This window comes from Lygodium microphyllum, chromosome 4 (genome assembly GCF_053477565.2).
Source record: "Lygodium microphyllum isolate KBCC chromosome 4, Lygodium_microphyllum_v1.1.10, whole genome shotgun sequence".
Classification (NCBI taxonomy): Eukaryota; Viridiplantae; Streptophyta; class Polypodiopsida; order Schizaeales; family Lygodiaceae; genus Lygodium; species Lygodium microphyllum.
The window spans coordinates 21,438,074-21,582,252 of NC_141138.1; the positions used below are offsets into that span (position 1 = coordinate 21,438,074).

Sequence of the window (144,179 nt, forward strand, 5' to 3'; positions counted from 1 at the left end):
GGACATGACCACCTGCCTTGCCATCAAACACAAATCCAAACCCTAAGCCATCTCCACAGTCAAATCCCAACATTCCTAAACTTCCTGCCATTACCAATAATGTATCCAAAGCAAAACCCATAGTTTATTACAAATGCCACAACCTGGACATCTAGCAGCCAATTGCCAATCCAAAAAGCCACCCATCCATATCAATTATCGGGGAGCAATAGAAGATGAAGAATGTGAAGAAATGCCGAACTTTACAGAAGATGATGACGACATTGATATTACTTCTGATACTTTGCCAGGTATGCCAACTCCCCATTCTTTGTTAACAATGAAATGTTTTGTGCATGGTAAAGAAAAGACTATTTTACATTATGATGGGAGCACACATGACTTTATTTCTGTAAAATTAGTCAAAGAATTGAATTTACACACTGTTTCTACACATTATCGCATCAAGGCTCCATTCCTAGGTACGAGATATAATGGAACACAAGAGGTGCATAATTTAGAAATTAAAATTGGTGATTATACTGAACGAATAAATTTCTTAGTTGTACATTTGCAGTCTAGTGACATTATCTTAGGAATCCCTTAGCGTCACCAATACAATCCTGATATAGATTATTCTACGCATTCAATTAAAATTTATTTTCAAGGAAAACAAATCACACTGTATGGTATGCACGCTTTCAATAATTTTCCACTGCTTACACATACTCGGGCTAAACGTTCATTACGTAAAAGTAGCAAATCCTATTTAATATGGGTGAATGAAATTCAAGCTAAAGAAAAATAGTTGCATCCTAGGCATACACAATTTCTTGCCCAATTCCAAGATTGTTTTGCTGCTCATTTACCACCTGGATTACCACCTTCACGTCCTGAAGATCATAAGATAGATTTAATTCCTGGAACTCAACCACCATGTAAAGCACCATATAGACATAACCAAATTGAACAGAAAAAAATTCAAAACCAAATAGAAGAATTGCTTAATAGAGGATTAATTAGACCTAGTAGTTCTCCATTTGGTGTGCCTGTCTTATTAGTGAAAAAGAAAAAGAATACTTATCGCATGTGCATTGATTATCGTGCCCTAAATAAAATTACTGTTAAGAATAGATACCCGATTCCTAGGGTAGATGATCTTATGGATAAGCTACAAGGATCTGCCATATTCAGTAAAATAGATCTTAAATCGGATATCATCAAGTAAGATTAGATAAATCTGATATATTCAAAACGCATTTAGAACACAATTTGGACACTATGAATTTCTAGTTATGCCTTTCGGTTTAACTGATGCACCAGCCACATTCAATCATATGATGAATTGCATCTTTTTGAAACATCAGCATTGTGTCATAGTTTTCTTTGATGACATATTAGTATTCAATAAAAATGAGAATGAGCATTATGAACATTTGTCTTTAGTTTTTAAGTTGTTAAAAGACAATCAATTATATGCTAACCCCAAAATGAGTGAATTCTTCCAAACAGAAATTGAATATCTAGGACATATTATTTCATCAAAAGGTATTAAAGTCGACCCTAAAAAGATAGAAGCAATTTTAAACTGGCCCATACCCAAAAATGTGCATGAATTACGTTCTTTTCTAGGTCTTGCTAGCTTTTCCAGAAAATTTGTGAGGAATTTCTCATTACGTGCATTACCTTTGACAAAACTCTTAAAGAAGGGTATTGTGTATAACTGGTCTGACAATCAACAAAAGTCCTTTGATTTGTTGAAACATGCTTTAACTCATGCTCCTGTATTACAATTACTTGACTTCAATAGACCATTCTTCTTAGTAGTTATTGACGCTAGTGGATCTGGAATAGGACAAGTCCTTATGCAAGATTCTTATCCCATAGCTTACTCTAGTTGTAAACTCAAACCATCTGAACTTAAATATTCTACCTATGACAAAGAATTGTTAGCTGTAGTACAAGCCTTACGTCAATGGAAACATTATTTAATGGGATCTGAATTTATGATCAAAACTGACCAACAAAGCATTAGACATCTCCTTAGTCAACCACAAATATCTGACCGACACATTAAATGGGCCGCTTTTATTCAAAGTTTTCATCCCCTTATACAATATCAACCTGGAAAAGAGAATGTTGTTTGCTGATGCTTTGAGTAGAAGACCGACAATTCAAAATATTTCTGTGATATCATTTGATTCCCTTATTTCTATGAAAGTTACTTATCATCAGGATCCTACTTTTCAAGCTGATTGGAATAAACTAGTTGCAAATAATTGGATTCCTATTGATTCACTGTCTTATACTAATGGATTCATGTTTTATGAAAAAAGATTATGTGTGACTGTTCCATTTCGATCATTTGTTTTGCATGAAATTCATTGTTCCCCATATCAAGGTCATAGAGGAATTATATCTACTTTGCGTACATTGATTGAAGATTTTTATTGGCCACACATGGACACTGACATATCTAACTTTGTATCTGAATGCTTAATTTGTCAACGAGTTAAAAGACACCATGGTAAACAATATGGTTTACTAATGCCATTATCTATTCCATCACGACCATGGGAACAGATTTCAATGGATTTTATCACTGGTTTACCTAACACTAAAGCTAACCATAATATGATTTGGACTATTGTAGACAGGTTTAGCAAACAAGCATATTTTATTCCATGCAAGAAAACTTTAACTGCATCTCAAGCTGCTCAATTGTTTTTGAAAACTGTTTTCACTAATCATGGTTTACTAAAAGTCATTATTTTTAATCGTGATTCTAGATTCTGCAATAATTTTTGGATTACTTTGTTTGCTAACTTAGGAACAAAGATTGATTTTTCATCTGCATTTCATCCTGAAACAAATGGTCAAACAGAAGCTACTAATAGTACTATTTTAGATCTTTTGCGTGCTTACACCATTTCAAAACCACACACATGGGATACATATCTACATTTACTTCAGTTTGCATATAATAACACACCACATATAGCTCTACAAAGAAAGCACCATTTAAAGTTATTTATGGATATCGATTGCCTACACCTGTTGCATCATTATCAAACAAAATTCAAATTGCTGATGATATTGCTAACATGCATACTACTATTTTTGATGAAGTGAAAGATATGATTGCTAAAGCCCAGCAATCATACACAAAACAGGCAAATAAGAAAAGACATGCTATGAATTTTAAAGTTGATGATTATGTTTGGTTACGAATTGAAAAACGAAGATTACAAAGTGTAGATAAACACCCTATTGTTAAATTAGCAACTAGATTTTATGGACCATTCAAGATCATACACAAAATCAATGAGAATGCCTTTAAACTAGAATTACCACAACATTGGAAAATCCACAACACTTTCCATATCAGTTTATTACGACCTTTTAGAGGCCAATTACCTATACACCCTGTCTATGAAAACCCTCCTTTGTTAGATGATGAAACTGAAATCCTTGAGCCTGAAACTATTATAGATACTGACTTTATGACCACTAGAATTGGCCGTAGATATTCTAGATATTTAGTCAAGTTTAAAAATCATCCTATTGAAGAGGCCCAATGGATGCACGCTAGAGACCTAAGTGCTTTCCCCACTCTGTTAGCTCCACATTGAGCTAATAGGGGGTATGATGCCAGGAGGCATATTCCACGATGGATTCCATGAGGTTTTTTCATGGATTCCGTAAAATTTTATTGTTACCGGGGCTCATACACAAAGTGGATTCTTTGTGCGAAAAGTTGATGGGGACGCCTATCCTTTTCGGGCGTTTTGTGAATTTTATGTGTACGTGGGTGATTCCATAGCGGGTGATTCCGCAAAATACATATTTAAATTAATAAACGTTTATGATTTTAGAGTGCGCACTCGTAATAAATCAAGGTTAGGATTGATTTCTAACCAATTTATTTTTGTAGCTGAAGACTGCTAGGTATTCACTTTTGTCGGTTTAATTGTATTATTTTTCTAACAATTGTGAATGCTTCAGTTGATGTGTAGAGCAAGCAGCGGTGGCATTGGGAAGCATTGGAGGATAGCGTGTATTCAAATTATCATCAATTTTTTATGGGCGCATATATTAGGCATGGCGCCTATATTTTGTCGCGCTTATTTATCAAAGTGCTTGATATTTATTTATTATTTTCGTATGCACATGGGCGCACGATTTAAATACTTGTATTGGATATTGTATTTGGGTACCGCCTGACTTCTTGGGCGCCCAATAGCTTTAATTCTTTAGTGGCACAAAAGCAAACACAAAAGCTAAAGTGTGCTATTTTGTAAATTGGGCTATTTCTTGAGCTTGAAGATGAATAATATATTAAATATATGCTTTGTGGAGCGCTCACACAAGGCATGGGGGGAGATTGCACCCAATTGGTCTCTTGTTCATGTCGTGCAAGCTTTCTTCATTGGTTTTTGTGTAAAAAGTAGAGTTTTTTTGTTCTTGGGGACCTTTTGACACTCACTACACGCGCATACGGCGACCGATCTATGCACCATGAAAAGAATTGAAAGATTCTCTACCAAGCCCAAGCTAGCCAAGCAGTTTTGGGAAACAACATCACAACTATGGAGGCCTCTCAAGTTTCCCCAAATGTATCTAATGCACCAGGCCGAGGTCAAGAAGACATGATCCAACAGATAAACAATCTTACTAATCAACTAGAGGGTTTGAGAGTGAATCTTGTGCAAGGTGCAAGAAGACCTATCGAGGGGAATGGTGGGAATCGACCACAAATGCGGCGACAAGCAAGGGAGATGTTGTGTTACAACTGTGGAGAAAATGGACATGGCATGTACAATTATCCTCATCCTAGAAGATATGATCACCCTGCTAGAGGTCCTCAACAACAAGCAAGCCGTCCTCGTACTAGGACTCAAGAGCAAGAGCAGTCATGACTTACAATTTTACAACCACCTTATGTTCAAGCTGAAACCCCTACTGTTCAACCAAATGTTAATGTCATAAAAATAGAGGAGGTGGGCAGGGATAGAAGGCTCCAAGAAGAAATAGCGAGAGGTAAGATGAAGGTAGATGTAGTAGAGACCATGCCTATCAAGCGGGTATATGTCCAAACTGAGGCAAGCAAGGAAGCAATCAATGAGGCAAGTACATCACAGGCACCTAGAGATGAAGTGAAGAAGAGAAAGACTCGAACTAGGTCTAAAATTGATATCTCCGACTTCCCTTTGGGTTCTCGGACACAACCTTATGATCTAATAGCAGATGTGAGCTCTCAAGGGCCAAAAACTACTTGGCCACAACTACTTCATGCCTCTTCAAAGCTACGACGACAATGGTCAAAAATGGTAAGTACAAGGGTAAGGCAAGGTAAAATGGTTAGTACAATCAAGGCATATGGCCTCAAAGATATAGTGCCTTTAGTGGAGGCTCAAATCAAAGGTCAACGAATTCGAAAAACATACATCGATAGTGGAGCAGAGGTTTATGTCATGACAAAAAAGCTTATGCATCAATTAGGCTTAAAAGTAATGGAATCCTCAACTTTTAGAGCAAAGATGGCCAAGAATGATGCGGTCACATGTGTGGGTGTACTGAAATATTTGAGAGTTTGTGTTTTTGGAATCACTGTAGCAGTGGATGTTTATGTGATGCCAGTAAAGGGAGAAGGATATCCCCTCATCCTAGGGAGACCTTGGCTTATGGGCATCGAAGCTAGGCAAGATTGGGCAACAGGGGATCTGGAGTTGAGGCCACGTAAGGTGGGTGGCCACGATCAAAAGGTGGTTTACAACTTGAAGAGTGGGCATCAAGAGACCCTTGAACTAGAAATGTCTACCGATGAGTGGAGCTCAAGTGGATGTTCCTCATCGATGGAAGAGGAAGAGAGTTCAAGTGGAGAGAGTGATAGCACTCTCAAAGTTATGGGCGTCACCTTAAAGGAACTAAATGCTGCAACAAAGAGGGACCACTTCCCTCTCCCATTTCAGGATGAAATCTTGAATGAAGTAGCAGGACATGAGTGGTATACAGTGTGTGATGGCTACTCTGGCTACTTCCTGATTCGCATTGCAGAGGAGGATCAAAAGAAGACCACTTTCATCACACCATGGGGCTGTTTTGCCTTTTGGGTCATGCCCTTTGGTCTCAGAAATGCCCCAGCAACCTTTCAACGATTCATGAATATGGTCTTCCAACCTTACTTTGGTAAGTCCATAAGGGTTTTCATAGATGACTTTTGTATTTACAGCTCAAGGAACATACATCTACGCAAGGTTGATGAAGTATTTACTCACTTAGCTAGGTTGGGTGGACAACGAAATAAGGATAAATGTCACGTTGGGGAAAGCAAGGTTACACTACTAGGGCATGTAGTGTCAATTGAAGGAATTGAGGTAGATCCAAAAAAGGTAGAAACATTGCTAGCTCTACCTTCCCCAACCTCCATCAAACAATTAGTCTCCTTCTTACAAAAGCTAAGATATTTGGGTAGATTTATACACTTACTCTCTCAGGCCATATATCCCCTGTAGCCAACTGACACACCAAGAAACACTTGTATGGAGTGAACAAAATGAAGGACATTTTAAGGAGATAAAGAAAATGTTGGGGTCACTTCCTATAATCCTCCAGCCTTGTTGGAAAGAAACATTCTTTGTAAATCGTAGTGTGGGAGAAGAGGCCATTGGTACTACTCTCCTACAAAAAGATCCAAAAACATCCTTCATGAGGCCTGTGTATTTTGCCAGCCGCCTCATGAAAGCCTCAGAGAAGGCTTACACCTCCATGGAACAACTAGTGTTGGCCCTCATGTTTGCAGTAACTAAATTTCGGCCATATTTGCTTCCAAAAAGGTTTGTGATCATCACTGTGGAGGATATGTTTCCCTATGCACTACAACATATGGAAATCTCTGACAAAATAGCAAAGTGGGTGGTCCGACTTCAAGAGTTTGATTATATAGTGTAGTTTGAAAAAACAGCTCGAGCATGCCTGGCTGATATTTTGACAAATAGGTGCTATGAGAAAAATCTCAGGGTGAAAAGAAATGACCTTCCATCACCCCCATCCATAAGGACTCTTGTAGATGCTTATAGCCTCTACTTTGATGGTGCATACAAGAGAACTAAGGATAAGGCAGCCGTAGGCATTGTTGTTTTCTCTCCTTTAGAAGAGAAAATCTATGGTGAAGGAATCATCTTGGAAGGTGTCCACTCTAACAATGAGGCAGAATATCAAGCTTTAATTCATGGTCTTTGTTGGTGTCTTAGTAATTCAATCGAGAGGTTGAATGCTTTTGGAGACTCTATGCTATTGGTACGGCAGATGCAAGGTACATGGGCATGCAAAAATACAAACCTCTCTAGTAAAATGAGAGAGGCCAAATCTCTTATGAGAAGGTTTAAGGAGGCACAAGTACATCATGTGCCAAGAGACTTGAACAAGGATGCCGACCATCTGGCATCATCAAAGCTGAATGAGTCAATGGTGGGAGCAGTGGCTATCAAACCCCCACTTCAGCAAGGCAAGGAAGACTTAGAAGATATTCTACACCTCTTATCCCAATTTTATACACACCCACACTTTCTTTCCCACACTTAACACTTCCATAAAACATCATTCATTAGACTCCCAACCCTTTCCCCCTCTCTTCTCCTCTCTCTCAAGCTAATAAACCATTAGAATTCCCCTCTTAAATCACCCTCAAATCATCCTTAATTGTAGTAGTAATGTATGAATTCTCACTATTCTCTCTCCCTTATTGCTAGATATGATCTTATTTTATGAAGATTCTCTATATTTTTTAATATGAGAGCTCTTGGACTCAAGCTATGGGGGGGAGAATGGAGACAACTCACCTATGATGGAACTTGATTAAGTACAAAATTGGTCAACAAAACATCTAGATGGAGCTTCCACATTGGTAGAACCGCCTTAATGCAGCTTTGGTGGTGTTAATTCCTATTCTATCTTAACCTCCTCCCTAAACACCCTCAAGGCCTATATAAAGAGGCCTTCTCCTTTGTAATTTACAAGAGAGAGCCAAGAGGCCTTCTTCAGCCCTATTGAGCCTTCCCCATTCTCTCTCATGAGCTCATGCAGTTCATTCCCTTACTATAGCTTATTCATGCTCTATAGTGTAATAAGCCCATGCTATTGGTGTCCATATTGTGTATATTGGTTATGTCTTGAGGGTTCTCCATCTCTTGTGCCCTCTTAAGTTTTATTGATTCGTCTATTTTTTGTAGTTCTCTCTCTCTCTCTCTCTCTCTCTCTCTCTCTCTCTCTCTCTCTCTCTCTCTCTCTCTCTCTCTCTCTCTCTCTCTCTCTCTCTCTCTCTCTCTCTCTCTCTCTCAGTTTTCCTCTCTTCTCCCTCATAAGCTCCTCTCCCTCTTGCATAGCGTCCTAGTCCGCTCTTCAATGACTAGGTGGTGCCCTTACCTCTTTCACTTTGTGGCAGAAGGGAGTTTGGCATAGTATAGAGGCTGCCATACCGAATTTCCTTCATCAATTCCAATTCACCCTTGTCTCTTCATTCAGTGAGTTCCACCATAATCTTACATAACCTTCAAGCAGCATGCTGATCATTCGAAGCTTATCTGCATCAATGTCTCTTCAATCTTGGTAAGCTATCCACTCCAATCTCTTGATAAACTAATTAGCATCCTCATTTTCAGTACCAAAGAAGGGTTCATATCCAAAAGCTGCCATGCTTGAATTTGTGTACAGGTTGGTTTCCAAACCTTACACTTCCCAACTGATAAGATCAACAAGAGATCTTCAACACAGGAGATCCTCAGCGGGGGCACCAATCTATGGTAGGTGAATTGGGTAGGTGGCCTCTAACAACCCCCAAGACAACACCACAGGATAAAGACCAAGTATCTTCCCTCAACAAAACCCACGAGACGATACCACTGAACACATGATCAAAAATTCTTGATCACTTTCTCCTTATTGAGACTTCAACTTATCACTTAAACAGTTCAAACTTTCAAGCTAAGATTTTATCACTTTTAGAGAAGATCTAATGCGAAAACAACCATGGCATATGTTAGCTTTCATGGATGCAGAAAAGAGAGCAACTCAGAGTGAAGCAACATGCTTCCTCTCTACATTCTACTCATTATTCATTACACACACACTTTAGTGCATATACAACCTAAGGTCATAAAGACCATTCACACCAGAAGTAGAACCGACTTATTTAATGTACCTAACTGATCTAGCCAGACTAGCTGTGTCCAGCTCATATCAGTCAAACACACATGAAAGAGCTTGATATTCTAACACTCCCCCTCAAGCTCAAGACAGCATCTGTACTCCAAGCAGCTGTCTAAAACCATAGAACTTATCTTTACCCAAGGACTTGGTAAAGATATCCGCTACCTGTTCATCTGTCTTTACATGCATAAGATCAACTCGTCCTACAAGAACCATCTCTCTGATGAAATGGTAGTGTACCTCTATGTGTTTCGTCCTGGCATGATAGACTGAATTCATAGCCAGGAGTACACTACTCAGATTATCACATAGTAATTTCACTGGAGCATCTACCTGTATGTCCAAATCAGCCATAAGCTTGAGCAACCATGAAATCTCGCATGCTGCCAATGCAACACCCCTGTACTCTGCCTCAGTACTCGACAAAGCAACCGTAGGCTGCTTCTTGTTGCTCCAGCTAATCATGCCGCTACCAAATCCAAATGCATATCCACTCGTAGATCTACGGTCATATGAGCAACCTGCCCAATCTGCATCCGTGTATCCAGTCAATATCAAGGGCTTATCTCTGACATAGAACAGCCCATACTCTACAGTGGATTTAACATATCTCATAATACGTCTAACTGCATCCAAGTGTGGCTTTCTAGGCTTCTGCATAAACTGGCTTATGAGCCCTACAGCATAGCTCAAGTCAGGCCTAGTGATGGTTAAGTAAATCAAGCTGCCAACCATCTGCCTGTACATAGTCACATCCTCTACTTCAGCCCCAGTGTTCATGTCCAGCTTGACATTCTGATCAAGAGGTGTATCCAATGGTTTACATTCAGCCATGTCATACTTCTTCAGCATCTCTAGGGCATAGTGCTTTTGCATCAGCCATAACCCACTGTCAGCAAATAACTACCTCAATGCCCAAGAAAAACTTCAGTTCTCCTAGGTCTTTCATGTCAAATTCAGATTTCAGCATCTTCATTACATGTTGTATGCCCAAGTCATCGTCACTAGTGATTATCAAATCATCAACGTATATGACTAGCACTACCAAGCCACTGTTAGTCTTCTTTGTAAATAGGCTGTGATCAGCCCTGCCAATAGCAAAACCCAATCTCTGCAAGTAGTTACTGATCCTAGCATGCCAAGCTCTCGGAGCCTGTTTTAGCCCGTACAATGCCTTTTTCAGCCTGCATACATAATGCTGAAAATCAAGGTGAACATACCCTTCCAGTTGAACCATAGAGACATCCTCTACTAGGTCACCGTTAAGAAATGCATTCTTAACGTCCATCTACTGCAATTTCCAGCCTTTAGCAGCAGCCAAGGCAATCACAATGCGTATGGTTGCCATCTTGGCAATAGGACTGAATGTTTCCTCATAATCAAGTCCATACTGTTGGGCATACCCCTTTGCGACCAGCCTGGCTTTGTATCTCTCCACATTGCCATTTGACTTGCATTTGATTTTGTAGACCCATTTGCAGCCAATGGTCTTTTTCCCTTCAGGCAGTGGCACTAAATCCCATGTTTTATTTTCAGCCAAGGCATTCATTTATTCGTCCATGGCTACATACCAATTCTCATCTTTCACTGCTTCAGCATATGTACCTGGTTCTTTGACCTCCATCACTTTTGTCATGTAAGCATAATGCTTTGCAGAGTAGCCACTGTATGTCAACCTGTCAACAGGGTATCTGACCCTCTGCGAGCATCTAAGCTGTGGTGCACTACTCGATTCCCCTCTCTCATGAGGCGGGATATACCTGCTCTGCCTTGTGCCAGGCGTATAGACAGTCGGAATACCAAGTTAACTGTCTAGAGTGTCACCAGACTCATAGCCAGAAGTCATTCTGCCAGATGTCATCATACCAGATGCATCCTCAATAACTTTCTCTTTTCGTTTGTTGTCCAAGACATCATGTCTCCCCCTCAGTAACATACTGGTGTCAGTGGACGGCGAGCTCCTCAATCTCCCTATCCATGGGGATACTGTCTGACTACGAGGTCCTGTCATAGTAGTGCTCTGCTGTAAATCAACTGTAGAGGCATGAGTGGAAGGCATATCTGCTGGCACTGTAACTGGTGATACATACCAAGAGCCCATCTCATCAAAGATAACATCCCTGCTTACCAAAGTCTCCCTGGTAGAGGGATCATAGCATTTGTATGCCTTCTTCTCCTGCGAATATCCAATGAAAACACACTTATGTGCTTTGGGATCCAGCTTTTTCCTTTTCTCATCTGGAATATGCACATAAGCAAGACATCCAAAGACTTTCATGTGACTTACATCCGGCTTATAGCCATACAACTTCTCAAACGGTGTCATCTCATGAATACCTGCAGTGGGAGTCCTGTTCAGAATGTATACGGCTGTCATAATAGCCTCTGCCCAATAGTAAAGCGGCATATGCTTTTCATTCATCATGGCCCTAGCAGCTTCCATCAAAACCCTATTTTTCCTTTCAGCCACTCCATTCTGCTGTGGAGTGTAGCTGCAGGTGAGCTGCCTACGAATGCCATTTTCAACCAAGAAATCATCAAATTCATTTGATACATACTCCCCACCACTATCAGATCTCAAGCAAGAGATGTAGCATTCAAACTCCTTCTCAACTTGTGCTTTAAATTGCTGAAAAACAGCAAAGACCTCATCTTTTGTTTTCAATATATAGAGCCAGGTATAGCGACTATAGTCGTCAATGAAAGATACATAATATCTGGAACCTCCTATAGATACATTATGTGCTGGCCCCCAAACATCAGAGTGCACTAACTGCAATGGACGTGTACTTTGTCTTATATGCCTGACAAACGGCAATCGTGACTGCTTACCGAACTGGCAAGCCTCGCATACATGACCAATATCTGAATATTGGAACTTCGATAAACCTGTAACCAATTGTTTCTTTTGCATAATTTGCAGCCTTTGCAAATTGACATTCCCCACTCTCTTGTGCCATATTTCCAAATCCCTAACAGTGCCAGAACCATGGGCAAACATAGCTAAATTCAGCTCTGGCAAAGAAGCATCAAGAGTAAACATTCTGCCATTCCTGTGACCATGAGCTATCAACTTGTAGCCATTGCCAAACTCTTCAATAAAGTAGCCATGCTTATTGAATCTAACCTGCAAGTTCTGCTCCACGACAGATAACAAGTTCTTCGTAATTGAAGGGACATGCAATACATCATGCAAATTTTTCTTTCTGCCATTATGGACCACAAGAGGCACTTTGCCTTTATGCTCAATGCTATGCTGCATGTCATCACCTGTGCATACATAGCCATGCTTTTCAGCCACCATATCCGTGAACCAATCACTGTGAGGGGTCATGTGATTCGACGCCCCCGAGTCAATGTACCACACTACATCATCAGATGATTTTTCAGCAGCCTTATCTTTGACATATTGCATGGCAAATAGTCTATCACCAGAGTCATCTGCCTAACTGGACGTAGCATAATGTCCATGCTGCTTGCCCTTCTGGTTTCCCTGCTTCTTTCAGCAGTCCTTTGCAATATGCCCATACTTTCCGCAGTAGTGACAATCCTTATCTTTATTTGGATTGTCTGACTGACGCTGCTGCTGCCATGAGCCTCTGCCACGGGAGTTAGATCTCCCCCTGCCTTGAAAGTTTCCACCACCTCTTGCATTTGATGATGGCTAATCGCTATTACTATAGGATGCATTATGCTGGCCTCCTCTGCCAGATTCATAGCCTCTACCACGGCTACCACGACCATGCTAATTCAAGTAAAAAATTGCATCCTTATTCTTTGAACTGCTTGACCCTGTAGCTAATCCAAGCTTCACCTCTTCATGAATCAATAATGCAACCAGCTCATTAAAGTCAGGCATCTCAACCTGCACAGACACTGAAGTGTCAAAAGACTTGTACTCAGGACCCAAGCCATTTAAGGTCACTGCAACCATATCCTCATCTTCAACCTGTGAACCAACAGATGCCAGCTGATCTGCTATGGTCTTAACCTCTGTGACATAATCTTGTATGGATCTGTTCTTCCTCTCCATGTTATTGAATTTATGCTTCAATTGTATCTTCCTTGCACTTGTGGTTGTGCCATAGTATTTGACCAATATATTTCATGCATCTACTGGGGATTTACAGTTCATGATCTGCATCACCATAGCATCCGAGATACATAATGACAACCAATGTAAAACCCTGCGAGCTCTTTCCGTCCAAGCTCGATGCGCTCGTCTTTGATCAACTGTAGGATTCCTTTCTGAACTTCAGGTTCAACCTCAACACCTGTCACTAAGTCCCAATATCCTTTGCCTATCAGAAAGTTCTCCATGTGGAACTTTCATATTGCATAATTGTTGCTATCAAGCTTTTCTCCCACAATCTGGGTTACATTATCAGTTCTATCAGCATTTGCCATGTTGTTGACCTTGCCTGACTACCTGCAAACGGATGGCAACCCCATGCAGCAAATTGCTCCACAAAGCATGATCACTTCAAGGAGTACAAAATTAGTTGTAGACCCTCTCTGTCATTATTCCTTCAAAGCACACATAAATACAAACCAAATACTCAGGGAACCAAAGCTTCATACGGCAAATTTTCATGCCCATTCAACTGCTACAAGCATTTCACAACTATATAGACATTCTATTACTACATCAAAATCGAGTTTGCATTGATATATCAATGGATAATCATGATGACATCCACGGGAAACCAAGTTGGTGTTGTAGAAGTTGTTGAATTCACATGTTTCCTCATAAAGCATGGAAATTGCCTTATAAAACACAGAAACTGCTTCATAGAGCATTACACACAGAACAGCACATAACTTTCTAATTAGACCTCCGATCGCCAAGCTTCAAAAAGGAAAGTTGTAGCTCTATTTCCAATCTACAATTCTTTAGAGAAACTCAGAGTCAAATTCCTTGATTTGTTGCCCTGAAACAGCTCTGCACAGTTTGCAGTCATAAATTTATGCACGCTTTATACTGCAAACACAACTTCTCTATTCCAAAAGCACGATCTTGCATTGATGAAGAGTTGCGGGATCTTTGAACTTCACAAACTCTGATCCATTATCTTCTTGGCTGCAAGTTCTTTTAGATTTTCCAATAACCTGAGCTCGTGCATTCAACATTCAACCATAATACATATTCTATGTTACATACAAGTTTCAGATGTAGAGACCTTTCACTTCCATTTTTCTCTGCTGATGGGGGGAGCCTCACTCAACGACTAGCAAACATTGCTCTCATCGTGAAGAAGAACAGCGCTCTGCTGTCTTTCACTCATATCCATACACCAAAACTGATCTGCAAACTATGTGCCCCACAAAGAAGTAGAAGAAAACAAGACAAAAAGGAGACTCTTATTACCATCATCTGAGAACTGAGAACTCGCATCAGCCCATTGACTTCAGTAGCTCTGCCATCCTGCTTCTCAGCTCCAATAACTTCAACTTCACGGTCTCTTTCTTTTTACAGTTTGTTCTTCTTGTTCTGAGCTTCAGATTTCACCCTACTTTAGCTTGCAAGATTCTTCTCTCTCTCTCTCTCTCTCTCTCTCTCTCTCTCTCTCTCTCTCTCTCTCTCTCTCTCTCTCTCTCTCTCTCTCTCTCTCTCTCTCTCTCTCTCTCTCTCTCTCTCTCTCTCTCTCTCTCTCTCTCTCTCTCTCTCTCTCTCTATCTCTCTCTCTTATACGATTATTGTGTTGTATTGTGTCCAACACTCCTCTTCTCTTTTTCCCCGAAAAGAATTACTCATGTTTTTGCTTTTTCCCTTAAATTTTCAAGTTTCCCCTTACTTCCCCTGAATTGCTAAATAGTAAACATGTCCCTTGCCACTCGGGGACTCAAAACAAAAAATGAGAACACATTTTCTTCTCTTTCTACATGAAGCGCGTGTCTCAAAACTGAAATATCTCAACCACGTGTTGAACATGCATGATACCACTTGGGATTTCTGTTTATCAACCCGACTCCTGCTACGGGTAAGTGTTAGAAAGATAAAAAAATGATATTTGCATGTGTTACCCCACTTGACTTCATGAAGCATCATATCCCCGGGCGCTCATTTTCACTCACCAACGTGTGTGACATTCAATAAGTCGGTGTAGGCAGTGACTCAACCAATGTTAGTCTTGGTTAGTCATACCTATGTGTGTAAGTCTCTTTCAGTTAGTATAATGGAAGAATCATGAAAGAAGAACAACAATGAGCTGAGCCTCATCTTCCACTCCACTCTCTCTCTCCCTCTCTTCCAACATGGTATCAAAGCTTGAACACTTGAAGCCTGATGGCTTGGCAATGGCCATTTGATATCCAGACATCAGATTTAAAGAAGAAAACGTCATCAAAGGAGACCATGCATGCAACCCGTTTTTTTACAGAAGCTACATTTTGCTACAAAAATGGATTTTGGAGAAAGGGCCCATACAACTTGACCATTTTGAGGTGGTCTCTAACTTTGCAGAAAAAGGTTTTCTCAAATTCCTCATAGATTTTGAGATATTCAGCAGAGACCTGTGCAGACTGGTTGTTTACTACAGTAAACAGCAGGTGCTTCCAGGGCACTAGTGGCTTTCATGCTAACAATGTATATGCCCTTATTATCATGCATTTAAGCACAATATTGGAGTTTTAAATGCTCAGTTTGGAGCTTATTTGCAAGTGAACGGATTGCTATCCTGAATTCGAAAACAATATACCTACAGGGTTGAAGTATCTGTGATGCTTATTTGCTAGTGACAAATGCTTGGATCATACCACTTGAGTGGTAGATACTTTTTGGAATATTGTGAGTGCTAAAATTCCAAAGTTTGGATTGATTTGGTGCTGGTTATACTAGGGCATTCATTGTTTATTGTTTGCAGGAAGGATACCTATCATCTTCACTTGACATACATGCAATATATTCTGACCAGTTCGACATGTATCAACTCTTGCATAGACTAGCAACTGAATGAGATGTTTTGGGGCTGTTTTAAGGTCTAAGTACTCTTGTTTTAATAGAGTACTGCTACTTGCATACAATACAAAAATTGATACGTGTATGGACATAGTTTGTTGCTTGGATTTTTTCCCACTACCATATAATGTTTTGAACTGATTTGATCTTAGTTTATGCTCGGTTGATTGCATTTTTTCGTTGATGGAATACAGTCTACAGTAAGTAGGTTGTCAAGAAAACTATCCTGAATTGCATGAAACTGGTCCTGAACTAGAGGAAAATGAGTTAGATACTTATAGGTTGTATACATCACTGAATACCTAAGCTGCAACTATGGCAAATGCTCAAGGCACTGACAATATCACTCAAATCATGGGAGAAAAGCTGGACAACAAAAATTTTGCTTCATGGAAGTTTCGTATGAAGAATTGTTTGGTTGGCAGAGGTTATTGGGACTTATGTATAGGTGATGAGGCTGAACCTGAAATACATGAAAGGAATCTGACAAATGATCCGAAAAGGACTCATAAGCTATGGACTGAGAGAGCATGCAAGGTGTTACATTGGTTTTTCTTATGTATATCAGATGTTATGGTTATCCAAATTATTGGATGCAGTTCTCCAAAGGATGCATGGGACATACTCATAAAGAATTATGGAAATGTAACACATGCAAGAAAGATTCAACTAAAGCAACAGTTCAATAACATGTCTAGGAATGGCAGAAGAATTCAGGCCTATACTATAGAAATAAAGAACATAGCGGATCAGCTTGCCACCATTCAATCTTCAATGTCTGAGGATGATATGATTGGAGTGACATTGAATGGACTTGGCAAAGAGTATAAAGCATTTGATACGTCTATTTCTGTGAGAGCTGGATCCCTTGATTGGGATGAGCTGATTACTTTGCTGCTGCATGAGGAAGTTAAGCTTGGGCTCAATATAAGTTCTAGTACATCTCAAAGTAGAGACACTGTTCTTTACTCTAGCCAGCGTGGTAGAGGGCAGCATTTCGAGGTCGAGGAGACACTCGAAATTCTTATGGACAACATCAACATAATATTCGGCATGGCACAAATACACAGGGCCATACAACGTGGATCTGGGGGCTTTAGAGGCAGGGGGAGATCACCCCATGGTAGAGGTGATGGATCTGGTTCATGGCAATTAAATGATCAGTCAAACAGAGATAAGGACTATCATTACTGTGGTAGATATGGACACATTGCAAAGGATTGTTACAAGAAGCAGGGAGATATGAAGGCAAAGGGCAAACAGCATGGGCACTATGCATCTTCTGGCGGTGCTCATGATGAGCAGGTTGACAGATTTTTTACCATGCAACATGTGTCTAAGAATGCATCTAGGCAGAACAGAGATGAGAGATGGTACATTGATTCAGGGGCTTCAAATCATATGACACCCCATGGATAATGGTTTGACGAGATGGTTGCAAGTTCACATGGTTATGTGTGTACTGGGGATGACACCCAACATGACATTCAACACACAGAATTTGTTCCATTGTTGATGTCTGATGTTTAGAAAAAGAGTATGCATGATGTACTACATGTACATACAATAACCAAGAATCTTTTGTCAGCTAGATAGATGGTAGAACAGAATCTGCAGATGAGACTTAATAGAGATGGATGCTTTGTTAAAGAATATGGTAATGACTATAAGTTGATTGCTAGAGGCTGAAGATATGGCAGAATGTTTACTCTTGATGCATCAATTCCAGAATTGAAAGCAACCACGTTTGCCCATGATGATGGTGCTATACGGGATGCTGGTATATAGCATAAGCGGATTGACCATATGAATGTATAAAAGCTAAAATCTATGCAGTAGAAGGAGATTTGCTTGGACTGCCTAAGTTCAAGTATCATGACTTTGGACATGTATGTGATGCATATCAGTTTGGAAAGTAAGCACGGTTTCCATTTATGAGACATGTACGGAATAGCTCAGGACCCTTGCAATTGGTACATTCAAATGTATGGGGCCCATCTCATAATTCTTCGTTTGGTGGTGCTCGTTACCATGTATCCTTCATTGATGATTTCAGCAGGTATAGTTGGATTTACATACTGAAACATAAGGATGATGTGTTTGATGCATTCAAGGACTTCAAGAAGCATGCTGAAAATGAGTTGAGCTGTAAAATTTCATGTCTTAGATCAGATGGAGGTGGAGAATATGTCTCTAATTACTTTGACAGGTACCTTACTAAACATGGGATCAGAAGATAGTTAACTTGCAGCCTATACACTGTAGCAAAATGGTGTAATAGAAAGCAAAAATAGGGTATTGACGGAATTGGCAAGAGCTATGCTGAATGAGAAGAGTTTGCCAAATGGTTATTGGGCTGAAGCAGTAGTGACTATTGTCTATGTGTTGAATAGAACCCCTACAGCAGGGATTCATGATGTAACTCCATATGAGAAGTTGTACATCATGAACCCCTATAGCAAGGATTCATCATGTAACTCCATATGAGAAGTTGTATGGTCATAAGCCTAACATTTCCCACTTGAAGGTATTTGGTAGCATTGCATATGTGCATGTTCTTGATGAAAAGAAGAAGAAATTGGATCCTAATGCTGTCAAGAGTGTGTTCCTTGGTTATGCACAAGACCAGAAATCTTACAAGTGATATGTTCCGTCTACACATGAAACATTGATTAGTAGAGATGTTGTTTTTTATGAGCTGGCATCATCGTATGGTAATCCTATTGTAGTGGCTACTGATGGATCAACCAGCACTAGTAATGCTCAAAATACACTTACAGTGAGTACATCTCTGAGTGGTCCTATAGGTGATGGGTCACCTATAGTAAGACCTTGGTCAGGATGCTTGCGGAGTCGTACTCCTACGTCCACTGACACGGATATGTAAGTGAGGGGGAGATTGGATAAGTGAAAAGAAAAGATGCTTGAGGATATCACATGTCTACTTACTGCAAGTTATGAGTCATCTAACAATGACAGTTTGGATAGTGAGTTGGGCATTCCATCTATTATGACACCTGGAGCAAGGTAGAGTCATTATGTGCCACCTCATGAGAGGCAAGCTCAGAGTGAGCCACGGTTACAAAGATCTCAGAGAGTGAGAAAACTAGTTGATAGGTTTACATACACTGGTTATTTAGCCCGCCATTATGCACATATGGCTAGTGTGATAGGTTACAAAGAACCTACATACACTAGTTATATAGCCCGCCATTATGCACATATGGTTAGTGTGACAGGTTACAAAGAACCTACAAAGTTTGATGATGCAATTGCAGATGATAACTGGTGTGCTACCATGGATGAGGAGTATGCAGCCTTGACTAAAAATGAGACATGGGAATTAGTTGAGTTGCCTGAAGGAAAATTCCCCATTGGCTACAACTACTTTCTTGAATGGTGATTTGGTATATATAGAGCAGCCTGAAGGCTATGTTCACCCAGACTTTCCTACACATGTATGTAAGCTAAAAAATGCTTTATATGGATTGAAATAGGCACCTAGAGCATGGAATGCTCGGATTAGCAGTTATTTACAGCAACATGGATTTAGATTGGGTGATGCAAATCATAGTCTATTCACGAAGAAGACAGATCATGGATATGTATTTCTAGTGGTTTATGTAGATGATCTTATCATCACTGGAGATGATGAAGAGGGCATTGCTAAAATTAAATCATGTTTACAAGTTGAATTCAGAGTGAAAGACCTTGGTGAACTAAAGTATTTTCTTGGGATTGAGGTAGTCTCTATGCCTCGAGGTATATGGTTACTATAGAAGCAGTATACTCATGACATGTTACAGAAGTATGGTATAGCTTAATGCAAGCCTATGAAGACACCTCTTGATCAAGATGTCAAGCTGCAGATTGATGTTGGGAATGACATAGAGAATGTGACCATGTATTGACAGATGGTGGGCAGCTTGATATACTTGACTATTACCCACCTGACTTATGTTATGCAGTGGGGTTGATTAGTCAGTTCATGCAGAAGCCTTGCAAACTACATTTAGATGCAATTAGGAGGATCATGAAATACGTAAAGGGTACTACAGATTATGGGTTGTTTTATGCATATAGAAAATCTCTTGACTTGACATAGTTTACTGATGCTGATTGGGCTGGTTGTGGCTATTACAGGAGGTCAACCAGTGGTTATGCATTTGGATTGGGCAACATTATGATTAGTTGGTAGAGTAAGAAACAACCTATTGTTGCATTGTCTGATACAAAAGCTGAGTACAGAGGAGCTGCCTTAGTGGCTTGAGAAGCAGTTTGGTTGTTGAAACTGCTGAAAGACTTGGGAATATAGCTGGAAAGCAGAGTGAGATTGCATTTTGATAACCTAAGCAGTGCTATGTTGGCTAGCAATCATGTCTACCATGCTAGGTCCAAACATATTGAGGTTCACGACCATTTCATTAGAGAAATGGTTCTTAAAAGGCAAATTGACTTGATTCATGTGAGGACTGAAGACCATGTAGTAGATATATTTACCAAGTCTCTTGTTAAAGAAAAGTTCATATATTTCAGACAACTACTGGGAGTTTATAAGATGGTTTGAGCTTGAGGGGGAGTGTTAGAATATCAAGCTCTCATAACTCTTCAATCAGTCTATCTTTATGTGTGTGATCGACATTAGCTGGACACTGTTGTACACATGTGTGACATTCAATAAGTCGGTGTAGTCAGTGACTCAACCACAATTAGTCTTGGTTAGTCATACCTACACATTCAAACATGCTTGCATGCACAAACACCCACACAAATATAAGTTGGCATTGTATCTACTCTATTACTCGCATACACACATGCACACACACACACACACACTCAACTCTCTCTCTCTCTCTCTCTCTCTCTCTCTCTCTCTCTCTCTCTCTCTCTCTCTCTCTCTCTCTCTCTCTCTCTCTCTCTCTCTCTCTCTCTCTCTCTCTCTCTCTCTCTCTCTCTCTCTCTCTCTCTCTCATGCTTTTGAGGATGTACCTTTTGCATGGAAATTTCTACTCACCTTGAATTTTTTTTGTATCATTTCCATGATATCTTTGCTAAGGCTCATGCTACTTGTAATTGCCATCTATATAGCAAGGCCTTTTACTTTAAAAGCTCCTCTCACATGAGCATTCTCAATTGGATATCATCCAAGGCCCCATGCTATGCTCTTTGTTTTCTAAAGGATTGAATCACATTCTAGCCAAAAAATTCAATCTAGAAGAGGCTAAGGTTGCATTAACGATGGTTTCATCTCCTTCATGAACTTGATTAAATTGAATTATAGATCCTTCATGACTAGGTTTGAAGGATATTTACAAATAAGCTTGAACTAACCATATGTAATATGAAGATGTGCCATGTTAACCTTCCAAAATCTATCCCTTCTCACATATGCACAAAGCCTTTAAGGATGCTTCTCTCATCACTTGCAATGGAGAGATTCAATGGAAGTGACTTTAAGGATGCTATTCTTGAGGAGATGTCTCTCATTTCTTATGTAGATCAATCTCTAATCTAGTTTAATATATCATGGCTACCCTCTAATGATCTTCCATACCTTATGGGTGTTTTCAAAGCAGAATGTTGAGATGTCAAGCTCAAAAAAATTTGACACTTTGGATGACTGTTTCCATATTCATATCACTTACATGGTTGGTATGTGCATTAGCATATAATTTCAGTTATAGTTTACGGCTATATAAGTTAGCTCACCTACCTGAGTTACGGATATCTATCTAGTCATCCTTCTAGCTAGCATGTTCACACTATGGATGCTTGTATATTATGTATTTTGTATTCTCTTTCTATTCTTTATATAGTATTACTAGTCACAAAACTATAGGCATATACATAATAAGCATGATGGGAATACAAAAATTGATAGTGCTTACCAAAGTATCTCATGATCTATGAAACTCATGAGCATCATGAGAATCAGTCATAGATATCATATGAGATTGCTTCTAAGCATGTTGCTCATGTGAAGAGAATGGGACTATATTGATCTCATGTGAAGAGAATGGGAAGAGATTGATCTCATGGATTTTATCATTAGTAAATTCTATAATCTTCACTTGCTTGTTGATATCTAGCAATATTTCATGTGAAGAGAATGTGACTATATTGATCTCATGGATTTTATCATTAGTAAATTCTATAATCTTCACTTGCTTGTTGATATCCAGCAAGATTTCTTTTATATCAGACTTCACTACATCAAGATTAGCTAATTGAATTTTAGCCTTGTCATGATTCTTCATACCTTGCAATCCTAAAAACATAACTAGCAAATTGTCATATCCTCTCTGGAATGCATCTTTCCTTTAGGGCATCCTTCTCATGAAGAACCAAAGCTAGCCTCCAAATTTTCAGATATAAAACTTTATTGTAACAATCCATAAGGTCGAGATATAACTTGAGACATCCTTCTTGTTATAACGATCCATTGATCATACATAGTCTTTGCCAAGGCATTCTTCATGGCATTCAAGTCCTTTTGCATGAACATTGGGCCTTACAAATCCACTTCAAAATCATGCAAAAGTTTCTTTTCGACTTGTAATAAAGGTTCCATTCTTGCATCCAAAAGCATCCTTTACACTTTCAACTTAGCATTCTCTTGTGCTACTGAAAAGAAAAGAGTACTATCATTGCATTAAGAAAAGGAAGCAAGTACAATGCTTTATAGGAAAGTAGAAAACTGCAGTAGGCACCATTGTGCATATGGGATAGGTTAGCCTGCATGTCCTTGGCCCTCAAGCTCCATACAAAGAGGCTGTTTAGTGAGTGTGATTGCTAAATCTCAACACCCCTCCTCAATCACAACTAGAAAGGCACAAAGTGTGTAGAGGCTGTAATGAGAACCACCTGCAAAGTGTGGGCACACCACAAACATGGTAGACACCAGAGGCTGTCGCAGAAACGGCTAAGTGTGGGCACCAAAACATGATGGACATCCAGAGGCTGTAACGGGGGCCTCACAAAGTGTACAGGGACTGTAATGCCAAGTTACATGAGGAGTTTACAAAGCTTATGGCAGGAAGCATTAGGGCAAGGAAGTGCAAGGCTTTTAAAACAGTCTATCAGAGTTATGAGAGTAGAGGGACTGATGAGTCTTGTCCTTCCGATCCTGGTGGTCTTCATCTTCATCTTCTTCTTCCTTTGCTCCATTTTCTTCCTCTTCTTTGACTGTGACTAGATAGGCCTTTTGGAATCTCTTTCTTGCGTGGCAGAACTACTCGGTGTGTCCGGTCCTTTTGCAGAAGTCACAGAAGAGCTGATCCTTCTTGCCTTTGTACATGTTGCCAACATATAATGCATGCTCATCTCTAGAGGTACTTGGTTCTTCCTTAGTTTTTAGCTTCTTTTCCTCTTCTAACAGTGATGCCTGGATATCAACAAGTTCAGGATTTGGCATGTTGATTAAAGTTGTTGATACATTATTATATTCAGGAGGCAAACTCTTAAGTAGAACACCGATGCAAACATCTTCATCCATTTTAATGTTGATTCCTGCAAATTGGGTTAGGAGTCCTTCCATGTAATTGAGATATGTGGCAAGTGATGTGCTGGACTTCATTTCAAGCCTGAAGAACTCAATCAGGAGACCATACTTTGATGATTTAGATTGTGCACCGAACAATGTGTCAAGTCTTTTCCATGTATCCTGTGAGGTCTCACAATTATCCACATGGTGGATATAACTATCGTCTAGTTCCAGTTTGATAATGGCCTGGGGGCTCTGTCATCATTCTTTTGCCAAGTAGTTGCAAGGTCCGCGTCCCGAGGTTTCTTCTCTTTGCCATTTGTGATGGCCCAGAGACCCTTTTTCATCAAGATGAGCTTGATGCGGGTTTGCCAGGTGTGAAACCCGACTCCTTTGAATCGAGCATTTGGAGAGTCTTTTCCCATGTTGAGATTGCAAGATCAGCAGCAAATCAACACCAAAATTCTGAGATTTTATCAGTAGAAGAGCAGAATGCAGTGTGTCAAGAGACACAGTTAGTGACAGTGTGAAAACACACTATGTCAGTGTTGATGTTGAGCTTGATTCTTCTTGTTCGGGATCATTTGGTCGTTCTTCAATCTTCTCAGGTCCTTCCCCTCCTTGATTTGATGCTGGGTCAATGGATTAGAGTGACAGAGGGTTGGTTTGAGTGTCAGGAGAGAGAAAATGAAAGAAAAATGAGTTTTGGGAGATTTTGGCTATGGTGGAATTAGGGTTTCTGAGACAGGGGCCTGGTTTTTCTCAGATTGCAAGAGCTATACTTGATCATTTTCAAAAAAATTTACATGTCTAGGAAGCTTACTTCATGGGCTATCAAAACCCCATGATAATCGATTAGATTGCAGGCAGTACGGCGCGCGCAGACAGCTCGATCAGACACGGTGCAATTCAGGACATCGATGATGAATTTCCGTAATGCCAGGGTCAGGGTGCAGCAATTTGGTCGATTGATGTGCTAGGGTGACGCACCTTGAGTAGGAGAACAATCCCCTAGAAGGAATCAAGAGCTGAAGTGGCCTGGTTGAGAAGTTATGGAAGCTCCAAGTGAGGTAGGTCCTATCTGGCTATGGCAGACACAGAGCAGAGATTGAGAATTTTCATAATGCTGAGCTTCAGATAGCCAAATGTCATGGATTGATGTGATACAGAGAAGCTTTGTGAGTCCCCAGGAATACTTTTCTAGAAGGAAGCTCCAAGAGATTTGACCTGTGGAGTGAGATATAAGCAGCTCAATCTGATAGGGTGCTGCTGGCTATGGCTGCCATGGAAGCTTCAGTGAGGGTAGAGTTGGGAGATGAAGTCATAGGATGGAACTAAGCTGACCAGAGATTATCATGAGCTGAGAGAGAGCAGAGGAGAGCTAAGCCGAGCTGAGCCATGCCCAACTGGGCTCTGATACCATGTGAGAAATGCAGGATCTAGAGCATGGCAGTGAGTTATGGTGGATGAAAGGAGAAGTGTGGACTCATGATGAAGAAGATAAAGACATTGTTTGTTACACAAGTGAATTAGGTTCCAAGATTGAGACTTGGACTCATAAACACAATCTTGTGTATGTGGACAATGACATTGACACTTCACTGAAAAGAAAAGAGTACTATCATTGCATTAAGAAAAGGAAGCAAGTACAATGCTTTATAGGAAAGTAGGAAACTGCAGTAGGCACCATTGTGCATATGGGATAGGTTAGCCTGCATGTCCTTGGCCCTCAAGCTCCATACAAAGAGGCTGTTTAGTGAGTGTGATTGCTAAATCTCAACATATGTTTGGTATATGCATGAAACATTGGATTTTTGGCAATGGCGATGCAACTGTGATTGTCACATCTTAGCACAGTTGGTTCTTCATCTTGTACTGCCATATGCCATAGGATCCTTCTCAACCATACTCCTTCACATGCAGCAAAACAAGTTGCCTTGTACTCTGCTTTAGTAGAAGACAATGCCAATGTTGGCTGCTTCTTACTAATCCAAGAGAAAATTCCTGAACCTAAAGAGAAACAATAACTAGAAATTGACTTCCTGGAATCACTGTCTTCCTACCCAATTTGAGTCACAGTTCCCCACAAGAGAAGTTACAGAACTGTATGTGATACCATAATCAAGAGTTTCCTTCAAGTATCTGAGCACCCGCATCCCAGCTTTCCAATGACTCTCATGAGGTTTGTTTGAGAACTTGCTCAAAACGCCAACAAAAAAACTAATATTTGGTCTGGTGTTACACAAGTAGATCATCTCCTTTATCTCCCAATGTCTACTAGTGCTGATGTATCCTCAACAGATAACTTTGCATTTACCTCCACAAATGTAGCTATCTCCTTGCACTCGATCATGCCAAATGCCTTTAGGATCTCCCATGCATACTTCTTCTCAGAGATGAAGATCGGATCGAGTTCTTCTTATGGAGATTTTTAGAGTGTGATCTTTCCTTTCCACTCAACTTGACAATTTTTTAGCCTTGCTACTCACGAATTGTCCTCTCGCTCTCTTGCTGTTGAGATGGTTGGTCATTCTCCTTTTTATTAGTAGCTCTCTCCATGTTGTCTTGATGTTCCTTGTGAACTTTGTCTCCCTCTTGTTTTCGGTTTGATGACGGCTCATCCCCAGCATATTATACACATCCCTCCTTGGGCGTTTGTCAGTCCTGCATTGTTGGCTAATAAACCCAAGGCCTTCTTCACCATCGCAGGGCTCAACTCCACCTCTACTTGATGAGCTTCTTCCCCTCTTCTTACCATCACCATGCCACAATTTCTTTCGGCATCGAAGCTCCTCGAAAATTCTGCACACTTGATGTAATCGATAGCTTACCAACCTTCTCTACATACTTCTGTAGACTGTACTGGTCCAAGAGTTGTTTTACGACTGGCTTCTCCATGATGAAGTTTTTTAAGTTTAGGGTAAACTTGAATGCACACTAGCTAGAACCCCTCGTTTCCACCAATAGGCCATACTTTGCTTGCTCTTTCACCGTGAACGGGAGCTTGCCACCTTAATCTTGCCCCGGATGTAGAGTCTATCCAAGAAAGAGAGAGTAGCCGATGACAATGCTTTGGGCCATGCTTAAATGCAATGTGTGCTTTCTGCAGGGGTGATTCTCTCTTCCAGCAAGCAGGGCTTCCGTCATGGCTCTTTGTTCTTTGTATTTCTATTGCTTTCTCTGTAATGGCTCTTTGTGGGGTTGGTGGTCTTGTGGTGACTTGGACATTAAACGCTTTCATACAGAGACATGTGCCGTCCTACATTCACCTGGCAACTCATGAGAGTACATGCAAGTCATATGCTTCAACCATAAGGAGCAGGTGCAGCTCAAAGAGACGTCACTTACTTGAATCCTATGGTGTTGACTTCGATGCATATCACCTGCACTTGATTATCATTGCTTGTGTATGTGCTGGCTTCTTCTTTTTTGTACTATCTATACACAGCCACAAAACTCGTTGTTTATTTATATACACGTTTATAAACCTATGTCACTTTATGAGAATAAAAACCAATTGTAGAACTCAGGATTGTACTGGAGTGTGATACACGCATCCAGTACTCGTGGCAGCTTACTCAATAGCAATAGATATTTTGCAACATCAAGTAGCACGGTACCTTGTCTGAGTCTACTTGCAACATGTAGCTCCTCCTCAGTGAGAACCTTATTAGCCAGAGAGTTCTCTTGGCTAGTTCCAGCTAAGTCCACACCCCGAATGACACTCAGTACTCGAAAGGAAGTTGGCACCACATAGGTTGGGTCTCTTTGAGACCACCATTTGGCCAATTGCTCCTTTGAGACTGTTATAATCTGGGCTCCTAGTTCGGCCATTATAACGCGGTTTTCAAACCAAATTGACTTCGACTCTCTGATTGTCTCTTTAGTTGCTCTATCTCTAAGAGATTTGGTTGGAAGAGCACATAATTGAATGTCACAGTTAAGCGTAGTTTATTGGCTTCCTCGTCAAAGATGAGTCACATGCATTCATGCAAGAGCCTATCATAGTGCTCGTCAAGATGTTCTTGTTCTTCCCAAGATAGGGGAAATGGTAAGTATTCCCCAAGCTGCTTCTTGGGGAATGCACCCATGTCCGCAAGGATGTAGACACGTGCGAATACTTTGAGTTTAGCATCCAACTCAGTTAAGCATTCTGTGACACTTCTATATTCAACGAGGGCTTGCTCGGTTGCTATCTCATACAAGGTTCTAGGAGTTTCCCTAGGCTTTAGCATAGCTGGGGGTTCAGGCCTAGATGAGCAAGATTTGTCAACGCTAGGATTGCTTAGGCTCTCGGGGTTTCCATGTTTCTCCTAAGGCCTTACTGCTATTGTGTCATGGTTCTCCTTGGATGTGACCTTGTCACCCTGTTGTGACAGTGTTGTATCCACTCTTGATTGGTCAATGCGAGTTCTGTTGTCAGTGGATTGAGTGTTGCAAGCAACCATTGATGGTAATGCTTGCTCTTACTTATCATAACACATGGATGTGTCTGAGGTTTCATCGTTGTTAGAAGAGATGGCAATGGGTTCATTGGTGGATGGGTTTGATGTGTTATTTCTCAACTCTTCAGTGCTCTTGGTCTCGATCTTATTGGCGTCTACCATCACTTGCAACTGTTGTTGTTTCCATTGTTTTGTCCTCTTTTTCTTGGGCAATTGCGGTGTCTCTTTTAAGGACTTAGGACCATGAACTAGGTCAATCGTTGATGTGCTTGGTTGGGCCTTAGCACTCTCTTTCTCTGGTGTGTTCTCATGGGACGTAGCTGCAACCTGCTAGACAGCCTTGCTAGGTTGATTGGTCAGATGCACCATCTCCTTGGCCACATCTTCGAGAGGTTTCTCCTCAAGCCTAGGCTTTAGATGCTTTCACACTGCCGAGGGTGTCAAGAATGTTGGTTGTGACACCTCTTCCACAGGTGAATTTCTAAGGACACGTTCGCAAGAGGCATCAGCACGGTCAAAGGCTGTGACTAATCTGATTCCTAATTGGAAGTAGTAGCGGCTAGTTTAGTGGATTGGCTGCTATTGGTGGATTGCGGTGCCAAGTCCTTGGGCAGATCAGAAGTGGCCATGTATTTTGTTGCCCTTTGCCCATTTACTTGTGTAGATCGAGCATAAGTTGAGCTAGTCACAATGGATTGCAGAGGCATATCCTTAAGCTGAGAGCTGAGGGTGGTGTCATGTCCCACCTCTTGGACATTTGGAAGCTTAGATGGTGACAGAGATTAGGATTGAGCAGTTGCACTTGACAATTGTTGTTGTGCTTCCTGTGTCCATTTAGGAAAAGAGGGTGTAGGAGATTTGGGACTCTTAGGTGAACTTGGCACTGGCTGAAAGATTTGCTTGCGACTGTTAAATGATTGTGCCATTTGCTTTGTTGAGCAATCAGCCTTCTTATGAGTAGTGTTGTGCCTATGATGCTCATGATCCTCTTGAGAAGTCAAAAGCTCCTTGAGCACTAGTGGTCTTTGTGTACACTCAATGGTTACATCTGACATCTACTTATTAAGCTTGCTAGGCTCTTCCTTTCTAATAGTCATGTTCGGTTTCTTGCCCTGAGACCTAGATTTTCTCTTAGATTCCTCCTGTGCTTCTTTGCTTTTGATGCAATCTAGCCTTCAGCTGATAGAGGTGGTTTAGCAGGGGGTTGAAGTGAGCTTACCTTTGAATCCAATTGAGTTGCCTCCTCCCACAAATTGTTAACCGTTAGACGAACAAGGTGGAAAATCTGGAAAGCTAAAGTAGAAGACAAAGGCCAAAGCAAAAGTAAAACGGAAGACGAAGGCACGCCAAGAAAAATATGGAAGCACAAGAAATGCAAAAAACTCCTAAATAAAGAAAAAAGGCACACAAGAAAAAGCGTGAGTCAATACTTTTGTAAAAGAGCGCAAGCGCATCATGGTTTAATTTAAAGAGCGTCGGGTTCTCACCCGTGCAATTTGTAAAGGTAGATGGGCGGTAGAAAGGAAGCTAGGAAGATAGAAGGGCAATGGGAAAAAGGGCCTAGGCCACGACCAACCATGTAAAAAAGGGGGATAAGGGGATGACCGCCCAAAAGGGATTTAGGGTTTTGTATATAAAGTTGAAAAGTGAATGAGAAGCTCATTCTTGTGTGTGGCTAAAAGTGGCTCTCCTCCTCTTCTTCTTCTTCTTCTTCTTCTTCTTCTTCTTCTTCTTCTTGCTTGCTTGCTTGAGCTTGTGCTTGAGAGAGGGAGTGTGAGAGTGTGAGGAAGTGAGTTTGTGAGGGTGAGGGACCGGGGACGAGAACCTCTCCATCTTCTCCTCTCTTCTTCTCTTCTCTTCTCTTGCTCACAGCTATGGAGCTTGGAGTGTGGAGCCTGAGGATGGAGCTTGCTTGAAGCTTGCACTTGGATCGTGGAGCTACCGGAGTGCGCGGGAGAGGAGATAACTCGATTAGCATGGAGGTAAGCTCACTACACCCGTAGATATGGATGGTGTGTTGGCTATGTGAGAGGTAGCTATTAGTGCTAGGCTTGGAACGCTTGAAACAATAAGCAGTCTGTGGGTCTTGGTGGTTGAGCGAAGGATCCCACATTTTGGTTCCGTTGTCGGGACCAATGGATTCAAGCCTTGAGCGCTTGCGCGCTTTGAATCGAGCATCAAAGTAAGGGTTTTCCCCGAACCGGTACTTGAGGTAGATAGGTAGGAAATGAGGGAGTTTGAAGAGGTATTCGATCTCCTTAGCAAGTAGGTTTTTGGTTTTTTGGATTTGGAAAAGCATGTTGGAGTAGTGTAGTTATTTGCTTTGTGATTTGGGTACATTAGGGTAGGAAAAAACAAAGAAAATTAAGAAAAACAAGCATTAGCGTTTCTACTGTCATAACAAGGCATGAGAATTTGATTCAGCTGCCGTTTATTGGCTATTCCAGGTATATACAACTCTTCCCCACCATCCATAGCTTTGATCTGGAGATGTGTGTGATAGGCCGTGACCTGAATCGTGTGATTCAAGTGATTTATCATTGCGCCGACCAAAATCGCGCCATGTTCGGACCGTCCGAGTGACGAGGTTTTTGGGCCAAGTACCAAAATCGGCCCTCGATCCACTACCGCTCGGACCACCTGACTTGGACCACTCAACTCGGACACCCACCGCTCAGCCCGTCTAAATTGACCATTCAGACCAACTTTGAAATTCAGCCCTCGGCCTTGCCGACTCGACCCAACCCCACTCGGAGCAATTACATTCGGCCCTTTCTACTCGGCCCTCAGACAGGGCCAAATCGAGCACTCGGCCCCTGCAATTCTGACCTGTTGGGCCGAATTCAGATTTTTTCAAATTTTAACCCGTAGACCACAAACTGACTGAGAGACCATATAGAGCCGAAACCACATCATGGATCTATCACTGGGCTGAAATCTAGAGCAAGTAGTTCAAAACTTGGTCAAAAATGGTTCTTCAAATCGCGCATGGTGTTTACCGTAACGGCCCTGCGGGCTGGGGGGGACTACCTCCCAAGACCCCTGCAAAGCGGGCTCTGTCCCCTCCGCACCTCCCCCAAGTAGGTTGGAGAGAAAATGCGCGCCGTGACAGGTCCTCCAAATTAGACCCTAGTGTAGTAATGGCTCTACACGAGCATGGATTCTCACTTGCAAAAAAGCAACCAAAAGCCCCTACCCGAATAGAGACAAAAAAAGACCCTAGAACCTCAATGGGCCAATCTAGCCAACAAGGGCAAAAAGGCCACACTGCAAAAACACGTACGTGTTGCATTCTGATTGCATCTAGTCAAAGCGAAAATCAACAACATCAAGCTACAACTGCGAGGATGGCTAGACATGACAGTCCTGACGATAGATACACCTTGAATAGCACTGCACAGACGATCCAAGATATCAATGGAGAATCCACATCTAGTCATGTAGTTGGGGACCCAAGGACATCTGCTAGAAGGCTTAAATTTATAAGCCAAGACCTAGAGGATGAAGACATAGTACCCCCTGCTTATCTTAGGGTCAAACTCAGTGCGAAAAGAGAGCACACTATCGATACTCTGATTGATAAAGAAGCAGATTTTAATATCCTGACCTATGAAGCATGGACCCTACTAGGCTAACCAGTGCTTACACCGACTAATGCAACCCTTAGCTCTTACAGGGGACACCCACAAGCACTCATAGGGAAGTACAAAATCCTTGCAACAATTGAAACTGAAAGCTTGCCTATCCTATTTCATGTTCCTCCAAATAGTGCTAATTGTGGGAAGGAAACCCTCCTAGGAAGACCCTTCAAAAGGGTGACCAAGTGCGAGGCTAACTATGTAGCATAGAGGATACACCTAACACTAGTGGGAGTGAGGATAGTCACAACCTTTAGTAAGGGTGACCTCATCGAACCTCGAGGGAAAGGCAAGGAAGGTGTTGACATAACAGTCAAGCCTACTAACGAGAGCAAGGACTTGTTGGAAGAGTTGATACAAGCATAGGTCGAACAACGAGAACTAGTGAGTGAGGCCATGCCTGAAATAAGAAGGTCAAGAGACAATGCCAAGGGCGGGATTTGGATGTACAAATATCGTAGAAGACCCCAAAAGAATCCCGAGCCTTATAAACGAAGGCATCAATGGAGGGTCATCACAAGGCCACAATGGATATCCAAAGCATTGCTACGTGCTCAAGGGTATTACGCAGGTAACCGATGGATTTGGGTGCCAAAACCCCCTACTAAACCTCCCTTGTTGACTGAAGGCCAGATCATATCAAGGGCAAAGAAGCGTAGGAGGAGATCTAAACAAAAAACCAAGTCTCGAGTCAACAACAATGGAGTGATCAAGCCCCTCATGGTCGAAATCAAGAAACCAAACGAGACCAATTGGAGGGTAAATCCTCAGCCTAGCGTGCTTGACAAGCAGATATTAGATGTAATCATTGAGGATACGCAAAAGTCACTAGTGCCCAAGAAGCCTTTGATTCCCCAAGAGGATAGTAGGCATCATAGGCACAACATTGCTCATGGCAAGGTTAAATGCTCAACAAAGCAAATAGCAAAATCATCTAACAGCCACGAGCAAATCTCCCAGCCAGTGTCAAAGCCACTTAGAGGTCCCAAGTTTCCTACACCCTCTTCCCCTCAACGGACACAGGAAGCACAATAGTCATCAAGTGCGGCTACTCAATCCCAATCTCTACCTACATCAGAGCTTCCAAATGTCCAAGAGGCATGACATGACACCACCCTTAGCTCTCAACCTAAGGATATGCCTGTGCAATCCATCGTGGCTAGCTCAACTGATGCTCGATCTACACAAGTGAATGCTCTAAGGGAAACAAAAGACACGACCACTTCCAATCGACCTAAGGACTTGACACCGCAATCCACCAATAGTAGCAAGTCCACTAAACTAGCTGCTACTACTTCCAATCAGGGATCACAGCAGTCACAACCCTTGGCCATGGCAATGCCCCTTGCATAACGTGTCCTTGGTAGTTTACCTATGGAGGAGGTGTTGCAACCAACTTCCTTGACAACTCCAGCACTTCCAAAGCGCCTAAAGCCTAGGCTGGAGGAGTTAAACAGAAGGGAATTGGCTGAAGAGCTAGACTCTCCAAAAAGGGAGGCAGTTGTACCCTCACAACTTAGCGAGGCTATTCAGCAGGCCACAGCTATGTCCCATGAGGACACACTAGAGAAAGAGAATGCTGAGGCCCAACCAAGCACATCAACAGTTGACCTAGTCCAAGGTCCTAAGTCATTGAGAGATGCACCTTCACTGACCAAGAAAAAGAGGAGAAAACAGTGAAAACAACAACAGTTACAGGTGGTTGTGGACCCCAAGAACATTGAGACTAAGAGCGTTGGAGAGCTGAGGAATAAAGCATCGAGTCCACCCACCAATGAACCCTTTGATGTCTCTCCTAATAGTGGTGAAACCTCAAATGCATCTGTGTGCTCTGAAAAATCAAAGCAACCGTTACCATCAACGGTTGCTGGCAACACTCAATCCACCAATAATAGAACTCGCATTGACCAATCAATAGTGGATACAATGTTTTCCAATAGGGGTGACAACTTTATACCAGTCACATCCAAGGAGAACCATGACACAATAGCAGCAAAACCTCAAGAAAAACGCACAATCCCCGAGAGCATAAGCAATCCTAGCGTTGACCAATCTTGCTCATCTAGGCCCGAGCCCCCAGCTATGCTAAAGCCTAGGGAAACTCCTAGAACCTTGCATGAGATACCAACTGAGCAAGCCTTTGTTGAGCATAGAAGTGTCATAGAATGCTTAACTGAGTTGGATGCTAAACTCAAAGTATTCGCACGTGTCTACATCCTGGCAGACATGGACGCATTCCCTAAGGAACAGCTTAAAGAATACTTGCCATTTCCCATATCCTGGAAAGAGCAAGAACATCTTGACAAGCACTATGACAAGCTTCTGCATGAACACATGCGACTCACCTCTGACGAGGAAGCCGACGAACTACGCTTAACTGTAACATTCAATGATGTGCTCTGCCAACCAAATCTCTTAGAGATAGAGTAATTAAAGCGACAATCAGAGGGTCGAAGTAAATTTTAAAAATGTTGGTTTGAAAGCTGCGTTGCAATGGCCGCACTAGGAGCCCAGATTATGACAGTCTCAGAGGAGCGATTGGCCAAATGGCTGGCCAAATGGCAGTCTCAAAGAGACCCAACCTATGTTGCGCCAACTTCCTTTCGAGTGCTAACTACCATTCGGGGTACGGACTTAGCTGGAACTAGCCAAGAGAACTCTTTGGCTGATAAGGTTCTCATTGAGGAGAAGCTACATGTTGCAAGTAGACTCAGACAAGGTACCATGATACTTGACATTGCAAAATACTTGATGTTATTAAGAAGGCTACCATGAGTACTGGATGTGTGTGCCACACTCCAGTACAATCCTAAGTTTTACAATTGGTTTTTATCCTCGTGAAGTAACATGGATTCATAAACATGTACATAAATAAACAATGAATTTTGTGACCCTGTATAGATAAGATCAACACACACAAGCAATATAGTCAAGCATAAGGAGAAGAGTTGGGTTTGACAAGCTAAGCTCCTCAGGTCCTCCTCATACCACACATTTAGAAGTCGTGTGACCATTCCCGGCATGCAACCCTCATTATCACCATACGAACCCAACATCTCTGATGGTGTAGATGGGGCACCGTCCCTTTCTATACACCTTTTCCCTTTTACGGTCTATCCTTCCAAGGATGGGCCCTACTCCACTCCATGACAACCAGTCCACGCAACTTAGCATAAGCCAAGATCTGCTAATGGCTAAAGGCAAAGCAAATATCATCATGGGGGCCATCCCTCTACAACAAACACTGCATGCCTCACCTCTCCCCTCCTCATCATATGCGCTTGATAACCCACTGTCTAATCCCTTCCATGCGAATAGTTTTATCCTGCCTCAAGGCCTAATCCTTGGTTCGCATTTTGCAAGTTCCCCTACGGTAGCCGACATGGAGCACCCAGTGCAACTGGCTTGCAAGGATGATGTCCGCCATCAAAGGAAGCATGCAGCACAAGCTCCTCCATCAAAACGCTACGTACCTATCCTTAAAAGGTATGCAAAGAAACGAGGCCCCAAGCGACACCGCCCCGGACCTAGGCAAAAAAATCCCTAGGCCAGGGGAATAGAAGCTCAAGGGAGCACATGGGGCATGGCAACACCGATCGTGCAGGCCCCCACCAGACGCTCGGGCACCAAGTGCTCGAAAGAGGAGAGGGCAGCTTGAGACAAGCAGGAATTTGATGCATTGTTCAAAAGCATTCTGGAAACAGTTGCGGCCAGGGACTACACCATTCAGGTCCCAGCCAACATCTTCCCTGCCCAACCTCACAGGAGCCCCTCATCGGTACAGCTTTAGTCACCTGACCACCCGGACTCGCCTCGCCTGTGCAAATAGAGTAGCCCCTATGATATATAAGCAGCTTAACAAAAGCCATCCTGTCATAACTTTTTGTCTTTAAATGGTTAAAGGGGTAGGCTCCCCACGTGTATACACTTTCCTTACCTATTGCTAATATATGCCACGTCTTTAACAAGCACCTGAATATGCATCGCAATCAACATCATAGGATTTTGATAAAGTAATATCTTGACATGATTGCATCTATTCGTTGTACTTGATGCATGCGACTTGCATATACTCTCACGAAGTGATAAGTGGATGCAGGATGACGCAGGTCTTCGTGCGAACGTGTTCAATGCCCAAGTCACCGCAAGACCACCAACCTCACAAAGAGCCGCGACAAAGCCATGCTGCCGAAAGCAAAAATCACCCTTGCGAGTGCCCATGTCGCATGGCCCAAAGCATGATCTTAACCACTTTCTCTTTCTAGGTTACACTCTACGCCGGGCACTCACGGTAGCTATTGCCACAATTGTACCAACATCGCATGTTCCAAAGAGGGTTGCAATATCTCAAGTGTATCTCCCCATCTCAACAATTGCTTCTCTAACAATGAGGCTAGGGCACAATCATCACTGTAATATCCATTTCCTGAGCCTTCGAAGCTTGACATTTTCCAACCCATTGAAAGGCTGATAGCCTCAACATATTGCAATGGTTGTACTCAGGCAAGTCCAAAAAAAAAAAAGGAGAAAGAAAGAAAGAAAAAAGAACAAGAAAAAGAAATGAAAAAGAAAAGAAAAGAAAAAAAAAGAACGAAAAGATAAGAAGCACCCATGATCACAACACAACACCTAGAGGTCCTCAAATTAGGTACGTCTAGTGACCTTGGTCGGCTGGCTTCATCCCTAGTCCCCTCGCCCTTTCGCATCACCCACAATTGTTCAGGGCACATCAAGGGCAGGACATACCTAGGGAGCTTGTCTTGCCTATGGTTAGACCTGTCACCCTGACCCATTCACACGATTCCCTCTTGCACTCTGCCTTAATACCATTGCAATCAATTGTGGTAAGCACCGCACGAATGGCCATGAAAAGTACACTGTCCTCATCAAGCAAGTCCAATAACTCCCAGCTACCGAAAGTGCGGTATCCCTGTGTTCAATTATGCTATGTCGTGCAGTCACAATGCAAAGGATGTCTCATACACCTTCACGTGTACTTCTCAACATGGACGAGCACTCATATAATATCTGCACCAAAATATATACACAGTTTGGGTCCTCAAGTGCAAGATAATACTCTCAGCTTGCTTAGAGTTTGACCTGTCTCCCAAACTAATTGAACTATGTCTTGTGCACGATAGAGAAAACTAGCACTACCCCTAAGGAGAGACCACCTATGAGAGGTTTTCAATTGCAGGTATTGAAGACTCCAACAAAAGTGTTGTTCGCTCTTCATCGACACCCAACTCTGAATTCTTATCCTTTATCATCATGCAAGCCCGCCAAGAATCGTCATGTGTAGAATCCCCAACAAACCAACACTTGTGTTGGCCATCAGTGCAATCCCCAACAAAGAACAGCCCTACCACCAGCTCCAACAACCCTACCACCAACCACCTAGGCCACCAACGTGCCCCCAACGACCTTCCTCCACACCACCACCAACACTCCTCCACGGCAACCACCGATGTCCCTTCTACCCACGTCTTCAGTGTATGCCACAGCCTGCTACCTACGATGGTGAGTGCCATGGGATTGGCACTCATCTAGGAGGGGGGTAATGTTAACCGTTAGACGAACAAGGTGGAAAATCTCGAAAAGCTAAAGCAGAAGACAAAGGCCAAGGAAAAAGTGAAATGGAAGACGAAGGCGCACCAAGAAAAATATGGAAGCACAAGAAATGCAGAAAAGTCCTAACTAAAGGAAAAAGACGCACAAGAAAAAGCGCGAGTCAATACTTTTGTAAAAGATCACAAGCACATCATGGTTTAATTTAAAGAGCGTCGGGTTCTCACCCGTGCAATTTGTAAAGGTAGATGGGCCACGGTAGGAAGGAAGCTAGGAAGATAGAAGGGCAATGGGAAAAAGGGGCTAGGCCATGTAAAAAAGGGGGATAAAGGAATGACCGCCCAAAAGGGATTTAGGGTTTCGTATATAAAGTTGAAAAGTGAATGAGAAGCTCATTCTTGTGTGTGGCCAAAAGTGGCTCTCCTCTTCTTCTTCTTCTTGCTTGCTTGCTTGAGCTTGTGCTTGAGAGAGGGAGTGTGAGAGTGTGAGGGAGTGAGTGTGTGAGGGTGAGGGATTACTCGTGACTATGGAGCTTGGAGCGTGGAGCTATCGGAGTGTGTGGGAGAAGAGATAACTCGATCGTCATGGAGCTAAGCTCACTACACCCATAGATATGGATGGCGTGTCGGCTATGTAAGAGGTAGCCATTAGTGCTTGGCTTGGAACACTTGAAACGATAAGTGGCCCGTGGGTCTTGGCAATTGAGCGAAGGCTCCCACACAAATCCCCCAGTAGCTCCACCATCCAAGATGCACTTTCAAGCAAGCTTCAAACTTCAAGCTCCATAGCCACGCATGCAAGAAAAGAGAAGAGACGAAGATAAAGATGAAGAGGAGAGGAGAAGAAGAGCTTCTCCATGGTCGCTCACTCTCTCACACTCACACTCTCCCTCTCTATGTCTCTCATACACAAGAATGAAGCAAGAAGCAAGAAACAAGAAGAGAGCAAGTTTGACCACACACCAAGAATAAGCTTCTTTATTCACTTTTTGACTTTTATACATGCCCTACCTCCTCCTTGGATAGCCAACCCCTTTTTGGTCCCTGACCTTTGTCCATTCCTCCGCCCTTTTTCCTCCTCCTTCCCTATTAGCATGGTCTTGACCCCTTGCCTCTTATTCTTTACAACTTACATAGGAAAGGATGCTCTTTTACAAAATAAAATTACAATGCACCTGGTGCTCTTGTTGCAAAAATATTAAGGTGCACTTATTCTTATGCGCCTCCCTCTCTTACATTTAGAATTTTTTATTCACTTCGTGTCTTCAAATTTTCCTTAATGCGCCTTTGTCCTCAATCTTGTCCTCAGTCTTCTTCTTGCACTGGACTATCTTTTGCTTTCGATTTTCCAAATTTTTCATCCTGGTCTTCCAAGGGTTAACAATTGCTATTGAGGGATTGGGATGGTGTTGCCTAATGCCGTGAGTTTGAGGACAGCTTGCATCTAGATTAACACACAGGGTTGTGTGCTAGATTGCTGGAAAGTGGGTGATTCAAGGCTATTAATATTGATGGGTTCCTCATGGTTTTTGTAATCCCTGTAGACAAGTTAGTGCTCTCCCTAAGGGGCATACTAAAATCACTAGTGTTATGCATGGTGTATGTGCTCATGCAACTAGGAGTTGGGTCGAATTCTAAGTAAACTTAGAATGTTGTCCCACACTTGAGGACCCAGTTGGTGCAAGTAGAGGTGTAGTGCAATGTTTAGGGAGACAAGCTTGCCAAGATTCCTAAGATGTCCTTCCCTTGATGGGCCCCTAAGCCATGTAGTGGGGAAGGGCAAGGGGGTCAAAAATTCGAGGACCCCTAGGTGTAGTGCTTGTGTAATGCGCTCCTCTATACTAGAAGTCTCCTCTCTCTCTCTCTCTCTCTCTCTCTCTCTCTCTCTCTCTCTCTCTCTCTCTCTCTCTCTCTCTCTCATTTTGTTGGTTTTGTTTTTGTTTTTGTTTTTTTTCAATCCTGTATGAGTAGTTGAAGTGTTCTTCGCAAGCAGGAATTGCTCGACTTATACTACTTTGCTTCTAGCCTTAATTTGAGTAAGGACTCAAGGTAGAATGGGTGAGTGCACATGGCAAACCGGCTATCCACCATGTCCTCAAGGATATTTACAAAATAAGTAGGCAGCAAAAACAATGCACTAAAGAAGGGCAATACGTCCACTAGCTGGAAGTGATATGTTCTTTTATGCTTAATGGCCCTAACATTGGGGATCTTACGGAAGTTATATTTGCCATGATCTTCCTTGTGGTACTTATTGTGCTAGCGAGGGTAAGGGCAACATGTGGGGTCAGCTTGCTACGTCTCATGTGCATAGTAGTAAGCATCTAGGATAGGATAACACCTTTCAAGTTGCCCAGGAAATGCTTGCCTAGGTTTTTAAGTGATGCAATGACTACTCCTTCGAGTACCCTTTAGCCTGCAGCTATTAAGACGGCCTCAACATCTTGCTGATCCATCATCAACTATTCTCGCTCCTATCTTGATGAATAGGTGCATTGTTCTAAGGGGAAGGGTTTTCCTACGCCTTGAGTCTTCATACATGTTAACAACAAGAAGTAACAGCATGCAACATGCAAGAAAACATAAGAAGGAGCCAGCTTTTTTGGATTATTAGCTACAACATAATGTGCACGAAGCAAATGCATATTTGAATTGCCCAAAGGTTGCAACAATTGTATTGATTTATCATGTAAATCTACAAGTACAAGCTGGGCATGATCATGTGCAAGTTGTAACATTAGAGTAGGCTCCCGAGGGAAAACTGCAAAGGTTCAAGTTCATTCTCACCATAGGAAAATCATGCAATAAGAGATGACCAATCTTGAGGCCTAAAAGTGCAATGGATGCCTAAAAGGGATGGGGAAACCCTAACCCAAAAAATCATATATAAAAAGGATAAGAATGAATAAAGCAAGCTATTCGTATATGTGTGCAAACTTTGTGCACTTGCCTTCTTACTTTCATTGTGTGAGAGAGGGAGTGAGGATGAGAGTGGGAGATTGAGAGCAAGAGAGTGAGAGATTTGGTAAGGGACCAAGAGGATGAAGCCCGTATCACCTTCTCTCCAAGCACTCTCTCTTGCCATGCACATGCTTCTCTTCCACATGTGGAGATTGTAGAAAGTTGAGAATCGAAAGAGCACCTGCTTGGATTGTGGAGTGTGCAAATTGCAGCCTTCATGGAATTGAAGGAAGGCCATGCCACTCACTACAAACGAATGCTTGCATTCATGTGTGAGAGGCTATGTGAGAGGTAGTTGTTGATTCTCATGCATCGAAGCTCTCGAAGGAATAAGAGTATGCCCAATGGTCCTAACATGTTGAGTGTGTAGTACAACAATACAATAGAAAATCAAAGATGACCACTGTGTTTTGCTCTTGTCTTTCTTCATATCTATGTACAAGCTCCTCTCGACTCTCACTTTGCTCTTCTATCACTTGAATGTTTAAAGGGGCATCTGTCACCTTTTGCAGTTGAGCTCTCCATACCATTTTGATTCTCTCATAGGCTTCCCACTCTTCTAGAGTGGCTTTTGTGTTTTGTTGTTGAGTAGAGGCTTCATTGCCACTTCCTTTTGGTGGAGCATCATAGCCCAAGGGTTCAATCCAATCCTCCGAGGGAGTCATCATAGAGGGAGGCTCCCCTAGTGTCTCAATGGACATCTCATGAGCTTCACTTGATGTTAAGGAGGCAAGTACCCATAATCCCATGGCTTTCAACTTGTGGTCATCGTATCCTACATCTATAAGTTGGCCCACCAACCTTTCTTTAGTGGGGTCGTAGGTCATTAATTTAAATTCTACTCCATACCTTTTCTAGGGTAGTGCTAGCTACCCCCAACCGGGCCTTGAGCTCCTCCACCTAATCTTTATAGAATCTCATAGCTATCATTAGTGCTTCATGGTACATCCTCTACTGTGCAGAGATGACTTGTTTGCATACACCCACTTGTTCTGTATACTGACTTTCTTTTGAAAGAGGGAGTTACCTAGATCTATAGCCCTGTGTTGTAGGCTGGCTAGGCACACTTGCTCCATCTCTCCTACCATCTTCACTACTTCTAGTGTTAGGTCAGTTTCCATTGTGTTTTGTAGACTTGTAAGTGTAACCCAGAGTTGTGGGCTTGCTTGATATCTACAAGTTCTTGGGTCAAGCATGTCACCTTGTTCCTCTCTTGTTCTAGTTGTACCCTAGTTTCTCATGCTTGCATCATGACTTCTTTCAATTCCTTTTTCATCACTTCGAGCTCTTGGACTTGTATCTTCAGCTCTTTTAGTTCTTTTCCTCTACCTTCTAGTTGAGTGTGGAGGTTCAATTGTTGCATTATAGTTTGCTTCAAGTACTCTTAATATGTTTCTAGTACTTTATCCAGCATGGCTTGTAATTTTGAGTTGTCCCTAAGTACTCAAGTATTCTCTTTCTTTTGCTCATTGCATAGTTTCTCTAGTATTGAGATGGCTTCCTCTTACATATACCAATTGGCCACCCTGTTCATGAGAGCTAGCTATGGAACCATATAGTTGATGCCCATTTTTTTAGAGATGGCCTCCTCTACAAATCACCCTTTATTTAGTTCCAGGAACTATGCTTGCATTGTTTGAAGGGTATCAACATTAACTATAGCTCTGGTTGTCCTTCATTGACTTTCTCCTTCCTCTATTGGTAGTTTTACCTCCTTCAGCCTAGTGTGCATCAATCTTCCTGGCTAGTTTCTCTTCCCTCCTATGCATATATTCCTCCTTTCTATGCAGCTCTTCTTCTCTCCTATGCACATCTTTGAGTAAATTTTCATGCTCCCTTAAGTGTGTTTCTTGCTCTTGTATTGCAAATTCATTAGAGATTTCGTGATAATTGGAGTGAGATTGGATTTTTCTTGTCTTGACCATCATGCTTTTGTCTTTTTCTTTCCTTGCCTCTTCTGTTGTGTTTTCTATTGCGATATCAGTCTCCTCCTCCATTTCTCTTCTTCCCTTTCCTAATTCTACTATGTCTGTCCCTAGTGTGCCTTGTCCTCTTGTAGCTTGCTCTCTATCTTGTGTGGTGGTGGTTGTTGTGGTCACAATGGTTGTACTCCCTTTAGGGGGACTAAATTATGTGTTCACTACCATACTTATTGTGAAGATCCATGCAACATGAGCCCCCACAGTGACACACACTAGCTAAGTAAGTGCAAACTCGTAGGTTATTATGCAAAACCTTATTTTTGCACCTGTCAGTATTCTTTGGGTCTTTTGTAGTGTTGCCCCAGCCCTTATAAGTGATTCCACCACATTATCAATCCAAAATGACTTAGATTTTGCTTAGTGATGCTCTGAGACAATATGCCTTCCATGAGTCCTTTTGGAATCCTATTGGTTGATGCACCAAGTTACTTCAAAGGCATATTGTATTCGATTCATGGTCAAGGGGTCTAGTCACGAGCTAGCATTTCATGGCATTTGAGTCAGTTTGTTTCAATAAGTCATTCGATGCTCAATGAGTCATTTGATTTTATTGCCTTACCTTTTATTGAGCCAAATCGATGAGCCCTTGATTTGATTCTACTTGGATGGTGGAGCCTTCAATTGATCCCATTCGATTCCCCCAAAGCACCAAGTTCAAGGTCATGTGTTTCCTCTTACTACTTGACTCTAGAAGGCTTTCCAAGGGAAAATCAACCCATTGAGCTTTTTTTTTTTCAATTCGATGACACACTCTAGCCCTCTACCACAGGGTGAGAAAAAGAACATCCAATAGGGGTCATCTGATTCCACACTCATGGGTACTTTTCTTGTGTGATTAGCACTAATTTCCCATTTCTAGTTCTCTCTTTCATCTGGTTTGAGTGCTATCATTAAATGGCCACCTATGAGTCCCTTTTTGAGATGTGCTAATTATTGGGTTCCCCACCTTACTCAGGCTTTCATGACTAAGTGTGCTTTCAGTTACTCATAGACACACACACACACACTCTCTCTCTCTCTCTTTCCAAGTGGTTACAACAACATTCCTTTTAGCTCAAGCCACCTCCTTGGACATCTGACTCTCTTAGCGAGAGGTTTATTTATTTATTTATTTTATCTTTTTGTTTTTTTTTTAAATTCTTACTCTCTCATGTTTGAGTGCCTATTGCCCTTGAATGGTTACACTCAAATGCTACCTTTGACTCTATTTGGAAAGAAGTTATTATTGTCACATTTGATTCTCCATCACACTGCGTCCTCCCCCTTGATCTCTTAGCAAGGATTCAACATGCATCTAACTCCTACTCTATTGTCACAAGGACACTATGACAATCTACTGTAACCAAGAAAACACCAACGCAAGTCTATCTTTTTATCCTAATCTAACTATGCATGTTTTGAAAACCACTATCGTGCAAGTAAAAAATCAATCCTCCATCAATCTCTTGCTCAACCTTAATAGCATGTTTCTTTTTCTTATGCACAGTAGAGAAATGAATGCTTCGGATGGTTGATTCTACAGTCCCAATAATGGAACCAAAATGTTGGGCTACAACCGCACTCTACAATTGTGATACGTGCAGAGCTCCTATTGTTTTAGGAGTTCGATCATTTGATGCAAAACAACTCTCACCTAGTCTCTCACCTCTCTTCTTAAAACCACTGGCTACTCTCACAAATAGTAACACCAACCAATAGTATAGTAGACACACTTAGAGCTTACTGTCATTGTAGTCTCTGCAAGCCAAAGGGACTCTCATGATCTAAGTGCCTCTACCTTCCTCTACAAGCTCTTGAACCGAACACACAATCCACCACTCGCCATCTCTCACATCCATTGCCAAGAGGCTGTAGAGGCAAAGGAAGGTAGAGCATCACATGGTGCTTCATGACATGTCCCTCACACTCTTACTACGACACTCTCTCCCTCTCTCACTCCCTGTCTCGATGGCACACTTAGAGCTTCAAGCAATATAACATAGACAAGGGAGCTCACACAAAAGTTGACACACACTCGAATGGCCAGTTTCATTATCTTTTTCCCTTTTATACATAGATTATAGGGTTTCCATCCTCTTTTGCTCCTTGGGCATGTAGTCCACTTTTTTGGCCTTTAAACTAGACGTTTTCAATACTAGGAATTGCAAGAACTAGGTGAGACTCATCTCTGTAAAAAATTATTACAATTTGCATGGGAGTGAGCCTAGCTCTCGAAAAAAATTAGTTACATCCCCTGACTCTACAAGACTTTACATAGTCATGGAAAATTTTAGCACCCTTGTTTTCAACTTGCTTGATGGGATTAACACCATGCTACTTCCAATTTAGTCAAAAAACAAGGATCCACCTTAAGAGTCATCTATGACTTCAAAACACCCCAAGTTTCATTTGGCTAGAACCTCATAATTCTAATCCTAGAGTGGAATTGGAACAATTGTACCCATATTATGGCCACCTCAATCCACTCAATTAAAGAATTATTCTATAGAGTGAGGGTCTTCACCTTTCTTTGCAATGTTGATCTCCTTCACCTTACTGTGTCCATCATGTACAATTTTAGTTGATGTCTGCAGGTCCATGTGGTTTGGAAGGCCAAGACAATAATTATGTTTTCCCTAGCAAAAAGTAGGGCAAAATGGCCAAAAGAGTGTCATATAATAGTCCCCCATTATATATTTTGTTTTGAAGTGAGTTATTAAAAAAAGAAGTAATCAAACTATATATATCATATACCACTCAAATAAAAACAGTTGTGATATTTCGATATTTTTGTTAAGTATATTGAATTATAAATGAAAGGTTCACAAAAGAGTGACAATGAGGAGCTGATAAAGTGATACTTAAGGATACATAGTTTTAAGGTTTTACCGAATAAAAATATAAAAAATTTACATCACTCAATTAGTTGGCTCATGTCAAGCTTATGTATCTTACTATTATATTATTTTAGCTATACGTTCGGAAAGCCCCGAACCTCCAGAGGGCTTTCCGAACCTACCCCTTTTCCAAACCTTCCTTTTTCAATGGAAATCCCCTCCCCTCCTTTCTTTCTCACGTGCAATATCTCATTTTCTCTTTCCCTTCCCTTTTTTCATTAAAATAAAACCCCTTTCCCTCTCTCTCACTTATAATCTCTCTCTTTCGTTTCCCCATCCCCTTTTTAATTAAATTCTTCCCCCCTTCCCCCTCTCTCTCTCTCTCTCATGTGTAGGGCCTAGGTTTTTTATCTCTTTCTCTCTCTCTCTCCCCTTTAATTAAATCAAACCTTTTTTTTAAATCAAAAGTTTTTTTTTTCTCTCTCTCTCTCTCTCATAGTTAGATTAAAAATTTTAATTAAAAATTTTAAAAGATTTTTTTAATTAAAAATTTTTCAAACATAGTTTTTCACACACTTTGAGAGAGAGAGAGAGAGAGAGAGAGAGAGAGAGAGAGAGAGAGAGAGAGAGAGAAGAAGAAGAAGAAGAAGAAGAAGAAGAAGAAGAAGAAGATGGAGAGAGAAGGGGGAGAAAGAGAAAAGAGAATAGTCTTTTTTAAATTAAACATTTTTTTAATCCCCCTCTCCTCTCTCTCTCATGCGTAGGGCCTAAGTTCTCTCTCTCTCTCTCTCTCTTTGTTAGATTAAATTAAACTTTTTAATGTAAATGTTTTATTTAATTAAAATAAGGAGAGAGAGAGAGAGCAAAAAAAGAAGAAGAGGAGAGGGAGAGGGGGAACAGAGAGAAAGAGAATTATAGAGAGAGGAAATATAAAATTCAAGAGAGAGAGAGAGGAAAAGAAAAAAGGAAAAGAAAAGAGAGAGGGGGAGAGAGACAGAGAGAAGAAAATGAGAGTGAGAAAATAAGAAGAAGAAGAGAAAGAATTTAAACACAGTGTGAGAGAATTATAGAGAGATGAAAGATAAAATTTAAAAGAAAGAAAGAGAATTGTAAAGAGAGAAAATATAAAATTTAAGAGAGAGAGAGAGAGAGAGAGAGAGAGAGAGAGAGAGAGAGAGAGAGAGAGAGAAAAGAAAAAAAGAAAAGAGAGGAGAAAGGGGGGAGAGAGACAGAGAGAAGAAAATGAGAGAGAAAATAAGAAGAATAATTATAAAGAGAGAATTATAGAGAAAGGAAAGATAAAATTTAAAAGAAAGAGAAAAGAAAAAAAGAGAATCTTTTTAATTAAAATAAGGGGAGAGAGAGAGAGAGAGAGAGAGACACACACACACACAGAAAAAAAGAAAGAAAGAAGAGGAGAGGGAGGGAGAGAGAGGGGGAACACAGAGAAAGAGAATTATAGAGAGAGGAAATATAAAATTTAAGAAAGAGAGAGAGAGAGAGAAAGAAAAAAGGGACAAGAGAAGAGAGAGGGGGGACATAGAGAAAAAAATGAGAGAGAGAAAATAATAAGAAGAAGAGAGAGAATTTGAACACAGAGAGAATTATAGAGAGATGAAAGATAAAATTTAAAAGAAAGAGAAAAGAAAAAAATTAAAGAGAGAAGACAAAAAAGGAAAAAAGAGGAGAGAGAAGAAAAGGAGAGGAGGGGGGGCAGAGAGAGAAGAATAATAATAATAAGAAAGAGGAAAAGAGAAAGAGAGATGGAGAAAAAGAGAAAAGAGAAAATTCTTTTTAAAATTTAAATATTTTTTGAGAGAAAGATGCGAAATGGATTGTTGAGCGAAGTTGCAGTGCGATAGCATAACAACTTTAATTGCCGCTTCACTATTATATTATTTTAGCTATACGTTCGAAAAGCCCCGAACCTCCAGAGGGCTTCCCGAACCTATCCCTTATATTTAAGAACTCGTATCATAACTTTAAATGGCTAAAACATGTGTAGCTTCTATGGAAAAGTGTCAATGGAATTGGGTTGGGATTTAATTTGCTTATAGAGTTTCGCTGCCTTGAAGCGGCCTAGCATCTCGTGTGCGTGAAGCGCGTGTGAAATGCTAGTAATATATAAGAACTCGTATCATAACTTTAAATGGCTAAAACATGTACAGCTTCTATGGAAAAGTGTCAATGGAATTGGGTTGGGGTTTAATTTGCTTTTAGAGTGTGTTACTTTATTGGTCCCTTTACCCTTTGTATGGGTGTTTACGTTGCACATAATTTTCTCGACTCTATATTATGGTTTTTGGGGGTAGGAAAACGCATTATAGCTTTCGTTGCCCGTGTAAGCGGAGCTCCGGAGCTAACACAGAGTAAGCGACGATGGGAGCGAGGAAGGTGCGATTGAATGGAGGAAAAGAGAGAGAAAGAGCTTCCCTCAAGGCTGTTGGCCCGAAGTTCAAGAGAGCTGGCAGCAAGCAGACGGAAAGCAAGAAGAAAGGGCCGGCCACCTCAAAGCCTTCTCCTTCAGGCTTCCAATGGAAGAAGCCGTCAAAGAAGGAGATGACGCACAAGAAGCCTCAAGGTGAGGCCCCTCGCAAAGGCTTGAACCCGGCCAAGCGTCCTCAAGAAGGAAAAGCAACCGAGAGTCATGCTTCAACATCCGATAGTGCTTCCAGCAGGAAGTTGTTGAAAAAAGTACCTGCTTTCTCCTTCGTTTTCTGTTGTTTTGAAAGAACTGCTTGCTGTCCCTTGGAGTTCCCATTCTGATGATGTAGTGCTCATGCTTGTTTGCAGAGACTTCTCGAAAAGAGGAAAAAGCGTGCAAAGCCATTATTTGAACTTGGGAAGGTATGCTTTGTTTACTGCAGTGCTTCCCTATCTTCCAGTCAACTGAAAAGGAACCAGATACTAGTTTGTTGCCGTGTGCTTGGTGAGCAATTGTATTATTGAGAAGTTGGTGATGGATTAGTGAATGCTTCCTGCATAAGAGAGGTGAATTACATAATGAAAGGGCAAGTAATATGCATACTTATTGTGGTAATGAGTAAATGCACTACGAATTGACAATGATGTTTATTGTTAGATACTTTACTTCCCTTTATTGTGCTAATATGTGAATTGTGATAATGATTTGGTGATCCTATGCAAGGGCCTTGTTGGGCTTCAATATTAGTAGCGTATAATAAATTGGGATTGTGACCCTAGTCCCGTGCTAGAGTGGGAGCTGTAGGATCCGTTGTAGTCGCATTGGAACTAGGCACATATAGGGGAGTTATCACATATCAATTATGGGTTGATGACTTATGCCATGATAGATTAGTTGGTGAGGCTTTGAAGTATGATCATTGGCGGAAGGCTGTGGAATAGGAAGTGGACGCTATAGATGAGAATGACACATGGTAGCTTGTGCAAAGCCCGTTTATCACAAAATGATTGGAGTGAAATGGGTCTTCAAGACCAAATATCAAAGCGATGGCTCGTTAGACAAACATAAGGCTTGCTTGGTGGGGAAAGGTTTTGCACAAAAGCCAAGTGTTGATTTTAATGACACATTTGTTCATACCGTTCAAATAGCTACCATTCATATTGATTTGCTCTACGAAGCCATAGGAGATGGCCAATCTATCATTTGTATGTGAAATCAACCTTTTTGAACGAATCTTCTATATTTTTTTCTTAGGCCATGAGATGTGGCAGACCGTGTCAGGAGTGTAGTGAATGTGGAAGCATATGACGAGACTAAAATAGAGAAGTGCACATGTGAGAGAGAGAGAGAGAGAGAGAGAGAGAGAGAGAGAGAGAGAAGCTCCTCGATTCTTGGCCTCTATAGATGATAGGGTAATTGTGGGTTGCTTCTTGTCACTCCAAAAGGTAGCAAAGTTGTTTTTTTTGTAGGTTTTTGCTGTTCTCGAAGGAGAAAAGGCCGTGTTTTTAGCCTTTTGGTAAAGATTTTGCATTTTGACCACCTCTGGTAGTTGAAACAAGTTCGAGACAAGTACAGAAAGCTCTAGTAGGCTGTGTTTTTGGAATTAGAGGGGGACTGCCCTCATTTTTGTGCATGCTATTCAATGACAATTTCTTGTGAGCTTGACATGGAGTTTAAGGCTATTATGGACCATAATGTCCTTGTGTTGCTGGCTCTTTCTTAAGATCAAAAGCTTAATGGGGAGAATTACCGCATGTGGTAGGTAATGATGCTTACCTTCTTGGAGTTCTATGATTTGATGGAGCTTGTGATTGAGATCATAGACCGTCCTATAGCTTGTGATGTATTCAAGTTTTTTTTTGAAGAGAAAGCCGAGTTGGCAAAGGTACATGCACATTAGGACAGATGGAATGTCTACATTTGATTGTTTCTATTTCTCTTGTACTCTGGCTATGATAGGCCATATTGAGCATTTGACTATTGCTCAAGAGATATGGGTGGAATCGATACACGCCGGTGGAGAACGCCCCCCCCCGCCCAACCCCTCTTTTTTTTATTGAAAAAAATGGCGCCATGAATCCCCAATTTTGGCATCCCTGATTTTGTATCAAAAGGCTTGAATTCACCTTCACTAATTCAGTAGTTAACTCCAACAATCTCCCCCTCTTCTCAATTTGACGAGAGGCTTGGATTAAAGCAAGATCATCCAAGAGCTAGGCGAATCAATCATGACATCTTTGGCTGACATCTCTGGCAGCCTCTCTAGACCTCAAAGATCAAATTGCCAGCATCAGATTGTATCTTGAAAGCTTCTAGATTGCTGATTTGCTAAGATACCCTCCATAAAAAGCTCTTCTTCTTGGCCACAATCCTTCTTCTTCAATTTAGCTATAAATACGAGGCATGGGGAGCCGTTGAGGGTAGTTCGAGCAAGAGAGGAGAGGCCCTTCTCAGGAGTATAGAGTGAGAGAAAATGTAAAGAAATACCTTAACACAAAAATACAAATATGATCATATGACAAAGCACAAATTGAAGAGAACACAATTAGGGTTAGGGTAACTCAGAGAGAATGAATACAATGAAGATCATAAATGAATGAATTTGTATAATACAATGCTCATGCAGCAAACACACTATATAGTGGATGAATACTTTACCTCGAACTCTAGTTTCTTGAGGATTGAGGTAGAGCTAATGAGTTGGAGAGTGTGTTGTACTCTGACGGATCTCAAAACGCAACAAGGCAGCCTTTGAAGACGTCTGGCAGTAGTAAACACAGCAATGTGGATGTTGGAACAATCAGAGGAGAGCATTGGCAGATTAATTGCCTTGGTCAATATATTTGTAAAATTGTTTGATGAAGGCACAAACTCTAGGTGTATGGTGCCTAGCTCAACTTGTTCTTTGGTAAAATGGAAATGTATTCCACCGTGTCGTGCCCAAGGTGTGATAATGGGTTTACCGGCTAGCACAATTGCACTTTGATTGTCTTAGTAGAGGATTGTTGGTGCAACACATGGGAATTGAAGCGCCGCCAATAAGCTCCACATGAAGATAGCCTCAATGATCATCAAAGAGAGCCCATTACTAAGCCTTGGCTGTGGAAGCCGCATGCCTAGCCCAAGAGATGGGAGCGGTGCCCAAGGTAAAGATGTAGCTACCATGGGAATGTCGGGGTGTCAGGATCTCTTGCCCAATAAGAACCTGTGTATCCTTGCAAACATAAACTAGAACCATAAGTCGGACCATAAGAATAGGTACATCACAAATATCTCAAAACACGAAGACATGCAATCTAGTGTGACATCCTAGGTGTAGTGTAAAACCGATTGAGTAAACTAATTGACTATGCTAAATCTGGCCTAGTGTGAATTAACCAAAGCAATTTCCCTACTACAAATCTATAGGTGTGCTCATTGAAGGGCTGACCTAGGTTATCCTTAGATAAGTGGACAGTTGAATTGAGAGACCTGGCCAGAAGCCATGTCAGATCTTGGCAATATCGATCTACCAACTAAAGGGTGTACTTCTGCCGCGATACAAAAATACATATTCTATATCTGTCTACCTCCATCTCCAAAAAGTAAGACAACACACTGAGGCCTTGCCATCTTAATTCTAGCTCAAAGCTTGGCCTTACTTTTCATTATGGCAGTGGAATTTGAGCCAATAATAAGTAAGTCATCTAGATATAGCAGGATATAGTAGACCCTCTTTGAAGTAATATAGGTATATAAGTTCAGGTCATAAGGGGTAGAATGATGGAACCAAGATTGTGGCGCTTGCTTTAGCCTATAAAGAGTTTGGACAAGTGAAAGACCTTGTCTTTCTAGTCAGCAAAAGATAAATCGGTTGGTTGCTCCACACAGACTTCTTCCTCTGGATAACTGTTCAGAAAGGCACTTTTCACTTCCATTTGATAGATTGGCCAATTGTGGTGAGCGGCTAGTGCAACCGGCAAAGAGAAGGAGATCAACCACACAGTAGGAGCAAAGGTCTCTCCATTTGATAGATTGGCCAACTGTGGTGAGCGGCTAGTGCAACCAGCAAATAGAAGGAGATCAACCGCGCAGTAAGAGTAAAGGTCTCTCCATAATTAATGCCTTGCTTTGTTGAAAGCCTTGTACTACAAGGCGAGCCTTGTACTTGTCTAAAGTCCCATCAGCTTTTAGCTTGGTCTTAAAAATCCACTTCATCTTGAGGACTTTCTTGTGCTTGAACAATCCACCAAAGTCCAAGTCTCATTTTGATCAAGACTCTTTGGCTCCTTCTCCATGGCCTCTTGCTATTGGGGTTGCTAAAGGGCTGCTTGTTGACAACTATTGGCCTCAAAATGTGCTATGTAATCAGTTGTAAATATTGATGTAAATGAAGCTTGAGGTGCAAGCCGAGTAGATGTTTAGGGCCCTTTGGAGTGGAATTCAGTGGTAGGATATGTGAATCTTGCATGATCTGCCAGTACGTTGAGGTAACGGGTCTTGCGAAGGGGGCTTGGGAGCCAAAGAATTTGTGGAAAGGTGAGGAGCAGCAGTAAACCCAGCTCAAAAGCACTCTCTCAATATCCCTCTCATAAAAAACTACATCTCTTTTAACGATTAGCTTGTTTATTTGAGGATCGAACAAATGATAGGTTAAAGTGTTAACAGCCTCGATCCAAAGGCGCTCAGGGAGCTTTGCTGCGAATAGCATAGTGTGCCATTTTCTTGATGGTCCGGTTCCTACGCTCTATGATTCCATATTGAGAGGGGGAGTTGGTAGAGGTAAGCTAGTGAGAGATAGCATGCTCTTGTAGAAACTTGGAAAACTTGCGGGAGATAAACTTGCCACCACTATCACTCCTCATGCATCCTACGTGATATTTGGGTATGAATCAATGAAGTAGAGAAATAGATAAATGCCTTGGACTTATGCTTGAGAAAGTGCACCCACATGTATCTAGAATGATCATCCACTATCAAAAAGAAGTATAGCCCGCTGTTCAAGGCGGCAATGGATGTTGGCCCACAAAGATCAACATGATTCAATCTAAGAGGCATCTCAGCTTTGTGTGGATTGTTGCGGGAATGGGGTATGATGCTGTTGCTTGAGTTGACGTGCTTCATAGATATCTTTAGATAGCTTTAGACGTGGAAGGCTCTCAACCATTTGACGACACGTCAACTCATAAAGAGAGTTGTATTTGAGATGCCCTTGTTAGCTCATGTGTGAGTTTGTGCATGCTTGTCAGGTTTGGACACATTGTTTTTTATTTAGGCATTATTTTAGTGATTTATGTGTGGCATTTTATGCGAGTTGGCCAGCATGACTAGCTGCCCCTTAGGCCTATTTCATATCTATTTAGTTTGGGGCTCCTCCTCCTTGTTATCAGCCATCATCATTCTTCGGGTGGATTTCATACCTATTTAGTTTGGGGCTCCTTCTCCTTATCAACCATCATCATTCTTGTTCTTTTTATGGTATAATACTGGGGGAACAAGTGCGAGAGAAGACCGTCCGGGGGCCTTGGGCACTCGAATGGGGTCAAGGGGAGTCTAGGAAGTGAGTGAGATCTAAAATAGTATAACTCACACTAAGGAGACGGCTGGCGAGGGAGAGACACGACTTGGGAAAAGTCTAGCCAGCACTTCCTAGACGTGGCTGGGAGGAGAAACAGAGACGACTCTCTCGTGCTTTATGACTGATAATAGAGGGGGCACTTAGGAGAAGTCCCCTGCATCTAATACTGATCGGCATCTAACACTGGTATTAGAGCAGTTTCTGTTCCATTGAAATGTGATCGGGACCCGTCTCAGCTGCTTCAATCGCGCTTCGTCTGTAGTCTTCGCCCCGTGATCACGGTGGGACGACGCAAGTCGTTTCTTCGTTCCGCGATCACTGTGGGACGGTGGAAGCCATAGAACGGCGCAAGTCGTGTCGGGCGAAATCCCGCTTTAAAGTTACAACGGTGGTCATAGTTTGTTCATACGTGACCTGGCGGGGGGGTGTTTAATCCCATCCTTATCGTGCGTTCCTGCCCGGCAGGTCTTATTCCCACGCGATCTGCTCAAATTGGAGGGAATAGATGAATTTCAAAAGACAAGAGGATTCATAAGGGGACTAGATAAGGCCTGTAAAAAGGAAGTGAAAAGGAGTTCACCTAAGACGCTTGAAGAGGCAATTAAATTTGCATTAATCAATGAAGATAATACACGTCCAGGTGCACTCACTAGTCTCACTAATACGGAGCCTAAGACTAAGGAATTTGAAGCCTCAAAATTTGTAGGCAAATTTAAAAGGAAAATGCCATTCCTTAAGGGTAAGAAACAACCCTTTGAAAAGAAACAATATGTAAGGCCGAAGTTAAGTCAAGATGACTTTGATAAGGCTAAAAAAGAAAGCTTGGCACCGTACAGATAGTGCATGGATTGATAGCTGGAAAGAGGGTTAGAGCCACGATTGATGACTCTGCTACCCACAACTTCATAAATTATTCACTTGTCAAAAAATTGAAACTTCCCCAACAAAAGAGTGGGCATCGATATGTTGTTCGTATGATGTAAGGTTAGGATAATAAAATATGGGATACAATGGTGTTCAATTTGGAAATTGAGCTCCAAGGATATAAATATCAACTTGATTTCCAGATTATGAATATGGAAAGAGCCGATGTTGCTTTAGGGAGGGAGTGGCTATGGGGATTGGAACCATCCTTAAAGCGTAGTGATCATCATAATACATTGGAATTTGAAAGGGATGGTAAGACTTTTGTGATTCAAGGTGTACATGATGTATCTGATAACCCTTTGATGTGTTCCATTGAAGTTTAGAAGCTGATAAAGAAGGAAGCTTGTGAGGTATATATGTGAAGTTGAGCACAGATACAGGTGAGCTTCTGGAAGACCCTACTATGTACAGACGCATAGTAGGAAGCTTGATTTATATGACTATTACCAGGCCAGATTTGAGCTATGTTGTTGGACTGGTAAGTCAGTTTATGCAAGCTCCAAGGAAACCGCATTTGGATGCGGCTAGACGCATACTCAGGTATGTGAAGTCCACATTGCAGTATGGACTATTTTATGAGACTGGGGTACAGATACAGTTGCATGGATACACTGATGCTGATTGGGCTGCTAGTATTTCTGATAGACGATCTACCAGTGGATATGTGTTCTCTTTTGGGAGTGCTGCAGTCACTTGGAGCAGCAAGAAACAGCCTACAGTTGCCTTATCCAGCACAGAGGCTGAGTACAGGGGTGCAGCAATGGCTGCATGTGAGGTAGCTTGGTTGCATAAGCTACTTTATGATATGCATCAGCTTACAGATGGGCTAGTTGTCCCTTCCTGTACAGGACACTTTTACTTTTTGTAATATAAAGCAACAATTTTCTTATGTTTGTGAGTTGAATGTTAGTAATGAATTAAGTGGTTTGTTAGATGAATTTAAAGATGTGTTTCCTTTTGATTTACCAAGTGGCCTTCCTCTAGATAGGGGTGATGTAAATCACCCAATTGACATAGATAGGGATACACACCCTATTTCTAAACCACCTTATAAGCTAAGTGAAACACAGCACCAAGAAGTTGAAAGACAAATTAAGGATTACCTTGATAAAGGGTTTATACAACCGAGCAATTCACCTTGGGCTTCCCCAATTTTATTGGTAAAGAAAAAAGATGGTTCTAGGCGCTAGATACTCTTTGAGTGTCATGATACCCCTAGTGCGGGACATCCAGGAGTTAATAAGACTTATAGTCTTATTAAAAGGCCGTTCAATTGGCCTGGAATGAATAAGAACGTCCTTGACTATGTGGTCAAATGTAATAAATGTCAGGTTAATAAAGCTGAAAGATTGAAAATGGGAGGACTTCTCCACCCATTAGAGATTCCTTCGGGAAAATGGGAGAGTATCTCCATGGACTTTATTGTCCTATTACCCAGAACACAGAGGGGGCATGACTCTGTGTGGGTGATTGTGGATAGGTTAACCAAAATGGCTAGGTTCATTCCAACTTTAACTGATGTTAAAACACCAGAATTGGCTAGATTGTTCATAGATAACATTTATTGATTGTATGGCCTTCCGGCAAATATAGTTTCTGATCGAGATAGAAAATTTGAGAGTCAATTTTGGCATGCTGTATTTAGGAAGTTGGATACTAAACTTAGCATAAGTACGGCAGAGCACCTGCAAACTGATGGGCAAACTGAAAGGGAGGACTTCTCCACCCATTAGAGATTCCTTCGGAAAAATGGGAGAGTATCTCCATGGACTTTATTGTCCCGTTACCCAGAACACAGAGAGAACATGACTCTGTGTGGGTGATTGTGGATAGGTTAACCAAAATGGCTAGGTTTATTCCAACTTCAACTGATGTTAAAACACTAGAATTGGCTAGATTATTCATAGAGAACATATACTAATTGAATGTCCTTCCGGCAAATATAGTCTCTGATTGAGATAGAAAATTTGATAGTCAATTTTCTCGTGCTGTATTTAGGAAGTTGGATACTAAACTTAGCATGAGTACGGCGGAGCACCTGTAAACTGATGGGCAAATTGAAAGGGTTAACCAAATCCTTGAAGATATGCTCAGAGCATATGTAAGTAAAAGGCAAACTAATTGGGAAGAGTATCTACTGATAGCAGAGTTTGCATATAATAGTGCCAAGCACTCTTCCACTGGATATAGTCCATTTATGCTAATGTATGGGTTTCAGCCCAGAGCTTCTCATGCAGTAGGACTGCATAAGGAAAAGGTCAAGCAGCCAAGGACTTTTTGGAGGATACGAATAATATGTTAAAATGTGCTCAAGAAAATATTAAAAAAGCTCAAAATCGAGCAAGAGCTTATACAGATCCTCATCGAAGAGACATCTCCTTTGAGGAAGGAGAATTGATCTATCTTAAGGTGCTTGAACAAACTAAAACCATGAAAACGGGAGGATGTCCAAAGCTTTCACCTAGGTATTGTGGTCCTTTCACAATACTTAAGAGGGTGGGGGAAAAGGCTTACAAGCTCCAACTACCTGTTGGTAGTAAAACACATCCAGTTTTTCATGTAAGTAAGCTAAGAAAGAAGTTGGGTGATATAGATAATCTAATCTTAAATGATAACATTGAGGAGCTATTAGATGACCAATCTAATCCACATGAACCAGAAAGAATTTTAAATGTTTGTAATAGATGAACAAGGAATACTATTTATCAAGAATATCTGGTCAAATGGAAAGATTATTCAGAAGAAAGCTCAATATGGGAGCGAGTAAGTACTTTAAGGAAAAGGTTTCCCAATTTACAATTGGACCTTCCAAGTATCGTTTTCTAGGACGAAACCGATTCTTAAGGGAAGGAAATGTTACATTTATGGTGTAATACTGGGGGAACAAGTGCGAGAGAAGACCGTGCGGGGGCCTTGGGCACCCGAATGGGGTCAAGGGGAGTCTAGGAAGTGAGTGAGATCTAAAATAGTATAACCCACCTTAAGGAGACAGCTGGCGGGGGAGAGACACGACTTGGGGAAAGTCTAGCCAGCACTTCCTAGACGTGGCTGGGAGGAGAAATAGAAACGACTCTCTCGTGCTTTATGACTGATAATAGAGGGGGCACTTAGGAGAAGTCCCCCGCATCTAATACTGACCGGCATCTAACAATTCTTAAGGTGGATTTCCATTGGAGAGAGGAGCCTGTGTCAATGCCCTTGCAGACACTGGCTCACTGTTTGTATGCGACTATCTCATGTTTGGTATATGGATTCCATTTCCCAAGCACATTCTGAGTTCTCTTCTTTTGCAGTGTTCTTCTATTTTCTTTCTCTTCTAACTTGCGTTCAGCAATTTATTTCAGCACTTGTCTATGCTTCCATTGTTGCACCACTTCTGACATGGCAGTAGATTGTAGGATCTAGGCTCCTGCTGCATGTTTCTTTGCTGATTACAGACCGTCTATACCATTGCTGATCCCGGGACTGCTCCCTTTGCAAGTTGATGCGCTTAACATTTAATGCCTGTATGGCAGCTTGTGTCAGCATTTAATGTCTGTCCAGCTTGCGTTTTCAGTTTTTGAATATTTTATTGCTGCATTTTCAGCATTAACTATCCTCTGAGGCTGGGTGGCAGCATCTGTTGATATCTGACTTTGTCTTTTGGCTGTTTTCAATTTTCTGCAGTCAAATTTTTTCTGATCAGCTTGTGAATAGTGCGTGTGAACTCTATTTTTGTGCAATCTATGTTGTTTGGTTGGCTGTCTTCTCTCTTTGTATACCTTCTCATTTCTGTCTTCTTTTCTTATCCCTTCCAGATGGCTCCTCTGTGCACTTCTACAGGTGATAAGTTGCACGAACCTAACTATCTTACATAGAGTGTTGTGATGAAAACTTGATTTGTGCAGAAGCGGATCCAGTCCATTGTATGTGGAGCCATTCCTCAGCCTCACCATCCTTTTCCTTCTCTCTTTGTATACCTTCTCCTTTTTGTCTTCTTTTCTTATCCCTTCCAAATGGCTACTCTGTGCACTTCTACAGGTGATAAGTTACGTAGACCTAATTATCTTACATGGAGTGTTGTGATGAAAACTTGATTTGTGCAAAACCGGATCCAATACATTGTATATGGAGCCATTCCTCAGCCTCACCGTCCTTTTCCTATTCTCGAAGATTTTGATGAGGACAACCATGAGGAAGCTATGTTTACATGGGATTTGGATGATGCATGTGCGCATTCTGCACTACTTCGATGTATTTCTAAAGAAGTCCTATGGGTGATTACCTCTTGCAGGGCATCTCTTGAAGTACGGTGGATGCTTTAGATGTACGAGGCACCTTCCACCATGTGTGCATTGATCCTTTATGGCCAACTTTAGTAGATGACGTTTGAGCTGAAGGATCCATTGAACCATTTTTGATCCGTCTTACACAATCATAGGACCAACTTTGACATGCAGTCTACCCTTCCAAAGGCACATCTTGTGGGAACAGTACTCTACAAGCTTCCCCCGAAGTTTGGAGTGGCAAATGCTTTGAGGGTGCAGACATCATCTGCACCTGTGAGTTGTACACATATGTCCTGTTAGCCTGCTCTTTTATCATTCTCAGTCTGTCATCTCCTGGTTGTGAGCTCCTGTCAGAGTCTGACAGTAGATAGAGGAGCTCTGTCAGTCTATTAGTTGCTGTTCTTGTCAGTCTTCAGCCTTCGGGAGTCACACAGCCCATACTGGGCTGTTTTTGTGCAGTTGGCCCAGTTTTCTGGGCAGGTTGGCCAAATCTGGCCAGGTCGGCCAGATTTGGCAGGTCGGCCAGTTTTCTGGCCTGGGGCTATATATAGCAGCCCCCCAGTCATTCCCAGCATTGTATTCTGCAGGTTCAGCACTCTCTCCGTCCTCTCCCGCTCCGGCATTGGTGCTGCCATTGCTTTCAGTCTGTTCTGGTGCCCTCACTAACGCTCTGGGCTGCGTGCAGGGACTGCTCTGTCCATTTCAGTGTATTCAGCATTCATCTCAGTCAGTGCAGACTTTCTTCCTTCATTCCCTGCTTTCTCTCTCGTCTCCTCTGTGTTCGTGTTCTTCTTCCGTTGCGCACTCTCACATGGTATCATCGCCTGATTGAGAGCACGGAGGACATACCCACTGAAGAGAGATACCTCACTGCTGCTGTCATCTAATCAGCAACTGCCCAAGCAGCCCTTGTTGGAGGCTTTTCTTCCTGCGTTTGCTGTAAACGCTGTCTTCAGAGTCTGCCACGTCATCCAGCGACACATCATCTTTGCATTTTCCACCAGGCTGTCCCTCCTTCTATTGGGCGACTCATCTACAGCCTGCATTTTGCAGTTCTGCTGGTCGCTACCACTCCAGGCAGCACATTTCCTGCTGGCGACTCATTTCCTGGCTGTTTCCTGGTGTTGGTGGTCTCTTTTCTGGTGATCATCATCAGTTATCTTTGCGTTTTGCAGATCCAGGTGTTTGTAGGCATTATCAGCCTGCGTCTTGGTGGTTGGTGACCACACTGCTGGTCATATTTTGACATCGGCACAACTTTCTTTGGTATTTTGCAGATTGGAAGATGTCTTACCAGTTTTCAGGCTTTGATGACTCAGAGGATGAACTTCTTTCTCATCATTCCTCTGAGCGGAGGCGGGATTATCACGAGGTTCGACGTCGGGAAGAACCTCCTCGCACTCGTCCTTCTTCAGTCCATGCATCTCAGAGGGTTCCATCTACCGCGAAGGTATCTTCCGCGAAGACTGCTTCAGATGTGCGGATGCCTTTCTTGATTCCCTCCATTCAGGTGCCGATTCTCCCTTCCTTTCCGAAGGAAGATAAGTTGGATGGTTCCAACTACTCCCTCTGGTCGTGCAAGGTGGCATGCATCCTAGATACATTTGACCTTTGGGAGCTTGTTTCTTCGCCCATCGACCGCCCCCTCGCGGATTCGTCCGATGGCACCTCTATGGACCGTGCAGCCTTACGGGATAGGCTCAACTCTCGAGCCCGTTCCTTTCTTTTTATGAGTCTACATGATTCCGTTATTGTACATGTTCACAGGTTACAGACCCCGACGGCAGTGTGGAAGAAGCTTGCGTCTTTGTACCAGCACAAGACGTTTGCCCACAAGATTTCCTTGGAGAAGAAGTTGCGGATGCTCAGTCTTGATGATTCTCCTTCCATGAAGGAGCACATCACAAAGATGGAGGATATGCGAGGCGAGTTAGCCTCTCTTGGTCGTATGATATCGTCTGAGGATATGGCGATGATTCTGTTGACTCAGCTGCCATCACCCCGTTATGATGTCTTCTATATCAGTCTCATCACCTCGAGGACCCGTGAGACACTCCTATGGGAGGAGCTTTCCCCGCTTGTCTTGGAGCATGACGAGTGACTCAAAGAGGTGGGAGCCAGTGGCTCCACCAAGGCATTTACGGCCGGTACAGGTGGCGGCAAGAAGAAGAAACAAAAGAAGGAGAAGGCCAAGGACAAGAAGGAGGAGGACAAGAAGGATGCGAAGGAGAAGAAGCCCAAATGTCCCCATTGTGGGAAGGGCACTCATCCCGAGGAGAAGTGTTGGCAGAAGTATCCCCATTTGAAGCCTAAGGAGAAGGACTCGAAGGCGGCCCCAGCCACAACAGAATCTGCGTTTGTGCATGTCTTTATTGAGGAGGATACAGCCCTAGCTTCTACCACTCTGGAGAAGCCTTGGCTCGTCGACAGTGGAGCATCTTTACATATGACCTTCCGCCAGGATTGGCTTCAGGATCTTCGTTCCAGAGGGGGTATAGTCACCATTGGTGACAATTCTACAGTCCCTGTACGAGGCGTGGGGACTTTACCTATGTTTTCTGACAGGCGGTCTTCCTCCGCCAAAGTTCTCTATGTCCCTGATTTGGGTTCTAACCTATTATCTGTGCATGGCCTTGCTCAGCTAGGTACCCGAGTCATTTTTACACAGGATGCAGTCACAGTGGAGGATGCTTCTATAGGTGATGCTCTTTGGATAGGTACACAGGAGGTGGGCTTTATACGCTCACAGCCTTGGTTGCGAGGACTTCCCATGAGCTTGGGCTGCTTTGGCATGCTCGGTATGGTCATTTGAACCTCGATTCTCTTCGGCGGGCTTCTAGGAGGAAGATGGTGGAGGGACTTCCAGATTTCCCTCCTCTTCACACTTTGTGCCCTAGCTGCTTGAGGGGCAAGCAGCATAGGCAGCCTCACCCTCAGGTTGCTTCTAGGAGGGCTACTTCTCCGCTTGAGTTGGTTCACACCGACCTTTGCGGACCTATGGGCACGGCCTCCCTTGGGAAGGCCAGGTATTTGATGCTGATTGTGGACGACTTTAGTCGTTATGTGTGGCCTTATTTCTTGGCGTATAAGAGCGAGGCGTACTCCCGTTTCTGTGAGTGGCAGGTGTTTGTGGAGACCCAAACAACTTCCAAGGTTATGGGCGTTCGAGCTGATTACGGTGGCGAGTTCACTTCTCACCTTTTCTCTCAGTTTTGCAGGGATCATGGTATTCGGCTGGAGTATTCACATCCGAACACACCATCTGAGAATGGTGTGGTGGAGCGTGCGAATCAGACCATGGTGGAGATGGCCCGATCTATGCTGGAGCATAGGAGTCTTCCTCATTTCCTTTGGGGTGAGGCGGTGGCTACAGCGGTGCATATTCGCAACCGCTCTCCGACTTCGGCTTTACAGGACATGACTCCTTATGAGGCTTTCTTTGGGAAGAAGCCTTTCGTGTCCCATTTTCGCATCTTTGGGTGCGATGCTTTTGTCCATGTGGACAAGAAGAAGAGGAAGACGAAGTTCGACTCTAAGTCGAGAAAGCTTATCTTCGTGGGTTATAGCATGACCACGAAGGGATATCAGCTCTACGACCCGACGACGCGGAAGGTTGAGGTGAGTAGGGATGTGATCTTTGATGAGGCTTCGGCCTTTGAGGATCCGATTGATGGTTCCATTACAGGTGCTTCTTCGTCATCGACGGAACCCCCCCCTTGTCAGAGTGCAGCGGTGCGGAAGCGTAGGACCGAGAGAGAGAGAACGCAGAGAGAGAAGGGAGAGAAAGAGACAGTGTACAATGAAGATCTGCTGTATAAAGAATGCTGAATACAAAGATATACACGGGCGCAGTGCGCTGGACTGCGTGTCTCCACCTCGACGATGCGACCTGCTGTCCACCTCGAAGTCTGCTGCAGTCTGCACAGTCTGCTGTCTGAAATCTGTGAACAGAGACAGAAAACTGCACAGCACCGGTCTGTAATCTGCGACAGAGAAGAGTGGGCAGCCTGCTGGAAACGTCGGCAATATATAGCCGAAAAACTGCCTGAAATGGGGCGCAGCCTGGAATAAGTCGGCTGCAGGCAGTCGGACTGCCACGTGGCAGTCCCACTGCACAGTCCGACTGTGCAGCAGCCTGCTGGTCCGACTGTGCAGGCCTGCCTGCCCACCAAACAGGCTATGATCTCTAACACCCCCTCTCAGAGCCTGGGCAGGGCAGAAGCCTGAGCGATCTGGAATGTTGCCCGAAGGAGAGCCTGAGGAAGCGCCTTTGTAAACAGATCCGCAAGATTGTCCTCCGTCTTGCAATACTCCACAGTGATGGTCTCATCCAGAAGCTTTTCTCGGATGAAGTGGTACTGAATCTCAATGTGCTTCGTCCGGGCATGAAAAACAGGGTTCCTCGCCAAGACAATGCAACTGTCATTGTCACATCGCAGCAATGTAGGACGAGTCTGGGGGCACCCAAGCTCCTCCAACAATCTCCGAAGCCACACAACCTCACATGTGGTGGAAGACGCGGCTCGATACTCCGCCTCAGTAGACGAAAGGGCTACCGTGGGCTGCTTCTTGCTACTCCATGAAATAACACCTGCACCCAAAGTAAAGCAGTAACCTGTTGTAGACCGCCTGTGGTCCACGTCACCGGCCCAATCCGAGTCGCTCCAACCTGCAAGTACGAGATCTAACCCATCTGTCCCTGCAGGGTAATGAATCCCCAAATCAGACGTCCCCCTGAGATACCGAAGTATCCTTTGAGCAGCCTGCCAATGCACCGTCTTAGGTTCACTCATGAACCCTGCCAAGAGCCCAACAGCAAAACATAGATCAACCCTGGTGTTGAGAAGCCAAATCAAAGACCCTATCAACTGTCGATAGCGGGACACATCCGCCAAAGGAGAAGCTGAATGGGAAGTGGCCTTCCAGTTCGGATCCATAGGAGTAGAGAGGGCCCGACAATCTTCCATCTCAAAAGACACCAAGAGCTCCTGTACATATCTTTGTTGGGAGAGAAAGATCCCCCTCTGAGACTGATAAATCTCATGGCCTAAAAAGAAATGGAGTAGCCCCAAATCCGTCATCTCGAACGTCCGATGTAAAGCTGACTTTGTCTCCTGGACCTGCTGTGCATCATCACCTGTGACAATCAAATCATCAACATATAATACAAACAGCACACAACCATCCTCGGAAGTGTGAACATACAGCTGCGGATCGGCCTTGGACTGCCGATATCCCAACTGAGACTGGAGGAACGAATCAATCTTCTCGTTCCAAGCTCGCGGGGCCTGCTTGAGACCATACAGGGCCTTCTTCAACCTGTAGACTTTCCCATCTGAAGAACCAAAGCCAGGAGGCTGCTCAACGTAGATCTCCTCCTTCAAATCACCGTTCAGGAAGGCCGACTTCACATCCAACTGATAAACAGGCCATCTCCTATGGCCAGCCAAAGCAAGAACAGCTCTAATGGTTGCCATACGAGCTGTGGGGGCAAAGGTGTCATGACAGTCAATCCCTGGGCGCTGGGCAAAACCCTTAGCAACAAGGCGAGCCTCGTGCTTATCCAAAGTACCATCACTGAGATATTTGTTCTTGAAGACCCACTTGACTCCAATCACCTTCTTCTTCGGGGGGCATGGCACAAGGGACCAAGTGCCATTCCTCTCAATAGCCTCCAACTCAGCTTCCATAGCTTTCTTCCATGGGGCGGACTGTAAAGCCTCCTTCACGGAGGTGGGCTCTCGATCCTGCATAACACGGGACATCAAACAATAATTGGAGCAAACAAGCTCTGAAGAATGCGCCTGGTGCCTCCGTGACCGCCGCGGACCATCCTGCGGTCCCCACTCCTCAGGAACCCCCTCGATCCCTGAATCACGGAGTGTGTCACGGGCCCAGCGAGGAGGAGACCGAACCTCCCCTCGTCGTTCTCCATCAGTAGAAGACTCTGGAATATCCATCGGTGGTAACTCCTCAGAAGGGTCCGATGGAACAATAGACTCTGTGTCAGAAACAGAATCATACTCAAAAGGCACAGGCTCCAGTGGAACTGTAGAAGGAGCCAAACTCTCCCCTGGATCTCCAAGAACGGGATGCTCATCACCCGTTGAAGAAGCCGGAACCTCCACAAACCGCACATCACGGCTAGTATATACATCCTGCTTGACAGGATCATACAGTCGGTAGCCTTGGGACTGGGAGCTGTAGCCAACAAATACCTGTTTTCGGGAAGCCGCTTCAAATTTGTCACGGTGAGTCTTGGGAATGTGAACATAGGCATCACACCCAAAAACTCGAAAGTAAGAAACATCTGGCTTCGTCCCAAAATAAGCCTCAAATGGAGTCATCCCTTCCACGGCCGAAGTAGGGGATCGATTAAGGATGTGGACTGCAGTAGCCACAGCCTCGGCCCACAGAACCTGTGGGGTCTGTCGGTGCTCCATCATGGTGCGCGCCATCTCGATCACACTACGGTTCTTCCGTTCTAGAATACCATTTTCTTGAGGAGTATTGGTATTGGCAAACTCCTGGTGAATTCCTCTATCTGCACAAAACCGAGCAAATTCATTAGACACAAATTCACCTCCCTTGTCGGATCGCAAGGTCTTCAACTTCCGGCCTGATCGGTTCTCCTCAAAGAGAAGCCAATCCTTGAAGTGCGAGAAAGCTTCTGACTTTAGTGCCAAAAAGTAGGCCCACGTCATCCTGCTATAATCATCCACGATCAGCATGAAGTACGAGCTCCCACGCAGGGACTCATTCCGCATAGGGCCACATAGATCCGTAGATACTAACTCCATCGGTGAAGTAGACCGCCGCGAAGCGGTGTGGGGAATGGCATCTCTATGCTGCTTCCCCCGTATGCAGGAGACACATGGCTGCTGGCTCACCACTATATCCGGCAACCCTCGAACAAGCTGTCCACGTGACGCCTTCCGAAGATAGTCATAGTTCAGGTGACCAAACCGAGCATGCCATAACTCAGACTGTGACTATGAGGTAAGAAGAAGAGAAGAGAGGGCAGTGGAAGACTTCAGTTTGTAAATGCCGTTCTCCTCATATCCAGATGATAGAACCTTCCTCGATTCACGATCAAGGACTCGCACAGTAGAACTGTCAAATTCCACCAAAAGACCAAGGGAGCAAATCTTATGAACTGAAAGGAGATGGTACCCTAATCCTGGTACATGCAAAACCTCTGAGGTATGGGTGCCACCTCGTCCATCCGGAATAAGCTGCATCTTACCCCGACCTGCAATAGAAACTGAAGAGCTGTCTCCAATGAGAACCTGCCCACGCGAAGGTCGCAGTTGGGCAACACCATCTGATGAAGGAGTCATGTGCCGTGAGGCACCACTATCAATAATCCACTCTCGAGCTTGGGGAGCCGCCATCACAGCATCAGAAGCATTCGGTGAAGCGTCCTCAATGATAACTAAATGTAGAAATGCAGCTGATGAGGGTGCAGCCACCGCTCCAGAATCCTTGGTTTCCTTCTTCTTGGTGTCCTTCGAGTCTTTGTCAAGGCAATCCTTCTTCCAATGGCCAGTCTTTCCACAAATATGGCATGTGGAGTCTTTGTCCTTGTCCTTCTCCTTGTCCTTCTTGGACTTGTTATCCCCCTTCTTCTTCTTTTGGTCCTTCCCCTTCTTCTGAGAGGCTTGACCTGTCAACGCCTCCGTCTTGGAAGCATTCTGTCCCTTTAACCGTTCCTCTTGGTCCAAGACCATAGGAACCAACTCTTCCCACCGAAGAGTAGACTCTCGCCCCGAAGCAATAAGGGCAGAGTAAAATGTACCGAATCGTGGCGGCAACTGGGACAAGAGTGTGATCGCCATGTCTTCGGAGGAAATCGGCTTCCCCGCATTCTGAACCTGCATCTGTAGCTGCCTCAGCTTGTTAATGTGTTCCCTTAGCGAAGAAGACTTATTGACGGACAAGGTCCGCATCTGTACCTCCAAAGAAACCCTCTTCATCAGGGTCATCCGATTGTACATTTGATCAAGCTCCAGCCATATCTCACGAGCCACCGTCAAGTGCTCGATGTGAGCGATCACGGCTGTAGTGCATGATAGAAAGGGAAAGGATCGAATCCTGGCATTCAGTTTGTCCCAATGAGACTGGGCCCTGGCCAACTCCGCACGAGCATCGGAAGAGAGTTTGGACTCATCTCTTACCGAAGGCCGGTCAATATCTTCCTGGACCAACTCCGCCAAATCATAGGACTCAAGGATGGCCAACATCATAACGCGCCAAATGCGGTAGTTGTCGCCGTCGAGCTTCTGATCTGTAGGAAGAGCCGGTAGGACAGGCACCTTCCGGTCCATAATCGCCTGGAACTCCAAGTCCATCTCTGTAGACATCTTCACCTGCAATGCCTTCTCAAACGCAAAAGCAGCCCCCTCTGACTGGGTAAACTCAGCCTGCTAAGGCTCTTCCGCGTCCCGAAGCTTCTTCACCCGCCGGAGGTGATGAAAAAGCAAAACCTGCACTTTTAGGTTGAAAACTCAAACTTTCTCCGCGTCAAACAGCAGTAAACAGCAGCAAATCCACCACCTGTACTCCTTTCCTGTGCGCCCACACTCGTTTCAGCCTTGTTCCAAGGCGCAGCCCTCCTGTCTGCCCTTAAACGCAAAAAACACAAATTTGTGTCGCGATGGAAACTCCCCTTCAGGTTGATTCTGCGCTCAGTCAGCCCTCAAACACTGCTCTGATACCATGTCAGAGTGCAGCGGTGTGGAAGTGTAGGACTGAGAGAGAGAGAACGCAGAGAGAGAAGGGAGAGAAAGAGACAGTGTACAATGAAGATCTGCTGTATAAAGAATGCTGAATACAAAGATATACACGGGCGCAGTGCGCTGGACTGCGTGTCTCCACCTCGACGATGCGACCTGCTGTCCACCTCGAAGTCTGCTGTCTGAAATCTGTGAACAGAGACAGAAAACTGCATAGCACCGGTCTGTAATCTGCGACAGAGAAGAGTGGGCAGACTGCTGGAAACATCGGCAATATATAGCCGAAAAACTGCCTGAAATGGGGCGCCAGAAATAGGGCGCAGCCTGGAATAAGTCGGCTGCAGGCAGTCGGACTGCCACGTGGCAGTCCGACTGCACAGTCCGACTGTGCAGCAGCCTGCTGGTCCGACTATGCAGGCCTGCCTGCCCACCAAACAGGCTATGATCTCTAACACCCCCCCCCCCCCCCCCCAACCTTCTCTACTTTCTCTTCCTTCCAGGATACCTCTTAGCACCCCCCCTATTCCTCCTCCTTCGGCTTCCCTTTCCCCTTTGGTGGATGTGCCTCCGTCTTCTACGAGCTCTTCCACCTCCACTTCGGGATCTTCACGGGATACACAGCCTTCTTCCGATGCGGAGGATCTACCTTCATTTGGTGAGGGGGAGTCCCTCTCCGATTTGGGTGCTTTGCAGGTTTCGGAGACCCCCCGGTCTCCCTCGCAGCAACAGGAGTCTCTCAGGATTCCCTTATGGTATCGCCGGCTCATGCAGGATTCAGGTGTTACTCACTTTCCTGCTTCTTCTACAGGTCCACGTCGATCAGCCCGTTTACAGGCCCAACGGGATAGTTCACTATGTGTGAACTATGCTCTTATGTCACAGACTCTTCAGGATTCCGAGCCTTCCACTGTGGAGGAGGCTCTTGCACAGGATATTTGGAGACAGGCTATGCAGGCCGAGCTCGATTCCATCGAGCGAAACCATACTTGGGAGCTTGTTCCGCGTCCCGAGAAATGGAAGGTGATAGGTGTGAAATGGGTCTTTAAGACCAAGTATCTTGCAGATGGCTCCTTGGACAAGTATAAGGCTAGGCTTGTTGCCAAGGGTTTTGCACAGCGCGCAGGCTTGGACTACTTCGAGACTTTTGCTCCTACAGCTAGGATGTCCACCATTCGAGTTCTTTTGGCTCTTTCTGCTCACCACCGTTGGCCTGTTTATTAGATGGACGTCAAGTCTGCTTTTCTGAATGGCGTTCTTGAGGAGGAGATTTATGTTACACAGCCTCCTAGTTTTCTTGTGCAGGGGAAGGAGGATCATGTCTACAGGTTGCAGAAGGCTCTTTATGGCCTGAAGCAGGCTCCTCGTGCTTGGTACCAGAGGATTGACTGCTTCTTTCTACAGAGTGGCTTTGCGCGCTCCGCTCATGATTCCAATCTCTACTTACGGGTTGTGGATTCCCTTTCTGTTTTCCTTATCTTGTATGTGGATGATCTTATCATTACAGGGAGCGACACTCAACAGGTGGAGCATACTCAGTCCATTCTTCAGCAGGAGTTTGACATGACGGATCTAGGGATCCTTCACTTCTTTCTAGGCCTGGAGATCTATCAGATGGCACAGGGCATCTTTATCTCGCAGCACAGGTACATCTCCGAGCTTCTTTCGGAGTTTGATATGGTCGCGTGTCGGCCTATCTCATGCCCCATGGACCCAGAGTCCAAGCTTTTGACAGATGGAGTCCCCCTTACAGATGCCACTCGTTACAAGTGCCTGGTCGGCTCTCTCATCTGGCTGCTTCACACTCGGCCGGATATCTCTTTTGTGGTGGCTTTATTGTCTTCTTTTATGAAGACTCCTACACAGGATCACTGGCAGGCAGCCTTGCGGGTTCTTCGCTATTTACAGGGGACTCGATCCTTCGGGATCATGTATGGAGATGGGATTACCCTTTCTGGATGGAGTGATTCTGATTGGGCAGGTGATGTGGATTCGAGACGATCCACTAGAGGTTATGCTTTCACCCTTGGATCCGGTGCTGTCTCTTGGAGCAGCAAGAAGCAGCCTACTGTGGCACTTTCTTCTACAGAGGCTGAGTATCGGGCCTTATGTTCGACCGCTATGGAGGCAGTTTGGCTCCGTCGCTTACTAGCGGAGATTGGCTTTTCCCAGACCGGACCTACGGAGCTGTGCGTGGATAACCAGAGTGCTCTTGCTTTGGCCAAGAACCCGGTGTTTCATGCTCGCACGAAGCACATTGAGGTTCAGTATCACTATGTTCGAGAGCGGATCGTGGATTCGGAGCTGGTGGTGGTCTATTGTCCTACGGCGGCCAATGCAGCTGATCTCTTTACGAAGCCTTTGCCTCAGGCTTCTTTGCTTCATCACATGCGGTTCTTGGGTCTTCAGACCCTCCTAGGATCTGAGAGGGGGTGTTAGCCTGCTCTTTTATCATTCTCAGTCTGTCATCTCCTGGTTGTGAGCTCCTGTCAGAGTCTGACAGGAGACAGAGGAGCTCTGTCAGTCTATTAGTTGCTGTTCTTGTCAGTCTTCAGCCTTCGGGAGTCACACAGCCCATACTGGGCTGTTTTTGTGCAGTTGGCCCAGTTTTCTGGGCAGGTCGGCCAGATCTGGCCAAAGTCGGCCAGATCTGGCAGGTCGGCCAAATCTGGCCAGGTCGGCCAGATTTGGCAGGTCGGCCAGTTTTCTGGCCTGGGGCTATATATAGCAGCCCCCAAGTCATTCCCAGCATTGTATTCTGCAGGTTCAGCACTCTCTCCGTCCTCTCCCGCTCCGGCATTGGTGCTGCCATTGCTTTCAGTCTGTTTTGGTGCCCTCACTAACGCTCCGGGCTGCGTGCAGGGACTGCTCCGTCCATTTCAGTGTATTCAGCATTCATCTCAGTCAGTGCAGACTTTCTTCCTTCATTCCCTGCTTTCTCTCTCCTCTCCTCTGTGTTCGTGTTCTTCTTCCGTTGCGCACTCTCACATGTCCTTGATGTTGCTTGAGCATGAGGCATCTTTGCGTTTATAGGGGAGGCATCTGTCTCATTATGGAGGTTCCAACGAGGCCTTTATACCTTCGGAGAGGGGTGACTAGAAGAAAAGTTGAAGGCCTAGTGCTATCACTGTGCTAAGAATGGACATTTGCAGAAGGATTGTAAGGAGTTAGTAGTCTCATGGAAGAAAGAGAGCGGGATGTGGACTTCTCAGATGCTTTGACTCCGATTCTCCGGTGAAGGAGAAGTCCAAGGCGCAGAAGGGGTCCTCTTCTTCAGAATGAGGGAAGGCTTGGTGGCCCCTTTCTATGCTACTTTCTAGTCCCATTGATGTGATCATCCCTCACGACTCTCCTGTGCAAGAGAGGGAGTGTGGACGGATGGTGAGATGGGGCACTAGTGCCTCATCTATAAAGGTATACCAGTGCATAGGTTCTAGAGAGGGACATCCTTGACGCATTGACCAAAGTCAAGCAGGTTCAAACCATGGAGTTGGGATTGACATCCAGGTTCATGATGAGCTAGTTATTTGACAGAGAGTGGGCTTGGCTCCTAGTCTCAGCTCACATGAGAAGACACTTTGGTGGTCGGCCAAAGGTGAAGAATCCATGGTCACACATGTTTAGAGGCATTTTGACATGATGGTTTTGTATGCTACTGTGAGACATTGATAATGGATATAGAGACATGCTATGGTTCTTCCCTATTTTCAAGACCTGGTACGATTGACATCGACATCAGGTTCTCTTTGAGGCACCTTGGTGGTGGCTTGATCACCCATTGCTTGGATGTCCATGGTTCTACTCTAGTGGTGTATAGACTGTGACGAGTCATTATCATTGTATCATTGTATTGCATTAGCTCACCATGATTTGAGAAAGGATTTTAGCAGGATTGTTAGCTCATGTGTGAGTCTATGCATGCTTCTTAGGGTTGGGCACATTGTTTTTTATTTAGGTGTTATTTTAGTGATCTATGTGTGGCATTTGTAGCATTTTATGCTAGTGGGACGCTGACTAACTAGTTGCCATTTAAGGCCTATTTAGTTGAGGTCTCCTCCTCCTTATCAATTATAATAATTTTTCAAGTGGATTTCCATTGGAGAGAGGAGCCAATGCGAGTGTCCACGTAGCCAGGGACGCATTGTTATACACGATTGTCTTGTGTTTGGTATATGGATTCCATTTCTCGAGCACATCTCTGAGTTCTCTTCTTTTGCAGTGCTCTTTTGTTTTCTTTCTCTTCTGTCTTATGTTCAATAGTTGCTTCCATTGTCGCACCATTTTTGACATTCCTAAGCAATGCTTAGTGCTTATAGACTCTCGTGTAGTGGCTAAAGCTTGGAAGTGGTGGAACACGGAGCCCTTGGTTGTGGGATCGGAAAGAAATTGGGTCATGTAGTACATGCCACTAGGCTATGCTTCATCGTGAGCAATCACTAAACTAGCTTGAGAGTCAAGGACTTGGACTATGGCCATTGTAAAGAAGACCACTTGTCCCAATCGGCAAAGCAGCTGAATGGATAACTAGTTCACCTTGAGCTGGGGGACATGGTATACATCATCTAGCTTAGCAAGACTGGGCCTTGGTCCTTTCCAAAGTTGATGCAATTGTAAGCTTGAATCTTGATCAAGGAGTTGTTCTTGATACAGACCATCCTAGTTGGAGGGGCTCCGGAGATGAAAATGTTTGAGATGGGGGTCATATGATGAGTAGCTCCATTGTCCACAATCCATGGAGTAGTTGAAGTACTATGATGAGTGGGCCTCTGCAGTCACCTCATTGGGAGGCAACTCGTAGATGTGGACGAGACTTGCATCCTCAAATGTCTCTAAGGAGACGATGTGAATCTTTGCAAACCAATCTGACATGCCCTTTGGTGTTGAGAACAATGTAGACTGTGATGGTTGACCGATGGTAGCATGGGTCTAGTCTCGCCATTGCCCTTGTTGAGGGTTGCTACTACCATGCCTCCTCTTCTGGGGGTTGCTCGACTGGGAGGTTGGGGTTTGAGTCTTGGATTTAGGTGATGTGCCTCTTGCCTTTGATTGATACTTGTCGTCAAAGTGGCCAACCTTTTGATAATAGTGATAAGACCTATTCTTTTTAGGTGCATTTTGCCACTCGGGTTTGAGAGAAGATTGGGTTTTCCTTTGGGTCTCACTAGCGTGGTCTTGATTTTGAGTTTGTTTTTGATTTTGATTGGAATTTTGATTTTGTTTGTCCTTCCCTTGCTGCACCTTCTGAGAAGAAGCAAAAAGAGTCCCCTCTCTAGAGGTCATACTATGAAATTGATCAAACAGCACAAGTGTGCCCATTGCTTTGATACTAAATCAAAAAATTGAACCTGAGAATGAAACTCAGGCAATAAGCCTTGCATTAGTTGGACAATAGCGGAGGCATTCCTAGCTTTCCATGAGTGGACAACCTCATATGGAACAAATGTAGGATCGGGTTGGGGTTCCAACCCTTGCACAATATCCCATAGGTTTTGGGAGTTAAGAACATGCGTCATCAGGTTGGACCAAGTAGTGAAGTTCGTCCTATTAAAATGAGTCTTGTCAATAAAGGCATGTTTGATTATGAGGAAGAAGAACCGTGAGGTGTTTGATAAGTGGGATAAGATGGATAAGGAGGAGCTGGTGGAGGGGGATAAGTAGAAGGAAGAGGAAAAGGTGGGTAGACAAAAATAGGCTAGAAGTGTGCAATGGGTGCTGATTGATGCGGAGGATTTGGAACATGAATGTTTCCATAGGGTGTTGGTGGAGGTAGAGAGATTGGGACATGTGGGCCTTGTCCAAATGTTGGTTGGGCATAACAAAATAAGTAGAATGCCCACTAGTTGCCATAGTGGCAAATTGTGGAACAAATGATCCACACTTGGTAATGGCTAGGTGGCATTGCCAGGTTGGGGAAATCTCGAAAGTGTGTGGAAGAGAGAATGAGCAATCTCAGAGCAACAAGGCACACTCTAGCGAGCTTGTTTGTACAAACTATTATTTGATGTCTTGTGCCATACAGTGTAGGGAGTCCACCTCCACAAAGGAGGCTTTGGAATCACAACATTGAAAGAAGGCTATGGAGCAGGAGTTGGAGGCCTCAGGCTATTGACTGGAATGGCACTTGGGATCTTGTGCCTCGGCCCATTTATCGGAAGGTGATTGGAGTCAAGTGGGTCTTTTAAGACCAAGTACTTAGTGATGGCACTTTGGATAAGCACAAGGCACGACTTGTTGCCAAAGGATTCGTGTAATGAATAGGAGTGGATTTTCATGATGCGTTTGCACTTACAGCTCAAATGGTTGCCATCATGGTTGTTCTTGCCTTATCAACCATAGTAGATAGCCATTTTATCAGCTTGATGTGAAGTTTGCCTTCCTTAATGGTGATTCGAAGGAGGAGATCTATGTTGAGCAAGCTCTTGGCTATTTCTCATCAAATGGCAAAATTTACAGGTTAAAGAGGCCCTTTATGGCCTCAAACATGCTTTGTGTGTGGAAGATAGACTCGTTCCTCCAAGGGAGTTAGATATTGATGTTCCTTTGTTGGTCCCTAGTTGTATGCCCACACCTTAGTTGGAGAGCATGTGTTGTTCATGCTTTATGTGGATGATGTCATTTTGACAAGTGACCATGCTTAGAGGGTCAAGCAGACAAAGGAGGCACTCCAAGAGATGTTCGAGACGATGGATATGGGGCTTCTCCACCTCTTCTAGGTCATGAGATTTGGTAGACTCTGAGGGGGATTTTTATCTCCTAGCAGTGGTATGTGCAAGAGCGTTTGGCCACTTTTGGGATGGAGGGGTGTAAGACTATTTCTACTCCCATGGATTAGAACTGGAATGGTATGGTCCATGCAGATTCACTAATGACAAATGCTGCCCGCTTGAGGCAAACGGACAATTGATTGGGTCCTTGATATGGCTCCTCAATACTCGGATTGATTTGTATTTTCTTGTAGGTTTACTTACAAGGTTCAGGAGTGACTCAAGCTGGTTCATTGGAAGGTTGCTATGAGGATTTTGTGATTCTTGAGGGGCATCTTTGAGCTAGATATTTATTATCCAGCAAGTCTAGGAGATTTAGCCTTTGTTCTATAGGGTTGGACAGATTTAGACTGGTGGGCTGGAGAGGTTGACTACATGTGTTCAACAGTAGGATATTGCTTTACTTTGGGTGTAGATGACCACATGTGTTCAACTGTAGGATATTTCTTTACTTTGGGTGCAAATGCTATCTCTTGGAGTAGTAAGAAGCAGCCCACAGTTGCCCTATCATCTAGAGAGGTGGAGTATAGAGCGGCATCTTCTACCACATGTGAGACTGTGGCTTCGGAGGTTGTTAGGAGAGCTTGGTTGTCGTGATACAAGTCCTAATACACTTCATTGCAACAATGAGAGTTGCTTTGCTTTGGCACGGAACCCTATATTCCATGCCAGGTCAAGGCACATTGAGATACAATACCATTTCATTTGGGAGATGAGCTTGGATGAGACTATTGATGCGGTGTATTACAAGACGGAGGATAACTTGGTAGATCTGTGTATGAAGGCTCTTCCTCAAGCCGTTCTTCGATAGCTACGAGCAACAAAGAGCGAATAAAGCCTCTTGGATAGCTAAACCTAAGGGTACTCCAGTCGCCCCTTGAACTGAACCAATCTGCTCATTCTCCAATCTAAAGTGAGTGGAGGTTAGTGGATTCCTATTCCCAATAACTATGTACAATGGGCTATAAATCTCAAGTGGGAATCACTGGGGAAGGCCAGCCAATATATAGGCACAAATAAAATAATTAAATTTGCAGGTTGGCCATCCAAAAACTGGCTGACTGCAGCAAATAATAAGAAATTTTTGAAAAGCTACGGCCAAATTGCTGCCAGCATACCATGTGGCACTACCTGACTACTGCACACATGCGACTGCCTGGAATTGCTGAAGATCAACTAGCGACTGTATGGAACTGTCTGACCTGACCTAGGAAGTGAGTGAAATTGCCCGAGGGTAATAACTGTACAATTGTACATTGTGTATGTCCATCTAGGGGATGACTGAATCTCTAATACCCCCTCTCAAATCTTGGATGCAATATAAGACTTAGGGATCTGGGGTTTTTGTTGTCTGTTTAGATTGTGAGACAATTGCATTCCATGCAATCAGCGACTTTGAAAAGAACGTGTTGGTGTAAACAAGAGTTGTGAAGTTTCTTAGGAGTGTTGTGTGTGTTTGTACCACATGTCATGTAAAGAAATGCTGATGAGGTGGGGGAAGTTGAAAACATGGAAGGAAAAGATTCACATAGTTAGGGATCTCAAAAAAAGTCAATTGAAAATGACTAATGGTTTCAAGCTTAGTGTTTTGTTCATGATCATTCCATGCTAGGATGCATTGTGGATGTGGTATGTGGTTCCGTATCATGTGGATGAACTTCCCTCTAAAATTGTAGGTCTTAACGTAAAATTGGTTTTTGACCAGTACTTACGAACATAGTAAGGCTGTAATAGAGTCCAAACGTGTGTGTTTTGTGGCTCAAGAACAGTTGCATTCAATTTACTGAAAAGAAAGTGTCATGTTCAACAGGAAGTTGGGACACTATGGGAAAAGTTGAGACAGAGGAATCTGTCCAAGGAAGAACGTTCTAGGTACTGGATTTCATTATTTGATACAGCTTTCCCTTTTGGCTATTCCTACCTTGCAGATAAATGAGTTGACTTGTGGCAACTATTAAGTTGGAATTTTGGTGGCAAAAATTTGGTTGGTACATAGAGAAACTATCAAAATATGGTTCAGTCAATAGTACTGATCTACATTTGCAGGCTCGTCTCAGGAATTTTAGAAAAAATGAAGGGAAAAATACCTGAGATGGTGACATCCCATGTCACATCACGAGTATTGCAGGTCAGTTTTGAACGTCAGAAAGTTTATTAACTTACAGATGGTTTCTACCTTCATTGGATTAACACCCATTTTCTCTTTCCACAGACTTGCCTCAAGTATTGCACATCTTTTGAGAAGGCTACAATATTTGAGGAGCTGCGGCCCCATTTTATGACATTAGCTCGAAATACATATGCACATCATCTTGTCCTGAAAATATTGGATCAGGGTACAGTGACAGTTTACAATCCTTTTGGCTTATGGTGGTAGTGGTATTTTGATGAACTTGTTACTCTAGTTTGTAATTAATCCCTTGTTGTATCTTGTCTTATAGCTGACAAAGCTCAGTTGCAACAAATGATTTCTTCTTTACATGGAAATGTGGTTTCATTTCTTCGCCATCCTGTTGGATCTGCAGGTAACATCCCTTCACCAGCCACTTTTAGATGTGCTGCACTGTCTTTTCTTGCATCTACAATGTTCTAGTAGTGGCTTCAGCCTTCTGTGTGAAGATCATTGCATAAAATATGTCAAATTCATATATTATATGGCTGTCCTGAAAAATGATCATCCTGTGATGGGTACTTCACGTATGGACATGCTTCTGTGTAGTCTTTAGGACTGCACTTGTAGAGTTAGAGTGTAGCGATACTCTAATCGAGTGCAATTGATATAACACAAAGCAAGCATGAACGTCTACAGCAGTGATTGCAAGGAAAAGTAAGTCATTAGCTGCAATCAGGAAACATAAAAAGATGGATTCCCTGTGCTGTAAAATAATTAAAAAGGAGTGAGAAAGTGTCATGGAAAAGTACTAGCTTTGTTCCATAAATGATGAGATGTATCTTTCATACTCAATCTCACACCATAATGATTATTGTGGAGCCTTCTTTATGGGTTCAGAATAATTTTGGTCTTGTTTATGGGCTTTGATCTTGATTACATGCTGTTGGCTTTTTGAAATTTGTATAAGCTTGCGGTATGAATATTTAATGGCCTCTTTCAATATCACATGCATTGTGTGTGTCTAGGCTATTTGCAGACTCTATCCAGATTTATCACTCAATTGTTAGGAGTGGCATTCTTAGGACTGCTTGTACAGGTAGTATTTCTTAAGACTGCTTGTACTGTGTAGAGAGGCAAAACACATGATCATCATCATTGGGTCGTGCTGTACTTGTTCATGATCTCATCCATACTTACAGACTTCTTATGCTTCCAAACCTTAAACTATATTTAGATTTGGGGACTGGTTTTACTGGGTAGGCTAAGGAACTTCCATTTAAGCACCATTAACCTTTTTTGATTTCAGAAATCATCAACAACACAACCTTCTTTTTTGGGTGGGGGGGAGTGTTGGGAGGGGGGCATGTCAATCGGGAACTGTGAATGCTAAGCTGGGGGCATGTCAATCAGGAACTCTTAATGCTAAGCTTAGCCTTCTTGTTAGCCTAGTCAGAGCTTTGATTGAAAAAGTATGGTTGTGTGAAGCATGTTTTCTAGGAGTGTGCTGTAATAAATGTTGAATTTTGGGTGCTTCAGTCACAGGCTGTCTGAGGTATTGTTGCAAACCCTTTTATTTTGATATTGCTAACTCTACTAAATACTGATCATGCCACTTTTAAACAGTTGTCGAACATGCGTACAACCTAGCAAACAGTAATCAGAAACAGGAGCTTGTTTCAGAGTTTTACTCTCCTGAATACCGAATATTCAAGGGTATTATTTCAGAAGGACCAAACAGGTCAGTTTTATAGCTAACAACCACTTTAAAATTTGGACCGAGGAATCAGAAAATTGCTTTGCAAGCTGAAAAACTTTATGAATAGTGCGAATTTGCCTCTATGTTCATTTGTTTACGATTTCACTCTGTCCATAGACTTTGTAAATATCGATGCATCTCTCTTTATATACTGCATCCAACATCTTGTGTTTTGCCTTTTATTATTCTTCACATAACTAGTTGGAAGCCATGATTTATACTTGCAGATTGACTGATTTGATTGCAAATGAGCCTCTGAAAAGGAAGACTATCCTAGAACATATGGCAACGTCTTTGCAGCCGATATTGGAAAAGGGAATTGTAGACCACTCTATTATCCATCGCGTATTGCTTGAATATTTAAGCATTGCTAGTAAGGTGGATTCTCTTTTTTAGCTTATAGTTGGATGTACTCGCTTTTTCTTTTGTCTTAGTTGCAATTTGTAACAGTTTCTACAAGCTCCATTAAGGAGGTAAAATTGGTTGTATTGTCTGAGCTGTTTTAAGGTGCATGTGCAGTCAGCGACAGTCGAGATTGTACAGCAGTTGTCTGGTCCTCTTCTCATTCGTATGGTTCACACGAAAGATGGGGCAAAACTTGGGATGATATGTGTTAGTAATGGCACAAGGAAGGTAAATCCGTATGTTTCCCGTTCTTTGGAATCTTCTGGCCTGGATTTAGCCGAAGTATCAAGTTGCACATGGAACTCTTTATCCAGAAAAATCTGTCAAACCATTTCAGAAATCAACAGAACTGAGACAAAATACTATACAGCCTTGTAGGTGAACAAAACAGAGCATATCTCATAGGTAGCTACTCTTCACAGAGATTGCCTAGTACAAGGGCTCATTGAATACCCAATTGGGTGATATATACTGGCAAACAACGCAAGGCGACCCAAGTCAGAAGTAGATGCCTGAACCTCAAATGGCAAGAAAGTCCTCTCTCCTTTCTATTTCTTTCCTGTCTGCCTCTGTGGTTATGGATGATCTGCGTTCAAAATCCAAAGAAAGAGGCTGCAGTAGAAAGATCTGATGCTTTATGGTTTAGCAGATTAGTCATCGTTTTTTGTGGCCTTTTGGCAGCATGTGTTGTTCTGAGTCCGCTTAGTTGGCTAGAAAGCCCTTTCTAGATATTTGATTCATTAATTCAAGCTTTTTTCAAGGGGGGAGAGAGAGAGAGAGAGAGAGAGAGAGAGAGAGAGAGAGAGAGAGAGAGAGAGAGAGATTCTCTCAGTTTGTATTCTGATTTTTAAAGAATTTATTTTGTTGAAGGAGTGGAAAAAGATTGTCAAAGGGCTAAAGGGCAATGCAATGAAAGTAGCCTGTGATCAATATGGCAGTGTGGTAAGATGTGACAGAACATTTTGTTTTGATATTGTGTGTGTGGAAGATTTTGAAGTATTTGCATAAGGGTTTTTGTGCTAGTGAAGAGTTTGAGGTGTGTTATCTAGATTGTTTGTAGTGTGTTGCTCGTAATCCCTGTCCTCGGCAGTGGGCACTGGAATGTTCAAGGAAGATGGATATTAGTTCTTGGTTCTTAGATATGATATTTCTACTTTTAGCAGTCACATCGTACAGCACCCTTGTGTTGAGATTGTTAACTGGAATCTGATTCTCTTTCCCTTTTTTTACTGGCAGTTCTTAATGGCGATTCTAAATGTGGTTGATGATACAGAACTTGTTAACAAGGTCTGTGAGACTTGTTACTTTATATGAAGAGGTGGTTTTGAGAATCTGAAACCGTCTATGATGGTTTTTGTTTGCAAAGTAATTGAAATTGCACTTGTCCTTGCTACCTGCAGTTTATCATTTCTGAATTGGCAAAGAATATGAAGGAAATTGCCTTTCACAAGGTGATACTATTTGCAGTGTCTTTACGTTAGATGAAGCTCCTGGAACCAATTATGAAAAGACCTGCTTGGGTACACAATCATTTTGATTTGTTTCCTTTGTGGTTGCTTTCAGTATGGTCGACGAATACTTTTGAACCTTCTATCTCCATGCAACCCACAGTATTTCCCAGCAGATCACTTGACAGCTGCACAGACCCAGAGAAAATCTTCCAAGCAGGTTCTTATTCCGATGTTAGTTTGACTATGGAACAATGCTTTAGATGCATTGTGGGTGGTACTTTTCAAGGGTTTTTTGATTTAAAGCACAGAGTTTTCAGCATTGTGCTTATTGGTCTAATTGTGCAACATAGGGAGATAGTGAGCAGGGGGATGAAGAGCATGAATTTGGAAATGTTACTGGAGAAGGGTCTGCATCTAGCAAGAAAGATCCATTTGTTCGTAGAACAGAACTTTTGAAGCACTCTGCATTTGCTGAGGTAAGTTAGAACATACTTATTTAAGCTATCATGTTGTCAAAACAATTAACTTTTCCGCCTCACTATACACATAACACAAACTCTTGTAAAATGCTCACATGGTGAATAATCAATTTTGTGGTAGAAAAATTTTCTGTTGAAATAATAGATGTTATTTTCTGATGGTGTATTATGGTATTCTACATCTCGATTTTGGTGAGTGTATTGAAAGATGGATATATAATGTTGGTAATATCTGTACTTGTGTCCAATTCCTCAATCTTCGGCCACAAACAGCAATGGTTCCTCTAACATCTTGGAATTCATGTAGCTGTTGAAATTAATACTAAAATGCTTGAAATTGACAAACACTAGATTAGCCTCATCTTTTCAGTAATTTCGATGTTTCAGTACATGGTATGGGCCTGTTTAGCCCCAAAGACTTTTTTGAGACCTGTACATGAGTTCGTTCAATCAAAGTCCATTGTATAGTCAATATAAAAGTATTTGTTTACCAAGACGAGGGCAGCAGCACATTAGATGCCACAAATTAGTCTCACACAATCGAAAGAAACGGAAACCTTTCCTCTTGACGTGCCAGGATTGAGAGTGCCTTGTTGGCACATCAACATTTACTACGCAAGAGAATTTGACCAACCATGGCCATTCATTAGTGTACTCCTTATTTGTGATTATGTATCTCTTGTCTCAAAATATGACCTACGTTATGGATATTGTACAAGACTTGCACCATTTAGTTTTAAGCTTTCTTAAATACATAAAACAGGGGAGGAAAGGGGGGGGTGATGAAGGCTGGGGGGGTGAAGGCAAGAGAAGACCATAGCGAGGCTGGAGAGGGGGAGATTGGGGGGATACAAAAAATGTCTCCCACCATTGGGGTGTGGAGCTCTTTAAGCTTCGTTGCGTTCTGTATTACTAATTTTTTCAAACCTGTTAGAAGTCACCTAAGTTCGAGCGGTCGGGCAGGCAGGTACAGACAGATCCTGGTAGAATGGGCAGCACAGGCTGGGGTGTGGACAGGTGGGCAGGTGTGCAGGCAGGCATGCAGGTGTGTGGGCAGGCAGCCAGGAGTGGATTAGTTAGCCAGGCAGGTTGGACTGCTACATGGCAGTGCACGCTGATCTGCACCCAGTCACCCTGTTTTTTGGGTCGACATGCAGCTTGTCTTTCCCCATTTTGTGCCTAGGTAGGCTGCTGCCCTTTTTGGCCTCCATCACTTTTGTCTTGTACTTGAGAGTGTGAGATGCTATGGCTGAGTGCATATGAAACCAGCCTTCCCTCTTGGAATGGGTGGTGATAACCTGATTTAAGAGTTAATTACAGCAATAAATAAATGCACATAAAATGAAGTACACTATTTACCATAACATTCTTGGACAGTAGACACCTTGTTGGCCCCAAAATTGGCGTCCCTTGCGGTATTTCTTTAGCTTTCATTCAATTGGAAGGAGTACAGCTCGAGATTCTTCAATCTTCTCTTACTAACCAATTGCTCTTGCTGTCATAAATGACCAGCAAGCCTTTTGGGTCATTTGCCCCTTGATTCACCCAAGACTTCTTCTCGAATTTAACCCTTGGCTAGCCAAATGCCGCCCCAAATCAATTCAGGATGGGCTGGCTCCTGAAATCCCCTGATAATCTTCAATTATCAGCTGCTGATTTCAGTCCCTTGAGCCTTCAATCTTTGGTACGGATCCCAAGGTGGCTGCTAAACCCCAATTTCTGCTGTAAATTAGAGTTTACTGTAGAAATTATAGATCAGCCCACCAAAAATGGCTGAGATCTCCTCTAAATGGCTAAGAATTGCTGAGAATGGCTGAACATAGACTGAAGGAGATAAGAGAATGCTGTAAAGAGAGAAAATTTTGAGATTTGTCGTGAAGAACTGATCAAAATCATTTGCTGCCCTGTTGTACCAGCCCCAAACGGATGCACCAACGACAATAGAAGCATCAGAGATTGTGATCTTCAGGAGAAAGTGCATCAGCAGCAATTGTCAGCTTCCCAAGGTCAATAATATGCAATCTTCATCCCCAAAATGGTCTCCAATGGCTGGGAAATGGCCCCAAAAGCTGGCAGCAATAGTCCAACACCTCTTCCCAACAGCTCCAAAATGAAAAAACGAGATTGCCCTCTCCCTTCAGCCCTATTTAGCCTTTCCCCCACTTGCATGTGAAAGTTTTGCCAAGTGGCAGCTTTCTTAATCCATTTTCAGCAATTTTCAGTCATTTAATTAATTTTCAGAATTAATTAATTCTGAAAATCAATTCAACCCTTAATCCATGCCCAGAAAATTGACCTTGCCCATCCAAAAATTAATTGGCTAGGCCATTTGCAACCCAAGGGGGTCCCATGTATTAATTGACCCTTGGACAAGCATTAATCCATTAATTAATGCTTAGTCCCTAGTGTCACCACTGACACTTAATGGCCAATTAATGGTCCTAGGGGCAAATTGACACCAAAATTCACCTAGAATCTAACAAATGTAACTTGTTACAACTTTTGCCTTTGACACCCATCTTTTACACAGGGTCCTTCGGCCTTCAACTGTGAAAAAATAGCTTGCACCTCACACGTGCAACACATGTGCATCTTTTAATTGCACATTTGATTAATCCTTTAATCAAATGTCAATTAAACATAAGTAAAGTATCAAATTTTCACGTCCTCGTGACAACATACATACACACACCACATGTTGTTCATTTCTACACGAATCTATTCAGTTCTCAGCGTTAAGTCTTTTTGCCTTCTCTTGTCTTTGTCTTTGTCTTCTCTCTGTGTTCAATTCTCTGACTAGCTTGTGCATCCGCTTCCGCAACGCTGCACTTTGACGTGGTATTAGAGCAGTTAAGGGGATGATGTTTCAGGTTGGTGGGAGAGATCAAGCTTGAGGAGATACACTGACAGCCCTCTTCATTTCAACATTCATTGACTGCAGATTTTTGCTTTCTTAGGTCTCTTTTCTTTCTCCCTTTCTCTTGACTATAGCCTGGATTGCCCTACACTTGACCTAAGCCGATCAGAGCTAAACCATGTGATCAGAGCAGACATACTGAAGTTAGATATGGAGAAGACCTGGATCCGACCCCCCTCGCCCCATGGCACGAGGATGGCACACTACCAGACCCACTTCCTCCAGGTATCTGAGGATGGTTTCATCACCCGACCCAATTACATGGACACACAGCTGCCTCATGGACTACGCACAGTTATTGGTCAGATCCGCACCTCATCCCACCACCTGAGGATTGAGACAGACAGATGGGAGGGTATACAGACAGAAGAACGCATATGCCCACTATGCGACAGAGAGCCAGAGACAGAGGAACACTACATTTGCCGATGCACTGTATATTACGACATACGAGGTAGATACCACTGTCTGTTTCGAGAGGGTTTTGGACCCCTGAGACGGATCATGCAGTATGAGGATCAGAGATGCTTGGGATTTTTCCTCTTGGAGCTCCAGAGGCGCAGAGCAACAATTCTACGGAGTAGGAGGCCCCCATAGCTCGGCTCACATAGACAGAGAGCAGTCACTGACTTTTTCATGGATACACGACAGAGTATGGCAGATACCACTACTACTGCCACACAGCCTACAGGAGTACATCATCATTGGACCTCATCTTCTGTAGGTGTCCCTTTGGATAGAGCAGTGACACTTAGCCGGTCTAGGCGCCCACGTCCACCCGGACGAAGGCCTAGACATCCACACCACAGACAAATTAAAGCCATCATTGAGCGCCACAGGAGACAGATGCCAAGACGCCTCAGCTATGTAGAGATACACCTCCCTAGAGAACAGACATATCATTGATGGAGAGTTTTCCTTTCTCTATTCTCACTTTCAGATCACTGACATGTTTCCCTTTTATGGGACACTATTTCATTTCCTTTTCAGTCTTATAGGCATGTTTTTCATCTTTTCATATTTTCATCTTTTTTCTCGTTCTAGATGAGAAACACACCATCATTGTATGTACTGCTTTGGTCTCATAGGCCACATTGGCCTTTTAGAGACGTTAATATACTCTCTCTCTCTCTCTCTCTCTCTCTTGTGTTCATTGTCTTTCAATCTTGTCCATACACTTCCACTTCTGTTGCACTTAGACACTTTCCACCACATGACTCCCTCCAAAGAAGGAATTAACCGTTTGCGTCCTATGCAAGGTTACATCAACATTGGAGATAGCTCTTTCGTCCCTATTCATGGCACGAGTGAGATTCAGATCATCTTGATGATAGAGGTCAAGCCTTTCCATCAAAGGTCTTATATGTTCCAGGCCTTGGCTACCATGTGTTTCGATGAGCAAGGTATGCGAACTTGGTCTCATTATGAAGTTTGGTGTTGATTCCTCCTAGATTCTTGATGGCCAAGCTTGAGAGTTGGTGTGCTACGGGAGGGAGGAATGTGATGTTTACAAACATAGGGACAGAATGGCTCTTACATTCTATCTTTTTACTTCTTAGTCTCAAGCCAAGCTATGGCAATGCTCGGTTTGGTTACTTCAATCATGAGTACCTTCAGAAGGCAGCTCGTGCATAGATGGTTTGTGGCTTACCATATGTTGGGGTGAGGCATACCCCCTTGTGTGTCCTACATCAAAGGCAAACAACAAATTGATGTGATCTTGAACAAGGATTCTCCATGGGTCAAGTTCCCCATAGAGCTTGTTTTCACCAACTTATGTGGCCTGATGTATTAGGAGTCCCTTAAGGGGAGCAAATATCTTTGCTTATTGTGAATGATTATAGTAGGATGAATTGGGTGTATTTCTTGTAGTTGAAGTCACAAGCCTTCACAAACTTTTGAGATAAGTTAATGTTCAAGAAGACTTAGTTTGGGTAGAAGATAAAGACAATTAGAGCTGAAAAGAGTGAATAACATACCTCCAACGAGATGCTTGCTTTCGTGCAGAGCAAGGGATTCACCAGGAGTTTGTAAATGCCAATACTCCTGGTGTCTTGGAGTATTAGAACAAGACAGATGTCGAGGTGGTAAGGACTAACCTAGAGCATTGGAGGGTGTCTCATGTTTTATGGGTAGAGGTAGTTGTCGTAGCTCCATATCCTTAACATATCATCCACATCAATAGTTCAAGACATGACCTTGTTTGAGGCGTACTTTGATATGCGAAGCTTGATGTTCCGTATTTTAGGATATTTGGGTGTGACATGTACATGCACATCTCAAAGGTGTCAGAAGTGGAGCAGTGGTGGAAGCATAAACATGTGCTGAAATAAACTGCTGAAACACAAGACAAAAAGAAAGAACACGATACAGATGAGAACTCAGATGTATGCACGGGAAATGGAATCCATATATCTGAACACGAGACAGTCGCATACAACAGTGAGTCACTGGCTGCGTGGGCACTGGCACTGGCACTGGCTCCTCTCTCCACAGAGTCTGCAGATGGTGAAGATGATGATGATGATGACTGAGGAGGAGCACTGAGTATAAATAGGCTGAAAAAGTGGGGAGCAATAATGCTGGTCGGACAGCATTAATGCTGGCCGACTGGTGCATAAAATGCCCCAATGGCATAAAATGTCACACCAGAAAAAACCTAAAATACCTAATAAAAATGCCCAGCCCAGATCAAGCTCACACTCACACATGAGCTGACAAATACTCTGCTAACACCCTCTCTCAGATCATGGGTGATCTGATACAATACAATAGTACAATGAAAAGGGATCAGAAACTATACAACATAGAACCACCAAGTAGAACCATGGATACCCAAGCAGTGGGTGATCAAGCCACCACCAAGGTGCCTCGGAGAGAACCTGATGTCAATGTCGATCGTACCAAACACTTGAAAATAGAGAAGATCATAGCATGTCTCTGTGTCCATCACCAATATCTCACAGTAGCATACAAGACCATCCTGTCAAAAATACCCCTGAACATAGGTGATCATGGATTCCCCGCCTTTGGCTAGATCGCCAAAGTGTCCCCTTATGGGAGCTCCAGACGAAAGTCTCCCGCTCTCTGTCAGATAACCAGCTTAGCATGAACCTGGATGTCAATCCCATCTCCAGGATTTGATTCTGCCAGACTGAAGTCGATGCGTTAGGGACGTCCCTCTCTGGAACCTGTGCACCTGTATAAAAGTATAGATGAGGCGCGGCTGCCCCATCTGAACACCCGCTCACACTCCCTCTCTGGCACAAGAGAGTCGTGAGGGATGACCTCATCACCACCACTAGAAAGTAGCCGAGGAAGGGGCCACCAAGCCCTTTCCGCGATCCGAAGAAGAGGATCCCTTCCGCGCCTTGGACTTCACCTTAGTCGGAGGATCTGAGTCGGAGTCTGATGAAGGAGAGGACGCATCAGTAGAGTCAACATCCCGCTTCGTCTTTTGCTCCTTCTTCCTGGAAGCCGCTAACGCCTCGCAGTCCTTCCGGAAATGTCCCTTCTTGCCACAGTGGTAACACTGGGCCTTCGACTTCTTCTTCCCGTCACCCCGCTCTAAAGCTACATAAGCCTCACCTCCATAATGTGCCGAAAGCCGCCCCTGTAATCTCAAGGATGTCTCATGCTCAAGAAGCATCGAGGTCATATGTGTAAAACTGACAGGAGTCGATGATGTCTGCGCCCACAAAGCATTGGCCACTCCATCAAACTTCGGGGGGAGCTTATAGAGGACCGTCCCGACGAGATGCGCCTCGGGAAGAGCAGATTGCATGCGCCGAAGCTGGTCCTATATCTGCGTAACACGAAGAAGCAATGACTAAATAGTATCTTTCGGCTCAAACTTCATCTGCTGGAGCTTGCCATAAAGTTGACTGCCCGCATGGTGGAAGGTGCCTCGTACATCTACTGCAACTTCTGCCATACTTCAGGAGATGTCCTACAGGAGGTAACCGCCGGTAAGACCACTTTAGAAATACACCAAAGCAATGCCGAGTAAGCACGGGCATCGTCCGAGTCCCATGTGAGCACCGCTTCCTCATGGTTGTCCTCATCAAAGTCTTCAGGAAGAGGAAAAGGACAGAGAGGTCGAGCAATACCTCCACAGACGATGTATCATAACCGCTTTTGCACAAACCAAGCTTTCATGACAGCACTCCATGTGAGATAATCAGGTCCATGTAACTTATCATCAGGGGAAGTGCACGGAGGAGCCATATGGAGAGGATAAGAAGAGAAGTAGAGAAGAGATTGAATGTAGAGAGGAAACACAGCCAAAACACAAGCACAGACTGCAGAAAATGAGAGTTCACATGCAATAGAACCCAAAATCTGATCAATAGAAGACAAAATCTGCTGCAGAAAGTCAAAAAATCAGTCAAAAACTGCCAAAAACAGCCTGAATTATCAGTCACCCAGCCACCTGAATTATCAGTCACCCAGCCACGAAAGATGCTGAATCAGCAAAACCAGGCTGTAAACTGGAGAAAAACAGGTAGAAAACTGTCGCCAGCAGCTGCAGATGAAAAATGCAGGCAGCAGAGGGTGCGTAGGCAGCAGACGATAGCAAAACTGCAAAAAACGCAGGCTGAAAACAGCCCCAAAACAGGTCGCCTGGCTGCTACAGCAGTCGCCTGATCAGCAGGGGTACAAAACAGTCCTGAAATCAGCAATAAAACACAGCAGAAACACACAGCCTGAAAACTGATACCATGTCAGAAGTGGAGCAGTGGTGGAAGCATAAACATGTGCTGAAATAAACTGCTGAAACACGACAAAAAGAAAGAACACGATACAGATGAGAACTCAGATGTATGCACGGGAAATGGAATCCATATATCTGAACACGAGACAGTCGCATACAACAGTGAGTCACTGGCTGCGTGGGCACTGGCACTGGCACTTGCTCCTCTCTCCACAGAGTCTGCAGATGGTGAAGATGATGATGATGATGACTGAGGAGGAGCACTGAGTATAAATAGGCTGAAAAAGTGGGGAGCAATAATGCTGGTCGGACAGCATTAATGCTGGCCGACTGGTGCATAAAATGCCCCAATGGCATAAAATGCCACACCAAAAAAAACCTAAAATACCTAATAAAAATGCCCAGCCCAGATCAAGCTCAGACTCACACATGAGCTGACAAATACTCTGCTAACAAAAGGAGTGTAACAAGATGGATTTGAAGTCTACTAAACATGTGTTCGTGGGCTATAATTCCTAGTTAGTGGGATACCGCATCTATGATCTCAATTGTCCATTTTGTAGAGCTTCTAATTGTCTTTTTTTTGGGGGGGGGGCGGGGGAAGCATCTAGTGCTTGGAGACTTGGGTGACAAGCAACCATTGCAGCTAGTTTAGGAGCTATTAGAGTCTGAGGTTCTCAAGGAGGGAGATTGCTTTGCTACCAGATCGTGAGTCGATGGCTGATCTAGTCTAGGAGCTGTCAGAGTTAGAGTTTCTCGACGAGGAGATTGCTTCGCTGCCAGATCTTGAGCCCCAGTGGTTGATCTAGAGCCATCGTTAGAGACCAAGGAGGGAGGGGGATTTCGGTCTTCTTTTCTATTAGTTTACTAGACCCTTTGCAATGGAGGCATTAAAAGTATTTTGGAGGAGTGGAGGTGGCAGGAAGGACCATGACATTCTCTCGTAACTACATGCATACAAGAAAGTTCTACACACTAATTACGGGTTGATGACCTATGTTGTAGTAGATATGGGTTCGGAATCCATATCTGAGGCACTAAAGTATTAATATTGGTGGAAGGCCATGGAACAAGAGTTGGAGGCTATCAAGCGGAATGACACTTGGAAACTAGTACTGAGGTGTGTTCAACGCAAGTTGATAGGAGTGAAGCGGGTCTTCAAGACCAAATATCTTAGTGATGGCACATTGGACAAACACAAGGCTTACTTGGTGGTCAGAATTCGCTCAAAAGCCAAGTGTAGACTTTGATGATATGTTTGCTCCTATTGCGTATATGGCTATCATTTGTATAATGCTTGATGACCAGTTTACCAATTGGATGTGAAGTCATGATTCTTGAATTGAGAGTTGAAGAAGGAGATCTATGGCTGTACAAGTTGAAGAAAGCTCTTTATGGCCTTAAGCAGGCTTCTCGAGTATGGAGTGAAAAGATGGATACCTTTCTTCAAGAGAGGTTGGGGTATCAAAGGTTGGGCTTCGATTTGAATTTGTATATCCCCATATTTCAGCTAATATGGACACAATGTTTGTGCTAGATGTGGCCGATCTCATACTATAGGGGACCACGTATGGATGGAGAAGCAGGTGAAGGATGCCATGAACGAGAAGTTTGAGATGACAGGCATGGATCTTCTGCATTTCTTCTTAGGTCATGAGGTATGGAGATAGAGAGGGGGGTCTTTCTCTCAATTGCGGTGTATATAGTGTTGAGAAACCCTTCACCCTTCACCCGCAATTTGCGTTTTTGCGTTTCTACGTTTTGCGTTTAGAGTTTACAGCCCCAAAAGGGGCGCCATCCTAGACTGATTGTGCCTATTTATAGGCCACTCTCTCATTCATTCCTCATGACTGATTCATATAGTCTGTCACCTCTTCTCTCCAGCCTCTCCACTACCCTTATACCCCTTCAGGAGGACATTGCGGTTCGTGGTTCGTGGCTGTCATCATCATCTTCCTTGTGCTATGGCACCCTTGTTCCCTTGCATCACATTTACTCCATGATTCAGATCTTCATCATTCCATTTATCAGAGTTTCTTCTCTCTTCTCTTCTCCTCTCCATGTTTGCCGAGTTTACTCCTTGTTCCTCCCCACAAACCCTACTGTCTCGTTGGTACGTCATCTTCTCTCTAGCCTCTCCACTACCCTTACACCCCTTCAGGAGGACATTGCAGTTCGTGGTTCGTGGCTGTCATTATCATCTTCCTTGTGCTATGGCACCCTTGTTCCCTTGTATCACATTCACTCCATGATTCAGATCTTCATCATTCCATTTATCGGAGTTTCTTCTCTCTTCTCTTCTCCTCTCCATGTTTGCCGAGTTTGCTCCTTGTTCCTTCCCGCAAACCCTACTGTCTCGCTGGTACGTCATCTTTTGATATGGTATCAGAGCTGGATCTGCTCAAACAGCGGCAAAGATTCTCCACTCCAGTGAAGGCAAAGATCGGTAGCGGGTTCAGCATCCACTTCTCTTCTTCTTCCGCTACATCAAAATCTTGTTTTTGCGGATTTCAAGTGTTTCAGCTTGCTGCCCACACCTCGTTCACGGAGGACATCTCAGCCGAAGCTGTTCATTGCTATCTCCATCAGTTGGCGTCTAATTTCCAGCCCTCTTCACGTAGTTTGGAGCTGATTCCAGCTAAGCAGCTGCTGTTTTTGTGCAGACCTGTTGCCGTACAGCCTGCCATGTCATCATAGTCCTGTTGCTTGCGTTTTTAGTCTTTCTCTCTCCTACAGGCTGTCCTATCTGCGTTTTCTCTTTTGCTGCTTGCGTTTTTAGTCTTTCTCTTTCCTGTAGGCTGTCATGCTTGCGTTTTTAGTCTTTCTCTCACATGTTACGTGCGTTTTTAGTCTTTCTCTCTCCTTAGATGCGTTTTTCTACTGGTTGCAATCTCTTACTGCTGGTCGTATCCTCCTCCCATAGGCACCTCATATCCAGCCCTTCCATTGGTGGCAATCTTCTCCCACTTATTTTTAGGTACAATGGCTTCCACGACCTACGGATCTGCAGTCCGTTCCATCGAGAGACAGTGATTGTTTGATACCGTCTCCTTGTCAGTTTGCTCCTTCGAGAGACAGTGACTGCTCGACTCCTTCCTCTTCGTCTGCGCTACCCAATGTGCTTCACTGAGAGACATCAACTGTTGCCCACCTCTTGCTCATTCTGAGCCCCACCCTTCCCCACCTTCGACTACTTAGGTTCGAGAGGCTACCTTTGGGAGCTCTTTGGCACCCTAGATACCTTCTTTGGCACGGTCAACAGCACTTCCTTCGTCATTAGACATTTCGGAGTCCATGATCCATGAGTTTTTGGATTCCCTATCTACTTCAGAGGGGGATGCTATTTCTTTGCCCTCAGAGGGGGCATCTACTTCTTCTTCGACTTCAGTGGAGGCTCCTCCACCTTCCATCTTAGAGGGGAAACCTACTCCACATGAAGTTCTTCACCCATCCTCTACTTTCTTGGGGTGGCTGTCTTCAACCAGTCATCTCTTCTACTGATACCCAGGATCTTCAGGTACCACCTAGATCGAGACCTCAAAGGTTTAGCCGCGATTTGATGCCGAGGCCTTCGTATTCCTTTCAGCATGGATGCACGGAGCTAGTGGGTTCTCTCCTGAGGTTGTGTTTCGAGTTCTCCAGTTCACTCTGTCTACTGGTCTTTATTGCAGGTTCCCTTTTTGGTGGAAATCTTGGATCTTAGGAATCCTCTACATCTTCTTCCTCCTCTCACTTGGTTAGCATGGAGCCACCTCTCGAGATCGAGTACAGGCGTATCCTTATGGTTCTCGGTACCACACAAAGTTCAACATTCCTCCTATGTATTGCATGTTTTCATCATCTTTGTACTAGGGCACTTGGGCAAGTGAACAATTTTCCCACGAGGGACACTATCCAAGTGGCACTTGCTACATGAGCATTCTTCAGCATGTATTATGTATCTCCACCTCACTCTTCTCTTGTTCCCCTTTTTGGGCTTGAGAGGGGGTGTTGAGAAACCCTTCACCCTTCACATGCAGTTTGCGTTTTTGCGTTTTTGCGTTTTGCATTTAGGGTTTGCGTTTAGGATTTGCAGTCCCAAAAAGGGGCGCCATCCTAGATTGACTGTTTTTATTTATAGGCCACTCTCTCATTCATTCCTCACGGTTGATTCATTCAGTCCGTCACCTCTTTTCTCCAGCCTCTCCACTACCCTCACACCCCTTCAGGAGGACATTGCTATTCGTGATTCGTGGTTGGCATCATCATCTTCATTGTGCTACGATATCCTTGTTCCCTTGTATCATATTCACTCCATGATTCAGATTTTCATCATTCCATTCATCAGAGTTTCTTCTCTCTTCTCTTCTCCTCTCCATGTTTGTCGAGTTTACTCCGTGTTCCTCCTCGCAAACCCTAGTGTCTCACTAGTACGTCATCTTTTGACATATAGGAGATCTTGATTGCTTTTGAGATGATCATACGCCATTCCATCTCCACTTCTATGGTTCCTAATTGGAAGGTTTCAGCTTATGCAGATTCGTTGGCTATTGATGCTTCTAGGTACTAACGGTGATTTGATCCTTGATTTGGCTACTCAAGACTTTGATTGATCTTTGTTTTCTAGTAGGTTTGCTTGCATGGTTTATGAAGGAGCCCAAGAAAACATATTGGCAGGTTGCCTTAAGAATTCGTCAATTCTTGAGTACCCCTGACCTTGACATTTTTAATCTTGTAGGTACAAGATATATCACTTGGGTGTTGCGTGTATGTACAGATGGTGATATTGATCCTTGGAGATGGACAATTGACTTTGGATTTCTTCTTGGTGCAAGTGCTATATCTTGGAGTAGCAAGAAGCAACTGATGGTGAAACCAACCTTCCTTCTTGAAACGGGTGGTGATAACCTGATTTAAGAGTTAACTACAGCAATAAATAAATGCACATAAAATGAAATACACACTTTACCATAACATTCTTGGACAGTAGACTCCTTGTTGGCCCCAAAATTGGCGCCCCTTGCGGTATTTATTTAGCTTTCATTCAATTGGAAAGAGTACAACTTGAGATTCTTCAATCTCCTCCTGCTAACCAATTGCTCTTGCTGTTATAAATGACCAGCAAGATTTTTGGGTCATTTGCCCCTTGGTTCACCCAGGACTTCTTCTCCATTTTGACCCTTGGCTGGCCAAATGCCACCCCAAATCAATTCGGGATGGGCTGGCTCCTGAAATCCCTTGATAATCTTCAATTATCAGCTGCTGATTTCAGTCCCTTGAGCCTTCAATCTTTGGTACGGATCCCAAGGTGGTCGCTAAACCCTAATTCTGCTGTAAATTAGGATTTACTGCAGAAATTATAGATCAGCCCACCAAAAATAACTGAGATCTCCTCCGAATGGCTGAGAATTGTTGAGAATGGTTGAGCCTAGGCTGAAGGAGATGAGAGAATGCTGTAAAGAGAGAAAATTTTGAGATTTGTCGCGAAGAACTGATCAAAATCAGCTGCTGCCTTGCTTTACCAGCCCCAAACGGATGCACCAGCGACAATAGGAGCATCAAAGACTGTGATCTTCAGGAGAAAGTGTATCAGCAGCAATTGCCAGCTTCCCAAGGTCAATAATATGCAATCTCCATCCCCAAAATGGTCTCCAATGGCTGGGAAATGGCCCCAAAAGCTGGCAGCAACAGTCCAACACCTCTTCCTAACAACTCCAAAAATGAAAAAACGAGATTTCCCTCTCCCTTCAGCCCTATTTAGCCGTTCCCCCACTTGCATGTGAAAGTTTTGCCAAGTGGCAGCTTTCTTAATCCATTTTCAGCAATTTTCAGCCATTTAATTAATTTTCAGAATTAATTAATTCTGAAAATTAATTCAGCCCTTAATCCATGCTCGGAAAATTGATCTTGCCCAACCAAAAATTAATTGGCTAGGCTGTTTGCAACCCAAAGTGGTCCCATGTATTAATTGACCCTTGGACAAGCATTAATCCATTAATTAATGCCTAGTCCCTAGTGTCACCATTGACACTTAATGGCCAATTAATGGTCCTAGGGGCAAACTGACACCAAAATTCACCTAGAATCTAACAAATGTAACTTGTTACAACTTTTGCCTTTGACACCCACCTTTTTCACAGGGTCCTTCGGCCTTCAATTGTGAAAAAGTAGCTTGCACCTCACATGTGCAACACGTGTGCATCTTTTAATTGCACATTTGATTAATCCTTTAATCAAATGTGAAATAAACATAAGCAAAGCATCAAAATTTCCCGTCCTCGTGACAGACCACCCCCTTGAAATCCTTGGAATCGTCCTCGATTGCACTGTAATGTGTCAAAGAAAACAATACTGCACTGGAATTTTCACAAGGTATCATAGTGAACACAACATTGGCCACTGTTGGCTAACTATCTCATATGCCCACCATTTGCTGAAAATTTCCAGCAAGCATAAAGCTCAACAATAGTCCAGAACTGTCGCCAGAAACTCCATTTCCCCTTGCTGATCATCATCATCTTTCTCCATCGAGGGTCCAACATCTTGGCCTTCAACCACATTTTCAGCATGTTGTCCATGATTCATGCCTTGTTCAAGATCAGACATTGCATTTCCTACTTCCCCATGTGAATGTGCCTCATGAGAGGCATCATTACTGCTTGATTGCATCCCACTGTATGAAGACATCTTGCTGTAATTTCTCAGCTGAGCACAAAGATCAACACTAGCACAAAGCTTTGGCTTGCAATCAGGTGCCTCGGGCCCACCAAATCAAGAGATTTGATGTATCCCGGCAATGGAACCATGAAACCAGCCTTCCTTCTTGGAACGGGTGGTGATAACTTGATTTAAGAGGTAATTACAGCAATAAATAAATGCACATAAAATGAAATACACACTTTACCATAACATTCTTGGACAGTAGACTCCCTGTTGGCCCCAAAACTGGCGCCCCTTGCGGTATTTATTTAGCTTTCATTCAATTGGAAGGAGTACAACTTGAGGTTCTTCAATCTTCTCTTGCTAACCAATTGCTCTTGCTGTCATAAATGACCAGCAAGCCTTTTGGGTCATTTGCCCCTTGATTCACCCAGGACTTCTTCTCCAATTTGGCCCTTGGCTGGCCAAATGCTACCCCAAATCAATTCGGGATGGGCTGGCTCTTGAAATCCCTTGATAATCTTTAATTATCAGCTGTTGATTTCAGTCCTTTGAGGCTTCAATCTCTGGCATGGATCCCAAGGTGGCCGCTAAACCCTAATTTCTGTTGTAAATTAGGATTTACTGCAGAAATTACAGATCAGCCCACCAAAAATGACTGAGATCTCCTCCGAATGGCTGAGAATTCCTGAGAATGGCTGAGCCTAGGCTAAAGGAGATGAGAGAATGCTGTAAAGAGAGAAAATTTTGAGATTTGTCTCGAAGAATTGATCAAAATCATTTGCTGCCCTGCTGTACCAGCCCCAAACGGATGCAGCAACAACAATAGGAGCATCAGATACTGTGATCTTCAGGAGAAAGTGCATCAGCAGCAATTGCCAGCTTCCCAAGGTCAAGAATATGCAATCTCCATCACCAAAATGGTGTCCAATGGCCCCAAAAGCTGGCAGCAACAATCCAACACCTCTTCCCAACAGCTCCAAAATGAAAAAACGAGATTTCCCTCTCCCTTCAGCCCTATTTAGCCTTTCCCCCACTTGCATGTGAAAGTTTTGCCAAGTGGCAGCTTTCTTAATCCATTTTCAGCAATTTCCAACCATTTAATTAATTTTCAGAATTAATTAATTCTGAAAATCAATTCAGCCCTTAATCCATGTCCAGAAAATTGACCTTGCCTATCCAAAAATTAATCGGCTAGGCCATTTGCAACCCAAAGTGGTCCCATGCATTAATTGACCCTTGGACAAGCATTAATCCATTAATTAATGCCTAGTCTCTAGTGTCACCACTGACACTTAATGGCCAATTAATTGTCCTAGGGGCAAATTGACACCAAAATTCACCTAGAATCTAACAAGTGTAACTTGTTACAACTTTTGCCTTTGATATCCATCTTTTTCACAGGGTCCTTCGGCCTTCAATTGTGAAAAAGTAGCTTGCATCTCACATGTGCTTCTTTTAATTGCACATTTGATTAATTCTTTAATCAAATGTCAATTAAGCATAAGCAAAGCATCAAATTTTCATGTCCTCGTGACAAATGGTGGCCTTGTCTTCTACTGAGGCCAAGTAATGCATGTCAAGAAAAGTGATGAGATGGTATGCATTTATACCAGATGAGAGAGATAGTAGGGTTTACGTGGAGAAACATTGAGTAAACGGCAAACACTAAGTGAAGAAAACTTGGAAGAAGAGAGAATAATGATGAACGTTGAATCATGCTGATAGATCTGAGCAAAGCTTTGAGATGATTGCACTGTCCTGGTGATCAGGTAGCAACACCTGAAGGGAAGCTGCACAGTGAAGGGAGTGAAATGTAGTCCTTTGGGCATTCAAGAATAGAAGTAAATGCTGACTGGTCATTGGTGAAGGACAGTTGTAGAGGGAGCGGGATGCAATCTTCAGGTGCCATCGCAGTGGAGGAAGATAATGACCAACAACTCGAATCAAAACCAAATGATTGTGAGACAGCATGGCGGCCTATTGGGATGCAAAGCATTGATGTGGCTAGTGTTGAGGACTTGGTGGCAGCCAAAATGCAAATGTTGATGATGAAAACGACACCTCCAAGAGTGGGGTGTCTAGTCCAGACAAATGCAAATGTAGACCGTAGTAGAAGGTGCAAACATAGATTTTGATGATGTAGATGCAAGTGGGTAGTAGTCTTAGAAAGTGTGGTGGCGTGGGTGACAACGAGGTGATGATACCAATAGCTCTAGATGCAGTGGGTGGCCAGACAACTCCAAACAACAACACTTGAACCACTCCTGTGAGTAGCATCCACCAGGTGTAGGACAGATGGAGAAAGAAGTGTCGATTTCATGAGAGAAGTTGACTAGAAGTGTGTGAGAGAATGTGCTTGATGAAGAGAGTCTTTGCCCTATTTATAAGCACCAGGCAACCTCGGGTGGCACCCTAGAATGTGGGTGCACAACTCTTTTTGGGGTTGTAAGTGTGAAACCAGAAGGAATAAAGGAAAATAAATGGACTTAGTGAATCCCCTCTTGGGCCCAAGAAGATGCGCTAAGAGATGTGAGAGAGAGAGAGAAGATCCACCTCGTAATCCAAGTGTTCTTTCTAAAAGGAGGCTTGTAGTGAAGAATAGTAGACAAGATGAGTTGATAGGGCTTGAAACTCCACCTTGGGAGAGAAGCTAGAAGCTCTATGTCTCCATGTTGGAAGGAATATGAAGGCCTAGCCCAGTCATGGCTAAAACATCCAAGGCCCCAAACTAGGTAGAACTTGTAGATCTTGGTTATCAATAGGTGAGATGGCATGGCGACTCAACCACCAGGTAAAGGGTTTTCTATAGGGTGTGTGAAGGACCACACAATGAGTATTGATCCCCTTTGAAGCTGGAGGAATGGGATCCCCCTCTGAAGTCGAAGAAAGATGATCCCCCTTGGAAGGTAAAGAAAGATGATTCCCCTTTGAATCCCCCTTTGAGAGAGAGAGGGACCCTAAAAACTCATGGCTCATAGCCTCTAGAATGTTTGAAGACGAGGGAGATGCCACCGGCAGTGCGGAAGAAGTTATATGGGGCTCCAATGAACTAAGAGGTTGCCTCTCGAAACTAAGTAGAAGAGGTTGCCTCTCGAAACTAAGTAGAAGAGGGATGGAGGGAGGGGTAGTACATAAACTCCTTGATGTATGCATTAGAGTTAGTGTTTGTGGAGCCATACAAGGGAGGATGGGAAATGGGTAGCTCCTGTTATGCCATAGATTACTGCTCTAGCAACATGTTGGCTAGTCCACACAACAAATGGAAATGTAGATTGCAGCAGAAGGTGCAAACGCTAATGCTGATGATGTAGACATGGGTGGGCAGCAGTCTTAGATAGTATGGTAGGTTGGGCAACAACAAGCTGATGACGGTGACAACTCTAGATGCAATGGGCGGTACTAGGCAGACAACTCCTAATGACAACACTTGAATCACTCCCGTGAGTAGCATCCACCAAGCATAGGACAAATGGAGAAGGAAGAGTTGATCTAATGGAGAGAAGGTGTCTAAAAGTGCGTGAGAGAATGTGTCTCATGAAAAGAGTCTATGCCCTAGTTATAGGCATTGGGCAATCTCAGGTAGTCCCTTAGAATGTGTGTGCCTAGCCCTTTTTTGGGGCTATAAGTGTGAAACTAGGAGGAATTAAGGAAAGGAAATGAACTTAATGAATGGGTTTGTCAACAGTGTGTGGCAAGTTTTGCCAAGTGGCAGTCTTCTAATCCCATTTTCTAGCATTATCCAACTTATTTAGTTGATTTTTAAAATATTAATTTTGATTTAATTGAATAATTATTCTAGTGCCAAAAAAATTTGATTTCACTAGCTAATAATTAAATTGGCTAGGCCAGTTTGTCTCCCAAGTGTGCGTGAGTAGTCATTAACCCTTATATTGGCATTAATTAATTAATTAATGCCAAGTCTCCAATGCCACCATTGACATTACTAGCTAACAAAAGGGTCTAGGCCTAAATCTGGCACTAGGTACCACCTAGTACTTGTTAAGCATAAGTTATTACAACTTTTGCTTCTGGCACCAATTGATATCTTGGGGTCTTGGGTCTCACACTGTGAAATAATTGACTTGCACCTTATATGTGCAAGTCACATTTGGGCATTTATTAACTTTTAATCAAATGCTAAGCAAAGCAATAAAATCTCATGTCCTCGTGACACTTCTAAAGGAGGATTTATGTCTATTGCTTGCAGGAGGCTCTCTACCCCGTGCTTAGACTGATGTATTGATGTGCTCTTTCTTTAGAGTGGCTTGAGTTGATTAGATCATGACCCCAACCTTTACTACCGGTTGGAGAGTTAGGAGTGTGTCTTGGTCATCCTTATGTGGATACTTTGATCATTATAGATATCCACACATAGGAGGCAGACTAGTGTACATGTGAGATCTTGCACTAGGAGTTTAATATGACCAATGTAGGTATCCTCCATTTCTTCCTCAGGTTGGAGATCTATTAGATAGCACAGGGTATTTTTTTTCTTAGTAGAGATATATATCCATTTCTTAGTTTCTCTTAGTGTTTGGTATGGACACATGTAAGCCCATTTCTTGCCCCATGGACCGAGAGTCCAAATACTCTATTGTAGGTAATCCCCTTCCTAATGCTACCGTGGCTCCAATTGGGTTGGAGATGTCAACACTCAACTTTCCACTATAAGTTTTGCTTTCTTTTTTGGATCAAGAGCTCTCTCTTGGGAAAGCAAGAAGCAGCCTATAGTGGCATTATCATCTATGGAGGTTGAGTATCATGCCCTTTGCTCTATTGCATAGGAGCTGATATGGCCCATTGGGTTTTGATGGAGATTGGCTCTTCAATAGGACCCATAGTGCTATGCATGGATAATCACAGTGCCTTGACTTTGGCGAAGAACCTCGTGTTTCATTCCCTCACAAAACACATTGAGTTTCCGTGCCATCATGTTCAGGAGTGGATTGTCGATTTTGAGCTAGCAATGGTCTATTGTCCCACTGTCCATAGAGGACAATGTAGTAGATCTCTGATCGCTTCATGAATCCTCTGTCTTTGGCTTCTTTGCTTCTCATCACATGAGTTTGTTGGGTCCTCAAACACTCCCGAGGATCTGAGAGGAGCATTTACATTCTTGTATTTTCCATGCTTGTCATCTCCTTGTTGTGAGCTCCATCATAGTCCGAGTGAGATGAAGGTGCTTTTAATTGTTCATGCATTTCAGTTTCCAGCCCTAGCATTTCAGCGCATTTCAGGTTTCAGTGTATTTTAATGAGTTAATACTGCCAGAAGCTGAACTGGTTCACATGCATTTTAGTCTCAATGGAACCGGTTCCAGTGCACAGTGGAGGAGGCTGGGGTGACCTGATTTAGCAGGCCGGCTGCATTAATTGCAGCTGCCTGCATCAGGTTGACTGCAACTGCAGGTTGGCCATCCTCAAGGGCAGCTGCTATTTATAGCCAGCCCCCAGCCAGCCTTTCCTCATCCTGTTGTGCAGGTTTCAGCACTCTCTCCCCATCAGCCTGTATGCGTCCCCTGTCATCAGCCTGACCTGGTGCTCTCACTGATGCCTTAGGCTGTGTGCAGGGACTGTTCGGTCCACATTGTATTCAGCATTCCATTTTCAGATTGGTGCAGATTTTTTCCCTTCTATTCTCTGCCTTCATATCAAGTCTCTCTTCCTCTCTCTCGGTCTTCATGTTTGTTCTTCCACTGCACTCTCTCATAGGTGTGTGGTGGGGTTGCAGATGGCATGCAGCACCACAAGTACATTGGCACACAGGTGGATACAATGGGAAACTAGGCACAGCAGGGGCTGGCAAGCACAGGTCGCATGGAAGGCGGGGTGGGCTGTGACAGTGACAGCAGCTTACTAGGGGCTTGTCAGTGCTCAGTTTCCACAGCCTTCAGACAAACTTACTGTTTTTTAACAGCATCACATGCCAGGAATTAGATCAAGATTAGCAAATCTCAAACTTATTTGAGATTGCTTGACTAGATATTGGAGTTAAAGTGTTAGAGGACGAGTCTGATTATAATTTCATCCATCTCTGTTATCTTACAAAGGAGCATCTCTCTTCACAGAGCTCAGCACTCGCTAGCTAAACAGGTGTAGCCTGATTCAGAAATTGCTTGGACAAGGGGGTAAGAAATGAAGATAGAATCCTAGTCATGTTTCTTGAACCTCGCTATGCAAATGCAATTTGTCATCTTACCTGATTTGGCAATTTTTTGAAGCTAGACTTCTGTTCCTCTTTCTTGAACTTCAACAAAACTTTTGTAGATTGTTACCTGAATTGAAAACGTCTCTCAAAATATCATATTTACTGAGGTCTGGGAGTTGTGCAATTTTTGGTCAGTCTAAAGGACTATTTTCAAGCAGGGTGATGCTGAATCATGATTAGGTTTGAAGTTCAGTTTTTCAGAGTTTGTTAAGAAAAGCTCTATGCTAAAAAAGTTTTAGTGAGCAGCATATAACGTGTGTATGCTAGTTCATTGCAGAAACTTGTGGATTTCTGTGTCATTAATGCTGGTGAGCTCTTGCGATCACCTACTGGGAAAGATGTTATATATGAGGCAAGGCTATTCGTATAATTGTGCTACTTCTTGCATACTTTTCTGCTTTATCTAGAACATTTTGGCAACTAGATGCCTTGCCTCTGTAAATGCCCGTGAAGCTTTGAATCATTTTGCACAGGTGGCAAGAGGTGGTGCTGATGGTATCCTTTGGCATGTTTTACCTGATGGAGTCTCGAGAGTTCACAGAGCAATTGCAGAACTTGCAGCACAACCTCGTGCTAGTGGTGCCACTGACCAAGTTTCACAAGATGAACATGTGTTTGAGCACTATTACTCCAGTCGATCAATACGGACATTGATCAAGGAACCAAGTGTAACTGTGCCTGGTGTCAAAATTTCATCATTTGCATCTGTGATTTGGAGAGCTGTATTGAAGGGACATTGCAATGAATGGGTGAAGGGGCATAGGTACACGTCATCACATTATAATGCTAACAAAGTATAGCCTTTTAATATTTACCATGAAATGTTTTAATGGAGTGGTTTGCTGTTTCCAATGTTGCAGCAAAAAAATAGTTGCTGCTTTTCAACACTGCCCTGATGTGAAGGTGAAAAAGTCTGCTATGGTTGAGCTTCAGCCTCTCATAGACTCTGGATTGCTTGAAGTGAGGTCTGTACCTCCTCAAACACATGGAGTGAAGAGGAAAAAGATATCGAAAGATGAAACCTGATGGAGAACTAAGGTGACAGGGAAGAAAAATTCTTCTGCTTGATTGACCAAAGAGCTCACGTGGAGAGGGAATATGCTAAAATTGGTGCTGTAAGTGAAGATCACTTGGGCAAGCACACCTCACTCGCAAACACCGAATGATGGCCAAGGCACTTCCAATGATTCCAGATACTTTCCTATTGTGGTTTATTTGGTGTTCTCTTGTCTAGGCTTCGAAGATGACATCCAGATCGCCTCTAGGAAACTGGCCAGTGTTGGCACTAACACAAGGATTTGCTTGAAGGTTATGGAGCATTTAGCACGTTCTGTTGACAAATGCTTACCATTAGAGAGCTTACAACAGAGTCCTCTGGGCATTGCTTGTGGATTGTCCACTTGCTACCAGGGTGGTGTGGAGAACAAGTTAATGTATTGATTTGGGCAGGAAGAAAGGCTATGGCAACAGTTTGGCACGGTCAAAAAATCAGTATGAGAACTGTGCTGAATACGCAAATTGTTTGGCTATGAAAGCTAATAGCAAACTTGATACAGGTGTTTGAATTGCTTGTTCTTTTTCCCAAAAAATGATGTAAGTTTTGGCTTTGTGATTATGCATGCCACACATGGGTGCTTGCATGCACCTGTTGGTGGCATGTGCATGATCTAGGTTATGCATGCATGCTTGGTGGTTGCACTCCCTGTGGAGCACTTATTTGCAAACGAAGTATTACAAAGCCATTCCAGCTATCGAGACAGTTTATCATACGCCATGTTCCAGCCCAGGTGCAAAGTTCTTGCTGAATACATTGCAGTTCCTTGAAAATATTTGGATTCTCCTCCATCTTCAAAGTCCTTGCAATCTACAGAACCGATCTTCAGTTCCAAGTTATCCCAAGTATTAGGGCATTCGGTTTTTCACCAGGTTGATATTCCTTCACTAGTGTACTTTTGGGAGATTTCAAAATCAGTTAAAACCCGGTCTACTATTACTTGTAACTGTAACGTGTGTCAGCTGAAGACGTGGATGTGTTATAGCAGCTTTTATTTGAAAGAGTACACTCCATGGGATGTAGAATTTGACAAATAGAAACGCAGTCTACCTGAACGAAAACACCCAAGCTAAAGTTAACCTAACCGGCACAAGGGTCTCATATTAACATGAGATTGAGGGTGGTGAGAGTCCAAAATACTTGTTGGCTTTGCTTAGTGTCATTCTTAGCTGGGCTGCTGTACCAGGTTGATGTCCTAGGAAAAGATCGACTCTTGGAGCATGGCCTAAAAGAAATGAGAATTTGTTTCTCTAATAGACAGTGGTAGCTTAGATTATTTTCATTCTCTGTGATAATGGAGCTTCAACTTACAGGCATCTCCATGTCTCAACAATAGAATGAGAAGTCTGCCCCCAGTCTTATCCAATAGGGATCATTACTATGTAGCTTTCTCTGCGTAGTGAAGCTGAGTCATCCAATCCTTGACTGTAGTTGCGGCTCTTCAATGATGAAAGAAGCGGTGATGTGTTTTGTTCCATAGAACAGAAATCCTAACGTCTGAGGTTTCATTTGCTAACTAAAGCTCGTTTAAGCTGTCGTGTGCAAGGTGAAGTCATTTTCTTCGGATTTTTGACCTCTTGAGAAGGCCTCATCCCTTTCAAGACACCGGGCTGAAAATACTTAATTCATAACCTTGTGTTTAAGCTTTTGCAAAGTTCAATCCGTTGCTAAGCCGTATTCTTGATGCTCGCAATTTTGGTTCCTATAGCAGAGTTCAGGCCTGGTTTGCTTATTGAGTGTAATTTGCCCCTTGTATCTTTGTATGATTATAGCCTCACGGAGCCCATCTGGTGCAGACCTTGAAAGCTAGTTTGTTTCTCCATATGGATATCTTGTGCCGTCAAATCTGGGTGAGACGTGTGACTCAGGTCCTGTTGGTGTAATCTATGGCATAGGCCTGTAAGGGTGGATGTATAGCCTAGCCTATACATGCACAAGATAACATGTCAGTAAATGCAGTCTTAATTACTGTGCAGCAAGATTAATGTGCATCTAGTATTCATCCCCTTGGGCAATACACAACGTAAATTGGGCTATTGCAACATCAAAGGAGACCCTAACCATTCCTTACTTACGGCCCTTGGGCAAGCATGTTATGCCTTGTTGATTGTTCTTGGCATGTTGCTTGATTCGAAGTTGAAAGAGAAAGCAGGTTGTGATTAAGCCAAATGAGAAAACAATTCAGACTTTTGGGGCCTCATGATTCCATAAAAATGAATGCTATGGGAAAGACAATATGTAGCTCGCTGTTGTTGTACAATTATCAACCTTCGTAGATGGCTTGTTACTATAGTAGAGAAAATGTGAGGAGTCTTTGAATACCTTTATTGTAATTTGAGAGCTTAAGTTATGGGTAATCTTTGAGGCAAGAAACCATTCATTGAAGCTTTGGGTTGGAGAGGAAGAGAGTGATCAATTCATCAAACCATAGGTTTGTGGTCTTGAAATTGTAGTTAGTTTCGTGCCCCACATTGGAACCTTAATAGTGTGCCCCACAACAGATCCTCATAGTGTGAAGCTATTAGCCTTGGGGGTGTTGGTGCTTCATACACTCACCATAGAATTGGGTTTGATTCTGAACTAGAGAAAAATGTGAAACTATTAGTCTTTGGGTGTGTTGCTCTTTCATACAATGACCATAGAATTCGGGTTTGGTTTTGAATTAGAAAAAAATGTAGCAGTGGGTGTGGTGTGTTGTGACAAGGCAATCTATGTGACTAAACTCTTCTGATATGAGTTGCATGCATGATGTACATCAGTGGTCATGAAAAACCAAGGTATAGTGTCGAGTGATTTGTAATTGAAACCAAGGTTTAGTGAAGTGAATTGTAATTTAGAGGTCAAGCATTTTGTACAAATTCAAAATCAACCTCTAAGACTTCCAAGAAGATTTAGAGAGGTTGTGCAAATGCCATTTTAGTTCTATTTTAGAGAGAAGGTTTTCAAGTTGATTAATTTTAGTATTATTTGAGGGTTGCCATGCAAAGCCTTGGAGACAAACCAACAAACTTCAAAGTTTCGATTTTAGGGTTTTTGAATTGGCTCTAAGAAATCATTTGCTATGAACACCAATATAGTGTAGATTCATTCTTTCTAATCTAAACACACCAAATATGCATGGATTATTCATCACAAGGGCTACTTTTCAATTTGGTGTTGAAGTGGATTAGGGAGCGACTATGAGCAATATATTATGTACATATAGTTTACAATATGGGTTCTTATTTTAGGGATTCAAGTTATCCTTTTTGGCTTTGATTCTCAAGATGGATTGATTTAAACCTTCATATGCAAACTAAATCCTTTAAGGTAGGTTTTTGTTAAGGTCCAACCAACTTATTTTGTTATCTTCTCTTTTCTAATGGAAATCAAATCAAGGCTTGACATAAGGAATTCTTCTTCCTTATGAGCAATAGGAGAGGCATATAACAATTTTCCTCAAGATTGTTTGTTTTGCTTTGCATTAATGAACTTTGTTTCTCAATCAATAGGCTAAACTTATTTGTATAATAGTTGGAAATCTTGTGACTTTACTAATAAGATATATTTATTTCAAATATGAGAATGCTTATTCTAAAAGCACGTCATAGTTATCTTCGTGAGTTCTAGCTAACAAGGGTAGCCTTTATTGGAATTATTGGCTACCCAAACGTTTGGTATATCTATGACAATAATTGCTCTTTTCCATATAGTGGTAACATAGTTCCAAGGGCGTCTCTTGTGAGTTGGTCATACCCTCAAAGGGCTTCATAATGCATTTCCTAGAGGTGTCTTAGTTGAGGATGTGTTATAGCTCAATTGTAACATAAACACTTAAAAAAATATGTGACATTTAGCGACCAAGTTAATGTTGCAATTTATTGTTCGCTTGGCACAAATTTGACATTTTCAACATGATTACACAATCATTCAATACAATATTTGGTACTTAGGACATTCGATGCATGGTTTTGTTGCTCTCTTGCATGGTGTCTAAATAAAATTTATTGAAATAGGATAGAATTGAGCAGTTCACTAAAAAAGTTAGAGTGGAAGGGTAGACAAGCTCATCAGGTCAAACTCGCAACACTTTCTTCCATTCTTTCTCTCAATCACCTCTCTCAATAGCGCACTCACTCCCTCACTCACTCACTCACTCTCACTCTCTCTCTCTTTGCCCCTCTTTGTGTCTAAGAGCAAATTGCATCACTTTACATCGGACACAAAAATTTGCAATACTCTCTTTCCATTTCTGCTCTCAATCACCTCTCTCAGTAGTGTGCACACATGCATACACACGCGCGCACCCACGCACACACACGCGAGAGAGAGAGAGAGAGAGAGAGAGAGAGAGAGAGAGAGAGAGAGAGAGAGAGAGAGAGAGAGAGAGAGAGAGAGAGAGAGAGAGAGAGAGTCTCTCTCTCTCTCAATTGTGATTGCGAGAATAGAGGTGCATTACAATATTGATGGAAGAAAGTACTATTATTTTTAGCCAAATTGCAATTCTAGCAGACAAGCCAACATATGCCAAATTCATGTTATATTTCCACTTATCTTGTGTAAATTGCAAGATCTTAAATGCATCATATGTGTTTATATCATGATATTTTTCTTTAATTACCTAATATCCATGGATTTCAAGTACACAAAAATCCAATAGATCGTGGCCTTCAGCTTTTATCACCTGCCATCAATGGGTTCCAGAGATAGGAAAATCCATCATTTCATGCACTTTCCCTTCAATCATCTCAGGTCAATGGATTCCAAAGATAGTGTTGACTAGCATGTATATGTGTTTGCTAGCATATAGATGATTGCTAGCTAGCATGCAATTTCATGTTAGCTAGCATATAGATTTTTGTCATGTGGCATGCATGCATAGATGAGATTCTTAACTGGCATTTAGGTTAGTGCTGACTAGCATACACGTGTGAACTAGTTAGCATTTATGTTATTGTTTATTAGCATATATGTTAGTGTCAAGAAGCATACATGTGATAACTAGCACACATATGATTGTGGTGACTAGTAATGTGCATACAATTGATTATGGTGATTACTGAGTAGCATACAAATGATTGTGATCATCACTTCTAACTAGCATACATGATTGTTAACTAGCAAATTAATTTAGTATTGTATGCTAGTTAATAGTCCTATATGCTAGTTAGTAGTCATAACTAGTCTCAGTCCTATATGCGAGTTAGCGATCATAACTATTCTGCTAGTTGACAAGTCCTGTATGCTAGTTATTAAGCAATCACCATAATCAATTTGTATGCTAGTTAGTAGTAACCACAATCATATGCATGCTAATTAGCATGCATTCATATAAGTGCTGACCAGCATAATACAAGTGTTTGTTAGCAAATTGTCTACTAGGTAATAGTCTTGGCAACACCAATTTCATGTATGCTATTAGTAGTCACCACAATCAATTATATACTACTTAGTAGTCACCACAATCATTTGTATGCTAGTTAATATGCATTCATAGAAATGTTAAGTAACATACATGTGTTTGATATCATAGTGTCTCCTAGTTAACAGACATGCGTGCTAGTTAGTAATCTCTAAAGTCTCATATACGCTATTTAGCAGTAACCAAAATCAATTATATGCTAGTTAGCAGTAACCACAATAATCTATTTGCTAGTTAACATGCATTCATGTAAGAGTTGACTAGCATATATGTGTTTGCTAGCACACTGTTTACTAGTTAACAATCACGTGCTAGTTAGCAATCACCAGTCTTCTTTATGCTATTTAGCAGTCTAATCAATTGTATGCTTAACAAATTGATTGCTATATTTAGCAGTCTAATCAATTGTTAACAAATATGACGTGTACTGTTTAGTACTATATAGTAGTATATTAACTAGCATACATGTGGTGGATAGTTAACTAGTACGAACATTGATTGCAAACTAGTAAACGAGTTATTGATGGTGTTTAGCATTACTTAGCTACCACTAGTAAGACTATTAGTTAGCATTCATGTATGACTCTTACGCTGCATATAGAAAGCTATTACCTTGCAATCCCCATACTTATATGGTGTTTCATTTGTAGATTGAATTGTTTCATAGATTCAAAGCACGATATCCAAAATGAAAAGTTTAATTGCAGTGGAGGATAGATATACATGATGCTGTGAATATCATATTCAGATGTCTTTCTTGAAGGATGCACTCAATCACATGTGATCTCAAAGATTTTGTCTCCATGTATTTCGATGTTCATGAAATTGTGAGAGGTATGTGGGGAAGATGGTGCCCATAGAACAATCTCATCTCCAAGGCATACTTTTAATGCCATTATACAACTATGGAAGTTACTAGTTTGTCCAAAGATAGATTAATGTAGTATTGGAATGCTATCCTTTGGGAACAAGAGAGGGGGGTCCTTCCATTACTATGAAGATATTTTCATATGTGGAGACCATACATAAACATGGAAAACAAAGAAAGCGAAAACATATTTTTAAACAAAGAAGATGCAAAGTTGTGAGTTCCTTGCCTTGCTAAAGTTGAAGCTCAAGTTCTTCATTACCCACAATTACATTGCTTGATGGCAAGGCTAGTACTTTAAAAAATGCATTCAAAATTTTCTAGATAATATACATGTATTAGTCTATGATTTTAAAGAGCAAAATGAGATCTAGTCTATGCATTGGCATTCAACCCAAGTGACCATATTCGTACACATCACTTACAAAAAGAAGGTCGGTGAACTAATCAAAATTGTCTACTTCTTCATTTTTTATGATAAATTTCACGACACATTGTGTGGGTAACATTGTTTTTATGTTTAACACTTCAAGTGGTTGCAAGAGTAAGGAGTAACAATAAATGAGCACTGGGTGTGGTCAAATGTTGCTACTTCACAGTTTAAGGCTTCCAGACTATTTTACTATGTAGCAACATATGTAGGGTTAACATGTATTCAAATGAACCATTGCTTCCAATGAAAGCTCACATTTTCTCTTTTTTATATGTTAATCTTCTAAGGACCTTTACAAGAAGGAAGCATTGTTATCCAATCATGGAGCTTATAGATTGTTGGATACCATGTATTATCCTCTTTTATACTGTATCATATACATGCCTATATAGAGTTAGATGGCCGCCTAGAACAAGCCAGGGAAAAAGAACTCTGAGGTATTGAAAAGAAATGAGGTAGCAATGAACCAAAGGTAATGCAAAATGGAGTTTGGAGGAGCTAAGGTATGAAAACAACGAATAAAAGGCTCATTTTCCCTCAAAATTTGCCCTAGTATAGCATGCCAAAGGCATATTATTATAGATAGACTCCTATGTTTTTGGAGTAATGTAATATCTATTTCTCTTATTTTGGAGACACTTGATGGGTATCTTGATATATTGCACAAGATGTATGATAATATGTGGAATGGATGCATGTTGTAAAGATCCTAAAGAAATGTATGTATATCTACTTGTAAATACAAACTTTTTACGATATACATTCCTATAGAAATATTGTTCTGCTATTCATTCATGTAATCGTATTCAACCCACTCCTCGTCACAATACATTTGATGAGGTAAAATTTAAATAACTCTGTGTTAGTTGTAGCATTTGGTTGTATTATGAACACCAATTTGTTATGCATTGCTCAACACATCATGAAACAACATGGTAATACTAGCATGGAACATGCGCTTTGTTGACACATATAACCAATGGCCATGAATGCATGCATAACAGAAGTACACCAAATGTCTAGTGGTAATTCTAGTAGAATCCCAAGGGTTATGAGTATGAATGGCATGCAAAGAGAATGTGTTAAGGATTCTTTCACAGTTCCATTTCACCTCCCTATTTACAACTTCGATCAAGTTCTCCCAAAAAATACATGAACATTTTCTCTACTTTGAAGGATACAAGCTTCGGCACCCTCTAACACATTGGCCCTACAAAAGGTAACTATATCAAGAGTATATTTAATGTTGTGACATGTGGCTTCAATTGGTCACGTGTTAACATTTTCTTAATCATAGCTCTTGCTCTAGGGTTTAAGTTATAGGATAAAACATTCAACATGTGTATGCTATAAAGGATCTTCACCTGGCACCTTTTATGTAACAACACTTTCCACCTCATCCAACACATTAGTCATAAATCTTTGGAGCAGATTGGAAGTCAATGGAGAAAGTACACAAGGGTGATTTGTTTCTCGTCAAATGTGTAGAGGGCCTTGTTACCTTATCTAGAACATACCAAGACAAACACTACATCTTGCTTTCTAGTACAAAAGATGGAAAAAGACTAAGAATACATGGGCACTTTTGGACTCTTAAGGAAAGCAATGATCACTTTATTATAACTATGTATTTAGAGAATGAAGATCCAAAGTGTTTGTCTGTAAACAAGAAATGGGCACTATTAGATGCAAGAGAAGCTCTTCAAGTTTATTTGCAACGATAAATATGAGATCTCACTTTAGGATTAATGGTGAATCGATTGGAAGAAGGGTAGAAAGAACTTATTCATGTGATAAGCTACCTCATGGAGGCATTATAAGATTTTAAAAGCCTTAAACTTACCACTTTTGTTAACTTTTTTGACGTGTCTTTTCATAACTCCAATTTATTTAAGATTAGGATACTCAGAATGGGACACATTCAATTATATATAACTAGACTTATACTCCGAGAAACAAATATAGCATTTTGAAAACTAACAATTCACAAGGAAATAAGAGAACAAATTAATAAATAAAAAATCCATTGGGCTTGTGTTGATATTTATTGGATAGAAAAGGTTATGTGCATATGAAAGGACCTCTTTTACATATTTTGTCTCACTCTATCCAAGCCATGAAGGCATAAAGAATATCCAACAAATTCTATCCATGTGGATGCTCAAGTTACTCAAAAAATAGTATAGAATTACAACATAATATTTTAGCAGTTTAACCAAAGATTCTTTACTGGGCTCCTGCAAAGGTCCTCCTAAGAGATATTCCATATTATGAATCCTTCATGGTGTTCTCTCGAGATCTTGTTTATGGATGTTTAGTTCTTTTTTTGCTGTGTCCTTTACACTCTCCTTGGCTTCAATATATGTTTTCGCCTTGGTATCCTCAAGGCTTTTCCTATCCTTATATTTTATTTTCCCTTATCAAGGCTTGAAGATGGTGGATAATCAAAAGCTTGAAGGAATATTTATTGCTTTGGCTCCTGCCATCAAGTATTATTTTTTTGGCCCTAAGTCTTTCTCATTGGATTTAAGATGTGTGAGAGTAGTACTGCTTTATTTGTATATGCCTACGAAATCATTTACTTGGAAAGAAAGCTATATGTTTGAGATAGTCAGTGCCTATAGAAAAAAATACTTTCATGAGCCAAAATTTGAGATGTAAGGAAAACAATGGTAGAAATATGATAATTCTTGATGCATAATTTTAACAGCAGGTGGATGTAGATTTTGTAAGAGTTATCTATATCCAAATAATGGAGTTGTTATCTTCTTATTGTCTAGGACCTTCGTTTGTACTCCAATGAGAAGAACCATCTAAGGATATGATAAATGAGTGAAATGTGAACCTAAAATTGACTCAGACTTGCAATGCACAGGGAGACAATTCAATCTTGTGTCGGATTGCCTCCTAGCACATTGTAGGGTCCAGGTGTAGAATTACACAATTTCTTTGTATGACATAGTTGAAGACTTTCCACTACATATTGATTTGATATGAATACTATATACTAAAATACATGATATTCTTGAGTACAAAATATACAATTTTCAACAATGCAAGGGTAGCATTGATATATTCACGAACATGTATGGCATTAATGACTTGGAGAGAATGAGAACTGTTTAAGCTAATACTATTGACTTAGAGAAAAGATAGTTTTTTGAGCCAAAATTTAAGATGCAAGGCAAATATAGTAGAAATGTGACAATTCTTGGTTTCAAAAAATTTTAGGTGGAGATTTTGACCATTTTAAGGCCACAATTGAGCTCAAAAGGCTATTTTGATATTTTTGAGTACAAATATGATCCCATTCTGAGCTTGGAAGTGAAACTTACGGCCCTTTTTGTGGTGTAGTCTAGGTAGGACCCTATGGTGCCCCCAAGACCAATTATGAAATTCAAGTATGGTAGACATACCTATAAAGCTTCTTCTTATTAAGAGCTACATATAATACTTCATGGTCTATTGAAATGCAAAGTTTGATTTGGTTCATTATACTAATAACCCTTTTGATAAAAAAAATGGTGATTCTTACTCATTGTGTGAGGGTCTACAACTCCAACTCAAAGACTTGAAATCCATGTTTCTACATAGTCTCTCCCAAAAGAGGAATTCTATTGGAAGTTCTCCATCTAGCCAAAATTCCCAGCATCATCTGGGACAGTAGCATCTTGGACTCAATTCATTGCTAAAAAGCTCTAGAAAAGATGGACTACTTTCACAAATCCCCTCACAGGTACCCTCAATCCCCATACTATGGTTTCTACAAATGAAAAGGCTCCAAAAGAATTGTTATGTGAAATACAATGCCTCTATGCATCTCTCATGGATCAACATTAGCTTGTTGACCATAGTAAAAATATCCAATGAAATAATTATCTCTTTCCTATACTTCTGATGAAGAATATATCATTTGGTTATGACCTTGACTTGCTCAAAATGATCATGAAGCAAGCCCTTCACAGCCTTCTACAAATACAAGAAGACTACATAGGGCAAGTGAGTCCAATCCCTCTATTCCTTGATGAAGTTCCTACCATGTAGCAATTGGAGGACTATTTGGACCAAGATGATGATTGGTGGAATGAATAAACTATTGCTAAAATTGATCAATATATTGAAAAATTGCAACAAGAAAGACATTCAAAATTGCTTCCCCAAATGCCCTTAAAGATCGTCCCTAGATATGAATGCAAGGATGATCTTCAACATTCCATTAATAATAATTATCATAGTAAAGTGTGTGGCGAAATAGTGGTGCACACCTAGGGTGATCAACTCCTTGCTTGGTACATCCATGATGAAGAAGTTTGAAATAAACTCTGCTATTCCATCTCTTCCTTTGATGATGACGGTGATAGTGTCATTGATGAATCTTTTTGCCCTTCAATCCTCATAGAACATTTGCAAATGAAGCTAACCAAATCAATGCTCATAGGTACACATCCTCTCAAAGAAGAGAAAGAAGAAATGCATAGTCATCTGATGATGAAGATACGAAACCGAAAAAAATGCTAAAGTAGGTATTTTCCCTATCTAGCCTATTGATGGTAAATCTCCTAAAGCTACATGATGTATGCCTATGTCTCTCATAAGCTTCTAGAAAAATCCATTGCTGATAGATTAGACATCATGAATGCTATGACACGTGGTTTTGTTGGAGGGTTACAAAATTGGTGGAATTCTATCCATATTGGTATCAAACAAGCAATTGCATGGGCCAACCAAATCTAGCTCACATTTTTTTTTTGAACTCCTGTTAGGAGAATCAATTGGAAGTAAACTAGATGATGTGTTTGAAGCTAAAAAAGCATTTGTGAAAGCCAAATTATGTGATCCTTGCTAATACAAGAAATATCTTATCTACATGAGACTGGTTACATAAATGCCTAAGCCTTCTTTAAAAGAGCCCAAAATGCCTGATGAGCACAAACACTTGGTATCCATGGGGTAGCAAGTGCAAATGCGTGATCAATTTGGTAGTGCCAATCCATAGGAACATGGGTGACAAGGCAATTATGCATATGCAAGCATGGAACAGCAAGGATACTTTGGTGGTGGTACCATTTTTCATGCTATGATTGGACAGTCACCGCATACAGGAATGTATGGCACAAAACCCTATGGTATGCAACAGCCAATGCATGACTCACAACACCCAATGTATCCGGGTAATGCAAGTGGAATGCCTAACCCCATGTATGGCAGCATAGGCATGATGCTTGGTGCACAAAGCGGGCCATATGTATATGTATTTGCAACCCCAGGGACTATTGGAGCATAAGGATTTGGTGTTGGTCATGTAGGTGCTTTAGATAAGGGTTGGTTTTTATACAAATACAACCAATGCACCCTTTTTGCAGCAACCCATTTATGATAACTTGACTCCCATAGGTCCGTCGAAGGACTATGATGAAGGTGGCAAAAGCATGAAGTTTGAGCCTTTCAGTGGTGCACAAGATAGGTTGAGAGCACTTGTTTTTATTCAGCAATTTAATGCAGCCTATTCTGGAGGCAACTTCACAGAGGCATCTAAGATACACAAGGCAACCACATTTTTGAAGGGAAATGCATTGCAGGGGTGGACTACACTTCTTATTCAAGGGAAGTCACGTACCACTTGGGTCCAGTTCAAGCAAATGTTTGCTTCAAATTGGTTGACAAGTACCTTTGAAGTAGACATTATGACAGCTTGGAATTAGTTGAATTCCAAAGATTGCAAGAACTTGGATTAGTACAATAAGAAGTTTTGGGATGCATCGTTGCCAGTTACTTCTTATCTTCTTATCGCACAATACCCCTCCATGAGTAGGTGGAGAAGTATATTTGTGGTTTGCTAGAGGGTATTCAGGATTTTTGCATTAAGTCCACTGTTTTCAACATGTCTTAGCTTATAGAAACTTGTACTACAGTCGACACATTGCTGTGTGGAAAGGATGCAGGATTCCACGATGATGATGCCAACTCACATTTCAAAGAGGCAAAGGCTGAGAAAATTGATAAATTTGAAAATAAAGCTAAAAAACAGGGAAAATCTGAAAATAGGGCTAGAAAGAGGAACAGATCACAGAGAAAGATGAAGGGCAAATAGCAATTGTATCCAAAATTTTCTATGAGATATTATGGGCCATTTCAAGTGTTGGAGAGGATCAGTGATGCATGCTATAGGCTGAAATTGCCTCCACACTGGCGGATACACAATGCCTTCCATGTGAGCTTGGTTAGACCTTTTCATGGAGATGTGCCAGAGGATATATTTGTTGAAATTCAGTCGGAGGTTGAAGAGCTCGATGAAATACTGGTACCAAAGCATATTTTGGCACACAAAGAGAGGAAGATCATGGGTAAGGGTTCCAGAAGGTACTTGGTGAAGTTTTAGAATTATTCATGAATGGATGCCAAATGGATGGAGGAGGATGACTTTGCCAAAAGATGACATACCAACGAGACAGTAGGGTTTGCGGGGAGGAACACGGAGTGAAATCGGCAAACATGGAGAAGAGAAGAGAAGAGAGAAGAAACTCTGATGAATGGAATGGTGAAGTTTTGAATCATGGAGTGAATGTGATACAAGGGAACAAGGGTGCCGTAGCACAAGGAAGATTATGAAGACAGCCATGAACCACGAACCGCAATGTCCTCCTGAAGGGGTGTGAGGATAATGGAGAGGTTGGAGAGAAGAGGTGATGGACTGAATGAATCAGTTGAAAAAATGCAAACTGCGGGTGAAGGGTTTCTCAACAAACTTGGCTGACCATCCTCAGTTGTTGCAGCTTTACCTTGATGCTTTCCAATTAGAGCCAACTTTAATTCTTGAGCTCAATCAGGCTCAGTAGAGTAGAGGTCTAGAGTATTACATGATGCTTGTGAGGGAGCTAGCTTCTCCGCTCCTCCATAATGGACAGCTCTAGAAGTAGTGGATCTCGAATGTATTTAGCATACATTTAGGATATTGTAGTTGAATAGTATGTTTTCCATGAGACCACTATTCAGTGTACAAGTCACTATATTTGATATGCAAATCAATATGGTTTTCACTGTAGCTTTGAAAATATACATTTGCATCCGTTATGCTTGGTGTGTAATCAGTTATGCTTGGTGTAGCATTAGTTAATGATCATCAGGGGTTGATTATCAAATGTTGGTTTTCAGCATATGATCATTGATATTCAATGGTATTCGGCTAGTTTTCTAGAGAGCAACATGTCTTATGATGCCATTGAATGCTTGGTTTTCGCTATACTATGGTTTGGTTTTGCCAAATGAGTTGAGTTCATGAGAAATTGACATGTCACATGATAATCCGACAATGTTTTTGAGGTTCTTTGTGAGTCTTATGTTATGTTATGTTGGCTGGTGATTTTTAGCATATATTGGGCATATGGAATGGTTGAATAATAGTGCGCAATGTTGTGTTGACTATGATGCCGTATGGAAATCCAATATAGTACTTTACTTTTGATGCATTTGGTAGTGCAATCGAGGATGATTGCAAGGATTTCAAGGGGGAGGATTGTCATGAGGACATATATTTTTTAAACCTCACTTTAACATATGGATTAATTTTTAATAATATGGTTAAGTAAATGTTGCACATGTGAGGTGTAATTGGGGCTAGAGTAAATTTACGACCCTAGGACCCAAGAAAATCATGGAATGTCAAAGGAAAAAGTTGCTATAAGTTATGCCGCACATGTACTTTGTGGTATCTGGTGCCAGTTGTTGGTCTAGGTCATTCATTTGGCTATAAGTGTTGGTTGGTGACACTATAGAAGTAGTGTTTAATGGTACCTAACGCCAATCTGATGGTTAAAGATGGAATGAAAGCTACCCAACCAATTTAATTATTGGCCATTCATATTATTTTTTAGGACATCAAAATAATTATTAGATTAATTTTTAGTATTTAAAGACTAAAAGTTAATATTTAAATAGGGATATTGCTAGAAAAACCATTTGGGAAGGCTGCCACTTGTCAAAAATGCCCATGCAAGACTAAAAAACGTCTTTAGAGGCTAAAGAGAGACATTTTTAGGGTATTTAGCCTGTAAGAGAGGGACAGGAGATGTTGCTAGTCTGATTTGCAGCCATTAGAGGACCTTCTTAGGCAGCCAGGGGGAGGAGAAGACCAATCAATAGCAAGTGATAGCATCTATATGCTGTTGAGATAGGGCATTAGCAATAAATGACTGATTTTCTTCAGTTCTTTGCATCTACAAGCTGTTGTGGTAGGCAACAGCTGTATTTGATTGATTTTCAGTCATTCTTCGTGACAAAACTATGAATTTTCTCTCTCCTCAACATTCTCTTTCATCTCCTAGACTTTCTACAGCCTTGCTCCAAAGATTGTAGCATTGAGATCACCAGAGGCTGAGAAATATCAGATTTCTTTGCTGTAAACTCTAATTTGCAGCAGAAATTAGGGTTTAACAGCAGCCTCACGAAGCGTGCTAGAAATTGGAAGCTCCAAGACTTGAATTCGACAGGGCTGAAGCTCTTTTTAGCCTATTCAAGTGGAGGGACTAGAAAATAATTGAATTTGGGGCATTTTCCATCTTCATCAAAGCGCGTGAAGGCCAATTAAGTGCCCAAATCAAGGGGAAAATCAGATTGAATACTTGCTAGTCACTTTGGACAGCAAGGGGAATTTGGATTGAGAAGGGGATCAGGAGATTTCCATTGTAAATCAACTTCTTCTTCAATAAAGCTAAAGAAATACCAAAAGGGGCACCAATTTTGGGGCCAATCGGGTGTGCACTATCTAAGATCAATAGGTAAATTTGTATTTTTAGATTTGCATTTATTGTTTGTTGCTGTAATTAAGAGTTAATTAGGGATTTACCACCCATCCATGGAAGGAAGGCTGGTTACACTATCACACTTACACACTCTCTTCATTGTCAATTGTACTCTCAGCTAAGCTTCGATCTCTATGCATTCTCTCACTTGTCATATCTAACCCACTAAGATTAGGGTTTCATCAAATCCATAATTAAGTCTCTTTACATCAAAATGCACCCCCCAATCCTTTATAAATAGGAGCCTTGTGAGTACAACCCTTCATCCTTGATCATTCCCATATTAGTCTTCTATTGGTGCCCATCTTCCACTGCTGTCTACAACCCTACCATTGGATGCCTTAGTTTGTGGAGTGCTACCATAGCCAATCCCAACCATCTACTGCAAAGGCGATCCATCTACAATTGTCACCTACATGTTCTGGCTTCATCTAGGCCTATTGATCAGTGTCATTGCCCATCCTCTTCGGGTGCTACCAACTGCTTATCCATACCTCTAGCTATAGTGTCTTTAGCTGCCAGCTGTTGCCCAACCATCTAATCATCTCCAAGAGCTATTGCATAGCGAGGTCCATGTTTTGTAGCCATGCTGCATTTCAAATAGTTGGACACTACATTTTGTAGCCACGCTACATTTCTAACAGTTGGACACTGCATTTTTTGCAGCCAGCATGCTGCCCTGCTGCCACCTTCTAACATCAACCTCTTCCGAATAGTTTTCTAACATTGATCTGCGTTTATTGCTTCTTGCATTTTTGGATCTGTTAGAGTTACAACACACTCTCAAAGCTTCGACTCCTCTTCAAGTTCACTAATCCACCCAAGACACTGACGTTTGAGGCCCATTGTTTCATATCAGCATAGTCTAATTCTTCATTCATTCTCTCATTAGTCCTAGTGTCACACTGTCATCAATGATCATAATATCATATACAATGTACATGTGTCATGTATCATGAGACTCATGATAAGTAAACTAAATCAAAGATAATCATCATGATCTGAGGCTACTCTAGCTACTCCTGAAGTGCCAGCCTCATCATCATGTGTACCATGAATTGCTACATCTCCCTCAACATCAACATGTGTCTCCTCTTCTTGCTGTATCTCCCACTCTATGAATGGATCAGGCTTTGTTGACATACTGTTACATAGCATCCTCAAATTAGCACTAACGAATACTAGATCGTTTGCCCTCTCCACACCAAGACGGTTCCTCTTCTTTGAAGCAATGTGCGTATGTACTTTACAATTGCTCCAAACAAGAGGAGCTAACTAACTAACTCAAAATATAGATGGCTAATTGCTACAACTCAAGACCATCCAAACCATAGTCCTCCCACCACAAAGTTGCCCCAATCTTACAGCGATCCTCCTATGCATCCTCACAACCAAAAGAACTCTGAAGGTGAAAGCTGATCTTTGATCTTTCGTCTAGTGCCATGATCAGGCACTAGACAATATAAGTCTCCATGCATCCATAACCTTAGTATCATTCTCCTGACCCTTGCCTTGGAACTCAGGATCCACAACAAATGCATGGGTGAGCTACAACTAAATGGTGTATCTCCTCATATGCCTCATCATTTGGTGCCAACTCCTACAGCTTTTCATTCACCCTATCCATAGCCTCATATACCTTGCTAATGCAAGGTTGCATAGCATCCATAACCCTCAATAAATGCACAATAGGTGATACCATAGCATCTATCCACTTTACATCATCCCAAAAAGTGGAGTTATTTGCTTTCTCCAAGCATAAGATACCTGTAGGAGTTTCTGCCAATGTTGATGAGGTGAACTCATCACTAAGAAATAACTATCTCAAGGCACTACTCATTCTCTTAATCCGCCTAGCATCAAGAAGTTAAAGGCAAATATGGTATCAGAGTATTTTAAAAGTGTCTTCTTCGATTGCAAAGAGAAGTGATGGCAAAGAAACTGGTGATTCAAAAAGAAGCTAACCATTTGAGCTCCTTGCTCTATGTCCCTAGATAATAGCACCTGCTGCCCTATTTGCAAGCTCTCCATCTGCAACAAATCTCACAACATGCTCTGGGCCAATAAGCTCAATACCTATAATCCACTCTGTTGCAAGTACATCTGTTGACTTTCCTATCCCCGATGCATCATGTGAAATATGAAATACATTTCCCTATGAGAATAAGCAACCATATCATGAATGGATTGCTTGCACGTATCACTCCAACCATCATCAATTAAGGAAACTCCATTTTTAGCCCACAGGCTCTTTCTAATCATTGTTGCTTGCTCAACAATGCGCTTTTCCTTGTCGACAAAGTAGTGCATAAGGTCTCTGATGATGGAGGTACATACAAATGGCCATACTCACCAATCTTCTTGCACATCAATTTAAAATAATCTGACCTGGCTGCATGAAATTGAATGTGGTCATGATAAAAAAAACATGCCACTGATGTATCCACCTCTTCCTTCTTCTTGGGATCCCAACTAGCATCAAGTGTGCTCTGTCTACGTGCAACATGTGGCTTTGTTGATGCCATGGCTGATGCAATGCATGTAGTAGGTGTGGAGGTAGCACTTCTTGATACTGACCTTGCTCTAGATACATCTGATGGAGATGGTATTACAAAATTTGCAGAGTTAACTGCAACATGTCGTGGTCTAGATGCAAGATAAACTTGTTGACTTGCTACACGGTCATGAAGCTCCCTTTGCTTCTCCAAGGTCACATTCGAACAAAATTGTACCTCTGCATTTGGCTCATGTAGGAGATGAGATCGGACCTGATTATGCATAAAACAGAACAAGTGGCAATTGGTATTCGATATTCTAATATTTAAGTAACTTTGAAAAATTAAAATCAATAAAAATTTGAATTACAAATGCTTGGCTCAATGGATTACCTTGTTTGCTCCACTAGTTCGCTTGTATGGATAAAGCTTGCAAGCCCATGGTCAAGATCATCCACCACTCAATGGGCAGTCATCATTTCCTTCTTCCCGCCATGACCAATCATCAGACATTCTTCCTTGACCACCAACCCGATGAGCGGGGCAGGAAGATGAAGCCATTTCAGGCTGAAAATTGAAATAAAAATGGCTCGAGAGAAGTGAGAACTCAAGTCTCGAGAAAAGGGAGAAGGCTCAAGAGTCAAGAGTCAAGAGAGAAGGGAAAAGGAGAGAAGGAAGAAGGAACAAGAGAAGAGGAGATGAATAGAGAACTTGGAACTTGGAGAAGAAGGAAGACTCAAGAGAAGAGGAGAAGAAGGAAGAGAAGGGAGAAGGTCCAAGGAAGAAGGAAGAAGAGAAGGAGAAGTGAAGAGAAGGAAGAAGGAAGAAGAGAGGTTGGAGGCGAGAGGAGATGGGGGGATTGGTCACCAGGGGCCGCGATAAGGAAGTGGGACAAGAGGCAAGCGAGACGTGTATCGAGCAGATAGGAGAGAGGCGGGCGTGAACATGCAAACAATTGGGCGAGAACAACAAACGGGGTCGAAGGTAAGTGGGTGCCACGTGGCATTCCCTATCCTGTTTCAGACAAGGAATGCAGCAGGGAATGTGTTTCCTGTTTGAAATGTGTCAGGGAACGCTCCACAGATTTGCAACGCGTCGCATTACAGATTTGTGCTGGGGAAGGCGATTCCACGTGCCGGGGGGCCGTTTCTTGTTTCTATGTTTCTAACCTACACTATTTAGAAAACACAAAAAGGTGACAAAGAAGCAACTCACATGTCACACCAAATCTTCCAATGTCTCAACATTCCATTGTATGAGGAAGGAGTTTTACTAGCTCTTTACATGCCAAGGCTAAAGAGTATGAATACCCCTTCTAATCCACACTATTTAGACTATACCTCAAGATTGTTGAGAAATGACAAATGATGTATGCTCTAGGAAGAGATGTCCTGAATCCCATAAGCACACTGGTGCAGAATGCTACCTACCTAGCTACTGTAAAGCATTGTACTTGACTATCACTTTCATATGGAAATAATACAATATCATCATGCTTTCCTCTTTCAGTTAGTGTCATTGTCAGTCCATTACACAATATTGTCTTTATGAGTCCAAGCTTCCATCTTGGAACCTCATTCACTTGTGTAACAATTGTCTACATTATCTATGTCAACATGAATCTTGTCTTCATCTTCCATCCTCCATAGCTCCTGCCATGCTCTAGATCCGTGCTTTTCACATGGTATCAGAGCCTAGCTGAGCATGGCTTAGCTCCTCCCCATCTCCAACTTCATTTGCATTCCTATCTTCAATGAAGCTTCCATAGCAGCCATAGCTAGTAGGACCCTCTCAGCTTGAAGCTTTCATATCTCTCTCCACATGCCAAATCTCTCTGAACTTCCTTATGGAGAAGTATTTATCTGCTTCTAGAGCTCCTTTTTCGCACCTCAATCATTGACATTGGGCAACTATAGCTTCAACATTGCCTCTTTCAGAGTCGCTGCCATAACTATGTCTGTGGACAACAGCACCTACTTGACTTGGAGGAGTTGGATCTCCACATACATGCCATATCTCTCCAAGCTCTTTTTTGGAGAAACATTCCTAAACTCACACTCTTGCCTGCCACATTATAGTGGGACATTGGCCTCCCAGTTGCTTAGCATTGCGTGTTTCCTATCACGCTATCAAAATTGTGCCTAAATGTGGTCGTACAGTTGTCTTTGCCAGCTTGCTGCGTGGTTTATCATGCACCTATAGGACAACTGGAGCTCTATATCCAAGCTTACTCCCCACCAAGTATCACTTCAAATCATCGACTGTACGAGTTGTAGCATACAAAAGTTCAGTCACCTGTCAAAAACCCTAGAATAGGGTAGCCATAGCTACTCAATTTCAAGCTCATATTTTACTTTACTTTTTCACTATTCTGAGCTACTATACCACTCAAGTACTCACTTTAGAAGAAGATTTGGAAGACCATCAAGCAACAATCAACTCATCAAGCAGAAAGAAGATTCAAGCTCAAGACCAGACATAGTATCTCTTGATACTACATAGTGTGTCTTCACACTACCTTGCATTTGTGTCTCTTGACACATTAAAATGCAACTCTTTTGATGGTTAATTAAAGCTTATCAACATGGAAAAGCTTGAGCAAATAGCAAAGTTCAATGGAGAAGGTTTCCATGCCTGGAAAGGAAAAGACCATGTACCACATCATGAGGAAAGGCCTCTAGGATCTCTTTGAAGATGATTAAGGTGATACAGATGACCGGAAAGAAGATTCAGAAACCAGGATCCTTGCAATAGCTCCACCAAAAACCGAAAGAAGATGAATAGCAAGGCACTAGGCATCATTTCCTGGGGACTAAGTGATGATGTGCTACATCATATCTCTAGCATTAGAGATACTAGAACTGCTTGGGAGGAACTTGACAGGATGTTTGGTACCCAAGCAAAGAATTCAAAGGTAAAATTACTCATGCAGTTTTATAAACTGGATATAAAAAACATTGTTTCCATAACCATACACATTAACAAGTTCAAGAGCCTAAAAACCCAGCTTGCAATTCTTAAGAAGAATATTGATGAGGATGAAGCAATAGCCGTACTGCTTGCAAGTGTAAATAAGGATTCATAAGAGAATCTTGTGTCCACCCGAAGTAATATTCCAAGTCTCTCACTTAAAGATATTGAGCACTCTTTTCTTGATGAAGATCACAAATAGAAGAACAAGAATGCAAAAGATGGTGTCCCATTATCTAGGGAAAATCTCTTATACACCAAAGGAGCTATTGGATCCAAAGAAAGAGGTTGAGGATTCAACATCGACAACAAAGATCGGATGACATGTTATTATTGTGGTAAGACTAGCCATATAGCCAATGAATGTTTCCACCGTAAAAGAGCACAACAGATGCATAATGGTAACCACCAGAATCAGTTCATGAATGAAATAGAAGAAGAAGAAGAAGAAGAATATGCTTCCGCTACCATCAACAACTCTAACAGATTGTTCTAAAGAATTTTCATTGTATATTTCATATGTTTTTTCCATAGTGGATCTCTATGTTTCCCTTAGTGGATTTACTTTGTAAAAACCCCTACCAAAGATGTAAAGTTTCAAGCTTTAACTTGACTAGGCTGCCTATGAGCTAGTCTCTCAGGCCATGTCACCATGTAGGGGAGGCAAAAATCAACAAGTGTAAAAACTCATCATTTGAGGGGGGTGTTGAGAAATGACAAATGATGTATACTCTAGGAAGAGATGTCTTGAATCCCATAAGCACACTGATGCAGAATGCTATCTACCCAGCTACTGTAAATCATTGTACTTGACTGTCACTTTCATACGGAATGAATACAATATCATGATGCTCTCCTTTTTTAGTTAGCGTCATTGTCATTGTCAGTCCATTACACAAGATTGTCTTTATGAGTCCAAGCTTTCATCTTGGAACCTAATTCACTTGTGTAACAGTTGTCTACATTGTCTATGTCAACATGAATCTTATCTTTATCTTCCATTCTCCATAGCTCCTACCATGCTCTAGATCCATACTTTTCACAAAGGTGAGATTGTTGATTTTATAGACAAGATAAGGAGAGCAAGAGAACCACTCACATAAGAGTCTTGATCCCAACCTTATTATATGTAGATTACATTATGCTAATTTTAGATTCACCATCCTTTCTAAACAAATAAAAATCTTACTACTTGAAGAGTCTTCCCCATTACTTGTGGACTTGAGCTTTCCTAGGTTCATAACTTCATCCTTGGAGAGGACACTATGGAGTAGCACCTTACACACATCAACCATGGTAGCATTTTCTTGTAGACATATTGGATCAAGGCCACTATGCAAGCAGTAGTATCATCGTTATAGAGAGACAAAATATATGGGAGTAAAACTTTGGTGGAGTGAAGAAAGTGTCCACATCCTACTCTTGCTTTTGACAAAAGGATTCCAAGATTCCCACTCTTTTTCTCTAACTTCAAGCTTGGTTCCATGGAGTGTTGGAAAATGGCTAAGCATTTCTCGGCCCAAGTGCTCACTCCATGTCATCTTTAGGTAAAACTCCCCTGAACTAGCCACTCAATCCATAAGACTCTAGTGATTATGAGGAATTTCAAATCCCCTAAATCCCTGCCATTGCACTGAATACCATCTTTAGGTACAACTCCCCACAACTAGTCACTCCATCAATAGGACTCCTCGGAGCAGGAAGAATCTTAAATCCCTCCCTTTGCACTACATAGACAAGGACCTTGTTGAGATATTGTGTCGGCTCCATTTGGTCACATGAATTTGAGTCTTTGAGTGCCCTGTTTTGGATACACTAATGGATCCTGAGTGACATCCACATTCGGTCTAGTTACAAGACAACATTTCACACACTCCTAAATCCCCACATGATTATTGATTGTGCCTTTGCTTGTTCATTGAGTGAGTTTGAGAGATCAATGTTTTGAGTGTTCTTTCAGAGGAGACCAAAAGTGGACCAAACTTGACAAAGTGAGAATGACTTGACCAAAGTCAAATTGACTCAATAGAGCTGCTAATGTATAGAGCTCACAAACAGGAAACGACCATGATAACTAGTAGACTTATGTGACTTGCAAAGTAAATGCTATCATGAACCGATGTGACATAGCTAAAAATGTGGGTGATTATTCACAATCGGGCATGCCCTAAGGCCAGTTGTAAGCAGATTCAGCGTCAAGTCTACCAGTTTTATGCAGATTTCTCAGTTTTTCGGGTCATTTCTGTTGGCTTGTATGATATGATACCACTCTCCCTCATCCTGAGCTTACGATTCCGTTACTAATAAAAGAGAACATTATAGAGCATCCGTGACTGCTTTCTCAACACGTACCAGGGGCAGGTCGCCGCGCAAGATATCTATCGCGGCTGAAGCGAGCCTCGCGGGAGAGGGAGGGACGGAGGGACGAACACAATGCTTTCGCAGCTTAACGACGTTTATTTATTTATATATATTTTTTCTTGTTGTTTGACGTTAAATGTATATATATATCTATGTCTTTATGTATACTCATATATTATTTTTGTTGGAGGTTGGTGATGAAACATTGAACCTCCAAATTCATTCCATGCCTTGGGGTGGGGAACGGGCGCAAGCGGGTTTCCAAGCCGCTTACCACATTGGAGATTTCCTACACTTCTTTTAAAAATCTGTACTCATTTATTATTTTCCTTGGAGGTCCCATGAAACACCAAATCCCCAAATTAATCCCAAGCTTGGGGAGGGGGCATCCAAGCCTTTTACCACACCCTTTTTTTAGAGATTTCTTATATTTATTGAAAATCAAATTTCAAACGTGATTAATTTTAGGCTCATCTCATCATCATGATTAGGGCATACTTAATGATCCACTTATCCTTCTATATCTTTGCTTGAGGTCCATGCAAGTGATGCTAGTTCAAGTGTTGGCCATAGTTGAGGTATTAAGCATTGCTGCTCACACTCAAACAAACGTGTGTGCATGTGTGTGTGTATCTATTCACTGGCAAATCTAGATGGCAAACGTTTGAGAGCAAGAGAGGGAGGTCTGTTATGAGGGTCAAAGGAGCGTTGGAGATAAGAAAAGAGAGTGAGGTTTGTTGTGTAGGGGTGCAAAGGCGTAGAGACCCAAGGAACCGCCTCTCTCCCTCCCATAGCAACGTGGAGGCCAACAGATGGCAAGAGCCGAAGGGCTCTCTCTCTCTCTCTCTCTCTCTCTCTCTCTCTCTCTCTCTCTCTCTCTCTCTCTCTCTTTGTAGGCACGGGAGAGAGGTGAAGCACTCAAGAGCGTGCACACACACACACACACACACACACACACAAATAATGGAGACTTGAGGACACAGAGAGATAGGACTAAAATCAGTCACACAAAAGAAATTATTCTACAGTGTGATAAAAGGCCAATATGAAAGTATCGCACAGTATGTAGACGCGGTCACTAAGTGTAAACCGTCGACTAAGAAAGGAAGAGGTGCCACAATAAATATGCCATAACCAAGAGTGGATTACATAGATATAGTCTAACTAGAGAATCATTGGTGTATCCTCATATCGAGGTCACCTAATATGCTAATGAGTAATATCTTGCTACACCACCAAGGCGCGTAGTGGATGATGACTCATTTAGATCTCGACATCTCAACACTCCCCCTTGAGCTCAACATGAGATTGTGAACTCCAAGCATCATTCTAAAGTGTTGAAGCTTCTCAACTCCTAAGGCCTTGGTAAAAATTATTAGCAACTTGATCCTCGATGCTGATATAAACCAAGTCAATATAACCTGCTAGAACCTGCTCCCAAATGAAATGGGAATGGACCTCTATGTTTAGTTTATGCATGATACATTGGGTTCTTGGCCCATTGAATGCTACTAAGGTTATCACAGTAGATGATAACCTTCTTATCCACCTGCATTCCCAAATCACCAAGTAGCTTGCATAACGAAGCTACCTTACACATTGCAATTGTAGCACCTTTGTACTCTGCCTCTATACTAGACAAGGCAACTGTCAACTATTTCTTGCTGCTCCAAGTAATAGCAATACTCCTAAAGGAAAACATAAACCCATTAGTAGATCTCATATATCTGAAATACTACTAGCCCAACCTGCATTTGTGTAACCATGCAAATCCAATGGTATACATGTAGCATGAAATAAAGCATAGTAAAATATCGACTTAACATAGCACAATGTACGCCACACTGCATCCAAATGTGGCTTTTGTAGAAGCTACATAAACTGACTCTCCAAACCAACTGTATAGTTTAGGTCGAGCCTAGTAATCATCAAATAGATAAGGTGCCCCACAATCTTTCGATACATTGTAACATCCTCAATCAAGTTACCCTCACGTGCACTAAGCTTATCATTTACATCCAAAGATATAGAATTTGGCTTGTAATCGGCCATACCATACTTCTTTTAACATATCCAATGCATACTATATTTGTGATAGCCAGAAAACTCTTCACATTGTCAATCATTGTCTTGGTATTATCCACAATGATCAAAGCAGCCACATAAATAGTAACAACCACAATATCTACAGCATCACTCTCATATACAGAGTGAGTGATCAACTTGTGCTCTACGAAATCCAATGCTGATAAGGTATTCTGCAATCCTATCATGCCATGCCCTAGGTACTTGCTTTAGCCCATACAAGGCCTTACGAAGCTTATATACGTAATTTGGAATATTCTCATTCACATAATTAGATGGCTGCTCCACATAAACTTCCTCTTGTAACTCCCTCTGGAATAAGGCATTCTTAATATCCATTTGATGCATGATCCAACCTTTTGATATAGTCACTGCTATGACAGCCCTTACAGTGGCCATTTTAGTTAGTGTAACAAAGGTCTCCTCATAATCAATACCATGAGTCTGTACATACCCTTTGGTAACTAGCCGTGCCTTATAGTACTCAATAGATCCATCTGACCTTAGTTACATTAATGCATGAGCCACTTAGTGCCCTTAGTACATTTCTTGCCTTCAACTAAGGGCACTAACTAGCCGTGCCTTTCTTTTTTACATTAATGCATGAGCCACCTCTGTAATATGCCTATTTTTTCCCTCAATAACTCCATTTTGCTGCAAACTATATTTACATGTATATTTTCTCTATGTACCATTTTTCTATGAAAAATCAAAAAATTCATTAGAGAGATATTCTTCCCCACCATCCAATCTTAGGCATTTAATATTCAAAAAATTCATCAGAGAGATATTCTTCCCCACCATTTAATATGCAATCCTATCTCCTTCTCAACCAAAGTCCTAAAGCTTTTAAAGTGAGTGAACACCTTACTTTTCTCACACATAAAGTTAACCCATACTTTGCGAGTGTGATCATCAATAAAAGAAACATAATACCGGCAACCACTCAAAGTTGCAGTCTTTATAGGAACCCACATATCAGAATGTATCAATTCAAGTGGCTTCTTGCATATATGGTTTTCATGTGAAAATACATGCCTTGCTTACTTTCCAAATTGGCATGCTTCATATACTTTATGCATCCCATCAACCCTAAACTTAAGCAAGCCATCCACAATTTGCTTTGAATGCATGTCTTTCAATCATTGCATATTCACATAACCAATTCTCTTATGCCAAATTTCAATACCAGCCATAACACTTGAACCTTGTGCAAACATGGTAGCATCCATTTCACAATAGAAACCAAGTTTTTTGTAATATTTGATACATGTAACACATCAGTCAAGTGCTCAGTTTTTTCATCCTACATACTCAAAGGAATATTTCCAACATGAGCAATGGGGCAACTTGTTTCATCCCCTGCCTCCACATAGCTTGAAGACTTTGGATTTCACATCTCTCTAAACCACTCTCCATGAGAAGTCATCTGATTGAAGACACTTGAGTCTACATACCATACATTTTTCTTTGATGAACCATCAACAGTCATAGTATTCATAAAGTGCTACATAACAAACAATTGTTCTCTTCTCTCATCATTGTTTCAGATACTAGATGCATAATTTCCTTGCTAATTTTTTCCATTTCTAATTTCAACCTTTTTTGAAGTAGTTTTCAAAAATGTGGCCTTTCTAACCACAATGCCAGCACTCCCTGCTATCACTAGAATTATGTTACCTATTAGAATCTACAACTTGTTCTCTTTAACTCCCTCTTCCTCGGGACTGTACTTCTCTATTCTACTATGTATCATAACCTTGACCAGAGGAGGAATCCAAGCCAAGATTCTTCTTCTTAAGTATCAATATAGAAATTAAATCTGCAAAATTGGGGATATCGTCCCTTGTATTCATGGATAACTTGAAGCTCTTATATTAATCTTCAAGTCCATCTAAGCATGCTCGCATAACATCGTCATCATCAACTACCACACTGATAAATCCAAGAGCTTCCACAATACTCTTAATCTTCAAGGCATAATTGTTAATGGGAAAGTTCTCTCTTTTCACTTGTTTCACTCTAACTCGAGCTGTAACTTTCTGGCCTTTGTGTTTACTTCAAACAACCTTGCCAGATTTTGCCATGCAATAGCAGGGGTATCAGATTCTTGCAACTAGCCTATCACGCTATTTATGACATTGACATACAACCAATACATAACTTTACTATGTGTTTGCTCCCAATCTTTCTTAGCTTTTACTTGTTTTGTAATAGCATTTCATACAGGAACTTCAAGTGCTACTACCATGTCTCCTCAATGTAATTCCAAACACCTTTGCCCTTCAAGAAATTTGTCATCTTGAACTTCCATGTATTATAATTGTACTTATCAAGCTTCTCACTAACAATCTGGTTGAAGTTGTCAGCCATTTTGACAAAACAAAAAACCTGCAATCTGTAAGCAAGTTGATACCATGTGCACCACAACTAAACATGCAGCCTTTTTCACAGACTACACAACAATAACTACAATTTGCAATTTGTATGCAAATGCCTTTTGTGTTTGTAACCTAGCAAACACCTAAAACCTTATAGATTTGAAATCTGAAATTTTTACACCTATAGATGGCGAACACAATTAAAACTGTAATATACTGAGAAACTACTATTGGGACCACTTGCATATTCAAAATAGAGATTGAAATTACCTTAGATGTCAAAAACCACAGCGAGAGAGCCCTAATGAGCACATGTGTAGTATAGACAATATTCTTCTTGCTCACCAAGTTTCACTACAATCGGAGACTACAACCTTGCCAACCTTAGGAGTCTCTTGTGGCAATAAGCTAAGGCAAATCGAGTAAGGTGGAAGAGCTTCTTACCCATTTCTTGCTTGCTTTCATGGAAGAGAGGAAGAAGAAGGAAGGGAGGAGGAGCAAGATGAGAGAGAAGGAGGAGAAGAAGAGGAGTGGAAGGGGTGAGAGAGAGAGAGAGAGAGGAGGGGAAGAAGAGGATGAAAACAAGGAGCAGGGAGAGATTGGGGGAGAAGAAGAGGAAGGGGGTAGAAGAAGAACAATGCAAGGCAGGAGAAGAAGGGGGGGAGAGAGAGAGAGAGGTTGTTGCCATTGCAAGAGGCTAGATGAGTGTAGCCAGCAAGAGAGAGAGAGAGAGAGAGAGAGAGAGAGAGAGAGAGAGAGAGAGAGAGAGAGAGAGAGAGAGAGAGAGATTCTAATAGGCACTTCTTCTAGAGAAACCTCAATTGCACACGGTTGTTGTATCTTTTCATAGCTCTATCTATCTTGTGTGCTTCTGCAATCTTTAATGCTTCACTTGGGGGTTTAGGAGGGGCACATGTCATCAAACTGAGACTACATTAGAAGCATGCAATTGTCACCACAAACTCCACTATCACCCACACAACATCATTAGCAATGTCACAACCACCTTATGCATATGCACAACTTGCAAGTCTCACAATTTCACCATATGCCACCAACATATTTGGATATCAATTTGTCCCACCTCGTTATGTATACGTGTGTACTCCATACCAACAACATCTCTCACAAATTAAACATCCAACATTCCATCTCTTTATCAAATGCTCCAAGATGTGAGTATAGCCTTTCATTGTGTAGACTTGGAATCAATATTGCATTCAACTTATTTATATTGCATTCAATATTACATTCTATGTTTGCTGCCTGTAGCAAAAGAGCCTGGAGCATCATGTGTGTTGCTAAAAGCCTTTGGAGTTGAGCTTGTTCTAATAGACCCTAGACTCTTACATGCTCTAGCATTTGAAAATCCTGTCAACCCACCTTTTGCCAATGATCTAAAAGAGTGCCTATTAATTCTGACAGGTCTAGTTAAGATAGCTCAAACGATGAGAACAATGACACTAAAGTGCTCAAAGGAATTCCCAAGTTGGATTCACAATTTGATAAGCTGATGATGGATATTTCCAACCATGTCTCAACATATTAGTAGATCCTCATAGATATATATATCACATATACCTTGATGCCCCCAAGGTTATTTTCTACATCTCCAAAGTCAAATATGTATGTTGTGTCAAGCTCTGTTCCTCAGTCAGCCTATGATTCCATTGACCAAAACATTGCCATACTTTTTCAAGCAGTGTGAAAGGACATGGAGGTGATAATTTTATTGATGAGGAATCTTGCTTGTTATGGATGAACCAAGGTAGCCATAATCTAGAATCACCTTGACAGGTTAATCATAGTCATCTGGCTAGTTTTTCTTGCATTCTCCTTGCGTTACCGGATACTAAATCCAACACCACATGCCTATGGACTCTCGCTTGTCTTAGTCACTTGTGAAGACTGGTTTTCCCTTTCTTGGATATTGGATCGATTCTGAAAATGGTTGCCAATCAATCATGAAACTTATATGGATAGGTTGTCTTTAAGGTTTGAGGAAGAAGGCAAACCCTCTGACTTGGCTGCAGTTGATGTGTTTGTCAATAATGTGGACCCAATGAAGGAGCCCACAATTGTTATTGCAAACATGGTGTTGTCCATGCTGTCTATTGCCTATCCTCTTGATAAAGTCTCTTGTTATGTATTGGATGATGGGGTAGCCATGTTGGCATTTGAGGCCCTCTGTAGCAAGTGGAAAATATAGGCCCATTCGACCAACAGCGAATAGAGTACAACAAATCATGGGGCTAAAAATGTCATGGTATTCCCAAAATATCAACACAATTAGTTAGGCATTACAGTCTACAAATGTTCCAATGGTTCAACACCAGTCTTAACCAATCCATCCTTATCCGATTCAACCATTGGTATTGCATCTAACTCCATGTACAGATGTCTTGAGCTATCCCTATATGCCTCAGTACATACCCTGCAAACCCTTGTTATAGACCTGTCTCTGTCAATGGTATAAGTTGTTCAGGATCCTAACACAGTGGAACATGGTAGGGAAAAGGGTACTCTTCTTGCTTCATATGATGAGGGGGGATCCATAAAACCAACCATTTGGTAAGGGAAGCCAAGATCTAGGAGTGGAGAAGGGTTCTTTGCTGAGAATATCCATGGAAGATTTAAAAGATGAAAGGTGAGAAGGATCGAAGCTTGCACGATGAGAGCTATGGCGGGAGAGCAAAAGCAAGAGAGAGAGACTCACAATGTGGAAACTCCAACAATCACAATGTGTGACCTGCCTTCCCTTTATTCATCTGTCACTAAAAGAATAAAGAATAAAGTGACGGTGATGGGCGCCCGCCACCTGTAGTGTGCAAGCGTAGGTACTGTTAGTGTAGTAATACACGGTAGCTAGGCAGAGGCACCTTTACCCCCAACAACCTCCCACTTAAAGGTGAATCTGTCCCAGTGAGGAGTGAAAAAGAAAAAGAAAAGATAATACAACATGTACACATGTACAATAGGATAAGGAAAGACATCATCTCATCCCACACCCATCAATCTCTTCAGAAAGGCAAAGTGCTCTGTAGAGAGGCTTTTATGAGCAAATCTGCAGGATTCTCGTTAGTCGAGATCTTGACAAGGTCAACAGACTTGTCCTAAAAGACCCTACATATGAAGTGATACCTCATAGAGAGGCTTTTGGTGAGCAGATCTGTAGGATTCTGGTTAGTTGAGATCTTGACAAGGTCAACAGACTTGTCCTCAAAGACCCTACATATGAAGTGATACCTCACCTCAATGTGTTTTGTCTTCGCATGGAAGATCGATTGAATAGCACTCATAGAATCCGAATGTAGTGTAGGGATAGCATCAATACCAAGGTCATGAACCTAACAGGCTAACCATATGGCCTCCTTGTTGCAAGCCTTAGTGGCTTCAACATACTCAGCCTCAATGGTGGAAAGAGCCGTACACTTCTACACTGTGGACATCCAAGAGATAGCACCTCCAACATAGGTGAACACATAGCTAGAAGTGGACTTCCTACTATCTACATGTCTTGCATAATTAGAGATAGTGTACCCCATGACTCTTGTATCCTGGCTGCCATAGCATATGCACATATTTGTAGTGCCCTTCAAGTACCTCATATACCCTTCACGACATCCCAATGCTTCTTGCCAGGTGTAGCCATATAGCGTGCCACAACACCAATTATAAAGGCAATATCTAGACGAGTGGTTATCATGGCATACATAAGATTGCCAATTGCGAATGGATAGGGAATCTTGGCCATCTCAGCCCTCTGCTCATATGTCTGTGGACAATCAACCTGTGATACCTCACATAAGAAGGTAATGGACAGCCAATAGGCTTCATGTCCTGCATGTGGAAGCACTCAAGGACTTTATGAATGTACCCCCTCTGTGACAAGTAGAGGATTTTCTGACACCTATCGCGTCTAATGCACATACCAAGTATGTGAGAGGCATGTCCCAGATCCTTCATCTCAAAGCTCTTCTTGAGCTGAGCCTTAAGAGCATCTAGCTCATCATGAGCTTTCCCTGCCAATAGCATATCATCCACATAGAGTACCAAAATAAGCAAAGGTCCATCATGGGCTTTCTTCGTGTATAAGCACAGATCCATAGCATTACGGTTGTAGCCCTGTGACTGTATAAAAGCATCGAACTTATGGTATCATTCCCTAGGTGCTTACTTCAAGCCATAAAGACTTTTCTTCAACCCGCACACTAGGTGCTCCCTGCCAGGCTCTGCAAAGCCCTTAGACTGCTCCATGTAAATCTCATCATGCAAATCCCCATGTAAAAATGCCACCTTGACATCCATCTGATACAAGTCCAAGTCAAGCTATGCGACTAAGACCAAAACCAAGCGGAGGGTGGTCATCTTAACCACAAGAGAAAAGACTTCATCAAAGTCAACTCCATGCTCCTATTTAAAACCCTTAACAACAAGTCTTGCCTTATAAGCCAACTTGGGGTGTCCAGGGGTACTTTTCAACTTGTACACCCACTTGCATAGTAGAGCCTTCTTGCCAGCAGGCAAGGAAACCGAATCCCAAGTCATATTCTTATGCAAGGAGTCTATCTTAGACTGCATAGCCCTCTCCCAGGAGTGACTATCACCCCTGTGCATAGCCTCATCATAGGTGAGAGGCTCTCCAGCATCTGTAACCACCAAGACATAGTGTATGGAGGGCTCAAATCTATCAAGTGGGCATCTACCTCTAATAGAATGCCACATTGCAAGCTATGCTGCTTGTCCAACATTTTGTCTTGTCCAACACCTTGGCCATAAGCATCTTCTATTGCTGCAGGCTATCCAGATGGGTGTACGAGAGCTCATGGCTCCTCTTGAAATATAACCTTGCGTATCTCCACAACTCTCTTAGGCTACCTATGCATCTTGTCTTCATGGAAGACTACATCATGGCTACGAATGACTTTCCATGACTGCGGATTCCATAGACAGACGATAACCCATCTCTCTTGCATCTCCATAACCAAAGAATATGCATTTAACACTCTTAGGATCCAGCTTGTTACGCTTGTCCTTGGGCACATGGGAGAATGTGTCACATCCAAAGACACATAAATGCACATAAGAGGGAGGCTTTCTTGTCCATACCTCTTTTGCAACTTGAAAATCAATGGCACTATAGGGAAATCTATTAATGATATGCATGACTGCCATAATTGCCTCAACCCAAAAGCGATGGGGTAGACCTGCATGGCTAAGCATATTGCGAACCCTTTCCTAGATGTTCCTATTTATTCGCTCAGCCATACCATTCTGGGGAGGGTTGTAAGGGTCGATCAACTAACACTTGATACCCCTCTCATTAGATAACTGCTCAAAATCATGTGATACATATTCACCCCCATTATCTATCCTAAGGCATTTCAGCCTATGCCCAGACAGATTTTTGGCCAAAGCAAGCCATATCTAAAAAATTGCCAAGACATTGGGCTTTTGCTTTATGGGATAAGCCCATACCTTACGTGAAAAATCATCTATGAAGGTAACAAAATACTTCGCACCACCCAAAGACTGGTAGGGCATGGGCCCACAGACACCAGAATGTACCAAAGCCAAGGGCTCACTCATGCGTGACATACCAGACTTCTTATGCATAGACCTAGTCTGCCTGCTATAAAGACAATGATCACAAGAATCAAAATGAGAATAGTCAAGAGGCAGTAAGTACTGCAAACCAGAAAGCATTTTCATTCTTTTAATAGACGTATGCTCCAAATGAGCATGCCAAAGAGATACATGAGGTAAAGACCCCACAGACAAAACATGATCAACTATAGATCTAGAAACAACTAAGGGGTAGAGGCTGCGAGCCTTGGCACCTCTCGCAAGCACAAGCCTGCCACAAGTAATCTTCCATGCAGAATCTCTAAAAGATACATGATATCATGCATCATCAAGCTGGCCAGCAGACATAAGACTGCGTGTCAATGCAGGTACATGACTTACATCATGCATAACAAAACTGCTGCCAGAAGGAAACTACATCCTAACATCATCAATGCTTACAATCTCAAGAGACCTATCATCACCCAATCGCACAGAACCTGAAACAGAATAGTATGAATGGAACCACTCTTGGCAAGGTGTCATATGAAAGGATGCACTTGAGTCCAAGAGCCAACACTGTGCATACATAGAGTGTATCTCTATCATCTGTGAAGCACTAGATAAAGCTGCTGCAAGGATATAATCCCCATCACTATCCTTGGGCCGCATAACATTGATCTCTTCAATTTTAACACTTGACTTACCAGGTGTACTATGCTGCAATCAAAAGACTTTTCCTACACTTTCTCTTTTCCCTTGTCTTTGCGCCTTTCATTATGCAATTCATGACACTGTGGCTTTATGTGACCTTTCTTCCCACAATGATGACAAGTCAAATTTGCATTTCTCCCACAAGACTTACTGTGCGACTTGCCACGCGACTTGGATCGAGATTTCTGTGAATCCTGTCCATGGCCATTACCATGGTCATTCTTTGCATTTCCATCATGTCGGCCTCTAATTGTCAAAGCATGAGACACATGAGAGGCATCCAAATTCTTACAGTTTATCTCTTTCTGTAGAAGAGAGCTCTTAACATCAGATAGCTTCAGAGTAGTGGCAAAGGCACATAAGGCAATGTGGAATACATCCCAAGACTCATTAAGAGTTCCAAGCAAGAATAGTGGAGTGACATCCTCCCTGAAATCAATGCCCTATGAAACCAAGTTCTTAAGAATAGCATGAAACTAGCTCAAATGAGCTGACGTGGTCACATTCTCTTTCATACGAAGATCCATAAGTTGTTTCATCCAATACATTTGACTTGCAGGACTTTGCTTGTCATAGAGGTTCTTGATCTTATTCCAAAGCTGCCAAGCACTATGTGCTTCCTCAACCACATTGTAATGCACCTGTTCAGTGAGACACAAGATGAGGGTGGACTTGCACAGCTCATCAAGCTCCATCCATTCGTCATTAGTCATAGTTTTAGGTTGCTCTCCACTTAACCTTAGTGGCTTTATTTGTGATTTCTGCACCAATACCTGCCAAAGTTGGCTCTTCCAATAGGCATAATTCATACTATCAAGCTTAGTGATTTGTGATTTCTGCACCAATACCTGCCAAAGTTGGCTCTTCCAATAGGCATAATTCGTATTATCAAGCTTAGTGATGTTAAAGATAGCACTGTTAGTGGAAGAAGATACCATACTGCAAGCTAAAACAGCGTAGACATTTCAAAACTCCTTGCTATAAACTGTAAAAAATGACCAAAAAACCACCAAAATCAAGGAAAAATGGCGAGAAACAAGTATATAATGATGCTACCCAATATGTACCATCAAAAGTACATCAAACCAGGATGATTCAACATGAAAAATACATGACAGTTGGGAGATATATCCTTGCTGCAATTTATGACAATAGTGTACAATGAGAGCTGACAGTAGGAAAAACCCAATATTCAAAGTCAATCACTAACTGTCAATGCAAAACCAGCATCAAGCTATTGGGGGTAAAGGCGCCTCCGCCTAGCCACCTGTGTATTACTACACTGATAGTAACCACCACTACACACTGCAAGTGGCAACCACCCGTTACCATCACTTCATTCTTTGTTCTTTTAATGATAGTTTGAATAAAGGAAGACTCGGTCACACATTGTGACTGTTAGAGTTCCCATTTGGTCTCTCTCCCTTTCTTACACTTGCTCTCCTGCCATAGCTCTTCCAAGCAAGCTTCGATCCTTCTCACCTTTCAACTGGTATCAAAGTATGGTTGCTCGAGCATTTTGACTTGGTTCATGACTCCTTCAACTTCCTATCAATACCTACACTCATTGGGTCTCCTTCCCGGTAGCCATAGCCAACTCTCCCAAGCTCCTGTCACTCCCCGGCTTCTCGAGCACCTACTTGGCCCATTTGGGCACCCTCATGGCATTCCTTCAGAGGTATTGGAACTCTCTTTTGTTATTTTACTTCAATCCACATGTTTTATGAAGCATGGCATCCATGTCCTCTTGCTTCTTGTGATGCCTACTCTCTACCGGTGACTTTGCCCTTCAAGAAGGAGCTCCTAGGGGTCCTTGACTACTCCCCCAACCTTGCCTTGACCTTGCCCAGCCCTTCCATATGCCCCAAATTAGTTTGGGCTAGCTTGAAGACCTTTTAAAAATTCATTTTTTACTTCAGCCCTCCCTTGGCACTCATTGGCAACTTGAAAACACTTTATTTGGCACTTGGGAACACCCCCTTGATGCTCGACATTGGTGGTTATCATTGGCATTGATTTGTGGACCGATTTACCTCAACCTAGGACTACTTTCTACAGTCCACAAGTAGCCACAAACAATGTTACATCAATACTTTATGTTTATGCTTTGGTTGGCATTGGCATTGGTTGCTCGGTTGGTCTCAAATGCGCCCCGAATGCAAGGGGAATGTATGCCTATGATGTGAGATGCTTTTGGGGCTAAATTTACTTAGTCATTGACTATTTTACATAGTCCACAAGCAGCCCAAAACAGGGCAGCCCTCTATCATTACACTTTATACTAATGCTACATAGTCATTTGATGCTCGATTACAGTTGGTGGCTATACATATGGGAAAGTATGCCTATGGTTTGTCTATGATTTTGCACTTGGATTGAGCCGTTGTTTCCTCAGGTTTGGATGTTTATTTGCTGCTAGAATATTCAGGGTTGAAGCTTATTTGCTTATGTTTGGATATGCCTGTTGGATTTGGGCTATGTCTTGGATGTATACATTCATGTAGTGACTCTCGAGGATCAACATAGAGCTTGGATTTGCTCTCGAATCATTCTTTGAGCTTGAGCTTGCTTCGCATAGCATTTGGATCTTTATCTCTGATGTATTTATGGCATGTACTTTGCTTATGTCTTATCGGTCTCTTGACATGCTTGGCCTATGCCACTAGTACATGCCAGTTACATTATTTGGAGTTGGATGCTACTAAGCCTTGCTTTGGCTTGACATTTGATTGCTTGGAGCTTACTTTGGCTATTTCTACCTTGCCAGAGTTACAATTTGGATGTACTTGATGTCTATGGATGCTATGTACAGATGCTACATGGCCTATATGCTCATGAGGTCTTATTGATGCTTGATCTTGGATCTTCTGGCACTGGTGCTATCATATACCCTTGTTGAGCTTCTTTGCTTAATATTTACGGCTTTTGTGCCAGTGGGAGCATCTTGATATGCTTGGCAAACATTGAGTATGCGGTTTATGCTGCTTAAGCATTCGGATACTTGAGACTGGGATCTTCACTTGGATGTTGCATGATTGATATGCCGCGGTCCTCATAGATGTACTTGGGCTAATTTGGGCTTTGCACTCCCTGAGCATACACCTCTTTGTGTGAGGTCTTGCCAGTGTTATGTACACTTTGCCATATTACACAAGGGTGTGCCAGCTTACTGAGGATTCATTTGACATGCTTGGGTGTTTGCTCGATGTCCATATGACTGCCACATGCTAATTTATGCCCGCTTGATGCCGGTTATGCTTTGACAGTTAGTGGTTGACTTGGTGCATTCATTTTGCCTACAGTTTGCTCTCATTGTACTTGGCTGTAATTTATTATATCAAGCAGTTATGCATGAATTGACATGGAATTTTCATGCTGAATCATCTTGATAATGTACTTTTGATGGTACTTGGTGGGCAGCATCATTAGCGATTAGTTCATGGTCATTTTGCCTTGGTTTTGGTGGTATTTTGGCTATTTACAGCAAAAAATAGCAAGCAATTTTGAATTGTTTGCACCATTTTGGACTATAGTATGGCATCTTCTTTCACTCATAATGCTATTATCAACATCATAAAGCTTGATGGTACGAATTGTGTCTATTGGAAGAGCCAAGTTTGGCAGGTATTGGTGTAGAAATCACAGATAAAGCCACTAAGGATGCATGGCGAGCAGCCAGAAACTATGACTAATGACAAATGGGATGAGCTTGATGAGTTATGCAAGTCCACCCTCATCTTGTCTCTCACTTAACAGATGCATTACAATGTGGTTGAGGAAGCACATAGTGCTTGGCAGCTTTGGGATAAAATTAAGAACCTCTATGACAAGAAAAGTCCAGCAAGTCAGATGTATTAGTTGAAGTAACTTATGGACCTATGCATGAAGAATAATATGACAATGTCTGCTTATTTGAGTCAATTCCATGCTATTCTCAAGAACTTCACTTCGCAGGGCATTACCTTTAATGATGAGGTTACTCCATTGTTTTTGCTTGGGACTTTGAGTGAGTCATGGGATATATTCCGCACTGCCTTATGTGCTCCTGCTACTATTTTGAACTTTCCTAATGTAGAGAGTGCTCTTCTGTGTAGGAAGAGATCAACCATAAGAACTTAGATGCCTCTCGTTTGTTGCATGCTTTGACTGTTAGGAGGCAAGATGGTAATGGAAAGAATGACCATGGGTATGGACGTGGCAAAGACTCGTAGAAGTCTAGGTCTAAGTCGCGCAGCACGTTGCGTGGAAGAAATGCTAATGTGACATGTCATCATTGTGGCAAGAAGGGTCATATACACCCATAGTGTCATGAGTTATGCAATGAGAAGTGCAAAGAGAAAGGGAAAGACAAACTACATGAAAAGTCCTCTGATCACAGCATTATGCCTGCGAAATCTAGTGTGAAAATCAAGGAGATAAATGTCATGCAAACTGATGACTCTGATGGGGAGTACATACTTGTAGCTAGTTCTTGTGATGCTACGTTATTGACTGAGGTTCACTCTATGTATGCGTAGTGCTGGCTTTTGGATTTTGGTGCTTCATTTCATGTTACACCATGCTGTGAGTGGTTCCATTCCTACCACACTATCTCTGGTTCAGTTTGCTTGGGTGATGATAGGTCACTTACTATTGTTGGCATTAGGGATGTACATCTACAGTTCTCTACTGGCAGTACTTTTCTGTTACAGGATGTACATCATGTACCTGCGCTTACACAGAGTCTTATGTCCGCAGGGCAGCTTGATGATGCTAGATTTTATGTTTCATTTGGGGATTTTTCCTAGAAGATCACCCGTGGGGGTAGACTTGTGCTTGCTAGAGGTGCCAAGGCTTGCAGCCTCTATCCTCTTGTAGTTGATGGGTCCTCTATTGACCATATTTTGCCAATCAATTCCATCCCACATGTATCTCTTTGGCATGCCCATTTGGGCCATATATCCTTGAAGGGAATGAAAATGCTTTCTGGTTTTTGTAGTACTTATCGCCCTTTGACTATGCATGTTTTGATTCATGGGAGCATTGTCTTTATGGCAGATAGACTAGGAATACATATAAGAAGTCTGGTAGGACACACATGACTGAGCCCTTGGCATTGGTACATTCGGATGTCTGTGGGCCCATGCCCTGTTAGTCTATGGGTGGTGCAAAGTATTTTGTGACGTTCATTGACAATTTTTTGCGTAAAGTCTGGGCTTACTCCATTAAGCTTAAGTCAAATGTCTTGGATGTGTTTCAGAGACGGCTTGCATTGGTTAAGAATTGAAAATGGAGGAGAATATGTGTCACATGCCTTTGAGCAGCTATGTGATGAGAGGGGTATTAAGCATTAGTTGACCGCCCCATATATCCCACTCCAAAATGGTTTGGCTGAGTAGATGAATAGAACCATCCAAGAGCATGTACGCACTATGCTTAGCCATGCAGGCCTACCACAGAACTTTTGGGCTGAGGCAATCAGTACAGCTATGCATGTTATAAATACATCACCTTCCAGTTGTTTGGATTTCCAGGTTGCAGAGGAGATATGGACTGGGAAACCTCCATCTTATGTGCATCTACGTGTCTTTGGATGTGAGGCATTCTGTCATGTGCCCAAGGACAAGCATACTAAGTTGGATCCTAACAGTGTTAAATGCATTTTCCTTGGCTATGGAGATGTAGGCGAAATGGGTTACCGCCTCTAGGATCCGCACGCATGGAAAGTCATCCGTAGCCATGATGTAGTCTTTCATAGACAAGATGCATAGGTAGCCTAAGAAGGTGGCAGAGATACGTAGGGTTATATTCTAGAAGGAGCCACGTGCTCCTACAAAGCCAGTTGGACAACCTGTAGCAGTAGTTGGTACACATGGGCAAGGTGTTGGACAGAATGCTAAACATGTAGTAGAGCCTGCAGTGAGATGGTCTACTAGAGCTAGACGTCCACCTAATAGATTTGAGCCCTCAATACATTATGTCTTGGTTACAGATGCAGGAGAGCCTCTCACCTATGAGGCTATGCATAGGGGTAATAGTCACTCCTGGGAGAGGGCTATGCAATCTAAGATAAACTCCCTGCATAAGAATATGACTTGGGATTTGGTTGCATTGCCTAACGCCAAGAAGGCTTTGCCATGCAAATGGGCGTACAAGCTTAAAAGTATCCCTGGGCACCCCAAGCTGGCTTATAAGGCAAGACTTATTGCTAAGGATTTTAAACAAAAGCATGGAGTTGACTTTGATGAAGTCTTTTCTCCTACAGTCAAGATGAATACCCTTTGCTTGGTTTTGGCCTTAGTCACGTAGGTTGGCTTGGACATGTATCAAATAAATGCCAATACTGCATTCTTGCATGGGGATTTGCATGATGAGATTTACATGGAGCAGCCTAAGGGTTTTGTAGAGCTTGGCAGGGAGCACCCTTTGTGCAAGTTGAAGAAAAGTCTTTATGGCTTGAAGCAAGCACCTAGGGAGTGGTATCATAAGTTTGATGCCTTTATGCAATCATAGGGCTACAACAAGAAGGCTATGAATCTGTGTCTTTACACGAAGAAAGCTCGTGATGGATCATTGCTTATTTTGGTACTTTATGTAGATGATATGATGATAGCAGAGAAATGCCATGATGACCTGGATGCTCTTAAATCTTAGGTAAAGAAGAGCTTTCAGATGAAGGATTTAGGATAGGCCTCTCACATTCTTGGTATGTGCATTAAGCGTGACAGGCATCAAGGACTAGTCTACTTCTCACAGAGGGAGTACATTCATAAAGTCCTTGAGTGTTTCTGCATGTAGGACGTGAAGCCTATTGGCTATCCATTACCTTCTATGTGAAGGTCTCACAGGCTAATTGTCTGCAGACAGATGAGTAGAGGGCTGAGATGGCCAAGATCCCTTATGCATCAGCCATGGGTAGTTTGATGTATTCCATGGTAGCCACTCATCCAGATATTGCATTTGTAGTTGGTGTTGTAGCATGCTATATGGCTACACTTTGCAAGAAGCATTGGGACGCCGTGAAGGGTATCATGAGTTACCTAAAGGGCACTGTAGATATGTGCATATGCTATGACAACCAGGATACAAAAGTCATGGGGTACACAGACTCTGATTATGTAGGACATGCAGATAGTAGGAAGTCCGATTCTGGCTATCTATTCACCTATGCTAAAGGTACTATCTCTTAGATGTCTAGGGTCAAAAGTGTATGGCTCTCTCTACCACTAAGGCCGAGTATGTTGCAGCATTGAGGCTTGCAAGGAGGCCATATGGTTAGGCCATTTGGTTCATGACCTTGGGATTCATACTATACCTACGCTGCATTCAGATTCTATGAGTGCTATTCTGCTAGCCAAGAATCCAGTTTTCCATACAAAGACGAAAAACATTGAGGTGAGGTATCACTTCATAAGTGGGGTCATGGAGGACAAGTCTGTTGACCTTGTCAAGATCTCCACTCATGAAAATCCTGTAGATCTGCTCATGAAAAGCCTCACTACTGAGCGTTTTGCCTTCCTCAGGAGATTGATGGGCATTAGATGAGATGATGTTTTTCCTCATCCTATTGTACATGTGTACATTGTACTGTCTTTTCTTTTTCTTTTCACTCCTCACTAGGACAGATTCACCTTTAAGTGGGAGGTTGTTGGGGGTAAAGGCGCCTCCGCCTAGCCACCTATGTATTACTACACTGATAGTACCCGCCACTGCACACTATAGGTGGCGGGCACCCGTCACTGTCACTTTATTCTTTATTCTTTTAGTGACAGTTTGAATAAAGGAAGGCCTAATCACACATTGTGACTATTGGAGTTCCCATTTGGTCTCTCTCTTTCTTGCTCTTGCTCTCCCACCATAGCTCTTCCAAGCAAGCTTCGATCCTTCTCATCTTTCATAGGCATGCATCAACAAGCGTGTAACAGTCAAACTGACATGAGCCAACACCCAAGCATGTCAGAAAAAGTGTGTCAATAAAGTCGGTACACCCCCTGATCAACAGGGAAAAATGTACATACCACTACCAAGACCTGACATAAGGCATTGTCTACTCAGTGAATATAAAGCCGAATTAGCCCAAGTACATCTACATGAACCAAGGTATATCAACCATACATCATCCACGAGGAGATCCCAGTCTCAAAGATCCAAAAGCTCAATATGCATAACCCACACTACTCACTGTCTGATAAGCATACAAAGACACTCCCACTGGCACAAAAGCCGTAAGTGTCAAGCAAATAAGCTCAAACAAAGCATGTAAGAGCACTAGTGATAGAGTATCCAAGATCATACATCAGTAAGACATCCATAGCATATAAGCAGTCAAGTATCCAATGATAGCATCCAATGTCATGAATACAATCCCAATCAATCTCTGACGAGCCAAAGCAAGACCAAAATAAGCTCCAGAATATCCAAAGTCAAGCCCATATGAAGCTTTAATAGCATTCAAGTCCAAACAATATAACTAGTATGTGTAGGTAACATAAGCATCAAGCATGTACCAACAGGTCATACATAGACCATAGATATAACCTCTGTCACAAAGCATGCCAATGTAGATCAATGTCAAGTAAATGCCAACCAATACGGAGCTCAAACAAGGCTTAAAATACGTTCCAAATCCATCCAAAGCATTTGCCAACCTTCATTTGCATCCCAATAGTCATATAAAACACC

At 42.2% G+C, this 144,179-nt stretch overlaps 1 protein-coding gene across 2 annotated transcripts; it reads left to right on the forward strand.

Moving 5' to 3' along the window:
- The first annotated feature begins 47,321 nt into the window (after positions 1–47,321).
- PUM24 (pumilio 24) lies at positions 47,322–102,304 on the forward strand. Of its 2 annotated transcripts, XM_087675789.1 has the most exons (17): positions 47,323–47,730; positions 47,830–47,883; positions 75,520–75,581; positions 75,756–75,837; positions 75,922–76,045; positions 76,151–76,234; positions 77,446–77,560; positions 77,806–77,956; positions 78,098–78,211; positions 78,854–78,925; positions 79,220–79,270; positions 79,384–79,434; positions 79,547–79,651; positions 79,785–79,910; positions 100,671–100,745; positions 100,867–101,156; positions 101,254–102,303. In XM_087675789.1, the coding sequence occupies exons 1-17, from the start codon at positions 47,416–47,418 to the stop codon at positions 101,417–101,419; spliced, it is 2,037 nt and encodes a 678-aa protein (XP_087531915.1). In that variant the 5' UTR covers positions 47,323–47,415; the 3' UTR covers positions 101,420–102,303. The 2 variants fall into 2 exon arrangements, with proteins under 2 accessions (XP_087531916.1, XP_087531915.1); XM_087675790.1 differs by lacking the exon at positions 78,098–78,211 and having other exon boundaries at positions 47,322–47,730; positions 101,254–102,304.
- The last annotated feature ends 41,875 nt before the right edge of the window (positions 102,305–144,179 follow it).

Bases quoted from the DNA above. Each gene is read 5' to 3' on its own strand.
- PUM24 (XM_087675789.1), top strand. From the start codon at position 47,416: ATGGGAGCGAGGAAGGTGCGATTGAATGGAGGAAAAGAGAGAGAAAGA. The intron at 47,731-47,829 runs GTACCTGCTTTC...GCTTGTTTGCAG, and splicing joins GCAGGAAGTTGTTGAAAAAA to AGACTTCTCGAAAAGAGGAA. The intron at 75,838-75,921 runs GTCAGTTTTGAA...CTCTTTCCACAG, and splicing joins TCACATCACGAGTATTGCAG to ACTTGCCTCAAGTATTGCAC.